This window comes from Mauremys reevesii, linkage group 4, assembly GCF_016161935.1.
Source record: "Mauremys reevesii isolate NIE-2019 linkage group 4, ASM1616193v1, whole genome shotgun sequence".
NCBI lineage: Eukaryota > Metazoa > Chordata > Testudines > Geoemydidae > Mauremys > Mauremys reevesii.
In genome coordinates, this window is record NC_052626.1 from 107,518,506 (window position 1) to 107,659,391 (window position 140,886).

At 44.7% G+C, this 140,886-nt stretch overlaps 1 protein-coding gene across 2 annotated transcripts; it reads left to right on the plus strand.

Annotated features, from left to right (window-relative positions):
• The first annotated feature begins 14,113 nt into the window (after window positions 1-14,113).
• IGF2 (insulin like growth factor 2) lies at window positions 14,114-76,375 on the plus strand. 2 transcript variants are annotated; one of them, XM_039537919.1, is made up of 6 exons: window positions 14,114-14,283; window positions 22,587-22,768; window positions 41,034-41,294; window positions 61,193-61,355; window positions 74,393-74,559; window positions 75,528-76,375. In XM_039537919.1, exons 4-6 carry the CDS (start codon window positions 61,202-61,204, stop codon window positions 75,765-75,767), a joined length of 561 nt encoding a protein of 186 aa, XP_039393853.1. In that variant the 5' UTR covers window positions 14,114-14,283; window positions 22,587-22,768; window positions 41,034-41,294; window positions 61,193-61,201; the 3' UTR covers window positions 75,768-76,375. The 2 variants fall into 2 exon arrangements, with proteins under 2 accessions (XP_039393853.1, XP_039393852.1); XM_039537918.1 differs by lacking the exons at window positions 14,114-14,283; window positions 22,587-22,768; window positions 41,034-41,294 and adding an exon at window positions 45,014-45,677.
• Window positions 76,376-140,886: the final 64,511 nt, after the last annotated feature.

The window sequence follows — 140,886 nt, forward strand, 5'->3', positions numbered from 1 at the left end:
AGCAAGATGTCTCCCCATTTATCATGGCCCACAAGCATGAAGTACAATGCAGATTCTTTTTTCTCCTTCTCAGCAAGGATCCTCCATCCCCCTAACTCCTCCTGGCCAAGAACATACACCACTTCTCTGGCCAGAGCCCACCCCACTGTGGGGCTGAAATCCTACTTCCTTACTCCTTCCTCACCCATAGCTGGCATGAGCTCAGTTCGGGATCGGTGGGAAAAGTTACTCACTGCTTCATTGGCTTTGCAAGTGAAAGCCCCATCAAAGGGCTTTGCAGGGAGCCCCTGATTTACCTACATCAGCCCAGATGCTGTGGATAAGAATGCTCAACATGGGTGCTCACTCAACAAAAGTACCTCCCCACCTTGGTCCTCTTCATAGAGCCTGACCCAAAAGATACCAGAATTCCTCCCTCCTCTTCTGCTCCTTCTCCCAGAAGAGATTCCCAACCCCTACGTTCTTGTGCTTGCACATGGGCACTAAGGAAAGGTTTTCTCACCTGCTTCCACTGCCCTCTTTCCTCCTCCCTCCCCTTTCCCTAGACAGTCTGCCTGCATATAGAGGAGGAGAGGAGATGGGAAAGGCAGGTCCTAGTCAAAATCAGCAGCTCTCAGGCACCTGGGATTACATTCCTGTGTATTTAAAGCATTCAGATACCACAGCAATGAGTGAGATATCAATGCCTGGAGAGAAGGCAGTTTTACAGTTTTTTTTACATGCTGTCAGAGATGAATAGTAACTGCCCAGAAAAAACAATCAAGGCAGCTGCACACATTTAAATCCCTGAACATTCCTGGGGAGCTATATATCTCATGCAGGCCCCCTAGACAGGCGTTAGGATCAGAGGGGAAGCTTCGTATATTGCATCATTGCCATTGTACAAGTGCTTATCAAAATTAGAAGAGAAGTGTCTTCATTATCATTAACTCTTTGTATGACAGTAGCACCTAGAAGCCCCAGCTGAGGTCAGGACCCCATTGTGCTAGGCGGTGTCCAGATACGTGTCAAGAGTGTTTCTGCCCGAAACAGTGCAATGTCTAATCAGACAGAGGTTGGGAGAGAGGAAGTTATCATCATCATCATCCTCATTTTACAGAGGGGGAAACTGAAGCACCAGCAGATTAAGTCACTAGTTCAGGGGAGCAGAGGAAGTGTAGGTCAGAGCCAGGAACTGAACACGTATTGCTCAAGCTCTGGTTCAGTACCTTAACCACAAGAACACCCTTCCTCTCTGGTGTGTCTCTTCTGCTTGGTAGCAGTGGACACTCCCCACTAGAGCAAGGGCTTAGCCTCATTCCCCCTCCCCTCAATGAACAATATCTACTGAATAGTCTCATTGGATGTAGCTACATCTGTCTGCCTCAGACTATGAAAGGCCTGGCTCTCCTGGCGAGAGGGGAAAAAATTGGTATTGTGAAGAGTCTCATGCACTGAGTAATTGTATTTTTAAGGTCACCCCGCAACTGGCAAAAATAAATCAATGCCCTTTCATTCTTCTTTGTGCTATATTAAAAAGGCTTGAAAGGTTTTTGGTATATTCTTATTTTTTCTTAATTGAGGAATTCTTGATCTCATTCATCACTGATGATAGGTACTCTGGTTTTACTGATGTAACTACATTGAGGTAAGGGCAGTTACATCCCATGTTGATTGAAGCCCATGAACGCTTGCCTTCCCCGTTTTTGCTAGAGGACTAGTGAACTCAGATTTTCTCCTGACTGTTTATTAGGAGTTTCACTTGATAAGCTCTTAGACAATTTGACTAAAAATATAACTTCCTGGCTCACTTGCTCAAGTTTCAGTCTCCTCCCTTCTGGCCGGGTTTGGAAGTTAGCTTTCAGCCCAGATCCCCCTCCCCCACACCCCTTCTGTCAATTGCTTGTGCTGTGGCTCCTCTCTTTCTCTCCCTGACTCAGCTCTCCAGTCAGGTCACTAGATCATGACCCACTTCTGAGGCAACAAAGTCCCACTGGACAAGTTGTCCATGTGCCTTCTCAGGCAGTCCTCTGTTCCAGCTCCAGGTACCACTTTACCAGGAGATGGTAGGGGAACCACTCTTCCCTGTTCCAGCCCAGGAACTCTACAACTAGTCATCTAGATTTGCTCAGCATCAGTCCTCATTGCTGTTTCCCTAGGCTCCTCCCCCAGCTCTTTGCCTTTCTGTGAGTTTGCTACCAGAGCTTTCGCCACTCCCCATGGCTATTTCACCCCTCTAGGTCTCTTGTAAAACACTCTAGTCCAGAGCAGGATCCCAATGCTCTCCCCCAGGTCTCCTTCTTATCCCTAGCCAACTCCCCTTTCTTCTGTAGAATGACTGCCAGCCTCCTGCCTGCTGCCCCTTCCTGGCTTTATACTCCTATGCCAGCTCCTCCCTCAGTTGGGTTTCATCTGCCATTAGGCCCTATCAAGCCCTGGTTCCCCTCCAGGTGCATCACAGAATGTTAATTGGCCCCTCCTGGCCCAGATGAATCCACTCACGGTTCTATGGGTTGAACACCCCATTGTACAGATCTTGTAATGTCTTAGTACCCCTGGATCTCCAGTCCTCCATGGAATTCTCCAGCACAAACAGGGCGGTTCAGACCTGATATTTCTAATGGCGGGGGGGGGGGGAAATCCCAAGTAGAAACAACATTTTCAGGCCTTCTTCAGACCTTATAAAACAGTGAAGAGGGCGACACAACTGCAATTTTTTCCCTTTGTAGGTCACTTCTATGTTGTTATGGCAAACTCCAGTCTGTCAGGAGGAGCTGAACTGAACAGCTGATCCCTAGGCTGCAAAGTGAGCAAAGATGAAGGTCTTGCTTGGCATCAGAGCTACACCCAACCTTGTTATCTTAATCTCAGGCAACTGGAGAGTTCCTGAGGCATAACAGGTGCTTCCCCTATTAGGGAGAGAGTGTTTCCCTCTCCCCCTCCATACTAACATAAACAAGAGTGTGTCAGTGGGATAAGACATGGGAGCACCATCACTGAGAAAGCTCATCCTGCTTGATTCTCAGGGAGAATTAATAACATAGCTTTGCAAACCTGCCCAGAGGCTGGGGTGGGGGTAGGGATGGAGAATGCAGAGCTAGCATTTCTGGTAACCAGAGGGATGAGAGAGCGGGCAAGGACCAAAGTCTATTCTCTCTGGTTCAGCCCATATAACATTGATAACTTTAGTCACTTCTAACAGTGTCTGAACATTGTGCAGACTGAAATCGCCTAGTGCGGCCTATTCGTTCCATTGCTTCCAGCTCTGCTGCATGGAGGGTACAGCTGGAGGATAGGGAAAAAGGGCAAGTTAACTGCCTATATTCAGGGCCAGCTCCAGGTTTTCTGCCACCCCAAGCAGCAAAAAAAAAAAAAAAAAGAAAAGAAAGCCACGGCAGCGCGATCGCACCGCTCTACTCTTCGGCGGCAATTCAGCGGTGCGTCCTTCACTCCGAGCGGGACTGAGGGACCCACTGCCAAATTGCTGAAGGTCTGGACGTGCCGCCCCTATAGCAGCTGGAGGGCCACCCCAAGCACTTTAGCTGGTGCCTGGAGCTGGCCCTGCCTATATTGCCTGACCTTTTTCTGAAACTGATGTAAGCAATTGCTCAGAAAAAGTCAAAAGTGCCCTTAGTTGTCTACAAACCACGTGACTGTTTTTTCTAGGAATGGGATCTATGAGTCACACATATTGTAACCCAGGGATCGGCAACCTTTCAGAAGTGGTGTGCCAAGTCTTCACTTATTCACTTTAACTTAAGGTTTCGCGTGCCAGTAATACATTTTAACGTTTTTTAGAAGGTCTCTCTCTATAAGTCTATATTATATAACTAAACTATTGTATGTAAACAAGGTTTTCAAAATGTTTAAGAAGCTTAATTTAAAATTAAATTAAAATGCTGATCTTACGCCGCTGGCCCACTCAGCCCACTGCCGGCCTGGGGTTCTGTTCACCTAGTTCGGCAGCGGGCTGAGCAGGGCCAGCGGCCGGGACCCCAGACCGGGGGTGCAGGTGGGAATGTGGGAGGTGGGTGCAGGAGCTCCTGTTTGGTGCTCAGTGTGAGGGTGGGGATGAGGCGGGTGCAGGAGTCAGAACGGGGGCTGGAGGTGTGTGAGGGGGTGCAGGAGTCAGGGTGTGGAATGGCTGGGTATGTGTGGGAGACGCAGAAGTCAGGGCTGGGGTTGTGGGCGGTGCAGGGGTCAGGGCAGAGGGCTGGGTGTGTGGAGGGGATGCAGGGGTCAGAGCAGAGGGCTGTGTGTGTGGGAGGGGGTTCAGGGGTCAGGGCAGAGGGCTGGAGTGCTCAGCTCATGGGGGTGCTCCCAGCCCCCTGCCATGAGCGGCTCATGGCAGGGGGCTGGAGGGGATACCACCCATTTCCCCAGGGCTCCATCCATCCCCACCTCTGCCTCCTCCCCGGAGCAGGGAGAATGCTGCGGCTCCGCTCCCCCTCCCCGTCGCAAGGGCGATCAGCTGATTGGCGCAGGGAAGGAGAGGAGGTGGCACAGGAAGGCAGCACGCTGGGGGAAGAAGTGGGTGAAGGGGGAGCTTGGCTGCCGGCAGGATCAAGCTTCTGCCTCCTGTCCCTGCAGGAGACAGTGGTGGGCGGGGGGCTGAGTGGGGCCGGGATCTCGGCAGGCGGCAGATTGCAATGTGCCATTAAAAATCAGCTCACATGCTGTCTTTGGCACGCATGCTGCAGGTTGCCGACCCCTGTTGTAACCTTTCCCAACAACTATACTTTCCTCTGCTGCTTGTGAAGAGTGAGGGTGGGAAGGTAGGGGAGGGTATATTTTACATTTGAAAAGGTATTTGTTAAAAATTCACCATTGGAATGAAGGACACCTCGTTGGGGAAGTGGGGAAGGAAAGGGAGAGGGGGACAAAGGGGAAATGAAAGAAGAAAGTAAACTACACAGGAAAACTTAAAGGCAAACCATCATTTTGAAGAACCACAGGTGTCTCATCAGACCTTGCATACAAGTCAAAACTAAACCATCAGCATAAGGAAAGACGTCACTAGGGTTAGCCATGCCATGACACTCCTGAATTTGTTAATTTCCCAGATAGACCTGAACTGAGCTTTAGTTTCACAGAAGAGTCTGAATATTTCCCTATTCTGGTCAACCAAACATGGACTCTACCTCCACCGTATTAATAAAATCAGAGCCGGGGCTCATATTTCTGAGAGCTTTTAATTACGACACCAATGCTTTGTATTAATGTAAACAACTGGCAGCTTTTTCAGTCTAGATGTCTACACAGAACTAAAACTCCTATCCCATCATGCGACGAGTCTTCTGTAAATCCGGAGATGGATTTATTGAGGGACTTGAGTTATTCCAAATCCTGCTCAGGGTTGTGAAGAGAAAATTCCTGGCACTTTACATTCATTCAGGTCTGAAATTAGTTGCTGACATGGAAATGGTAGGTAAAATCAGGGGAAGAGTAAGATTATCTCATGTCACATACCCTAGCTCATGCTAGCTTGATCTCAGAAGGAAGTAAGGGATGGGGGAAAACATGCAAAAGTAAGTTGTGTTCTTCAATATTTTATCATGTAGATAGGAGGAGAAGGACACTTGAAACAATTGTTCAAGGGGAATGATTGTTTCCCTCCTCTGATAATAAAAAATGGACTCCTTTTCTTCTCTCTCCAGAAATAGTTTTTTCTAAGGTGACAAAGAAAATACAAAATGATAAGCGTCAAACATCAATATACAAGGAACCCAAAAGAGATGCAGCTATTACTCTTGGAGCAACCAGGGAGTGATGGTGATTCTTGATTTTCAGAGTTCAGTGACTAGATATATTCAAATACATTATATGGGTTATTTTTCCTGGGAATGCTCCCAATGGTCCATCCAATATTTACTTTGCACAACTCAAGAATTAAGATTAGTAGTTGCTGACATGAAAATCTAACTGAACTAGTTAAAACTGTTACAATTTGTAATTCACCTGTAGTAACAGTTGTGGGACTCCATTTATTTTACAAGGCTTTCCAACTTCAAGACTGAATCATAGAATCATAGAATATTAGGGTCGGAAGAGACCTCAGGAGATCATCTAGTCCAACCCCCTCCTCAAAGCAGGACCAGGAATGTCACTATGGCTCAGCTAGTAGTCAACCAACAGTCCTTATTCCATTTTACCAGGGGCTAAACTGAACTGTTGTATTCAGACAGAGTGGATGGGATTTCTGTTACATCCCAGGGAAATCACCTCCATGTGCTAGAACCTATGGAGGTCTAAAAAGCCTCTGAATTGTAGAAACTCTGATTACTTCTGGATTCTACAATTCAAAACTCCACAAACTTTCAAAGCAGGGTGTGACAGAGTGCTAGGTATGAAACCCTGAGTCGGCACTCTGTTCACAGCAGCTCCCATCAGGTATAGCAGATGGGAGCTGATGAGGCAGAGTTGTGCCTAATTTGTGGGTGGGACAGGGCAGAAAGGCTAATGAAGCCATTAGCCAGAGCCCACAAATAGGCACAGGAAGGAAGTGAAAAAGGGAAAAGCAGGCAATGAGAGAAAGAGAGTGATTTATTGATTGATTACTCTCCCCTGCTTGTAAAGGTGCTAGATATGTTGTGGGACTCAATTATAAATAAACTGTGCAGGGCGTTGAACCAATACAAGGGTCTCTGTGTGGTTTGTTGACTGAGACAGAAGCAGGACGGAGGAGGCCCTGTTACACAGGGATTTGGATGATGCTTCATTTCCACTTCCTAAGTGATGTGGCAAAGTGAAGAGCAAAGTGGGACAAAGGTGGGGGTTTCTTTTTCAGTTGTTTTGATGGCTTTCTTGAAAAGGAAGCAACATACTAGAAATGAATCTTTGTAACTAACAAATTTTAATAAATGGATCTATTTTAGATGCCTGAGAATGTATTATTAAAATTATTTGTCTTACCATAGCGCCTAGTAGCCCTAATCATGGACCCCATTGTGAAGGGTGCTGTTTGCACTGAAGATAAGTGTGAGCAAAGCACCTAACACAGCTACACTGTGCTCATTAGAACTTCAGTCCCTATTTATACTCTATGCAATGTCCAAATAAAATCGCCGCTGCATCAACCTCAAAGCCCCTTTCTAAAGAGCAGAAGCTTTAGTTCTGTTCTCCTTGCTGCCTGCATTATCTGCCATAACTTGCTGTTTCAATGACAGAGCATTACCATCAAGGACAAAAACAACTGGAGAAAGGCTAAGAACTGTGAGGATGTGGGAGAAAAAGTTCCTTTTACTGAGCCAATTGTCAGATGTTGAGGAATGCAGCTTCCCTTTGGCTAGGACAAATTCCACTATGGACAGGATTAACTGGAGAGAAACTATGGTCAAATGAATCAAGCATAGAACTGGGAGCCAGGAATGCCTGAATCCTTATTCCAAGTCTGCTGTTGATTCCCCACGTGGCCTTGAGCAAATCAGTTCATTTCTATGTGCCTCTGTTTTCCCCATCTGTAATAAGGGATTAACATTCTTCCTTACCTCACAGGGGTTTTTAAGAGCCGTAATTAGCTACCATTTTTACAGTGCTATGAATGCATATCGACAAGAGAGAACTGTGTCCAGGTTCTAGACAAATGCAGTTTTAAATAGAATTATTATTATAATTAATTGGATTGTGGGAGTGCCTAGAGATCCCAGCCCCCTTGTGCTAGGTGCTACACAATTAATTTGCAGAAGTTATGTCAATGCAGTTTCATTTTCAGTGACGGTCTGGTCATGGGAAAGCAGATAAGAATTTTTTCACCATGGAGGGTCTCCTTCAGCTATGGTAATGTTGATTCCCTCCCGAATATGTTTTGGGGAATCACTTTTAGAACCAAATTTTCAAAACTTGGCACCTAAGTTGCACTTCCAAAATGTATGCTGGCACTCATGTTGTGTGTATATTCCATATTTGTCTGCTCTGACTGGCATTTCCAAGTGCAGGATGAGTAATTGCAGGTGTGTGTGTCTATTTGTGCATGCAGTTACCAGCTTTGCTGGCGTGAATGCTTGTTTGTCTACAGTTCTGTGTGAACTAGGGATTCTGTCCACATGCACATTTTTGTGGATGCTCTTTAGCTAGTGTATGTTGGGGCAGAAGCACTGAGCTCAATGTCATGCAAGTATATGCCAGCTGAAGAGATGGCTCCTAGTTTGGAATATTTCGCCCTTGATGCTTTTCAAGCCCAGCTACAGTGTAGCATGCAGGACAGCCCTAGATACACATCAGGGAGGTGGACAAGTAGCAACCTGAACTCACACATGCCTAGGACAAACAGTGCCCCAGTTTGTAGCTCAGGCAAGATTTACTTATGGAATCCCCATCAGAGTTCGGCAGGCCCACTGCACTCACATAGGAACAGAACAACTCCCCAGCTCTTATACTCCAATGAAGAGCTGTGAACACTTGTTGTGGATTCCTGAAGGGTAAGTGACTCAGGGTGACAAAATGTGATATCCCATCTACCCCATCATTGTGCTTTGCATCATGATCTTTGGGGGAGGGGAATATATCCAGAGCAATTTATTCTGACTCAGCAATCCTCTTGAAGTGATTCTGTGATGGTGGTGAGGCCTCATGACCAACTAAAATATCTTGGCTCTGCTATTTTTGCAGTAAACATACGAAGGTCTCATGCCAGCAGTGGAGGGCAATTGGAAGAGAATGCAAATAAAGACTTAAGTTCATTCAGATTGTTTGAATAAAGAACTGAAAACTGAGCTGCAGAGCGGATTGCAAAACAATTCTTTTGGGCCATGGTGTTGTTAACACTGCCTAGAAAGAGAGGGATAAAAGTTATCCTCTGTCTCTGTTTGTGAATGTTTATCAAAAAGGACTTGGTCTAGTTACCAGGAAACAGAGTTGAATCACTCTGAAATAAATGATGCACATATAATTGTGAATCAGAATTACCTCTTTGGAACCAAGGGAGGCGAACCAGCTGCTGGGTGGGTGGCTGAAGTTGTCAATGCAGACAGGGAGTGACAAATGATGTTGGCCGTGTGACCAGACACCTCAAGAATGGTATCTGGCTTTATCTGAAAAGGAAGAGAAGCTTCCCAATTTGCTGAAGCTAATCTCACTGTATTATTTCCCTTTCCTGGAAGGCACGGACAGTGGAATATTATCCACGGCCCGGAGGGCCACTGGATTCATTCTTTCATATGAAATAGCTAAACTGACCGAAGATATTTTTAAAAAGATTAGGCCAGGTTTTAGAATACAGACATGTGATGCATTTTAAATCCACCTACAGTCTTTCTTCTGAACTAGGAAGATATTTTGCTAAGGAATCCCAATCTACCATGGAAAGCCTGTCTGCTCTTTAGACTGGCCTCAAGAATGATGCACCAATTTTCAGCAAAAATCTTTGCTGGGGTGTCCAGCCCTACCTCCTCCTGCTCCACCCCCTCCTTCCAGACTGGATCCTTGCTGAAGATTGATCTGCATGAATATTCCTAAATAATTATCTCTAGGTGATTTAATTTTGTTTTAAGTCCTGAACAAAAAAGTGCAATTGCTTGGTCAAAGCTGAATGCTGTGTTCCAAAGGACATTCAGCATTCACACTTTGATTCCTGCTGGTTAACACTGGCATTCACAGGCCCAGGATGCTAAAGGGAAGTCAACTGAGTTGATAGAGCTTAAAAGGAAATGGTTCTGAGTCTTAACACTTTCTCTCCTCCTCACCCCCGGCAGTTTTCTGTGAGGATGGCAGGCTCAGAGAACTGGCAATGAGACATGGAGCATTTCACCACTAGGTCATAGGTTTGCAGTTACTGTAGACTGGTAATGACCCCAAGTTACTTGTTTGGGGGAATGCAGTAGGACCCATTGCTCCTGCAGCAGACAGCTGCCTGCAGCACCAAACTGCTAATTTAGCTGATGACACCCTTGTTGGTGGAGAAAATATCAAGTTGGTTTTTTTTAGGAAACATTGGAAGATTTTTCAGGGGTTATTTTATTTCATTGGAATTTCACATGAGAAAATCAATTTTTCAAATGAAAAACTGAAAACAAAAGCAATTGCAGTGTTTGAAACCATTTTCTCTTAAAAAACGTTAATTTTGGGGGGGGAATTCATTTTCAAAACTGAAATTTTCTATTGAAAATGTAACATTTTTAAACAAAAACTGTTGTTCCCATTTTTAGTAGAAAAAAATGGAAAATTCAGTTGAAAATATTTTTTTCTGTGAAAGTGTTTTCTTTTGACAAAAAGCCATTTTTCATCAGTTATATTTCAGTTCAGCCATTTGTACTTGCTTGCAGTCTCATTAGAAGTACCAATGATTTCATGGGTACAGAACAATCTTCTTGCCCTTAGAAGGTCCCCCTATGTCAGGTTGAGGCACATTGCTGGGATAGGATATGGGAAATGTGTACTTCCAATGTGAGTGCTGTACCTGCTTGGTAAACAGAGAACTTCAGCTTCTAGGCCTATCATTCAGGCATGTTTCATGAACACTAAAGGTGAGTGTAGCGGGGCAGTTACCTCGCTCTGGTAGAAAAAGGCTAGGCTGATTGGGGAGGCAGCCACAGGTAGGGCCATGCCCCAATCAGGCCACACCTGGCCTTGTTATAAGGGTTCAGGGAGACACTAGGCTAGTCTCTCTGTAGCTGTGGAGAGTGAAGGACCTGGTTGCTGGGGGAGGTTCAGGGGACCAGGAGTAGAGCAGTACTGGGGAAAGACAAGGGGAGCTGGGAGCTCTTGCCTGGCAAATCTCTAGGTTGCAGGCCTTGGGGTTGTAGAGGTACAGCCTGGGGTTAGGCAGGGGTAGCTGGTCTGACCCCCTTGCCAATGATGAGTGGCTTTTACAGACTGCAGTCTGCCTCAGAGAATGGGGGCTAGATGATGGCTAGCAGTAGCCCCTGAGATAAGGTGGGTTTAGATGAGATGGGGGTTCCCCTGGGAGAGGAGACCCAGAGAGTGGGGGAACTGTGGGGGCAGAACCCTGAGGTAAAGGGGCATGGAGGTCCAGGAGGGACATGGGGTGTGAGGCACCAGCCAGCAGAGGGTGCTCTGAGTGCTGAAAGAGCTAACTCCCAGGATGACCAACAGGGGGTGCTGCACTGGTGAGTGTCAACCTCGCTTCAGTGAGATTTTCATTTTTGCCCTAAACTTTGCTTCTAATTAACTCCCTTTGACTCCAAAGGAAGCAGAGTTAAGCCAAGAGTGAATGTTTTTGAAAAATCTCTCTCACATCCACTTCAAGTATTCTCTCTAAATTAGACCCCCAAATAGCTGAGCCATTGACTAACCACACCTCACACCAAAAGTTGGTTTATAGTGAGTTATTTTAAAATTTTTAAGGCTGCAATTTTTTCCCATTTCACGGCAGAGGTGCAGGAAAACCAGGATATGTCATGGAAAGGGGGAAAACATGGGGCTCAGGGGGGTGGGGTGAACAGTGAGCCCAGGCCAGTGAGGAGGGGAGGAGGTCCCAGGAGGTTGAGGTGGAAAGGGTCTGGAAACTGAGCTTATTCCGCACAAATCCTGCAGTGGCTTCTAATGTCCTACAGCCCTGCTCCAGGTCTTGTGAGCTGACCAATATGGTTTCAGTGCCACTCAGCTTAGGTGCAGCTGCCCTTCCGTATATGGAGATGAAGGGGCATTGTGACCTAGAGCAGCAGTTTTCAAACTTTTTTTTCTTTCTGGTGACCCAGTTGAAGAAAATTGTTGATGCTGGTGACCCAATGGAGCTGAGGATGAGAGGTTTGGGGTGTGGGAGGGGGTTAAGGCTCTGGGCTAGGGGTACAAGCACTGGGGTGGGGCTAGGGATGAGGGGTTTGGGGTGCAGGAAGGGGTCATGGGTTTTGGGGGTGGGGCTTAGGGCTGGGCAGGGGATTGGGGCACAGGCTTACCTGGGGTGGCTCCCGGTCAGTGGCATAGCAGGGATGCTAAGGCAGGCTTCCTGCCTGTCCTGGCACTGCAAACTGTGCTGTGCCCTGAAATCGGACAGCAGCAGATCCAGCTCCTAGGTGGAGCTGTGCAAGCAGCTCTGCAGGCACCGCCCCCTAACTCTCATTGGCCTGGGAGCCGGTCCTTGGGGTGGAGGCAGTGAAGGGAGCCCCATGTCCCCCCCCCACCTAGGAGCTGGACCTGCTGCTGGCTGCTTCCAAGATGCAGCACGGTGTTGGAACAGGTAGGAACTAGCCTGCCTTAGCCAGGCAGCACTGCAGACCAGACTTTTAATGGCCCGGTCAGTGGTGCTGACCAGAGCCGTGGTGAGTGCCTTACATTCTGTGACCCTGTACTGGGTCATGACCCACAGTTTGAAAACCACTGACCTAGAGCACAGGGTTGCAAAGCTACTCAGGTTTGGCACGTCTGCCCCTCCATCTCCATATATGGAGGGGTGGAAACACAAAACCCGAGTGGCATTGTGACCATGTGGGCCAGGTTGCAAGGTCAGGAGGGGAAAAGAGCCACCACTGTGGTGGTGATGGTAGTCATGGATGTTGTTCAAATTCTCAGTTACCATGAACACCAGGACTGGGCCAAAAGAAACCTGATGAGGTTCAACAAGGACAAGTGGAGAGTCCTGCACTTAGGACGGAAGAATCCCATGCACTGTTACAGACTAGGGACCGAATGGCTAGGAAGCCATTCTGCAGAAAAGGACCTAGGGGTTACAGTGGACAAGAAGCTGGATATGAGTCGACAGTGTGCCCTTGTTGCCAAGAAGGCTAACGGCATTTTGGGCTGTATAAGTAGAGGCATTGCCAGCAGATTGAGGGATGTGATCATTCCCCTCTATTCAACATTGGTTAGGCCTCATCTGGAGTACTGTGTCCAGTTTTGGGCCCCACACTACAAGAAGGATGTGGAAAAATTGGAAAGAGTCCAGCAGAGGGCAACAAAAATGATTAGGGGGCTGGAGCACATGATTTATTAGGAGAGGCTGAGGGAACTGGGATTGTTTAGTCTGCAGAAGAGAAGAATGAGGGGGGATTTGATAGCTGCTTATAACTTCCTGAAAGGGGGTTCCAAAGAGGATGGATCTAGACTGTTCTCAGTGGTACCAGATGACAGAACAAAGAGTAACAGTCTCAAGTTGCAGTGGGGGAGGTTTAGTTGGATATTAGGAAAAACTTTTTCACTAGGAGGGTGGTGAAGCATTGGAATGGGTTACCTAGGGAGGTGATGGAATCTCCTTCCTTGGAGGTTTTTAAGATCAGGCTTGACAAAGCCCTGGCTGGGATGATTTAGTTGAGGATTGGTCCTGCTTTGAGCAGGGGGTTGGACTAGATCAGGGGTAGGCAACCTATGGCACGGGTGCCGAAGGCGGCATGCGAGCTGATTTTCAGTGGCACTCACACTGCCTGGGTCCTGGCCACCAGTCCGGGGGGCTCTTCATTTTAATTTAATTTTAAATGAAGCTTTTTAAACATTTTAAAAGCCTTATTTACTTTACATATGACAATAGTTTAGTTATATATTATAGACTTATAGAAAGAGACCTTCTAAAAACATTAAAATGTATTACTGGCACGCGAAACCCTAAATGAGAGTGAATAAATGAAGACTCGGCACACCACTTCTGAAAGGCTGCCAACCCCTGGACTAGATGATCTCCTGAGGTCCCTTCCAACCCTGATATTCCATGGTTCTATGAACATTCAGGTTAATGTCATTCTAATTTTCCCTTTGCTGGTTACTTTCTAAATGGTTTTCCAAGGGGAGGTCCTGCCACTTGTCATGAGAGACTATCCCCATCTAATGGGTGTCTCTGTGATTTTTTTCACTGATATTCATCCTAACCTTCCCATTGCACAGGTTTATCCAATTACTCCTATTTATACTGAGTTACTAAACAGTTTCGCTTCCTCCTTTTCATTTTCACCCTTTGTCTGCTTAAAGACTATTAGCATCCTACTCTTCCCCCTCCTTTCCCCCCTCACCCCCGCCCCGCATAGTTCTCATTTAACCTGCCTGCCTCTTCAGTTCCTGGAATCTTTCCTCATAAATTAATCATTTTTGTTGTACTTAAAATAGTTGGAATCTGTAAAATGTCATTAGATTTAAAATAACCATTTAAGAACAACAAATAATCCACTGATCTGTTGCCAAAATATAGTAGAACATCCCCAGCACATAAAAGCTAACAGGTTTTTTCGCCTGCCGTCCCAGCCACAACCAGCAGATGGCGCACAGGTTAACTCAAGAAATCCGATTCCCAGAGCTACCCTGACACCATGGTCGACATAGGGAATGAAGTTTATGACAAAGTAGAACATGCCCAGGAATTCTGATCCATCACAACTGGCTCATGTGTGTGTCTACAAGTGTTTACCCAAGGGAAATAAAATCCAGGTAGGGATTTTCAAGCTTCAGAAAGCTAGGTGCTGCATTGGTTAGAGCAAGAGTCTGAAATCTGGGGTTGGGGCAAACTTCTGGTCTAATTTCTCAGGAAAGGTGATCAAGCATTTCAAGGTTGTCAGTCACATTTCCATTCTATTCTTCGACATGGGCACCAGTGAAGAAATGCAAACTGAGACCACACCCTACAGCTGAAAACCTGGCCCCATTCCAGTCAATGCACATTGTGCCTGTATGTTTTTCCCCTGAATCTACCATCTGAATTGGCCTTCATGGGTCCCAGTAAGCACTGGCAACAGTGCCAGTGTGGGGAGGGTAAGATTGATCCTGAGTCTGATGCAGGACTTTGCTATGTGCCCCATAGTACTCAAATGTTCTTAATTTAAGACAGGGAAATCATGCCAGAACATTAGGTTGCAGATGAGTCTCCAGTTCCTTTCTGCCCCCACCCTTTTAAAGGCTGTGTGTTGATCTGATGAGCATGGCAGGGAGAATGCATATAAAGAAGGGAAGAGAGCACAGCATGTTTGACAGCAGGGTGAGCTAGTGGGTAGTTCCCTAGACTGTGAAACAGGACACTTGGCTTCTATTCCCAGCTCTGCCACTGACCTGCTGGGTAATCTTGGGCAAGTCATGTCACCTCCCTGGTCCTCTGTCTTGTCTGTTTAGACTGCAAGCTGTTTGGGGTAGGGACCATCTCTCACTAGGACCCACTGTTCTGATTAGGTTTCCCATAGGCCATAATTGTCAAGGGTCCTAATATTTTTTTTGTCCATGTGCTCCCCTTGTCCTGTAGTAGGAGCTTGTCTACATGGGTGGAGAAACAGCCTTGACAAACCAAGCTCTCGGATCTCTATCATACAGACTATTTAGAGTCACTTATTAACTGTTTGTATTATAGTGGGAACTAGAGGTTAGGGCCACATTGCTGTAGTGAGAAACATGAATAACAGCACCTGCCTCGCACTGCTTTGCTCATGAACCTCAGTCCTGCCCCTGCCCACACGCCCTGTTATCTCAGACTTCGTGCTTCTCTTGAGCTGAGACCATTACATGTTCTAAAACTTTTCCTCTAATTCATAGATAGTGGAGAGCCGAGGCTGTTCTGGGTGAAATTCTATAGCCTGTGTTATGCAGGTCAGACTAGATGACACAGATGCCAACTTTCCAAAGTGCTGAGGGGCGCTTGACCCCAGGCCCTGCCCCCACTCCACCCCTTCCCCCAACGCCATACTCTGCCCCACCCCTCCCAATTCTACCCCTTCCCCTGAGTGCACTGCATCCTTGCTCCTCCCCCTCCCCCAGAGCCTCCCGCATTCCGTGAAACAGCTGTTCGTGGTGGGGGGCAGGGAGGCACTGATCCAGGGGGCCTGCCAGTGGGTGGGAGGTGCTGGGAGGTGGAAGGGAGCTCATAGAGGGACTGGGTGCTCACACCCACCATCTTTTCCCCATGGGTGCTCCAGCCCCGGAGCACCCACAGAGTGGGCGCCTATGCTAGATGATCGTGACAGTCCATTCTGGCCTTAAAATCCATAAATCTATTCTATATAAAGTTGTTGGGCATGATAGGCCAAATAAAACTCAATCAACTCTTTTGGTATTGACCAGCACAAATAGTTACGTACATCCAGCCGTCTGCTCTAACTGCTAGACCAGAAGGCCTCGCTTTTATCTATTATGAACAATAAAATAAAAATGCTATTTGTTTCCCAGAGAGAAAGTAACCTTGTTACTGTACATTGCATATAAGTACCACAAAAAAAAAGTACAGTCAAGGTGTCTGTAAACCAACAATATCTTAGCACATGACACTGGATCAAGTCCGAGCATCAAGGACAGAGAACCAATGAAAGCAGAACAGTAACTAGAAACAGCCTGAACAATGGAGGGAATGGTATGTAAATGCATGGAGTGTTTCTGATAAAGATTCCAGCAGATTTGTGGTTTTGGTAAACAGAATGAGGGACGCTGCATGGTATCAGTTTGCAGAAGCACATTCTGTGACCTCGAAGCACCAGAGATCTGGGGTTTTGAAGGCAGTATTTCTGTCAATAATAAAGATAATACTTTGCACCCAACAATCCATTCCCTGCCAGCCAGGCTTTATATTAATTTTCAGGCAGGTGTAAATTGAGGTATCAATATGTTACCGGTCTTATTTTGAGAGTTCCTGAGCACCCACAGCTCTAATTAAAGTCAGTGGGAACTACGGATGTTCGGTACCTTTGAAAGTCTGGCCTTAAACTGCTTGCCAAAAGTCACACAATAAGTCAGTGGCAGAAACACAGTGGCAGAGCCTCAGGAGATAATCACATCTCCTGATTATTGCTCAGCTTCCCCAATCACTAGACAACACTCCCACAGCAAGTCTTTGGTCTGGGTCAAGTGGGGATACAGAGAGTGTCTCTCTTCACACTCTGTATTCTTGTCATAAATAGAACTGGGCGGGAAACCATTTTCCTGGCTTGCAAAAATGTGTGATTTTTGGATATTTGCCAATTGGGCATCAGGATGAACTTGAGACCCCTTTTAAAAAAAATTGAGAGAGAGACCCCCATCCGAGCATAGCCCAGTAGTTGGGGCAGTCACATGTTTGGTTTTATATGTTGTTACCAGTTTGTAGCTGCTTTTACTAGCAATTGGGGTTCCAGTTTTCAGAACTGGGCCATAGATTTGGGGTGTCCAAAGTTGAGCCTGATTATCAAAAACTTGACTTCAGTTACAGCAGCTGGTGCTCAGCACTTCTGAAAATCAGGCTCCTTTAAGGAATCTCGTGTTGGCCACCCAAAACCAGTGGCTGTTTCTGAAAATGTTAGTCTGAATTTTCTGCAGCAGTCGCCTCTTCTTCCACCTTCTCCACCTTAAAGGGCATTTGGAATTCTGAGTTCATGACCTAAATGTAAAGTGGATTAGATATAACCCCCTTCCAAAGTAAACTGTTTGTGTGTCCAGCCACCATCTTACCTGAGATCTAAAGTTTGCTGATGACCATGTGACACTGGCTAAATCTAGCTGTGGCCACCTAGAAGAACATAAGGCTTCCAAACTGGCTTTTAAGGAACTGCTGCTACTGTAATAGTAAAGGAGCTGCCCCAGCTCCTGCCACTACGCCAGTGTGCCGTTCGTTCCCAAAGATCCTTGACCTTGGAACAAAACCACCTGCCTGCCCATGCAATAATGAGGAGCTGCCAGAGCCCCTCTCCTTGTGTAGTATATAAATGTTGACGTTCAAAACCAAACTGGGACTTATCATCATATACCCTTTATACTATGCCAATGCCCAAAGACCCCAGCCAGGATTGCAGCCCCATTGGGAAAGTGTCTGAATTCTAGTGTCCTGTTCATGGTCCTGAGTGCATGCCAGCACCTCCATTCTCTTCCAATCACTTCGGTCTGGAAGCAACACTTAACCATGTGTGCCAATTTAAGCACGTATGCAGTCTCATCATGGAAGTGGTTAAGTGGTTTGGTGGATCGGGACTTTAGAATTTCATTTGTCTTCATTGCTGCTGGCATTGCTATGTCTGTAAACTGCTTAGCACCTACACAGCCTATTCTTTCATATCAGTGCCCTTCATCTTGAAGTCCTAGGGATCAGGTGGAATTGTGCTGCTTCTGTACAAGAGAGCTAGGGAAAGTGTGGGGGGTGGGAGGCATGAGATTGAATTTTTTTTTTCAATCTCATGATTTTGAGCTAATCTCATGATTTGTGTGAGTGTCTGACCCAAGAGGTCTGAATGCTTGGGATAGGCAACACTATGGTGGCTCTCCTTTTTCTAACACAACTGTCCTTATGCTTTTTAAATGAATGGCTGGACTCTCCAGCACCACCCTGTTCAGGTCAGCTTAACAAAATGGCCTTTGATAAAAGATCTTTTTGATTTTCTCTTTGGTAAGTGTTAAGAATTGGCCTATGTGGTTGGGTGGGGGGAAAGGGGCCTGTGGAGAAGGAAGGAGTGGGGGGATGGTGTGACAGAGATTAATGAGGGCTCATTCCACATTGGAAGGGGCAATGAACTGTCTCTTGTGTGTGTGGATATCGGTGGGGGGAGTATGACCCTTGTCCTTATATTTTGCTTGTTCAGCATAAAGATTTTTCTAAATACTTTGGTTAAATGCAGCAGATTCAGGGATGAGAAAGGATTTGGTGTTTACAAACACAGGTATAAAATTTTAAATGAAAGTGAGCCTGAGTGTGTGTGTGTGTGGTTTTTTTAAGTTAACAGATCAGCTTCTCATAAGATTTGAACTCAGTACATAAGACTGATGCTGTCTGGAGAAAACTCAAGTCTATAGATAAGAGGCTGGGAATGTGTTACGTTGGTCAGCAGAGGGCGCTCACATTGTTCCATCAACAAAACAGAACATACTGGGGACTCAGGAGGAAAATGAATTAAAAAAATGATCGTAAGAATTAGAGACTTGGTATAAAGGTCTCAAGCCTGCAACGACCTCCTTGCGGATGGAGATTGCACCCACGTGGAGCTCCACTGAAATCCACGGGGGGGGGGGAGGGGGCGGGTCTGTCCATGCAGAAGTCATTGCCTGGTCAGGGCCAAAGTATATTCCTGGTTCAAACCAGGCTTGATGAGCATGGAATTCGCAATTTAAGAATTCAGATTTAAAGTACTGTTAGGCTTTGTTCGGCTAGAAAGCAAAGGCATTTTAAAAACACCATGTGGTTATACATTCCTCCTGTACATGAAGCTCCCTTTAAAACGTCCCTCCATATATGAGGTTCAAGTGAGTTAGGAGTCCAAGCCTCCTCCCAATAAAGCCAAGGCTCCTAATGATTTCAGTGGAGGAGCACTGGGCCCCTAGACAAAAGAATAAAGGTCCTAAACTTTGTATTGTGGCTGCAACCTAGCATAATTTCTTTGAAATTTGGCCTTTTTATAGGGCCTGATCGAAAGTCCATGGAAGTCAATGGAAAAACTCCCATTAATTATAACTTCAGGATTAGGTCCATATATTTGTTTTCTCAAGTGTCAATGCTGCAACTCAGCAATTTAGAGAAAATAACTCCCACATTACTGTTATTTCTATTAAAGCACTTCCTCCTAGTTATGTCCCCCATAGCACACAATGCTGCCCAGTGAAATGGCCTTTCAAGCAGCATTTTAGTTCTTTTGCTTCTACACTCAGCTGCAACCAGGAAGAACACTAAGATATTTTGAAACCTGCACCAAGTTTAGTTCCAGTTTGAATCAATTCTTGTCACTAGCCTTACATTTTCACTCGAGCTGTGTTCACGTCTAGACCAAACCGAGAAAAATGAGCAACACAAACTTCCGATCGTTTTTCTTTGCCTATTGAGGGCCCAACATCCAACATTTGTCATTTGCTCTTAACTTGATTCAGTATAAGGGGTCTCATTTATTCTCCACAAAGGCTCACTAGGGTGGGTTGGCTTCTGTTCTCAGATACAATGGTGTAAGTGTGGAGTTAATTACACACATTTGTCGAGAATCTGCATTACTTCAACTCCCCAGCTTTTTAAATGAATCCTGTTCATGAACAAATGGACAATTTTCAAATGTATTTCTATACCGATCAGAAACTGGAAAGAGATTTAGGCCATGTCTACACTTAGCACTTATATCAGCAGAACTTTTGTCGCTCAGGGGTGTGAAAAAACACACCGCTGAGCGACATAAGTTTTGCCGGCATAAGCACTCGTGTGCACAGCACTATGTCAGTGAGAGATGCTCTCCCACTGACATTGCTGCCACAGCTTGTTGAGCTGGTTTTATGATGTCGAGGGCATAATCGGCATTATGTGACTACAGGAGCATTCTTACAGTGGCACAGCTGTATTGGTACATTACAGCTGTGCTGCTGTAACCTTGTGAGTGCAATCATGGCCTAATGTAACATGGGTACATCTACCTTGCAAAAAAACCCACCCGCCGCGGCACGTTTCAGAGCAGCATGTCTCAGAGCCCGAGTGGGAACATCTGTACTGCTGTTTTCAGACCCATAGCGCAAGCCCGAGATCTGAAACTCTGTGCTGTGGGGTTTGTTTTGCAGACAAACGTATAACAAGATCCAGTGGCTGGAAACTGAAGCTAGATAACTTCAGATTAGAAATAAGGTGCAAATTTTTAACAGTGAGGGTAACTAACCCTTAGAACATTTTATTTAGGGATGGGTGGGTTGTCTATCACTTGCAGTCTTTAAATCAAGATTGGCTCTTTCTGAACATTATGCACTAGCTCAGCCAGAAATGATGGGTTTGAGTCAAGAACCACTGGGTGAAATTCTCTGGCCCCTAAGTTATGCAGAAGGGTCAGACTAGATGTTCATAATGGTCCCTTCTGGCCTTAAAATCTATTTAGGTACTGAAATAAGTGGCCAGATTTGCAGAAGGGCTTAACATGCTGGGTGCTGAGATTTCTGAAAATCTGACTCCAATTCTGGGAGCTGAGCTCTTGGGAAATCTTCTTTTTCCACCCAGTTAGTAAATGTTTAACTCCTAAGCAGTGAGCTGGTACAACTCCACACTATAACCCAGCAGTGCTACCGTCCATTCCAATTCCCATTCTCTAGGAAGAATGATCTGATTTTATATTCTCAGTTGTCAGGATGCTTTTCATTAGCTGTGAGCCTACAAAAAAGGGTCCTTTATCTCCCTCAGGGCTGGCATTTCAGAGCTAGGTTTCTGAACCATTTTGTGGCATGTTCTGTATCACCCAAGCAAGGACACGGTGTTTAGGTGTGTCCTATTGTATTGGTTGGTGCTCCCAGTACCCACTTGCTAGAGGAGAGTCTGAGGTAGCCATTACTAAAAAGAGCCTGAAAGTCCCATCCAGTGGATGTCTGGTCTGTGGAGGTGTGGGGGGTTTCTCCATTCTCACCCACACCTGGGAAGATATTCAGATTTTTTATTTTGGCTATAAAAGCCCCAAGCTGTCATTGAATCACAGATTTAGAATGTTATATGCAGCAAGCATGCTAGAGAGAAGAGCACCTTGCTAAACACACACCTGTTGGTCCACCCGCCCTTTCTTTCCCATTCCTTTTCTGCACTTTTCCTTCTGTTTCTTGATCCACCTTTTCTTCCAGGCATTTTTATTTTCTGACTAGCTTCTCCCCTCCCCTACTCCATTTCTAGCCAACCACTCACCCTGCCCAAATCCCTTACCCCTCTGGGGCACAGAGAGTACCTGTCCTCTTCATCCTCCATTATGTGGATGATGAGAGTGTTTTGGAGGAAGATGAATTAGTTTAGTGTGTCATCTTCCAACTGTGACTGAGCTGACCAGGAGGTGGGCGTCTACGGTTCACTGTTCAAGTGGAGCCACTATCCAAGTAAGCCCCTGAACACAATGTCCAGGTTGGGCCTCCTATATCACCATTATCCAGGCTCTCAGTACCCACTTCTGGATAGGGAACGCTGTGCCCAGTTTTAAGATGGATCCCTAGGATGCACTGTTCTGATTAGGCTTCCTATATCCCATAATTCTCATGGGTCTTAGTACTTTTTGTCCATGTGCTCCCCCTGCCCTGTTGTAGGAGCTTGTCTACAGGGGTGGAGAAAGGGCCTTGATAAACCAAGCTCTCAGATCTCTATCCATACAGACTCATGAATATCTATAATCACTTATTCATGCCAAATTGCATAACTGATGGTTTGGATGCTCTAGAGGAAGGCAATGTTTGAATTCTATCTAAGCTACTTTGTAGCTTCTGTACAGCAATGATTTCATAGCACAAGTACCCTTCCCATCCCCAGATTTTGTTATTCCATTCCCTGAACACAAGGGGGAACTGAAGAGGGCAAATAACTGAAGAGAGAGAGAGAAAAGAGCTTTTATTCTGAATCTCATGTTTGTTTGGTTTTCCTACAAACACTAAAGGTTTCCAGTCTAGGAAAAACCTTCTTTGATTCACTATCAAGCTTTCGAGTCATATGACCATGCGACGTGCCTTCAGCAGCTTTCAGCTTCAAAATGTCACTGATACGGCCCAAGATAATCTGTACCAACTTAAAACTCCAGGCTAACAAGAAAAACGTAGAGAAGCTTCCTAAGCAGTCATGTGCCATTTATGAGATAGACTGTCTATTCAAATCATGCAACCTGTTCTCACGCCAAAGCTGGGCTGCTGACCTTTTAAAAATAGGCAACAGTTAATTATAATAAATAGAATTAAAGCGGATGGAACAGAAAAAACAACAACAAAGAACTATAAAGTTAAAATAGGACTATGAGTCTAATTTTGGAGCTTTTGAAAGAGAGATGCAGATAGCTCTAGTTACAGGTAGCACAACTAAGCTGCCACTGTCTCCTTTTTAGGACTGGAAGGACCTCCGGGCTTCTGCACGGCTCTGTAAAATTCACTTAAGTCTTAACCTATAATCCCTAAGCTTGCTCTTCTCTTCCACAACCTCACACTACTGAATCTGAATTCTTTCTGGATGATCAGGAGTAGGAAGAGTTCCGTCTACCTGGTCACAAGATAGTCAGAGGAGGCAGAGGTAAGACTTTCATATTCCAATAGAGTTGTATGTATAACAGCATAAAAGCAAATAATTGCTGTCACCTTTACAGCACCTGCCAGCCAAATATCTCAAAGCGCTTCACATGCATGAGTGAGTTTATCCTCTATACAACTTGTGAAGTAGGTAGGATTTATTACCTCCATTGTACATATGGAGAAACCGAGGCACAACGCAATTAGGTGACTTGGCCAAGATCACAGAGGGACTATGTTGTGGCGACAGTATTAGCTAGGCTCCAGCTCTTGTGATGTAACTGTTGGACCACTTTTTCTCTCCGTATACAAGGCTAACTTGCCTGTTTTGATTTTGCTGCTCAACAAAGTTTGGCAGACTACGGGGATGGGGGCTAGCAGAGCTGAGAAGCCGTTCTTGTTAGGAGGCACTTTGTGGTGAATTGGCTCGACTTTAAGGCAAGGAGTAGCACATATTTCAAAAAGGCTTTGGATGAGAAAGCTCATTCCCCAGAGCTTCCTCTAGTAATAAACCCAGACAACAGGCAGGTTGGGAAGCTGTTACCAAACCCAGGCACTCTGGGTAAATGTGTGACTATTGCTTGCATTTCAAAGAGAAATTTTGCATTCTAAACTAGGAATCTAAAACCAGGGCCTATTGGGCTGAGACCAGATGAAACACAGAGAAATGTTTGGACCCTGTGACCCATTGTGTGATATTTGACTATGCTTATAGTAGCAATGAGAGATCTTGAAAAGTAGGGCAGTCCTGAGGGAGACATCTAACCTCTCCATGGGCCTCAGTTACCCATCTATAAAATGGGAATAATAATCCTCCTTTTCTCCCATCCTTTGTCCAGCTTGTCTATTTAACCTGTAAACTCACACACAGGCAGGGACTGTCTCTTACAATGTGTATGTACAGCACCTAATAATACAAAGGATCAGTGTAGTCCATGGTAGCAGGGACTACAAGAATAAGTGACCCAGTGCCCTAGGCTTTGTGTTTTTCACCTGTCTGTGCGAGTGAACACTACCTTCCAGGGAAGACAGTCTTCTGAAAGCACAACTTACCAGTGTGATGCCATGGCAACAAAAATGGGTGGATATCACTGAAGTTCATAACAGGTACTGTAAGAGGCATCCCTGTTTGACTGACAGGCAGAGCGGGGTGGGTGTTAATGATGACAGGAAGGATGGTCCAATAGCTAAGGTGCAAGCCTGGGTCTTGGGAGACCTGCATTCAATTCCTCACTCTGCCACAGACTTCCTGTGTGACCTGGAGCAAGTCACTTGGGGTGGGAATCACAAAGATTTTTAGGCACCTAACTCCCACTGAAGTCAGTGCACTCACCTCACCCTTAGCCTCTCTGTGTGTCAGTTCCCTGTGTGTACGAGAGGGATAATACTCCTGCCCCGCCTCTCAGACGTGTTGTGAGGATAACTACATTAAAGTTTGTGAGGTGCTCAGATGCTATAGTGCGAGTGGCCATGTAATTACCTTAGATGAACTCAGGATCATAGAATCATAGAAGATTAGGATTGGAAGAGACCTCAGGAGGTCATCTAGTCCACCCCCCTGCTCAAAGCAGGACCAACACCAACTAAATCATCCCAGACAGGTGTTATATCCTTGGGGCAGCCGGTTTAGGAAGAAATCACTTGAGGCCAGAGAGCAGACAGCTAACCAAAACCTCCATTTTATTTACAGAGACAGAGAGCTCACTCAGCCGGTTGAAACCGGCTGAGCTATCCCTTAATAGTCTAACTCAGTTGCCATAGTAACAAAACCCATGACAACCAAATACACAACATATTCCTCCCCCCTAATAAGAACATCCCCTAAATAAAACATACACTAAACTAGAGAAGGAGGGTAGACTGCCTCCATTCCCGGCTAAACCCTGGGGATTATTTTGCCCCATAACCGTGGGTTCGCCCTAACTAAAGATCCAGCCGATGAGGAGGCCTTCTGTCTCTAGGTGGATTACGGTGAACTTCTGGTGTTGTTGCACCCGAAAGTACTAGGGGCTCAGGGTCCGCAGCACGAATAGGTGAGGAGGTGGTATCAGCTCGTGCTGGGCATAGGGGTATCTCAGCTGCCGGCAGTAATGGAGGAGAACAGTCAGGAACAGGTGACTCATGATTCAGTGTCTCACCAGGAGGGGTGAAGTCAGACCCCTCAACTGCAGATGGGTCCTGTAGACTGGCATGACCTGGCAACAGCTGATCTACATGTCGCCGCCAGGTAAGATTCTCTGCAGTCCGGACTGTATAGGAAACAGGTCCTGTTTGAGTGATGACTGTGGCCGGGACCCATTTAGCTCTGGAAGTATAATTCCGAGCCAAAACTGGCTGTCCTGGGCTAAAGGTTCGGTCTTTTGCTCTGGGTGCCCGTCTGATGACTTGATATTGCTGCTGATGTTGCACAGTTTGTCTGGGTTCAGAAGGTTTCAGCAGATCAAAGCAAGTGCGCAGCTGTCGTCCCATCATTAGAAAGGCTGGGGAAGCCTGGGTCGTAGCATGAGGTGTGTTTCTATAGGAAAGTAAGAAGGTATCCAGACGCTTTTGAATGGAGTGTTGTCCCTTTGCTGATTTCAAAGCGTTGTTCATTGTCTGCACAAATCTTTCAGCTAATCCGTTGGTGGACGGATGATATGGTGCTGACGTGATGTGGTGTATCCCATTTGCCTTCATAAAATTTTGAAACTCCTGAGAGACGAACTGCGGTCCGTTGTCGCTCACAAGTTGTTCTGGCAGACCAAAACGACTAAAGAGTCCTCGTAGTTTTTGGATCGTACTCTCTGCAGTAGTGGACTGCATTATAGAGACTTCTGGCCATTTAGAATGGGCATCTACTGCCACCAAGAACATGCTTCCTTCAAGGGGGCCAGCAAAGTCAACGTGAATACGTTGCCACGGGTTTTCAGGCCAGTCCCATGGGTGTAGGGGTGCCCACTGGGGTGCATTTCTTACACCCTGACATGACATACAAGCTTTTGCCTTCTCTTCAATAGCACTGTCCAATCTAGGCCACCAAAAATAGCTTGCAATTTCCTTCATGCGCACTATTCCACAGTGCCCGGAATGTAGCTGTTCTAACATCTGTGATCTCAGGGGTGGTGGAATAATGACACGCCTCCCCCACAACAAACAACCAGATTGGACCGATAACTCCGTCCGCCTGGACATGTAGGGAACAAGGTCGGGTGAGACCGAAGAGGTTTGTCGAGATTTTCCATGCATCACCAGGTCCATAACTTGGGATAATACTGGGTCAACGCGGGTTGCCTTCTTTATCTGAGTAGCAGTGATGGGTGTATTCTCTACCTGTTCAAAGTAGAAAATTTCCTTTTGGGCACTATCTTGATGTTTGACCGGTAAAGGCAACCTTGAGAGGCCATCTGCATTGCCGTGCAGAGTGGATTTCCGATATTTGATTTCATATGTGTGTGCAGAAAGTATCAATGCCCAACGTTGCATACGACTAGCAGCTAATGGGGGAATGCCTGTGTAGGGTCCAAAAATTGATGTCAGAGGTTGATGGTCTGTAAGAAGAGTAAACTTTCGCCCAAATAGGTACTGATGAAACTTCCTAATTCCAAAAACAATTCCTAATGCCTCACGTTCGATTTGGGCGTAGTTAGTTTCTGCTTTGCTTAGAGTGCGTGAAGCAAAAGCAATAGGTCTTTCTTCTCCCGAAGGCATAATGTGTGACACGACCGCTCCCACTCCATAAGGGGAAGCATCGCAGGCCAATTGCAGGGGTAAGGACGGATCAAAGTGCGTTAGAACTTCAGAATTTAACAATGCATCCTTAGCTTTGTTAAATGCAACATCACAGGCTTCAGTCCACTTCCAGGCCTTGTTCTGTCCAAGGAGCTCATGAAGTGGTTTTAGAAGTGTGGCTAACTGTGAGATGAACTTCCCATAATAGTTCAGTAGTCCTAGAAATGAGCGCAGCTGGCTTACATTTCGAGGTGGGGGAGCCTCCACAATAGCTTTAACTTTTGCAGGGGCCTTATGAAGACCTGCAGAATCGATGATGTGTCCCAAATATTCAACAGAGGGCTTGAAGAATTCACACTTGTCTTTGCGAACTCGTAGGCCATACTCTTCCAGTCTTTGTAGGGTAGCCTCTAAATTCTTTAAGTGATCCTCTTCATTTCTTCCAGTGACCAGGATATCATCCAGATAGCACTGAACTCCTGACAAGCCACACAAGATCTGGTCCATAGCCCTCTGGAACAGGGCGGGAGCCGATGTGATTCCGAAGGGTAGGCGACAGTATCGATAAAGCCCCTTATGAGTCACAATAGTCAACAGCTCTTGGGACTTTTCATCGACGTGCATCTGTAAATATGCTTGACTCAGATCAATCTTACTGAACTTTTGTCCCCCAGCCAGGCCTGCGAAGAGGTCATCGATGCGGGGAAGCGGGTATTGCTCTGCACACAACACTGGGTTGACAGTGACTTTAAAATCACCGCAAATCCGGAGAGAGCCATCTTTCTTTACTATTGGAACGATAGGAGTGGCCCATGAGCTATGGGTAACTGGTATTAGGACTCCATTGGTGACCAGGCGCTCCAGGTCTGCTTCAACTTTTGGCCTGATGGCATATGGCACAGTTCGGGCTTTCAGATATTTTGGTGGACTGCCAGGTTTAATGTTCAATGTCACAGTGATTCCCTTCATACTTCCCAAATCATCTCCAAAAACAGCAGCATGTTTTCTTAGTATAGGGGTTAGACTGGTTTCTTCTTTAGTCATCCGGTGCACTTCTGCCCAGTTCAGCTGAATCTTCCCAAGCCAAGACCTACCCATTAAGGCTGGGTAGTCACCTCTCACCACAAACAGTGGCAATTTAGCCGCCTGTCCATTGAGCTCCACCTTAACATCAATAGTGCCCAACATGGGCACAGCTTCACCTGTATACGTCTTCAGAACAGTTTTTGTTGCCTTAAGTGGAAGATGCTGTAGCTTTTCCTTATACACAGTCTCAGGAACCAGCGAGACAGCTGCACCGGTGTCTAGTTCCATGCGTATAGGTTTGCCCTCCAATAAGGGGGTTACCCAGTATTCATGTGAGCCCGCTGCCAAAGACAAAGCATGCAGTGGCACTTCCTCTTGTGAGGAGGTGTCACCTTGATCATCCTGGGTCTGCTCTAGGGTATGCAAGGTTCCTCTTTTTGTCGGCCAGACCACAGGCCTCTTTTTCTTTTGTTTACAGGCATACTCGATGTGTCCATTTTTGCCACAGTGTCGACACACCAGGTCCTTACACCAGCATTCTGATGCCTGGTGACCCAGCTTACCACAGCGGTAACATTCTTGACTCTGCACCGTTTTGTGGGTCAGTTCTTGTGACACTTTTTGCACCCTAGGGGATGCACCGATGTATTGTGCCTCCCTTGTAGCCAGTTCCATGGAGACAGCAATATCAACAGCCTTCTGTAATGTAAGCTGAGCCTCTGTCAGTAGGCGCTTCCGTATAGCTTCATTGCAGAGGCCACACACTAACCTGTCACGCAGGGCATCATTTAACATCTCTTTAAATTCACAGTGTTCTGATAGCTTTTTTAAAATGGCTACAAATTGTACAACTGTTTCATCTTCCTTTTGGTCTCTTTTGTGGAACCTATATCTTTCAGCAATTACCAGTGGTTTTGGGGAGAAATGAGACCCCAGGATTTCCACAATGTCACTGTAAGATTTAGTCTCAGGCTTAACAGGGTGTAGTAAGCTGCAGAGAGTAGGTTTTAGCCCCTACAACAGTTAAGAATATTGGCACCTTCTTCGCTTCTGTAATGTCATTTGCAATACCAAAAAGCTCAAAACGCTCAGTATACACATGCCACTGCTCTGTATTCTCATCAAAAGGCTCCAGGGGCCTGGTCAGAGTAGCCATGATTTTTAGTTTCACTTTCACAGTCAGTGCAAACAAGAAGCTTTTTTTCTTTGTTTGGTCTTTACCTTGACTTCTACTTCCTTCTGTTACTGGAGCAGCACCAGGATCCCACCCTCGTCGCCAGTGTTGTATCCTTGGGGCAGCTGGTGTAGGAAGCAATCACTTGAGGCCAGAGAGCAGACAGCTAACCAAAACCTCCATTTTATTTACAGAGACAGAGAGCTCACTCAGCCAGTTGAAACCGGCTGAGCTATCCCTTAATAGTCTAACTCAGTTGCCATAGTAACAAAACCCATGACAACCAAATACACAACAACAGGGCTTTGTCAAGCTGGGCCTTAAAAACCTATAAGGATGGAGATTCTATCACGTCCCTAGGTAATCTATTCTAGTGCTTCACTGCCCTCCTAGTGAAATAGATTTTCCTAGTATCCATCCTAGACCCCCCGACTGCAACTTGAGACAATTGCTCCTTGTTCTGTCTTCTGCTACCACTGAGAACAGCTGAGCTCCATCCTCTTTGGAACCCCCCTTCAGGTAGTTGAAGGCTGCTGTCAAATCCCTCCTCACTCTTCTCTTCTGCAGACTAAACAAGCCCCGTTCGCTCAGCCTCTCCTCGTAAATCACCCCCTGATCATTTTTGTTGCCCTCCGCTTGACTCTCTCCAATTTGTCCACATCCTTTCTGTAGTGGGATGATACACTCTCTCCCCATGCCTACTGCATTCACTGTGGGTCACTTTCCCCTTTCTCAGTCAGATCACCATGGACTAGCTGCTGCCACTTTTATTCATACGAAATGGCACACCATACTCCAGTGGTCCCCAACCTTTTTCTTCTGGCTGGTGCCAGACAACAAGCCACGGAGGACCGTGGCGGCAGATGAGCATCCGCTGAAATGCCAGCGACAAGCAGCAACGTCAATAGGTGGCGCCGCCGAAATGCTGCCGAAATCGGTGGCATTTCGGCAGCGACACCTCTGGATGACACTGCTTGTCAGCAGCATTTCGGCAGATGCTCATCCACTGGCCAGTATGCGGGCGCACTTAGACACCCCGGCGAGTGCCATGGTGCCCGCAAGCACCGCGTTGGGGACCCCTGCCATACTCCATTCAGTGTCATGCTGTGTCTACATTGCAGGGATTAGACTGGCATAGCTACATCAATACACCTATGTCAGCATAATCCCACAGCGTAGAGGCAACCTACAGGAAAGGCGGGGGATTTCTGGTGGTGTAGTACCAACACCTATTCTTCCATTGGGGTTGGCATAGCTGTGCCACCCTGTGGTGTGAGTTTCTCGCACCCCTGAGCACCACAGCTGCGTCAGCCTTACGTTTTAAGTGTAGCTCAGGCCAAAGGCTAGCAAAACCAGGCCCAGCAATATGCATTAGACTTACCATCTTCCCAACACCCCAACCAGTTTGATTTTAAAAACCTTTGTTTAGTGAAAACATTCTTCTTATAATAATAAATTCCACCCTCTTCCCTCTGTGTCCCCCATCCCACACCCTCGAGGTCACCTTCTAAACAGACAAAATCCAGGAAACTCAGTTAACCCTGGTGTTCCTCCCCGTCCTGTTGCTGTGAACAGAATAGTGTCTTGGAAGTGCTGCAGTGTCAGCCTTTACCCTGCATTCCCTGACTGGGCTATTACAGCTTCACTGCGAGTCCCCATGCTACCAGAAGGGTGGAGGCAGGTGAGGAAAGCAGGCTGTAAAACATGTATCATTCACCGAAGGGACTGTGGGCCTCCTGATTATGTTTCTGTTCACAAGGGAAACCTTCCTGGCAAGCCCCTAGTGAGTAATACCCTGATCCTGCAAATTGCTTCAAGGTCAGTGGGGCCCCATTTGGGGTCTACCAACTTGCTGAAATGGAGCCTCAGTAGGAATTTAGGGTCCAATGAAAGAAAGTTGGTTGGGGACTTTTAATGAACTGAAGTGATTTAGGAGCATATTCAATGGGATTTGTCCTCCTATATCACTTAGGCCAAAATCCTCAAAGGATCTGGGCCTTCGTGCACCGGTGCATAGAGCACTGGACAGGGGTTCAGGAGACCTGGATTGTATTCCCAGCTCTGCCACTGTCCTGCTGAGTGACCGTGAGCAAGTCATTTCCTTTGCCTGTCCCTCAGTTTCCCCATCTGTAAAATGAGAGTAATAAGGCTGATCTCCTTTGAGCTCCACAGAGGGAAAGCCTTTGAAAATCCCACCCTTTATGGCTAGAGTTGGTCAAAGTATGGGGGGAAGTTGTGAACATTTTTACAAAAACTCTGGCCCTGTCTTTTGCTGAGAAATGTCAGACTAACATTTTTCAACTCACTTTAATGATGTTCTTGGAGAAGTGAACACTGAGGATGCCTACCAGGCGATTTTTAAAAGTCTAGTGTCTCTGCTCATGTTTTACTATCTTTTTTTCTCTACATATAAACTAATCTAAGTCAGTGTAATTCCCCTGGTCACTTTTAAGGGTTAATTTTTTAGAAATCATACCTCTCCTTTGAGTTAGACTTGTGGGGGAAAAATCTGAAGTGGTTTGTTTTCAGTTTATTGCACTTGTATTGTTTTGAAAGGGTCAAACCAGTAGGAATATATTTTATTTTATTTTAATTTTTTTAATCAAATCAAAACCAACCCAAATGATTTACTCTCAGGCTAAGATCTTGTGAACCAAAGTTTCACCTGGTGGATTTTTATGGCTGAGTAATAAACCAATTTTGGGGGAAAAAAGGAGGGGGGGCAGATTTGACAGACTGATACAATTTCCATTGCTATAATTACATGCCTGTTAATCATTAATCACATTCATGTATTTGCATAGCTACAGAGGCTCAGTGTGTTAACCTTTCATAGCTGGAACTGTTCTACCCTGAAGACTTCACTGAGGGTCTCATTCGGGGTCTACAGAAGTCAAGAGGATTCTTGTTGTTGACTTCAATGGGCCTTGGATCAGGCCCTTAATGGGGAGGAAAATAGGGCAATTGACTTCATCGTAGATCCATGCAGCTTTGCAAAGCTTACAGGAGAATTTACCAGTCTAAGCACAAAAATTTGCCCTCCCTATGATGATTGATAAATAAATAATGATGTTTTATACTCCAAAAAGAAAAGAAAAGAAAATTCCCATCCAAGAGGGCAAGCAGACATTCTCAAGGTGGGTTAAATTTCCAGCTGAGCGAATAATTTTCAGTGAATACTTTAGCAGGTGAACTTAGCGTCTGTTTGAGGAATGTCTGGGAGCCGATTTCAGATTCCCTCTCTCAATCACAGGTGTAGGTTGTTGTGGTTTCAGAGCGATGTAGGGTTTACATAGGCTGGGCTTCTCTGCTGCCCCTTCTAAACAGTCTAAGGCTGGGAGATGGGTAGTGCAAAGACCTCAGTAAATCACTGTTACATGCTCAAGATTCTGGGCTACTCTTGGGGTCTGCCTATGGGCTGCTCTATAATTGGAAACAGCTCAGGATCCCTTCAGTATTTTGCATTATGGCCCTGCACACTCCTGCCAGTGGCTCCACCCCAGCGCTGCAAACCACATAGGCGTGACTATGACAGCCCAGGTCCTGCCTGCAGGCTGTTTACAACCCCTACATACCAAAGTGGGGAGCACAATCCCTCCCCTTGAGTGTTTGATATTCAAATTTCAATCGGCATTGGTTAGTGTGATTGGTCACTTAAGCCACAAGGTACTGTTTCTTTTCCCTGATTGGATGAGTGTGGCTCTTGTAACAGAAGCAGGGCATGGCAAAGACAGGGGCTTTGATTCTGTAAGGGAGTGAATGCTGATAAGGGTATGTCTACATTGCAATTAGATACCTGGGCCGGTCTGTGCCAGCTGACTCAGGCTCAGGCTGTTGAGCTGTTTAATTGCGATGTAGACATTCCGGCTTGGGCTGAAGCCCGAGTTCTGGGACCCTCCTACCTCACAGAGTCCTAGATTCCAGGCTCCATCCCAAGCCCGAATGTCTACACTGCAACTAAACAGCTGCTTAGCTCGTGTCCGAGTCAGCTGGCATGGGCCAGCTGCGGGTTTTTAATTGCAGTGTGGACATACCCTCAGTGAGGTTAGGGAATTAAAATCAATCAATCAAATCTTTTCCTATGTGGGCCAGGCAGGCCTCACCTAAGGCATCATTCCTAGAAAAAAAAATAGGCTTCTGTCAGATTTATGGTTTCAGAGCACAGTCCAAGTTATGAAGGGTGTAGTCAGAGCCTTGCCTGGCTCATGAAATTGCCTTTACACCGGGATTCTGGCAAACCTCGTCCCCTTATTGTGTCTTGCAGCATCTCATCCCTGACTTGCAGCATGCCAGTTTGGTTCACCGGGTTTTCATTTCCAGCACATACCCTCTGACCACGTCTTGGCCTTGCACTAAGATTTTGCTTCTGCATAAATTACATTTTAGAAGTAAATCAGTTCTTCTGATGGGATTGTATTAATTTACACGGGTAAACTAACAAATTTACTACTACTACTAAATATATTCTTACATCAAGTTCATAGGACAACTCAGACCATATTCTTATGAGAGGAAGAATGATCCAATGGTTAGCATGCATAACGCTCGAGAGACCTCAGTTCAAATCACTGTTTTGGCACAGGCTTCCTAGGTGAACCTGGACAAGTCAGTTAGTTTCCTTGTCTCAGATCCCCATCTGTAAAATGGGGATAGCACTTCCTTACATCACTGGGGTAAAGATTGTGAGATGTTCACATTCTAGGTCAGTAGTTCTCAAACTTTTGTACTGGTGACCCCTTTCACATAGCAAGCCTCTCAGTGCGACCCCCCCCAAAATAAATTAAAAACACTTTTTTATGTATTTAACACCATTATAAATGTGGGAGGCAAAGTGGGGTTTGGGGTGGAGGCTAACAGCTTGCGACCCCCCCCCCCATGTAATAACCTTGTGACCCCCCTGAGGGGTCCCATCCCCCAATTTCAGAATCCCTGTACTAGGTCAATGGGTACCACAGATAGATTCCAAATCTAGAGGAAACTCACTTTCTGATGATATGTGGCATGACCGTCAACTCTTAATTGGCTAGGTTGGAGGCGTTAGACTGTGCATGTCTTTCAATTGCCTGAATTGTAATACTCCATCCATGATTAGCAATGGCCCAACTCATTCAACCAAGGATGGTTACTTCGGTTATTATTTTCCTGCATAGAGCACAACAATGCTGTCCAAACTGTTCCCCAAAGTAGCACCCTCTTGCAATACACTATATCTCCACCAGAGGTGGCATGTTAAACGGAGGACATAGTATCTTGGGAAATGTTCATTAGATGAGAGTGTGAGGTCAGCTTCAGAGCAATGTCTGAGAAGTACATTACGGTTATGCAGAGGGGATGGCTTAATTACCTAAGCCTAAGGTACAAAATACTCAGACACTCTGGAGCCAGTTCCAGAGTCAACTCATTTCTTCATCCTTCTCAGTTAGATAAATTGAGTTCCTTGCACTTTACTGTGTGTATTTTTCTGACGAGACAATAAAACCTAGGTCCTGGCTTCTCTACATGGACAGCTAAGATTCCATGGAACATTTTTTTTTCAAAGAGTAGGGCAAGGGGCACTGGACCAGTTTCCTTGGCCAAACTTTCCCTTCATCCACATGTGTGCTTGGGGGTTGCTGCTCTCCACTTCAGAGGTGACTGCATTTCAGTTGTGTACATGATCCGTTCAGCTCTTTGGGATCCTTCTGGTTGGAAGGCACTGTCATCATTACAGCAACTGAAATGATATTTTGAGGATGCCTGGTAGCACCCACCTTAATATCCAAAGCATCCTCATCTTGCGTGTTGGATATCTGAATTGCATTTGTTTCTTTTATAACAGTGGTTTTCAACCTATGGTCCACGGCCCCTGAGGGTCTACAGACTATGTCTAAGGGGTCCACGAAAGGTTGTCATTACCACAGAGCAGTGGTTTTCAACCTGTGGCTCGCGGATCCCTGGGAGTCTGCAGATGATGTCTAAGATTTCCAAAGAAGTTGGCACCTCCATTTGAAATGTTTTTGGGGTCCGCAAATGAAAAGAGGTTGAAAACCACTGGTTTAAAAAGCCCTCTTTCACAACACCAGCCGCTCAGTGCAGTGGCTGCCTGTTTTCTTCCATTGTTATTCTTGTAGGGCTCTCAAACACTGTTGAGAGGCTACACACTTGAATGGCTAGCCTAGTAATTGCAACACCTTGCACACCTTTTCCATGAACTCCTCAAGCCATCTGGAAATCTTTCATAGGCTGGAGTGTGTGCATGGGGGAGTGACTCTTCTGTTAACTGGATTAATGCCCCTGCCCCAAGAAGATTACAATAAGTTGTTGTTTTTAGCTCTTTTCCATTGTTCCTTCTTTTGTTTTGATTTAACGTTATGGCTAAACGTTAGTCTTGAGATTCTTGCAGTTCATTTTCTGGAACCCCATTTCCCTCTCCATGATGCATTGAGGCTGTGTCAAATGGAACTCCCCGTTCTCTCATGACTCTTAGCATTCTCCAGTATCACAACGACGCAATTTTTGTTTGCTTGTACCACGCTGTTACTGCTGGGAGTGTAGTGGATCGCTTCCTAGGACGTGGTTTAAACTCCGTTGGAGTCCACATGCCCAGTGATTGATTGTTCACATCAACAACCACCACTTCCCCTCTGCATGAAACACTACACGGGGCATGTTTGCAGCCTCACTGTAGAAACTAAGGACTGAGTGTCCAACCCAGACCCACAGAGGCAGCTGGTCCATATCAGGGTTGAGGCATAGGGAGGGTAGAGCTGATCAAGGAAAGTAACGAGATGTTGTAAAACATTTCCACCCACTGAAGTGGTTTCCATTTCACGGGTTTCTAAACACTTTCCAGGGTTCTTTTTAAAAATAATTTCCCCCACATAATGTTTTTATCAAAAACATTATTGAAATCTTTTGTTTGCCAAAACCTAGGTTTGTTCTAAACACTTTTTGATATCTATTGTGACATTGATAGAAAATGTTGTGGAAAATCAAACATTTCTTTAAGAGTTGACAGCTGTTACCAATATTTGTTTTTTTTTAAAAAAGGCAATTTTTCAACCCAAAACAACTTTTCATGAAAAAAAAATAGTAACTGGATCTTTGACGGTGCAACGTGGAAAGGTGAAGCAGCTGCTACCTGTGCTGTACCTGTCCTGTGGCTAGTGAGGACTCCCAATTCCTCACAGGTGTAGATGCAGCTAATTTTACCAACAGAAAATACACTAAAAATTAGAAAATGAGCATTGTGGGAGGTAGATCATAGTGCATGCAGGTTATATAGGGAAAGGTTTGTGTGGTTTTTTAATTCGGTCTTCTTTGTACTTTGATTTAGTGGTATCTTTTATATTACATTTCACTTTTATTTAAACTGTTGGTATATTCAATTAGGTGAGGAATTCCACAATTCTTAGCTTTTCAAATAACATGTCTATGATATTACGTCGTCAGACCCACCACTGCCCCACCTGCCTTGGGAATCCATTTAACTCTTCTACTCTCAATGCAACCAATCACAGAACTTGGAGAGAACTTTATAAAAGCACACATAGGCATCACCTGGAATGTTTTAGCCACATATGTGCTTTGTTTGCCATGGCACTTAAAAATGTCTCACCAGTGGCATGTAGGATGGAAGCAACACTTTAAATCCAGGCACAGAAATCTTCCTGTCACTAACATTTAGAGTCGGTGCCTATAAATCAAGGGGCAGGAACTGGGTCTGGGGAAACGGGCCATCTGTTTGTAATCCTGGGTCAATGCAGTTATGTTATACAGGATAAAAACATATCAGGGATAGAAATTCTCAGGCTCTGGGGCATAAGCTTTTCACTAACTGCTGATTTAGGAAGGAACTTCTATGGACAGATCATTCCATAACAAAATTTTGCTGATGATGTAGGAGCATGTGATGGGCATTTGGCCAGACCTCTGTGTTGCTTGGAAATAGTGCATTCTCCAGGAGCTTTATGGGATACATTGCCAGGGAACCAGGAGATTTTCCCAAGGAGTTATGGGTGCTTGATCCCGCCTCTCAAAATTCCTCTGGGAACACACAAAATATTCCACAAAGCCTTGCAGTATCTCCCGGAATACACAGCTGCTTGGAGCTGATGGGAACTCTGGGATATTTGCCCAGAAGGCACTGCAGCTGAACTGAGTGGAGCCCTAGTGTGGAGGGTGGGCAGAACTTCAAGTGGATTAAGCACCATTAGTCACGTCTGGAATGTTCACACTGATCCATTTGTGCAATAAACAGGGCAAAAGGATGTATAGAATTACAAGGAAGGTGGCACTCTAGTCTAGGCCAGGCCTTTAGGGTGAGCTGGTATGACACAGCATGACAATTCCTAAATGCAAAGGGTCAGGTCTTCACCTGATGTATAACAATGACCTTAATGAAGCCACAATGATATACATGAGTGCATTCTAATCTGTTAAACTGCTGGGGCAGAAATTAATGAAAAGAAAGTCAAGGCAGTGGAGATATGTGGGGTGGGGAGGGGACAGAAGAGAAGAGATGGGAGGTTGAGCTGCTAAATGAAATTGAGGGATTAACCACATTAGCAGCCTCTTAAATAAAGGGTGGGCCCCAGTCCTCCCTGCTCCTGGTCACCATTGGGCAGGGAGCTGGTCCTCTAACAGGCTTGTTAATGATATCGCTGTACATTTTCAAAAGGCTGTTAAGTTATGTCATTAAAGAGTGATTCCTCCCTCCACAGCTCTCTGGTGTTTTCCTCTGACTGGTAATTGGAGGGTGGGTGGGGGAAGCTATTCATCATAAGTCTATCGGTGGGATGTTTTAGGGCCACCCAGAGAATTCAGGGGGCCTGGGGTCTTCGGCAGCGGGTCCCGGGGCAGAAGGACCCCCCACCGCGGGTCTTCGGGGCACTTCGGCGGCGGGTCCCGGGGCAGAAGGACCCTCCACCACTGAATTGCCACCGAAGACCCAGAGCTGAAGAAGCTCCGGGAGCCTGGGCCCCGTGAGAGTTTTCCAGGGCCCCTGGAGAGAGTGAAGGACCCCACTCCAGGGGCCCTGAAAAACTCTCGTGGGGGGTCCCTGCGGGGCCCGGGGCCACTAAAATATAGGTAACAGCTTTCTTCACAAATCTTTCAATCAAGTCACATCAGTTCCACACACCCATCCAACAGTCATTGACCAGTCCTAGCATGACCTGACATTGGTTATTTTTTGACGATGCTCCTTAGGGTTAAAGTGTAAGTGAAAACATTATCTAAGTTGTATCTGTTCTGTAGTTCCCAGATTTGGCAGATTCTGCCCTTGCTGGCAGGGGAAAGGACTAGATGACATAACCTGTCTCCTGTTTGTAGCATGGGGATTGATCATCTGCCATATCCCAAGCAGCTTGATAGCATTAGTACTTACCACCTCTATATTACCTTTCCTCCTCGGATCACCAGTACATTAGCATTAGAACATATAACCACCACCCAATGTAGGTTTGACTGATGTGGAAACTGAGGAGGCAGAGACATTACTTGAGTGGCCTGAAGTTTCATAGCTAATCGATGGAAGAATCAGACTTAGCATCCAGATCACCTGTGCCCTTGCTCTAACTAAACAATGCAGGGCTGCCCGGGGTGGGTGTGGGGGGGCAAGTGGGGCAATTTGGCCCAGGCCCCAGGCCCCACAGGGGCCCCGCGAGCCCTGGCCTGGTGGCAGTCCGGGTCTTCGGCGGCATTTCGGCGGCAGGAGGCCCTTCAGTGCTGCCGAAGACGCTGAGCGACTGAAGGGCCCCCCACCGCCGAAATGTGCCATGAGCCCTGGCCCAGTGGCAGTCCGGGTCTTCGGCGGCATTTCGGCAGTGGGGGGCTCTTCAGTCGCTCCGGATCTTCGGTGGCATTTTGGCGGCGGGGGGCCCTTCAGTGCTGCCGAAGACGCGGAGTGACTGAAGGGCCCCCGCTACCGAAATGCCGCAGAAGACGCGGACCGCCGCTGGGTGAATACAAGCGCCGCAGCTCCCCCGCTTTGCCCCAGGACCCCTGAATCCTCTGGGTGGCCCTGAAACAATGCTCACCCCCAGTCAGGCACAAAAACACATGCTCGTGTGACAATATTCTGAACATGCACTCATGGTTTTAAAGGGCTACTTGCATTTTTTGAGGATCCAGAAAAGTGAATTGGGTTTGTTTTCCAGTATGTTAGCAGTTCAGAGGGTCCCAGCCCCTTCTGGCATCTCTGCCAGGTGGCCTTCAATTGCAGAGATGCCATTGCCTCAGCATCCCCGTTTCATTCCTCAGTGTAGGGGCAGTACAAGGACCTTAAAACAAAAGTTGTCAGTATCACAATTAAAGAAACCTGATTGTTTGCATTATGAGAGTGCCAGGGGCTGAACATACTCCTAGTAAAAGACAGTCACTGCCCTTAAGAGTATGCAGACAAGATAGACAAAGGGAGTCTTATTACTTCCACTGTACAGATGGGAAACTGAGGCCAAGGTCACACAGAGCTACTAAAGGCCACACTTTCAGGTGTGCACAGTCCCCAGTACCTCCCCATGAAAGCTGCTAGATAGTGGTTCTCAAACTTTTTGTATTGGCAACCCCTTTCATGCAGCAAGCCTCTGAGTGTAACCCCCACCCCGAGGTAGTTGGGGCTGGGGCTGTCAGCCATACATGGGTTTGACAGCCCCAGGCCTGCTGCCCGGGGGCTGACAGCTTGAGACCCCCACATAACCACCTTGCAACCCTCCGAGGGGTTGTGACCCCCAGTTTGAGAATCCCTGTGCTAGATGCTAAGCTCTTTTGGAAATCTGGCCAAGGTCACACAGGAAGTCTGTGGCAGAGCTGGGAACTGAGCCCAGATCTCCTGAATCCCAGCCTAGTGCATTAAGCCCACAGTCGTATTTCCTCTTTCTTATGTACACTGCAGTCCTGCAAGTAATAACCCCGGGTGGTGGTGTGCTGTCAGGGGCTCCCCTTGGTAGAGTTGTATCACACCCAAAAGAGGCATAGTCACCCCCCTCCTCCTTGATGCTGCCAAACCATCCCTGCTGCTTCTGCCTCACATAAATGCCTCTGGAGAGCTCATCTGGGGCCTTGAGCAGGGGCGGCTCCAGGCCCCAGCACGCCAAGCGCGTACTTGGGGCGGCAAGCCACGGGGGGCACTCTGCCGGTGCCGCGAGGGCGGCAGGCAGGCAGGCTGCCTTCGGCGGCTTGCCTGCGGAGGGTCCGCTAGTCCCGCAGCTTCGGAGGACCTCCCGCGGGGCCAGCGGACCCTCCTCAGGCAAGCCGCCGAAGGCAGCCTGCCTGCCGTGCTTGGGGTGGCAAAATGCCTAGAGCCGCCCCTGGCCTTGAGAATGTACCAGGGTGCAGCAAGTGGCAGGTATTTTAGAAATCGTGCTCCTGTGGGGGAGGAGAATGTCCTCAGGGCCCTCTGCAAGGTCCTCACCTCACCCTGTTACAAATTACACAAGCGGAGCACCATGCTGTCCTGTCAATGTGCTCAGCGTATTTCTCAGCAGCAGAGTATAAACATTTCCAGCGAAGTGCACTTAGTGTACGTTCATTTGCCAAGTGCTGTTGCCTCCCTTCCTTGGTTATGCTTATGAGAACGTGTTTTGTTTAAATGATAAAACAAATCATTCAGCTCTCCCACTCTCTCCCTCTCCACGCTGAGCGCACACATCCCTGGTACAGCGGGCCTATCCCAGGCAGAAGGTTTTTGTAAGGACCTCCTCATTTAAAACATTGGCAATTCACCACCAGTTTCATAGCTGGACTTCCTGATCAAACCCGTCACAGTGTGCATCAGGAATAGGAATGAAAGCAGAGTATAAGCAATTTCACTGACTCCAAGAGCAACATCATTGTTGATAGTACAGTAGCATCTAGAGCCCTCAATGCAGCTAGGTGCTGTACATACGTACCACAAGGGGCAGTCTTTGACCTGAAGATCCTACTATTTAAATGGACAAGATGGAGAGAGAGAAGGTAGGAGAGGTAATATCTTTTATTGGTGGAAGATACAAGCTTTCCACAAATAGTAGTTGGTCCAGTAGAAGGTATTACTTCAACTACTTTGTCTCTCTCCTATCCTGGGACCAGCCTCACTACAATAATACTGCAACCAAAGATGGAGAAAGGAAGCATTATCACCTCCATTTTACAGATAGGGTACTGAGGCACCAAGAGAATAGATAACTTGACCCAGGTTGCACAGGAAGACTGTAGCAGAGCCAGAAGCTGACCCCAGCTCTTTTGAGTTCTAGCCCAGTACCTTCACCCAGGACCATTGTCTTTCTCTGAAAAGAGCCTGACCAAAGAACTACTCTGTTGTGGAAAGCCTAGCAGTCCAAAAAGTGAGTCAGAAGAGGAGGTAGAAACAGACAATAAAATGATCTGTTTTGTCTCTCCTCAGGTTTTTTGCTGCGCTGACTCTTCAAAATTCAGATCAGAATTCCCAACACCGTTTGTTGGATCTAAAGAGTCAGCAGGTGAGGGTCTCTGATAAGGTGGGAAGTGGCTTCTGGAGAACACTTAAGAATCACATCCAATGATCATCCTGAAGACAATGAGGACTAGACACAAGGACCCACTGACTGAAGCGCAGCAGCAAGGAAAAAACCAGTCAAAGACATGCCTGAAAGATACATAGCTGGGATTCCAGAATTCCTCAGAGGTATTTTTTGTCTTAGCCAACATACTGTGCTGTTTTAAAGCAATTAATTACTCAACAGACTTATCTCCACCATTCCACCCTGCTTAGGATCTCTATGGCAAATCAAGATCTAGTATATAGTTCATAAATTGTATTATGTGTACATTAATTGTAACAAGATGTATCAGACACATTTAAAATATTACCCAATTTGTGATATTCCCTGCCTAAGGCAAGACCAGGTATATGTGAAGTTCTTCTGGATTTTCTATGAAGAGAGAGACCCACAGATAGAAGTAGAGTCAGCCTGAAGACAGCTGTAGAATACATCAGGAGCAGAGGGGATCTTGGACTATGTCTACATACATAAGTTGCACCAATTTAACCAACATTTATTTGAACCCCTATATGGACCCACTTAAACATCTTTAAAACTGAATATATTGGTTTAGCATGTGCCTGTAAATGTATTGCAGCAAACAAAACCAATATAAGCCAGATTAAAACTGATTTCAGCGTGTTCACACAGGGGTTTGCATCAGCTTATCTACAACGGTTTAAAACCATACCTTTAGTCAAGCTGTGCAATGTTGTGTTTCAGCCCGGCTTTAGATTGTAGGGATTTGCTACTGACAGAAGGCAGGTGTTGTAGCATGAAAAATTGCCTTTGTGTTGCTGCTGTTCCACAAAGCCATCCAGTGGGTGACAGAAGAATATTGCTATTTGTTACTGCGTAAAACCTACGGGCCCCAGACAAGATCAAAGCCCTATCCTGTTAGGTGCTACACAGATGCATAGTGAGACACAGTCCCTGCCCCAACAGGATTCCAATCTATAAAGTTTCTCATCTGCCCTCCTGCACCATATTTCCCAGGTGTCATTGGCAAGCTCTGTTAATGTAAAGATTATTCCATAGCCATACACAGAAAGTCATAATTCTATATATTTGTACAATGCTATAAAGGCCAACTTTGTCCCTTGTTATTTGGAAGGGCTGATTGTGCCTGTCAGAGTTTCACATTTGTGCTTAAAGGAGTTTGGACTTTCCTCCCCATGACATTCCAGTGAGTATTTCCATGGAAATGCTAGAAAGAAAGAAAGAAAGAAAGAAAGAAAGAAGTGATATGGTTAGCTGTCAGTACAGCTTCAGAGCTATTTTTCTTCCCTCTGCTGCTACATCATACCTTCTTTGGATCAATTCACCTCTCAGGGAATAAACTCAAACGAGGTTAATTCTGGGTTTTGCCCTCTCCCCCATTTCTTCCTCCTGATGTAAGGATGATATTTGCCTGAGGCTTAATGTGTTTTTCTTTATTTTGCTTTGATTTCCAATCTCCCCCCACCCCCCACCCCCATCCCTCAAATACAGACACACTCACTCCTTTAAAGATGGGAAAATAACCTGCTTTTTTTCTCGTTCAGTCAACAGCTCTTTCTTTTGTGTCTTTCTTTCTTTCTTATCCTCCCCTCTCTCTCTCTTTCTTGACACAATGCACTATTTATTTGCACTGAAGGATAACTAAGAAGCAATTAAAAGATCAAAGGCACAAACACAAGTGGATCCAATGGCAACTTGTGGGGTTTATTTTGTTGTCCGTGGTGATGTTGTTGATGATGAAGGCTCACCCAAAATGCTGGCTGTTTTCACTGAGCTGGTGAGACACCTCACATGATGGGGTCATCTCTTCCTTACAATATAGTTTTTGATTATCATTATTGTTCACCCTCTTTGTTTGCTGTTGCAGTTGTTTACTGGAAAATCACTTGTTTTTCTCAGAGAGATTAGCCCTCTCTAGGTTTCTTTTGTCTACTCAAAGGAGGTGCTGGTGGCAAGTTGGGGGAAGGGAAGTCAGTTCTTCTCTCTGGGCTGCTAACAGCCCCATTTGACCACCATGGATATGGATTTGTTTTTAAACAAATGGGGAAGGATCGTTGTGAAAATGAATACAACTTTCTTTCCCATCTATTGAATGAGATGTAAAGGTATATGGACAAGATTTCCAAACTTGACTGTCTAAAGTTAGCCTCATAAATCCCTATTTAGGCACCTAAAGAAGTGGCCAGGTTTTCAAAAGTGCTGAGCACTTAGCAGCTAATTTCCACTGAGGTGTGGATTTAGGTGCCTAACCTTAGGGTGAAAATCTTTCCTTTATGTATGTTTTATCAGCACCATGCCCTCCTCCCTGTTCTGATGACATCTTTAGTTTAAGGACATTGCACTGACATTGGATTGTTTGGTGGGTCTGAAATGCAATGACACAATCCAGACATGGAAAGAAAATTAGGGTCGAATGATGTGATCAAAAGAACAACCTGATTCTTGAGAGGGTGACATATGTCCTTTGGGAGGTCAAAAGCCTATAGAGAACGTACCAGCCCTTGTCTTTGGAGGGTTTGGGAGAAATCTTCTAAATTCCACTTGTTTGGAGAAATCCTTCAGTTGGTTCCCAACCTCAGAGAGAAAAAAACCAACAATTATAAAAATAAAGCATTATTTTCTGTTGTGTAAGTGTGCATTGGCACATTGTAACCATGCCTTGTACATCCTAGCTACTGAATTTCATTAACTATTTGGGCACTGACTGGGACCTGGGAGGTCAGGAGACCTGGGTTCTATTCCCATCTCTGACACTGACCTGCTGCATGACCTTGGACAAGTCAGTTCACCTCTCTTTCCCCTCCTACGCTTTGTCTTGTCCATATAGATTGTAAGCTCTTCAGGGCAGGGCACTGTTATCTTACTTATATGTATCTGCAGCACTTAGCGGAGTGGGGCCCCTATCTCAGTGGGTGTCTCTGGGCACTACAGTAATCAATAGCAATAATACATTTAGACTCCAACCCTGCACAATTTTACACGCACAATTAACTATAAATATGGGAGCCGTCCCATTATCTTAAATGGGATTATTCATATGCATAAATCTTTGCAGAATGGGGCCTTCATTAGGTTGGTTGACAACTAAAAGTGAGCATGAGAGCCAGCATACAGCACTGGGTGCAGAACATACTGTATCTGTCTGCCCTAGATAGGCAAAGCCTCCATATTTACTTTAGGATAGCAAGGATGTTAATGAAGTTATAAATGATTAACAGCTTACCAGTCACAGTGAACAACCCCCTCCCATGACTACCCCTTTGCTTCTGAAACCCTGCATGTGTCGAGTCACTTCAGTCGGTAGGTGACTGTAAATCCTGCCTCCCATACCAACTTCTTCACTGACTGAAAATCACCTTCACTAATCACTGAAACATGTCTTTACCCGAGGAGGTAACCCGCAGGACCAATGGTGAAAATGCAGCCATTGAAAATAAAGATCAAATATTAGAGTAGCCATCTAGATTTTATTTCTTGGCAAGCGAGGAATTTTGACCAAATTAAGGAGCTCAGAGGAAGTTGTGTAAAAGGAGGAAAGATCAGATTCAAGATGAAACAAGCACCTTTAAAGAAAAGTACTCTCTAACTTGGATGAAGAGATTTCAGTGTGGAAAATGGGTAGTTTGCCCCATGGAAAGAACAATGTGGACTCACTACTTGGTACCCATTGGCTAATGAAGCACAACACAGCTGACATTGGGTTTCTTTCCTCATAGGAATACTGGTGAAATTAAACGAAACACTGATGAGCTCAAAGGAAACCATTCCTAAGGATTTGGTAGCGTTAGTCTGGAATTTGGTAGCCGTAGTAGGGCATTTGACAGCCCAGGAATGATCTGCTCTTTTCTGAAAAATAAAAAATGCATTAATCTGTCTGCATTCTTATTGCTCCTTTTACCTGCATCTGAAAAGCAGCATGCGATGAAAGCAGACACCCTCCTTCTGCCCTCACCCAAAGGACAGATATTTTTTTCTGTATGGAGCAGTAGCTGCATTCAGCCCCCTGAGAGGAACATTCTATGAAACCATGTTATTGAAACTTTTTCCTAGTGTGAGACTCCGAGGGTTACACGAGAGAGACAGAGGGAGGGGGAAAGAGGGTTAGATAACTTCTGCAAGGTTATTGGCTGAGTTGCCTTGATCGTTGTTACAGTAGAAGTTGGAGCATGCCCATTGGATGGTGTATAAAAGAAGGGGCAGTGAGTGCTCTCAGCCTGTCTCCTCAGTTGTGGAGCAGCTAATTGAGAATATAGCTGCAGCTGGGAGAACCAAGCCCCACCAGCTCAGACTCTTGGAAAAGCAAGAACAAGCCAAGAGACAGCAAAGAAAAAACAACATCATCCTCGTAAAACAAGGACTTGACACACCAAAAACCTCCCCCCAAATTACACTAAACAGCAAACAAACAAACCAAGCAGGACAGAAGCATGTCAGGAGCAGAGAGATACATGGATGAATGCTACAGTCACCCAGCCTTACTCCAGGGCTGCACACAAGAAGTTGAAAGTAGCAGTGGAAGTTTAAAGGTAAGGACAACATTAAACAACCCATGTTGGGCTTGTCTCTAGTACCATAGCAGGCAGGGCCAGGGCAGAGGGGGCAGCCAGGGGGCTCGCTGAGCTAAGATCAGTAGCATCAGACTTTCTGATGGTCAGCCCAGCAGATCCAGAGCCTCCACTCTGCCTCTTCCTTTTGCTTAGCGCGCGCGTGTCCCCAGTTCACAGAAGGACGCGGGTTGGAAATGAGCTAAAAAAGCTGCCCAGCTCACTGCGAGAGATCTCTCTCCTGCAGGAGCGGGAGGGGGGGGGCGGGCTTGGCTTTTTCTTTTTTAAGCAAGGCAGGAGGGTTTTGGTTGTGTAGCTTAGCCTTTGGAGTCATGCAAACAACGTGATTACAACCAGGAGCAGCGTTTGGGTGAAATGTTTGTATTTCTTGTTGCTGCATCCCGGCATCTTTTGTGTGAGTGATGGTGAAGTCCTTGCAAGAGGGTGCAATGGGATATTTGCAAAAGTGACCGGTGTAAGAGAACGAGAGTATTTATGAGCTGCTCCTCTTCCCCCTTCTTCCTTGATTGCGTGTGGAGCTTGGGTTTTGGAAACAGAAAAGCAAAAGTTCCCCCCTGATTGCAGTTCCCCTTTCGGGTCGCTAGAGGGACCTCAAATGACGGCCCAGACTGAGTCGCCTCACTTTAAACTAGAGGGCTGGACTTCTCCCAGTGGGAGCCTAAGAGGTTAAAAAAGGGAACGGTGACACAAATTGTTGGCTAGGCTGTAACAGCATTGCACGGTAGGGACTGGCTGTATATGCACAGCTATAGAGGACTGAGATGGGAGCTGTGCTCTGCAAGGGGGTGGCTCACCCTTAGAAAACTGGTGTATGTCTGCGCACTGTACCTGGTGGGGCATTGCTCTTCACTAAGGGGAGGGGAGTTGAGACCTGTCATTGAGGGAACGCAGGAAATTCATATGCTAGCTCTGGACTCCTGAGTCCTCGTATGAATGGAGATACTGGCATCGTGCCGGGATTCCCAGAGTGGAGTTGGAGTGTAGCACACTTTTTTTTTTTAAATGGATTTTCTGCTGCTTGTGCGTGTGTGCATATGTTCATTTAAAGCTTAAAAGTAAATGAGAAGCATTGCCCTTGTATACCAACACCACACCCAGTGTCAAAACTGAATAACAGGTGATCATGGGAGGCTGTGCATGGAGAATGATATATGGGACTAACTAGGAATGTTTATTTCATAGACAAATACTAAGATCACCTTAAGTGTGTGTGTGTTTATATTAGAGGGTTCAAGGCACAACAGTCTGATCTGCACTCAAATTAGGGGTGTTTAGATCTCATTTCTATTATATGAGGTCATGCAAGGTCACCTATGGGCTATTGGACAGAACTTTAAATAGACCCCTTCTAACGAAGTCTTGCATGCTTTTCTTAAGTTGTTTGGCGGGGGAAGAGGGGAATATTAAGATTGTGCATTGTGTGGAAGGGACAGACAGTTCTTTAGCTTCAGAGCCTAAAGAGATTATTAAACACTATTCTGAAAAACACTGCAGCATGTTCGGTCTCAGAGGAATGAAAATTCAGAGAGGAAAAACAAGAAAACGAAGCCAAAATGGAGTGAGAGTTAATGGTTGGCATGTAGCCTTCTACTTTGTGTGGAGTCTTTTTTTTTTTTTCTTCCTTCCTTCCCAATTGCTTTTCCCTACGGTAATTGTTTTAAGAGAGCAACTTGGAAAGGTTTTAGCACTCTGTTCAGCGGTAGGGAATTGGGGCACACGAGGAAACTTAGATTTAACATAACTGTACCAGCAGATGTGGCTGCCTTGCTTTTCAACCAGTGGTACGTTAACAGGGTTTCTGATACACTAGGTCTTGCTCAGGCAACATCGAGCAACCAAGTGTAAAAATAAGACTTGTGTGGGTGGTTTTAAATAGACACTTTGGGAGAGCCTCTGTTTTAAACCCTTAGGTTGGAACTTCCCTATACAAAGTATATAGTTTTCTTCCTAACACCAGGACAGGCTGTGGAGCCCAAGGTTTGCAGAAAGAGGTTTTGTTTTTTTGACATAACAGGTTGTTGGGATTTTATTTTCCCCCTGAGTTTGTTTGGATCAATGTAGGAGAGTTCAGGAGTCTGGGTCCAAGGTTTTGTGAGGGTGACTCCGGTTGCATATTAAGGAAACAATGAAACACCATAATCTGGGGCTGTAAAACCAGATGACATTTCTGGTTTGGGCTTCTCTGGATCAAAACTGACAAGTTTGGTGGTGGGGAGAATGGGTCACAGTTGTAAAACCAGCTCCGATTTGTTGACAGGCACATGTTCACTTAACCTTTCAAAGGGGCTTTCTGTGAAAATTCATAGAGGGATAAACAAATTCACTTTTCCTACAAAAAAAAAATTGTTGGAGTTTTTCCCCTTCCCAGCAAAATCTCAAAGCCAAAATGTGTGTGTGTCTGTGTGCTTTCTACTGATGATCCTTTACTATAACCTGTGTGGGAGGATCACTGGCTGGACCAAACTACTACACAGAGTTTTCATCCAAAGCCCAGTGAAGTCATTGCGAGTCTTTCCATTGATGACAGTGGGTTTTGGATCAGGCCCCAGCTGCATAACAGAGCATTATAAGAAGGAATTGCTCTAGTTTTTAAAATAAAGAAAACATAGGTCTTATTTTTAGAGAGACAGAGAATCTGATGCTTTTCCAGGATCACGTAGGAGCACTGCGGGTGGCCCACCTTCTCCTGTCCACTACCAGTGCATATCCTGGGATTGAGCTCTCAAATCCTACTTTGGTTTGTCTTTGCTTTAAAAGCTTCTATATCTAGAGAATGGCTGGGGTGATGTGTGTGTGGTTTACTGGCTTCAGTGAGAGAGGGATAAAATACACACACTGATCACTTGTATGAAATGGAACTGAAAGGGTTAACCATGCTCTGCGGAGACCTAAAGCCAGTTCAATGTGTTGTGGGAATATCACTGGCCAGAAAACTCCAATCACCACAATTTCTGATTAAATGGCTTAACTCTTCTCTCTTTATCGTTCCCCTTGCTTTGCTGTATTTGCTTCCAAAACCTGGAGTAAATCAGAAAAAGTTAAATGAGGCAAATAAGGCTGACTTTGAAATCCCTTCTCCAGATTCTGCCAGCTGTCTTTAGAGGAGTTAAGCAAGATTTCATTTCCCTTTTTAATGCAATAAATCAAATATTTCTGGGCTGCATACCAAAGTTTGTGCAATACACTCCCGAGTAAATAATACTGAGTACCCCTTTCACCTTTTTCTAGTTTGATTTTTTCCCCCATAGCTACAATAGTCTTTGCTGGGGAAACTAACACCTACTGTACAGAGAGAGACCCCTTCATCCCCCAGTGTGGGACAGAGGGAGCTGTGGGGTATGAAGGGAACCCTCTTCCCAGAGTGGGGCAGGGAGGGAGCACATTTCCCATTTAAGACACAAGAAAGTAAGAGCTAACATAGTGTTGCCAGCCTCCGGCATATAACAATCATGAGTCAGGTGCCAAAAAATCATGAGATTGGCTTAAATCATGTGATTTTTAAAACTAGCACACTTGGGGTTCATGTTATCTGCCTTCTGGTGTTTGAGAGCTGTCCTTTCATCTCAACCATGAGGGCTAGAAACTTCTTTTTTTTTTCTTTTTTTTTAATGAAAGCTGAGTGTTTCATACAATCACATGATTCCAGGACCTAGAGCTTTAAGGAAACACCAAATATCATGAGAACTGGTAGCACTGGGGCTCACTAAGCATGTTCCCAGGAGCCACACTGGCACGTTGTACAAAGATTAGTCCTCAGAAAACTACTGATGTTACCCTGAAGCCACTCCCTAGCAACTCACTTCCAGACTAATGCATAGCATAGGCTTCCTTCATAATACCACTGTGCCATCTGACGTGGCACTTGGCTCTGAGTTCCTCCCCCTTCCTATACGGGGAAGGCTTCTCTCTTCTGACTGTTAGAATGACAAAGCAGTCACAGTAACATGGGATGCAGGTATTTCACAGCAGACCCACACTTGTGACATTCTAAGTATTAAGATGAAACACCTTCCCCTGCCCCCTTATAACTTCCAGACACTCCCAGGTCTCTGGAGCGGTAACATCACCTCTGTCCTGGGTGTGCGTTAAGTCAAGGCCTGACTTTCAGAGATGCTGAGCATCTGCATTCTCCCATTGACGTCAGCTGGAGTTCTGGACACTCAGCACTTCTGAAAATCAGAGTCCGGATTCTTGTTTATACTGCCAGAGTGGTGACAAGGGGCCTTTAGAGAGGAAGCATTTCCCAATGGTTTGGGCATCAACCTGGAATTTGGGAGCCTGGCTTCGCAACAGACTTCCTGTGTGACTTTGGGCAGGTCACTCAATCTCGCTGCGCTTCGGTTCCCCATGTGTCACTGCCCTGTCTCTGAGGGGTGCGTTGAGGATAAAGTCATTAAAGATTGTGAGGCACCCCAACAGTATGGTGATAGGGGAGGCACATAAGCACCTGAGATGGTGTAATTGAGAATCAGGCAGTCCCTGTGTAACTGTCATGCAATCTCCTGCCTCATATGGTTGAATACATGAGCTTAAGTCACTCATTAAGTCTATTAACCTAGGCTTAATTCTCCCTTGCCCTGTTACACGCGTAATTACTTACACCAGGGCACAGTGAGTGTGAAATGCTATCACATGGGAATTGCAGCTTTACAAACCCACTCTGTAATATAAGCTTTTGTGGGCTACAGCCCACTTCATGGGGTGCGTAGAATGGAACATATATTTCCCAAGGGGAAGAATTGGACCCACTGTCTCTGACTCAGATCTTGCAGATTGGGCCATCTCTTTAATTTGATCCTTCTGGTAGAATTAAATTCTAAAGTGGGCCAGACCAAAGAAGGAAAGTTTGGTATCTTGCCTGACTGGGAGCTCACACAGGAGAGAGACATCACAGGGGTCTAGTAGTGTAAGCACAGACCTGCACACAAGGAACTTCTGCATTCTCAGCTCAGCTCTGGTCCAGTACCTTCGGTTGGCCACAACTCGTTGGCCTCTTCTTCTCCAGCACTTGAATGGAGCTAACATACCCAGTTGACTGTGCTGTATGTCGTTAAAAAAAAAAAAATCTGTAACAGCAATAAGGGAGGCTGTGCCACAAGCTTCAACTCACGACACAGCAGAGTGCAGGTATCCTGCATAATCTCACATGGCCACTCACGTGTTGCTGGCATACCACTGCATGGGTGAGACTGCTATTGCAGCATCTTTGAGTACCACTCAGGGCTCGTCTAATTATTATTAGGGCTGTCAAATGATTAAAGCAATTAATAGCGATTAATCACAGTTTTAATCGTGCTGTTAAATAATAACAGAATACCATTTATTTAAATATTTTGGATGTTTGCTATATTTTCAAATATATTGATTTCAATTACTACACAACACAAAGGACACAGTGCTTACTTTGTTATAATTTCTGATTACAGATATTTGCACTCTAAAAAGGATAAACCAAAGAAATAGTATTTTTCAATTCATCTTAGGCAAGTACTGTAGTGCGATCTCTTTATCATGAAAGTGCATTACAAGGGGGGGAATTATAGGTAGGACCTTGTAGATATAAACAAACTTGTCTTAGCGATTGACTAAACAACAAGTAGGACTGAGTGGACTTGTAGGCTCTAAAGTTTTACCTTGTTTTATTTTTGAGTGCAGTTATCTAACAAAAACAAATCTACATTTGTAAGTTGCACTGTCACGATAAGGAGATTGCACTACAGTACTTGTAGGAGGTGAATTGAAAAATACTGTTTCTTTTGTTTATCTTTGTTACAGTGCAAATATTTGTAATAAAAAATAAAATAAGCCCCGCACTTCACATTGTGTAGTAATTGAAATCAATATATTTAAAAAGTAGAAAAACATTCAAAAATATTTATAATAAATTTAAATTGGAATTGTTTAACAGCGCAATTAAAACTGCAATTAATCACAATTTTTTTAATCAAGTTAATTTGTTTTGAGTTAATCACTTGAGTTAACTACGATTAATTGACAGCCCTAATTATTATCATTTTTTTTTATACTGGTATAGCCATACCAATGTAGCTATAATAGAGAAGAAAATCCTGTATGGATGAGCTTCACTGGGACAACTTTAGTGGCCCATGGAGGCTCCAAATCAGGGATCAGGGCCCCACTGTGCAAACCATTGTGCAAACAGCCTCCTTCTCTGAAGAGATTACTATATAAACTTGCCCCAGTTTCAGCCCCACTTTTCCCCAGTGCAAATGCATCTGCGCTGGGGCTTTACATGAGTGTAGCTTATATCAGTGCAAAAATCCCTGAAACAGACAAGCCTTTTTAGCTAGTCTCTGGGAAATGGGGTGGAGAGTAAATAGACACACCTGACTCAGTGCGGGGCCAATGGCTTGCTGCAGGTGAATAAGATTCATGCTCTTGTCTTGTTTGAGCTCCTTGCTTGTTGAACAGTGCTGTGGAAGCAGATGGTAGAAGTCTGTTATCATCTAAGGGAATCCTAAGTTTGATTTACTTGACCAGTGAGGTACCAATCAGCCTGGGTAACTGAGAGGAAGAATTTGCATCCTCCTATCTTATGTTGCAGTGGGCCTGGAAGAGGCAACTTTTGTGTGGGTTCAGTACAGGGGCTTCTCCTCACACTGCTTCTCCGTTAGACCCCGACCTAGAGGGATGACTTTCTCTGGAGGGGAGAGGGATATTCAGTCTCCCCCTCTCTCCCCAAACCGGCAATTTCATCTGGGGCCCTGTACACTGATGCACACAAGTAGAGGAACAGCTCCTCTGCTGAACAATGTGGAAACATTGTGTGGGAGCAGGTGTCGCTGAACGAGCAGAGAAATTACAATGAACTGAGGAGAGAGCGAGGAGCCAAAGACAAATGTTACAGTAAAACTAGCCACTCAAGGGACACAATGTTACAAAAAATAACCATGTTTAAACTCGTATAAAACATGCTTGTGGCCCAACAAGTTTTCTAAACCTGGTGGGTTTTTACTTTTCTGTGGGTAGAGAAAATCATATTAATAATGACATTATAGGATAATTGTTTAACCCTGGTAAGGACTCTTTGACTTCGTGTCCATGCAGGCAAGAAGAAATAGCATTATACACACAGCGGAGCCAACCTGATTTCAGAAGAGTACAACGAGTTGATTTTTTTTTTCTTAGTGAAGACCCACCCCCCCAACATGGTGCTGTGCATCTTACATCTTAGCCAGAAAACCTTCCTGAGTAGGTTGAATATTGCCAGCCATTTTCAGCCCTAATTTATTTGTATTCTGCTAGTGCCTAAGACCTCATTGTGCTAAATCCTATACACACAGTAAGAGACTGGCCCAGCCCTGAAAAGCGTACAGTCAAAATAGATAAGACAGACAAAGGGTGGAAGAAAGGGAGTATCATCCCTATTTTACCAGTGGGGAACTAAGGCAAGGGCAGATTAAGAGACTTGCCCCAGGTCACACAGCAAGGTTGTGGCAGAGCTAGGAACTGAACCTAGATCTCTCTGACAATGGGCAGTGTATCCCGACTGGAATTTAGGAGGCTTCCTCCTGCAAAGTGATTTTGTAACCAGAAAAAGAAAGGCTTTGTACATTTGCGGAAGTGACCCCTGAAACGCCTCTCCCCTTCTAGATTGGGGTGGGATGTAACTGGAGAGGAAAGAGAGCAGATCGAATGACCTCCAGGCACTCTCTGCAAGTGACAATGTCACAGAGGTCAGAAGGCCCCTACAGAACTTGTCATGTAGTCAAGCCTGCTGGGTATTCCAGAGAATAAACATGGCAAATGGATAAATAAAGGGCTGTGGGACTGTGTAGTGTTGCAGCTGCTTTAACCAAGGAGAAAGTGCAGCACTAGGTAGTAAATACGCTTTTTGCTTGCTTGCTTGCCTGTCTGGTTTCTCATTACATTGATCTGTGGAAGGGAGGGGAAAAAATACACGCAAGGTGAAAATCACCCTGAGATCTGTCTGGAGAGAGCCAGCATTCAGAGTGAGAGGAGGGGTTACAGACTAGGCAGTTCATTGGATCACACATGGCCATATCGGTACTGGGTTAGATTACAGCATCAGTACCATCTCTGTCCTCACAACCTTTAATACAGGACATTAAAAAGGGGCTCGGTGCCTGAGTCACTGGGTCATTTTTAGGGTGGAGAGTAAACTGATGGCACGAGTTTACTCTGATTGTCTCCTCGCCGGTATGGGGAGAAGGGGTGGGGCGCCAGCTTAGCACTAAATAACAAAACAGGGGTAATTTAAGTCTGGAGGTGCCGGCATTTTCCAAAAGAACTAAAGTTTTTTCCCCACAGAACTGGAGTGTATCAGGTCGCACTGCTGACAAAAACTCTCCCTCCTGGTATGTTTTTATTCTCTCATGGTACATGGTAAGGATGGGGACACTAAGGGAAAAACCAGTTGTGGGCAACTCTGCTGGGGCCTAGGCCACAGCTGCTTCTTTGGTTAAGGTGAAGGCTCTGGCAGGGAGGGGAAGAGCTGAATACTCCATGGAGTAACTCCATGGAGGCATTTGGCCTAAGGTGTTTAGTCCACGGGGCTCTATGGCTACTTGCTGCTCTGTTTTCTCTGCTAGTGCACACAGGTGGGTAGGAAAGGAGCTCTCTCCCCTGTTCTCTGTCTGGGGTGGAGGGTGTCACTTCCAGGGCAGAGGACTTGTAATGAGTTTAGACTAGAGGTACCAGAGAGGAACCGATAGGTCTAGCACTAACTCACTTCAGAATATCCCATTGGTTCACTTATGCGGTTAGGATGGGGATGGAAGTAGGTAGCTGGATACTGGCTTGCTTGGTGAGGGGTGGATCAGAGGACGTGACCTTTGTTTCAGAGCAGCTATCCCGTGAGTTTTGGACAAGACTTCTCTCTGGGTTGTGAAACAGTGAGGCTCTCTGTGCATGGCATCTTTCAGAGCAGTCCCACAGTGCTGACTGGCAGCAAGGGGCGGGGGGGGGGGGGGTCACTTGCTTGCCTGACAGATATTCTTAAAGTGTGACCCTAGCTACTATTGCAGATAAAAGTATACAGGCTTGTGGTTTGGGAGAGGATTTTATCAGGGTTCTTCCAAGCTTCGGAGACAGACAAAGCCCAATATCTTTGTCCTGCTGCGGAGGGTTGTTTTTTTGCCCAGATTTGTCAAACACAAAATTAAGCAATCCCCTTCTGAGGAACTGACTGTGGTGGGGTAGGGGGTAGGAGGAACTGATGACAAGTTTCTTGGTTAACCATGGTGCTCATGTGAGCGAGAGGTTAATTGGAAGTGGGGAATGATTTGGTTGTCTTTAAGCCCCATATCAGCTGCTTGTGCATTGACACTGCCTATACACCACCTGCTGCCCTAGTGATGAGCTGCAAGCTTAGCTTAAGCCCATGGGACGTTAAGCAATCAGAAGCCTCATAAAAATGGGATAATTGTGCTAATTAGAGATCACAACCGTGATGTTGCTACATCTGGGATATGACTGAAGTGCACAGGAAGTACTGAGGTAATGCCAGGGAGCATTGGTCACGACTCCCAGCCCAGGCCATTAAATCAGGTGAAAGCCTTTTCATAGGAAACACTCTAGCTTGGAAGAGTGTATGAAAATGAAATCATGGCTCAGTGATATTCCTGGTGCTTCTCAGTGGAGGTGTTGTGCAGGCCAAAACCTCAGTAAGTGATTAAGAGCTTGATCCCCCATGAAGTCCCCACTGACCTCAGTAGTGCAGGATCATCAGAACGGCCATACTAGGTCAGACCAATGGTCCATCTAGCCCAGTATCCTGTCTCTGACAATGACCAGTCTCAGATGCTTCAGAGGAAATGAACAGAACAGGACAATTATTGAGTGATCCATGTCGTCCAATCCCAGCTTCTGACAGTCAGAGGTTTAGGGACACCTAGAGCAGAGGGTTGCATCCCTGACCCTCACTATTAGCCACTGATGGACCTATCCTCCATGAACTTATTTAATTCTTTATTGAACCCAGTCATACTTTTGGCCTTCACAGACACGCCCGCCCCCGCCCCCCCGCCCGGCAATGAGTTCCACAGGTTGACGTGCATTGTATGAAGAAGGAATTTCTCATGTTTGTTTTAAACCTGCTGCCTATTAATTACATTGGGTGGCCCCTGGTACTTGTGTTATGTGAAGGAGTAAATAACACTTCCTTATTTACTTGCCCTACACCATTCATGATTTTATAGACTTCTATCATATCCCTCTTTAGTTTTCTCTTTTCTAAAATGAACAGTCCCAGTGTTTTTAATCTCTCCTCATATGGAAGCTATTTCAGACCCCTAATCATTTTTGTTGCCATTCTCTATTCTTTTTCCTATTCTAATATATCTTTTTTGAGATGAGGCGACCAGAACTGCATGCAGTATTCAAAGTATGGGTGTACTGTGGATTTATATAGTGGAATTATATTTTCTGTCGTATTATCTATCCCTTTCTTAATGGTTCCTAACATTGCTAGTTTTTTCACTCACCAGAGCAGTGCCTCCTGCTGGCCATCTCAGAGATTAGCTCTCTCAGCCAATGCACCCTCTCCTGGTGGTGCCTCCCCCACTGCCTTCTCCTTAGTCCAGGAGTCACAGCGTCCTCTTCATGACTCAGCCCTCCAGCTATGTCACCATCCGTGTTGTCTCCCCTCCAAGGGGAAGTATCTCAAAGTTCTACAGTCCAGCCACTTCCCCATTGGTGAGTGGGGGGGGGGGACCCAGACCTACCCACTATTCCAGGTCCCAGCGCAGGGACCCTGTAGATAGCAGCATCCAGATAGCCCTCCTTAACTTCTCCACCAGTGCTGCTTAAGTCACCTGAGCCACTTCCTCGTGGCTCCAGCCCCTTCTTCGCCTTCTTCTCAGGGCCTCCAGCCTTCAAGTCCCAGCAGCAAGCCAGGAGCTCCCTTGGTCCCTGCCAGCAATTGTTCTGTCCAAGGTGCTACCTTCCTACAGGCTGCTAGGAACCCTCCTTGGGCTCCCTGCAGCAACTGACTTATACTGGCCCTGCAACTCATTTTATGTGAGACCACTGGGATTTGCTGTTCTGTACAGTCTCCCTCCAATTGACTGCTTCCTGTACAGCCTCCCCCATCACAGTCTACCACTGCACGTTGAGAAGGTATTTCCAGAGAACTATCCACAATGACTCCAAGATCTCTTTGTTGAGTGGTAACAGCTAATTTAGACCCCTTCATTTTGTATGTATAGCAGGGATTATGTTTTCCAGTATGCATGACTTTGCATTTATCAATACTGAATTTCATCTGCAATTTTGTTGCCCAGTCACCCAGTTTTATGAGATCGCTTTGTAACTATTTGCAATCAGCTTTGGACTTAACTATCTTGAGTAATTTTATATCATCTGCAAACTTTGCCATCTCACTCTTTCCCCTTTTTTCCAGATCATTTATGAATATGTTGAACAGCACTGGTCCCAGTACAGATCCTTGGGGGACCCTTCTATTTACCTCTCTCCACTGTGAAAAATGACCATTTATTCCTACCCTTTGTTTCCTATTTTTTAAACCAGTTACTGATCCATGGAGGAGCTTTCCTCTTATCCTATGTCAGCTTACTTTGCTTAAGAACCTTTGGCGATGGACCTTGTCAAAGGCTTTCTGGAAGTCCAACTACACTATATCCACTGGATCATCCTTTTCCATGTGCTTGCTGACACCCTCAGAGAATTCTAATAGATTGATGAACCATGGATTTCCCTTTACAAAAGCCATGTTAACTCTTCCTCAACATACCATGTTCATCCATGTGTCCGATAATTCTATTCATTACTATAGTTTCAACCAATTTGCCTGGTACTTAAATTAGGCTTACAGGCCTGTAATTGCCAGGATTGCCTCTGAAGCCCTTTTTAAAAATTGGCGTTACATTACGCATCTGCAGGTCATTTGGTACAGAGGCTGATTTAACCTATAGGTTACATACCACAGTTAGTAGTTTGGCAATTTAATATATGAGTTTCTCTAGAACTCTCGGGTGAATACCATCTGGTCCTGGTGACTTATTGTTTAATTTATCAGTATGGTCCAAAACCTCTTCTACTGACACCTCAGTCTGAGAAACTTCCTCAGATTTCAGAGGGGTAGCCGTGTTAGTCTGGATCTGTAAAAAGTGACAGAGTCCTGTGGCACCTTAGAGACTAACAGAAGTATTGGAGCATAAGCTTTGACGAAGCGAGTATTCACCCATGAAAGCTCATGCTCCAATACTTCTGTTAGTCTATAAGGTGCCACAGGATTCTTTGTTGCTTTTCTCAGATTTGTCACCTAAAAAGAATGGCTCAGGTGTGGGAATCTCCTTTACTTTGTCAGCAGTAAAGGCACCGGTACAAAGAATTCCCCGAGTGCTACTTGATCATCCTGTGGCCCCACTGATTGTTTGACAGGCTTCCGGCTTCTGATGTACTTAAAAAAATTGTTTTTAGTTTTTATGTCTTTTGCTAGTTGCTCTTCAGATTTTTTTTTTGGCCTGCCTAATTTTACTTGAATTGCTAGAGCTTATGCACTTTTCTGTTTTTCTCAATAAGATTTGACTTCTAATTTTTAAAAGAGGTCTCTAACTGCCTCTTTTACTCGGTTTAGCCATGGTGGAAATTTTTTGGTCCTCTTACTTATTTTAATACATTTGTGACATACATATAATTTGAGCCTCTATTATGGGGTGTGTGTGTGTGCAGCTTGCAACTATTTCATTTTTGTGATTGTTCCTTTTAATTTCCGTTTAACTGGCCTTCTCATTTCTGTGTAGTTCCCCTATTTTGAAGTTAAATGCTACTGTGGCGGGTTTCTTTGGTATTTTCCCCTTTACAAGGATATGAACTTTAATTACATTATGGCTGCTATTACCAAGCGAATCAACTGTATTCACCTCTTAGACCAGATCCTATGTGCTATTTAGGATTAAACCAAGAATTGCCTTGCCTTGTGGGTTCCAGGACTAGTTGCTCCAAGAAGCAGTCATTAATGGTGTCTAGAAATTTTATCTCTGGATCCCACCCTGAAGTGACACATTCCCAGTCAATATGGGGATAGTTGAAATCCCCCATTATTATTGAATTTTCTGTTTTGTAGCCTCTCTAATCTCCCTGAGCATTTCACAATTACAGTCACCATTGTGCTGAGGTGGTCGGTAGTATATTCCTACTGCTATACTCTTATTACTCAAGCATGGAATTTCTATCCATAGAGATTCTATGGTACGATTTGATTCATTTAAGATTTTTACTATATTCAGCTCTATGCTTTCTTTCACATATAATGCCATTCTCCCACCAGTGTGATGTACTGTGTCATTCCTATATATTTTGTACCCTGGCATACTCTGTCGGATTGATTATCATTGTTCCACCAAGTTTCTGTGATGCCTATTATCAATATCCTCATTTAATACCAGGCACACAAGCTCACCTATCTTAGTATTTAGACTTCTAGCATTTGTATACAAGCACTTAGAAAATTTGTCAATATTTAGTTGTCTGCCTTCCTATGATGTAACTGAATAGAACTCTTTTGTTTGACTGTTTCTCTTCAGTTCAGGAAGACTAACAAGACTAACAAGTACCCTCTGTACTGGCTTGTGGGAGCACAAGCCAGAACTACAAGGGACAGTGGCAGATCGTATCAGTTTATAGCTCCTGTTTGGACCAGCAAATGAGGATATGATGGGCATCTTTCTGTTTGCAGCTTCTTCAGAACATGTCTTCATACAAGCTAGCAAAATCATGTGCTGGTCATGGAAACGAGGCCTGAATCACAGAACTAGGTTAGGGATGTTCTGAGCTGGGGCTCTGGTTCAGGTCCATCTCGAATAAGAAATCAAACATTAAAATTGTAACAGGAAAAAGAAGACACTCACTGGAGGAGTCCTCAGCTCCCCTTCATATTTCCCCGCCATGCTTGGCGCACGTGGTAAATGGCCTTTTATTTTTTCATAATCTAAAAGGGACTAGTAACCATTTTAAGGTCAGATTATTTCTATCACTGGTGGGTTGAGCGATACTCTACTATGAAAGTTGGTAGGAAGGACGGCTTTGTGGATAGGGTATTGGGTTGGTACTCAGGAGACTTGAATTCAATTCTAGGCTTAGTCACAGACTTCCTGTGTGACCCTGGGCAAGTCTCCTTAAACTACCCTAGGCCTCTCTTCCCCATCTGTAAAACAGGAATAAAACCATGCTGCTTCACCAGAGTGAGCTGGATAAAAATCCATTAATAATTAAGAGTTGTTCAGATGCTCTGGTGATGAGAGCCTAATAAGTACATAGCTAATACAGCATTTTTTTCTCACTAATTTTGGACCTCAAAATTGCCTTATTCCAGTTGCCATCTTGCCATTCTTTCCCCCTGCAGTTCTGATTGGATTTCAGCAGCCACATTCACCATGCTGCTTTATATCAGGGTTTTCTCTGGAGGTGCTCATCACTGAGGTATCCTGGTCTCCAGTCATGCATGGGTTTAGCCTCTTCACCCCTGAGAGGTGGTATCACCCCCATTTTAAAGAGGCTGAAAGTGGGACACTGAGGTAAAGGGGCTTGCCTAAGGCCACCCAAGGGTATGTGGTAGCACTTAATGGAGTTACATGCACACCCATGTGGAATCAAAATCAGGCCCTAACATGCTAGGGAGGGGAACCTGAGGTACAGACTTTGTGATGGAGGGCATTAGGCGTTGGCCTTTAAACCTTCTGGAGATCTGGGTTCAAATCTTGATTTAGGCCACAAATAAAATAAGATTAGTTGGTTGTGTAACCCTAGAGACTATTGGCCTGCATGACCACCACCACAATCAACTTTCCCCTTGCCCCCCACACATTTGGCGGTCACTGCTCAGAGGCCTGGGACTGGAATAGAGGGGGATGCAGCACGTCAGTACTGAGGTTCATGGCTGGAGTTGAACAGAGAAATGGTAGCACATAACAGTCCCACAGAATCACAGTTTAAATTATTGCTGTGGAAAATGTAGCCCTACCTACGATGCCTTAGCCCTAACTTTTGGTGTCTGAAAGACTAATGTGGTGTTTCCATAAGGAAGAGAATGGCAGTTCTAAGGGATCTCTTTGTAACCCCACCTTTAGTCTCCCAAAGATTGTATTAGAAGCTCAGCCCTTGAGATTGGCTGAGCAAAAAGGAGAAGAAACATCTGATGGCAGCAAGTAAGGCCACCTGTCCTTGGCCATGACAAAAATGGGAACTTCCCTCAGGGGCAGAATCTTCTCTGGGAGACTGAGAGGTAGTGTTACTTTGTGGAATCCAGCTGTATGCAAGTGGCAAGATGAATGTTGTCTGGCAATTGCTTGTTTTTATCCACTGTCAGAAGTGTCTGAATGCTTCGCAAATAAGCAAAAGAGCATGTGGTTCTCCTTACACAAACAGTCACAAGCTCTCCTGTGCATGCACACATGCATGTTGTGCTTGGTGCCTTGAGAACACTTGAGTGGGGTTCTGCACCATAGTTAACATTTTGAATTTGTGTCTTTCAGGTGCAGAGGATGTGCGCCTCTAGGCGGATACTGCTGCTCGCACTCACCTTCCTGGCATACACAGTGGACTCCACGTCGGCATATGGCACTGCTGAAACGCTCTGTGGTGGGGAACTAGTAGACACATTGCAGTTTGTCTGTGGGGACAGGGGCTTCTACTTCAGTAAGTAGCTCTGGCATTTTTTTGTGTTGCATTGACTGGCTACTTGTGCATCAGGGAAGCCGGAGGAGCATGCAGCAGGAAACATTCTCCTCCAAAGATACATTAGTGCAGACACAATCACACATGCTTCATCCCTGTGGATGAACAGGCGACTTCTAAGAGCACTGGTCCTATGTCCCTGGTGGGCAGCTCACACTACTAGGATTCAGCTCATTTCCAGGGAGACAGCTCATTCTAAAGATCTCTCTGACTGGAGGTGCCATATTGCGTGCTCTGGTATCAACACTCCCATGTGCTGACCGAGCATTAGATCTAACATAACTTACCCTGACTCAATGCACCACCCAAAAAGTGAAGGCTATGGGAAATACACTAGCAGTTGTGATAAGACACGAGGGCATAGATTCTCTACTCTCTTGCACTTTTGTGTCATCACTTACACGAGTATAAAGTGGAAGGTGTCAAATGCTACACAAATCAAAATTGTAGCATCTTACACCTATTTTGTGCAGGTATAAGCGACTACCCAAGGAGCAAGACTGGAGAATCAGGCCCCAAGTGTGATGAAGACTCTACCATACTGGAGGAAGCCCTTGTTTTTCATGCATGTGGCTGTGCCAGAAGTGTCAAAAGGAAGCTGCCTGTTAAGCTAGGAGTATTCGCTGGGCAGAAAACTCCCATATCCGAGGTGGAGCAGGGAGATTGCTGGGAAGTTGATCACAGTGGTGCAAGAATGCAATTGCCATAATGATTTTCCCAAGTCATTTTCTTATTACTGCATGCTCAATCTGTGCCCTGCATGTGTGAAAGCTTGTACATACACCCAGACACACACATCCAATCAGGCATTCCGCATACAGTTTTACCTGAAGTTTATGGACAAAAGCTGCCAATAACAATATAAATTGATGTAAGAGGAAATACTCATTTTTCCTTTTATCTGTGCAGCTCTGGTTGTCTGTATTTGTCTGTTTCAGGCCACTCCCAGTGAATTTCAAAGTCCCCAAGCATGGATAATGACCCACTGCTGACAATAGTGGTTAACAGTCCTTTCTCAGCCTGTTGCTCTACAACTGGTGTCAAAAAAAAATTGTTTAGCTGCTGGCATGCAGGGCAAAAATGTCTTCGGCGGCATTACTGGAAGTATGATAGAGACCCAATCACATCACACTTTCCTTAACAATATCATATCATTTTGTCCCATTTATACTAGCAGCTAAAGGATTCAACAACTGTGAGGTATAGGAGGGAAAGGAGAGGAAGGATGAACATACTGCGGTTAGCACCAGGCCGTTTTCCTCATGTAGACAGGGTCACTCTACATCCCTTCAGCCTTAAATTGGGCAAATTCATTTCTGCAGTGAGGATGCAGCTCCACTGGTTTCAGTAGAGCTGCACCCTGAATTTGTCTCAAGAGTCTTGTTTAGGTGTTTCAATCAAAGGATGCTATTTCTCCCCTCCCCCAATTAAAGAATACTTACATCTTGCTATTCGCTTGCTGACTGAACTGCTTTAATCTAATTATAGGAGTAACACTGAAAGACAAGTATAATTGGTAGGAAGATGGCCAGGAGAGGTAAAGGTAGATGAACTAATGAATTCGATGCAGACAGCAAATGCACTCCCTGTTATAAATTCTCCCCTCCCTTACCTCCAATCTCACTTTGAGAATTGCTACTAATTAGCTTATCTAAATTGGTAACCAACTGTACAGGATTTATTTTGAGATACAGGGGAAATTTGCTTTCTGAAATATTGATATCTCAATCTCAGTTTTCAGGGGGAAGGGGAATTGATACATTTAGAAAAGAACCCAAATCTCAGCTTTGAATCTCCACCCCCAAAGTGTTTTGATTTGAACTTTGAGGTTTGGTTCAGCTCAATTGATGTCGCATCAGCTCTATTGTTTTGCCTCATCTCACAGGAGCAGAAGGAGGTTCCAAAACTTTCATAGTGCAAGCCACATTGAGATTGTCTCCTAGACCCCTCACCTACAATTCGTGGTGGTATAGAATCATAGCATCATTGAACTGGAAGGGACCTCGAGAGGTCATCTACTCCAGTCCCCTGCACTCAAGGCAGGGCTAAGTGTTATCTAGCCCATCCCAGAAAGGTGTTTGTCTAACCTGCTCTTAAAAATCTCCAGTGATGGAGATTCCACAACCTCCCTAGGCAATTTATTCCAGTGCTTAACCATCCTGACAGATAGTTTTTCCTAATGTCCAACCTAAACCTCCCTTGTTGCAATTTAAGCCCATTGCTTCTTGTCCTATCCTCAAAACGTTAAGAGGAACCATTCTTCTCCCTCCTCCTTGTAACAATCTTTTATGTACTTGAAAATTATCATGTCCCCTCTCAATCTTTTCTTTTCCAGACTAAACAAACCACATTTTTTCAATCTTCCCTCATAGGTCATGTTTTCTAGACCTTTAATCATTTTTGTTGCTGTTCTCTGGACTTTCTCCAATTTGTCCACATCTTTCCTGAAACGTGGTGCCCAGAACTGTACACAATATCCAGAACTGGACACAATATGGTGCACTGTCCCTCGACTGGCTGTCCCAGTGGCACAGCAGTGTAATATTAAGAATGTACTTTTAGCTGCACTGGTGTGATTGAGCAGCTGATTATAAACTGTCACCATGTCACCAGCTACTTCTCTGCTGACCACTAGCAAGTGCTCCAGGGGCTGCAGTTCTGGAAGGCAGTTTGGAGCACTTCCTTTCTGTTGGTTAGCTTAGCTGAAAGAGTTTGCAGTTCTAGTTACTCTTTCTGTTCTCCTCTTCTGCCTTCCACTTTTCCTTCGGTCAGCAGACTACATGCCAAAGTTCTGCTGAGACTATAGGACCAGAGACTTGCTTTACTAGCCAATTGTGAAGAGGATAACTCTTTCTGGGTCTAACACCTCTTCCTCTCTGTCTATATATAGTTGAGTGTCTGTCTCTCTCCTTTTGTGTATTTTTATCCCCTCCCCCTCTCTGGGGAGGAAGGGGAATGGGGCTTTTGTTTTGCTGACATAGGGACTTCCTTTCACCTCAAGTAACCCTTTCTTCCAGTCCAAAATAAAAACACTTTTAAAGGCAAATAAGCAGCTTCATGCCAAGTGGCAAATACTCTTTTCTCTCAATTTTTCTGAAGAGTCCCTGTGCCCAGGGAGAGGAAATAAAACCAGCACAAGCCCATGTTAATCCTTTACCACCTAACAAGGGGTGCTTCATAGGACCCACAATGTAAATCAAATTACACCTGGCAAGTTATGGGAACATGTCACTATACTGAGACACTGGGCACAGAGGAGCATAGCATAGAAACATGCTTATTAGCTCTGAAAAAGCCCTCAGTGGCATCCGAGTTAGAATGCACCCTAATGGTCGAAGGAACTTTCTCTTTAGTTTATCTCCTGCTCGTTGTGCTAAACTGAGTATTCGGAAAATTCTGGCTTTACTTTTCAAAACTGGGGCCAGATTTTTCATAACTGCTTAGCACCGAGCAGCTCTCATTGAGAACACTGGCTGTTCAGCATGCTGGTTAAACAGTGCTTAATTTGTAATGAAAGAGGTGCTTGGGCTCAAGCAATTAGGTGCCAGGGCTCAAGCAATTTTTTTTTTTACTTTCATAACTGATGCAGCAGGCCCAGAAGTGCTGGGGCTACGAACTGCCAAGCCTAGAGGTGCTGGGACTGAGCTCTGGCAAGCCCTGGCACAAATGAAGCACAGCATTTGCATGCATAGATGGGAGGTGAACCTGTTGGATAATCTGCCCTCCCCCCCCACACACACACACTGATGAGCTCCACCTGCAGCTATCAGAGAAAGGTCTAAACATTAAAATGTGTTGACTTATTTCATGCATTGCTTGTCTTCCAGCACTGGGATTTTCATAGGAACCCCCTGCTATACATCAGTATGAAAGGAAATAATTTTTAAAAGTCAATTAAAACTAAAGCACTAGGCAGGCATCGCTGAGAGGCACAGCACTGTTGCATTTATGTGCCTCCATTAGCCCTGGTTGCTGTAATGTCTGAGCACCTCTCAAACATCCCGGGCCTGATTCTCCATTGCCCTGCACTGTGTTATTGCCATTTGCACCAGTGCATGGTAGATGCAAGATCCCATCAGATCAGAATGGCAACATTTTACACCCACGTTAAACAGGTGTCATTGCCAATACAAGGTGCAAAGCAATGGAGAGCTGGGTCAGTGGATTATCAGTGTTGAAACTAACTTAAATGGTGGGGCCTAGTTAGTTACCAGAGGAACATTTCTGCTGGGTTGTTAGTACAGAAGGATGACACACTGAGTCAGTCCTGGTGCTGGTGTTGCTTGACTGAGGGGATGGGATAGCTGAGAGAAATCATCTCTTTTTATATAAACCATAAAAAAAGTTTTGCACTTTTAAAAATACCTTTTGCTTTGTCTACTATGGTTTCTCTTGTCTACTTAGACAGTAAGCTCTGTGGGACAGGGTTTGGCATTGTCTGTATAGCATGCAATACTATGGGGTCCGGATGCTACTGTCGCCCAACAGCGATAAACGGAAATGGAGAGGATGTACTTGCTGCTCCTCAGGGTCCCAGTCCTGTAGCCCTTACTCCTGAAGAAAACTCTGTGAGAAAGCCCACTGATGTTTAAATGGAATTCACACATGAATGAGATCTGCAGGAATAGTCCAAAGGCAACAATTCTTCTGGGTGTACGCCTAACTCCAGACATTAAACTCCCACACCCTTTAGATATTTTTTGGTTTAAGCCAGTGGTTTTCAACCTGTGGTCTGTGGACTCCTGGGGATCCGCAGACTATGTCTAAGATTTCCAAGGGGCCTGCACCTCCATTTGAAATTTTTTAGGGGTCTGCAAATGAAAACAGGGTTGAAAACCACTGGTTTAAGGTGATGGGGGGTGGGGGAGGGAGTGGAGATGTTGTTTCTCTCTGTTCTGCATGGAAATGAGCTAAAACCTTAATATTTAAATCTAGATCTTGTGCACCCCCAGGGGAGCAGGGTTGGGAGAATATTTTGATCTGGGATTCTGCTTCAGCTCCTCTCCATTTCTGTATTTAGCGAGAGAGGATGCAAAGGTGTTTTGCGGTGCGCAGAAAAAACAGTTCTGAGACATGCAAAAAAATGTACATCCTCCTTCAGCTGGTACCATATATGTGCTTTTTCCCTCCATCAAATAATTTCAGGAGGAAATTTGGGGAGAGACACTCTGAAAACATTTTGCAATGAAAACTCCTATGACCCCTTCACAATGTAGTATAAACCTCTCCCCTTTGTAGTCAGGTCCTCTGCTGGTGTAGATCAGTGGAGCTTTTGCCAATTTATACCAGCTGAGGATCTGGTCCTAGCGGTTAAGTGATCTTGCAGGACTTTTGGACTGCTCTTGTATTTGAGCAAGACACTTGTGAAGATTTTCCTCTGAGGCTGATGAGAGGAGAGAGTGGCAGAAAACCAGCTCTCTAAAACAAGCTGGATGTCAAAACACCAAACCCTGTGTGAATGTTTTTGAGAGAGTTTCCAACTTGCTGCTACCCTGACCCTCCTTCAGTCCAACACAGGGATGCAAAGGCAGCATTGAAGGCTGTCCTTCTGACCAGGAAGCTTTTTGCACCAGTAAGAGTGACTGCACTATGAGCAGGAGGATGGTGATTTAGGCACAGAGGCATTAGAATGAGGGGTGCAGGCCAAGAGTCTGACACCAGGATTAGGGCCTCAGCAGGAGCAAGGGACTCCTGCTATTAGCAAAAAACAGAACCAGAAGAGGGATGGGTAGAAAGGAAGACCTGGATCTGGAGTTGTTGGAATAGGGGCCAGTGGAGAACGGGGGTATAGGGAGGGGGGGTCTGACTTCTCTGTAAACAACAGCTCCTGTTTCCTCCTTTCCAACAGCTGATAAGAATTTAGCTCTTTCCAACAGCCACTTATGCTGACAGGGCACATTCTTTCTCTCTGCCATTCCTCACAATAACACTAGGAAAAGGGGGAGCTGCTGCTGGGTGGGGAGGGCACGCAGGCGGGGACTGAGACAATGGCTGTGGCTGCCCAGCCATCTGACAAAGGCTCTCTTGTTGGTCTCTACATTCCTCTGATGGGAGAGGGGATTGTTTACACCCAAAGTCTCATTCCATTTGGCTTGGTGCTTGACTGATTGGAGCCTGAGAATCCTAAAATTTCTCCTGTGTGTGGCACACAAACACCCAGCATGTACACACTGTTCCTTCCCCACACAGCCATGAACAAGTACATGCATTTCCCCCACTCCATGCAAAGATGTGCATGTGTGCATTTTTCCCCCACGTACATACAGCTATGCACATAGAGTCACAGGACTGGAAGGGACCTCGTGAGGTCATCTAGTCCAGTCCCCTGCACTCATGGCAGGACTAAGTATTATCTAGACCATGCCTGACAGGTGTCTATCTAACACGCAGTCTCCCTTATGCATGCATACATTTGAGTGCATGTATGGGTAAGTGCTAGCAGCAATTTTGATTGAGAAGCTGATAGAGGGGTGGGGGAGCCAGAGAAATTCAGGGATGACCAGTCTAAGCAAACCTGTCCCCACTTTGTGGCTGGTGTCCTGTGGCTGTTTGAATTAAAGGAACAAGTCAGCCAGCACCTCTCCTCCTCCCCCTCAGCTCTAAAAACAAGCTCTGAACATTAGGTGCTACTCTGGTCAGTCCGCTTTCTCCAGATACCAGCTCTCCAGCAATGGGCTCCCAGACCTGCAGCATGACCCAGTGACACTTGTTGCTATGTCACACTCCTATGAAAAGCAGAAAGGTGGTCACCTGACATCTGTCCAGCCACGCCTGCCACACTCACTTTGAAATGTACATTTGATTTGGCAGATCTGAATGTAGGTGACATGAGCAGGACTGGATCTTCTTCCTCCAGCTCCTTACTATGTTACCTAGGATATGCATGTGCATACACCCATGTGCCTCCTGAAGTAGCACTTGTTTCACATCATACTAAGGGAGAGGAAAGAAGTGCTATCAAAAATCCTGTTTGCTACTTACATGCATGACAAAGCTGAGGCCTGCAGTTACTCTGCAGATATTTGCTCTGCGGTGTAAGTATTAGTGATAGTAGATTCTACATGACTATAATAATATTACCTAGCTCTCTTTTCATCAGCAGATCTCAAAGTGCTTTACAAAGGAGGGCAATATTAGCTGCATTTTACAGGTGGGGAATCTGAGGCACAGCAAGGTGAAGTGATTTGCCTGGAGTCACCCAGAAGCCCAGTAGCTAGGTGACTGAGCACAATCACTTTTTCTTGCTGCAAATCAAAGCAAAAATCTGTGCAGAAAATTAGGCACCTAAGTAGCACTGGCCTGATTTTCCCACAGATGCTCCATAGCTCACACTGAAGTCACAGGGAGATGCAGGTGCCCATCACCTCTGAAAACATTGACCAGAGACGATGCATAATACTTTGCTATGACATGCACTGCTCCAGCAGTGTTCATGTGAGCTAATATTACTGCTAACTCTGCTCATTCTATAACATACGTCAAACCTTCCCAGGGGGGCTTCCCAACTCGGGTGTGAAGTGATCGAGGAGAGGTCCTGTTTTTAAATAATAAAAGTGCTAGGGATTCTGGGTAACCTGGTACATGTCAGCAGTACTGGGGGTCGATTTCAGAGGAGCATGCCCAGTAAGCATAGGGCTTTAATGGAATGATTGATTTATGGAGCAGGAAAGGAAGCAGGTCTCCTTGTGAAAATACAATCATTAGTTAAATAGAGAGCACAAGGGGAAAGGCAAACATTTCACTCTTGCACTAATGTGGGAGTGAATGGCTGCTGATCCCTCCTCCTTCACCTCTGCCAAGGAATAGATTCCCTACAGTAGTGCATTTCAGTGTGGTAATACAGCAACCCAACCTCCTCACGTGTTTCAGTGACATTAAGGCAAGAGGCCACAGATGGGCCAAAAGCCAAAAAATTCATCCTTCAGTCCATGAATAAATCACATTAGGGAACTAACACTCACCCCAACCTAGTCCAGCAGTGTTATCACCCTTAACTAGACATTTCCTGGCTTCTGTTGCCTTTGGGTCATTATCTAGCAGTAGTTTCTGGTACTGAATATCCTTGTTTGTTGTTTTTAAAAGCACTAAATCTTTCATGAAAGGTTGTAGTGGCTTCTGGTGAGATTCAAATCCCCGGCCATCATACAATTATGTAATTGGAAATGTGTCCTATCATAGGAAAATAGTTGGCAGCAAAGTGAGCAAGGAAAACAGCAGGCAGTTACACAGCAGATAACTCTGCAGATTCTCAGGGTTTTCAAGTGTTTTTGTTTGTTTTCTTTTTGATGGGAAAGGAATGTTGAGGTTGGGAAAAAGGATTGAAGAATGGAAGGTGGAAAGAGCAGAAGCAAAAACACAAGGCCATATTGGACTACTCACCTGCCAAACTAAGGGTGGGAATTTCAAGAGTGTTTGGTGCTGCATTGACTTCAATGGGAGCAGAGTTAGGCCAATGATGTATATTTCTGAGAATCCCACACATAACTGTGTGAAGTAGATATTGCTTAATATTTTCCAAAATGCCTAAGTCCCATTTTCAAAAGTGACTTAGGCTGAAATTTGCGAAGAGATTTAGGTACCAAGTTCTCACTGAAATAAGTAGGAGTTAGGTGCCCAAGTACCTTTTTTAATCCCACCCTTAGGCTTCTAAGTATCAGTAAAAGTTAATGGCATTTAGGCTCCTAAGTCACTTAGGTGCTTTGGAAAATGTACACAACTAAATAGCTAACTTCTCTCTTTGAAAGAAATATTAAGTCTTTAATACATAATCCCTTCCCCCAAACGTATGCACTTCAGCACCTTAGATCACAAATGCTGACACAGCCTTCCACTAGTGTGAATGTGAATGGAGTACTATCCAAAAGGATCACTTTGCTTTTTCTTGATTTTCACTTTACACTCCCTCTCCCCTTCCTGGAATCATAAATATGCTAAATATTCGAGCTGTTCCCTAGCTTTTCAGACAGCAGGGACAGTGCAATACTTAGATTCTCCTAGATTTCAGTTGCTTATAGGAACTAGTCCAGTGTCTGTAATAGAAAAGGGGACATTTGTCATGTTAGCTCTCGAGCAGCTGAGTATGATCGATTATCCAGGTAAATGCTTGGCCAGCTGTGGATCCCTTCTTAGTATGAACTCAGGTAGGGAGTGAGTATTCCCTCCCTCTCTGCATAGGCCTGCATTTACCATAGACCAGGGGTGGCCAAACTTACTGATCCTCTGAGCCATGTACGATAATCGAGGGCCGGGCGTGCTTGCTGGGACTCGGGGCTTCAGCCCTGAGGTGGGGTGGTGGGGCTAGGGTCTTCTGCCCTGTGGGGAAGGGGGTCTCGGGGCTTCAGTCCCACAGGAAGCACCTGTCGGGGCTTGGGGCTCTAGCTCCACTCCTGCTGAAGCCCCCAGCCCCAGCCCCAGCCAGTATGCCCTGTGGTGCTGAAGCCCTGCCTGAGAGACCCCCTCACCCCCTAGCCCCACCACAGAGCAGAAGCCCTGAGCTTCTCCCCGGCCCCTGACAAATCTGGTAGGCGGAGAATGGGGGGTGGGGAGGATGAGGGCCTCCACGAGTCTCATTTTAACTGTAAAAGAGCCATGGTTTGCCTACCCCTGCCATACACCTTGATGGGAGTTAAACACACACAGAGAAGAGTACATCCACTGCATCTGTAAGTGAGGCATCTGCCTCTCTCCCTTCCAGCTGCCTTTACTGTTTACCTGCTGATTAGTGGGTATTACACACTGGAATACATGCACAGCCTCACCAATGGGACAGGTAGCTCATAAGGACACACCCATAGCTGTCATGGGGCTTTCCCTAGAGATAGCAAGGCACTAAAATGCACCCTTGTATGTCCAGCGACTGGCAGCCAGTCACAGGGAACTGGCCGCTACTTCTGACTTCTGATGCCAGGGGACTGGCTCAACCAATCAAGGTAGGGCAGGGGTTGGATATTAGAATTAAATGGGGGAGCCACAGTCCTAAGCATGGGGCTGGGGGAAAGGGCTCTGCCTTGAAATACCGGGTACAACAATCCAAATGCAGGAGGTTCACATGCCACCAACATTTTAATGAGAGAAATAAACTCCCAACAATGCTTGTCTTGTTCCCTTCACTGAACTTTTCTAGGGAGACAACCATCCTTCTAACCTTCACAGCTCACTGATTAAAGGTTGAGCCTGAAATGTTTTCTGAAAAGAAAAAAAAATAGTTCTTTTTAAATGATTCCAGAAGCTGGGCTAGATGTTATGAGTCAGCAAAGTCCCCTATAGCAGCTCAGATTCACTCTGGTGCCTTACTTGTTCTAGTGACCTTAAAAATGTGGCTGTGCGGCGAAGGCGGAAAATGGGGATGTCAGATGAAATAGGACAGAGGTTGTGTTTTTTGTTTTTGTTTTAAAAGCAATTAAACTAGTGGTATGTCTCCAGGGGCTTCCTTTCGTACTACATATTTACTGTACATCATCAACATGAGAGTGTGTGTGTCTAGGCAGAGTTGGTAGGTTATTCTTTAATGGGTCTGAAGAATGCTCGATGTAACTAAGACCCCAGTCTGGCAAAGCCCTTAACTTTAAGGTCATGAAGAGTCCCACTGAAATCCTGCACGTGCTTAAGTGCTTTGCTGAACTTGGATCTTTCTGCCCACTTCTCTGTGCCCATGAAAATGAGAAGTGCAAGTAGCCTGCAGTGTTTATGTTCTGACTGGGGAAGTGGAGTGGAATGGGAATACTGTTTCTAGATCACCGGCTCTTAACATCTCTTATACCAGGATGTTGTCCTCTTTCCCACTGTGGTGGGGCGAAGACTCACCGGCCTGGCGCCTCCTGCTGGTAGTCCTGGGAATTAAATCTTCCAGTCCGGAGTGCCCTCTCACCTGCCGCTGGCCCCTGTGTCCCTCCTGGACCCCGGTGTCCTTTACATCAGGGTTCTGGCCCCTAGCAGCAACCCACAATCTGGGTCTCCCCACCCAGAGGATCTCCCAACCCCCTATCCCCACCTTGCCTCAGCGGCTACTGCCAGTTATCAGCTAGCCCCCGCTCCCTGGGGTAGACTGCAGTCTGTAAACCACTCATCATCAGCAAGGAGGGTTGGACCAGCTCCCTCTGCCTATCTCTGGGCTGCCCCTCTACAGCCGCAGTACCCTTTGTGGGCCCTTAACTAAGCCTGTAGCCTGGGGTCTTGCTAGGCTGGAGCGCCCCATCTCCCTCTACCTTTCCCCAGTACTGCTTCACCTCAGGTACCCTGTTCAGCTCCCAGGCAGCCAGGTCCTTCTCCCTCAAGAAACTAGAGAGAGTGTCTCTTTTTCCTTCAGGCCCACTGCCCTCTTATAAGGGCCAGCTGGGCCCTGATTGCACTGGCTACAGCTGTGGCTGCTTTCCCAATCAGCCCAGCTTTTCCCCTGCCACAGCCCTTTCCCAGGGCTGTTTTAAGCCCTTCAGGGCAGGAGCGGGGTAACCACCCCGCTACATCCACCATTTAGCTAGAACACTCTCCCACCATTCGCGTGTGCATGCCCACACACTTAGCAATATGGGAAGGGCAAAGTGATACGACCCACTCCCCACCCCCAAGGACCGCAATCCCCAGGTTGAGAACCCCTGGTCTAGTTTCAGAAGCTCAGAAAGAGACCCCTCCAGCTAACTCCACAACAGCTGAGTGCAAAAAAAACCCCCTACAAACGCTTGGGGGGATGGGGGAAATGTGCAAAACAAAAGTGACAATTTGGTTCCAGGACATTTTGTGGTTGAGAAGTTTGATATTTCCCAAGCTGACCCATTTCACACTGAAGTGTGGGCAAATTTGAATGTCTGTTTTTTTGTTTGTTTAAGATATCAAGCTATCTAGGCCTTTGCTCCAGTGTTTTTGGTTTTAATTACACAGTGAAATGAAACCCCCTTGTCGCAGAGCATTTGAAAACATAACTGCTGGCTACAGCATCCTTTTGCAGAGAAATACGGAAGAAGAAACCTGTATTAAAAGACTCAGTTAAGAAATTAAATAACTATTCTTAGATGGCTGCAACTGGTCTATCCCTCCATTGGTCCCCTTCACCGCTGGAATGTCAGCATTCCAATGGAAGTCTGGCACCTCATAAGGAGGGGTCTACTTAAATCACAGAGAAATCACACATTTTTCATGGTTTGGTACAGCATAAATAGCTAATTCTGGGGATGTGTCACACAGTTACGAAATTTGCTATTTATGATGTGGACCAACCAGCAAAAAATGTTTGATTTCTCCGCAGCATTTCTCAAACTGGGGGCCTCAACCCAAAAGTGGGTCATAAGCCTATGAGGGGGTTGTGGTATTGCCACCCTTACTTCTCTGCTGCTGCTGGCAGTGGCGCTACCTAAAGCTGGTTGGCAGGAGAGTGGCGGCTGCTGCCTGGTGATGCTACTGCTGGCCATGGCACAGCTTTCAGAGCTAGGTACCCAGTCAGCAGCTGCTGCTCTCCATTCTGCCTTCAGAGCTGGGCAGCCAGAGACCAGATTTCATGGGGGAGATCAGATTTCATGGTCCATGACGCGATTTTCACAGCCGCAAATTTGGTAGAACCCCTACACATAAGGCTACTACCTCTTTCTACTAGTGTACAATTGCCAGGACCAACACCAGAGGCTTTAATACTCATCTGTGTATTATTTAGGCCTTGTCTGCACTAAAAAATTGCACCACTTTAACTATACCGCACAGATGCAGTTATATGGGTCTAAAGAGGCTTTATCCCTATATTGCTGTTCCAATATGGGAAAGGGAACAAAATCTACCACTATAAGGCACTTTCATACCAGTATAATGGTGTCCAGACTAAAAGCTGTACGTATAACTACATCAGTAAAAAATGACACCCCTAACTGAAATATTTACACTGGTACAAAAACTGTGTGTTGTTTATATTGCAGTAGTACGTAAAATGTGCTAGGTTCTGTGTGCAGACATAGGAAGAAGAGAGGACAATCTAATTCAAAACCATTGATAGCTAACTGCTAGGTCTGCCATTTCAGGTAGACCCGTGGGACGAAATAACAGAAGATTCAACCGTGGCATAGTGGAGGAGTGCTGTTTTCGGAGCTGCGACCTTGCTCTTTTGGAAACATACTGCGCAAAGTCTGTTAAGTCTGAGCGGGACCTCTCGTCCTCTTCTCTTGTGTTCCTACCAGCACTAAGCAAGGTAAGTGAAGATTATATCTAGAAATCAGCTGCTCTTTAAAAAAACAAATCCCACGGGAGAGGAAAGTTCTTATCTCTAAGATCTGCTGCTTCTGCAGTAACAACAGTACCTAGAGACCTTCATGGAACACAGAGCGAATATCTTGAACGGGGAAATAATGTAAAATAACCTGTACAAAACAAACATATAATAAAGTGAGAGATCAGATGACTAGGTGAAGTAAATAAAGAGAGTAGGGTAAATAAAGATTAAAACGGAAAGGCAAGAGAGGAATCAAATGAGTTTAATAAGAACACAAAGGAACACCAGATCATCTAGAACAGTGTTTCTCAAAAAGGGGTCGCCGCTTCTGTAGGGAAAGCCCCTGGCGGGCCGGGCCAGTGTGTTTACCTGCCCCGTCCACAGGTCGGCTGATCGCGGCTCCCACTGGCCGCGGATCGCTTCTCCGGGCCAATGGGAGCTGCTGGAAGCAGTGGCCAGTAAGTCCCTTGACCCGTGCCACTTCCAGCAGCTCCCATTGGCCCAGAGCAGCGATCCGCGGCCAGTGGGATCCGTGATCGGCTGGACCTGCGGACGGGGCAGGTAAACACACGAGCCCGGCCTGCCAGGAGCTTTCCATACACAATCGGCAACCCCTGTTTGAGAAACCCTGATCTAGAAAATGTGTGCTGGCCACTACAAAGTGAAAGTAGCTCAGTCACAAAAAGCGGTAATGGCTACTAGAGCAATAGGAAAGCATTGTAATCTAGTGGCGAAAGAGGGAGACTGGTCATATGACTCCAGAGTTCTGTTGCTGGCTCCCGTGACCTCTTTTGCTTTCAGAACCTCAGTTTGGGCAGGTCTGCCTAGCTGGGTTTCACTGTGGCAACAACAGCCCACAGTGTCAGGGGTTTTCAGCCAATGGTCTATTCAGAGTGAACCTCATTTTCTTTTTCCTTTACCACCCCACCCCCTTTCTCCTCTTTCAGGATAGCTTTCAAAAACCTTCACATGTCAAGTACTCCAAATATGATGTGTGGCAGAAAAAGAGCTCACAGCGCCTACAACGGGGAGTTCCCAGCATCCTCCGCGCTCGCAGGTACCGGTGGCAAGCCGAAGGGCTGCAAGCATCTGATGAAACCAAGGTGCATCGTCCCCTCATCTCCCTGCCCAGCCAGAAGCCCCTGGTAGTGCAAATTTCCTCAGAAACATCAGGCAATCGGAAGTGAACTGTGAAATGGATTCTATTTTTTTTTTTAAATCTCCTGGGGGGGACTTTTGAGGCCTAACTTCCCTAGCCCTTAGCCCTCTTGGCTGTGAAGCAAGAGGGATTTTGCCTTTCCACCCAGAAGCAATAAAAAGGGGGCACTGTAACGCCAATTTAAAGAGAACCAAACAACTGACGTAGTGAGAAGGGGATTACAGCATTGTCAGCAACAACATAATTTCTGTGGCATTGTCCTTTAAGCATTAAAGTGTTTTTTTTTAAACTTCTGTTTTGTTTTGTTCCCCCACTAGCCAGTATTTTCAAGCCCATACTTAAAAGGGACCGTTTGGCACTTGAACTATTTTAATATTGGGCAGGGCATGACATCCCACGTGCCAGCAGCAGAAGGCAAAATAAAGAGCAAGAGCAAGAAAAAAAAGAATATGAAATTGAAAACCAGAAGAGTCCATTCCATGTCTTTCTTGACAATAAAGTGAAAAAAATGGGGCAAAATTTATTTGGAGGGGTTAAATTTTTTCTCATTCCCACCCCACTTTTTTGTTTGGTATTTTTTCTTATTTTTGTAAAGCGCAATTTTTTTTTGCACCTTTACTTAAAAAAAAAAAAAAAGTAACTGAGAAGAAATTCCAAGAAGACCCATCTGAATTTATTTGTGTGTATGTGCTTAATTACAAGATTCCAAATCGACTTGCACCTTTTTAAAATCACGGATGAAGTGTGAGAAAGAGGTAAAGGAAAGGGGGAAAAATAAAAAAGAGGAAGTGAACTGATGTTCACTTTAAATAGAGGAGGCGTCTGCATTGCACATTTGCCACGGATTTAGTTGATTTATATATATAATATATATAACTTTTTTTGGCAAAAAGCACTATTTTTATGGGACAATTTTTGTGTAGTATCTGAAGAGGGATTGTAATGTTTAAAATGTGTTATGGTGCTAAAGTAAGTTGGAAGGGGGGAAAAACCCAGAAATAGCAGGGGATAGGGTGGGGAGGGAAGGACAAGATATTCAATACTGAACTTGAAATTGTAGCTTTTCGTTTTAGGAAAAGTGTGATAAATGTGTTTCTTTTCTCTTCTGAAATATAGCTTGGTCATGACCATATGAGCTAGTTGGTTGTCACTCACATACACAGATGCACGCACATGCAGAAATACGTCTATACGCATTTGTTTAGATCAAAAGGGAATTTTTTGAAAAAAGATAAACTATTCTGATGTTAAGGTATCCGAGTTACACTTCTAGGCCCCTATTCTGCAAGAACTTAGGCCTGTGCTTAACTTCTCACCCTGAGTGTTGTTCCATCAACTTCAACCAGACTACTAATAGAGTGGAAAGTTAGGCATAAGCTTTTGCAGGATTACGGCCCTAGCATTCACATCAAGCTTTGTGTGTCATTCATGGAGTCCTTTTTGGTCTCCCTCTACCACCTTCTCTCTGACCTCAAGGCTCATTGAGGCCCCAGAGGCGTCCAATGGGATTATTCCCATGTTTGAAGTTGGGCACAGTATCTTGCTGAATCAAAGCCTGCATGAGTTTCCTCAGAAGCAATAGCTCCATGACTAATCATCTCCTTATCCTGTTCCTTCCCTTGCCTCCTCCCTTTTCAAAGGGGTAGGCGCAAACTCTACTCCACTCTGATCCCCTTACACTATTCCAGGACAGGTGGGCAGAATGGTCCCTCAGGGAATATCCCCAGCCTAAGGGGTAGAGCTGGCAAAATGATTCTCTACCATCCTTCCTAACAAGCCTGGTATAGGGAGGATGGCATAGAGAGGCTGCAGTCAGAGCTCGCTGCACTCTGCTTATTTTCACTTTAGGGGACCATGGAAAGTCTGAGTGTAACTTAGAGCACTAGGCTGCTCTGATTAACACGGGCAATGGGGCAAGCCCCTGAGACAGCCACATAATTCCAGAGGTGCAAAGGTGGCTTTTTTGCACCTAGTGCAGAATCAAAGCTGATGCCTATGTGGGAGAGAAAAGCCAATTAGCTTGCTGAGGCTCAACACTGGGCAAGCAAACAAGTGTGTGAGGTGGGTAGAGGGCTGTAAAATAGGTTGGTTTAATATATATATAAAATCTGTCTAGGAACCATAAAAAAAGGGGAAATCAACTACATTTCCCTCAGATATACTCTCACTTGCTAATAAGATGGAGACACTCTGTTAACCAGTCCTGTACTTGCTTTGCCTTATATAGCCAGACATTTAAAAAAAATTTTTTTTTTTAAAGAGACTACTTGAATTGTATTCTATTTTGTGGTTTGAGGAGCGAGTGGGAGGGGCTGAGAAGGGGGAGGATATTAATGTATAATCCTTTTGTTTATTAATATTACCTTGCAACGTTGAGCCATAAAGCCTTTGTTTTAAAAAAAAATGGCACTGCAATATACAACAAAAAGTAAATCCTTTATTTATTTTATTATTAAATATATATGAAAGAAAACTAAAATTGGTCCAGATTTAAAAAGTGGCCTGGGAGTGGGTGGGGAAGGCACAAAGCAACTGCAAAGAACCGATTTTTCTTTTTGTGTCTCTTTAAAAACATAGTTTTTATTTTTAAAGAGAGGGGGAAATGAAAAAAAAAAAAAGCTTTCCTGGATGCGTAGTACCAAAAATAAATATTTTTTTTAAAGTGGAAAATACCTATTAAACAAATAAATATCCATCTGGAATATGAAGCATGACTTTTTTCTTTTTACTTTTATTTATTTTTGTTATTGGGGAAGGGGTGGGGAGAAAGTTGTGCCAAGGGACAATATTCATAAAGGCACAGAGGAGAATTCTTTAAATATCCTCTCTTTTGGCTCAATCCTGCAAGATACTACATATACTCTGGCCCTGATGTAGCAAAGCACTCAAGTGTGCACCTAACTTTAAGCATATGAGGAATTCAACTGAAGTCAGTTGAACTCATGCCTATTGTTAAACATTTGCTTATGTGATTTTTCTAGATCCCTCTGATGGGTTTTTCTAGGATTCTGCGCTTCACAACTGTTGGCCCTTTCTAAGGACCCAGTAATAGCTGGAGTTCTGGCTCACAAGAAAAGATAGGCCTAAGGCACAAAAGTTCAGACTAAGATTTGAACTTCCATGCGGTTTGGGGTCTTGAATATTATGGGCCTCTCTGCAGTTTTGTCGGTCGAGGTCACAGTTGCTGCTTTGCACCTCGTGTAGTCATTTGCACCAGTGCCAAGTGGAAGTAAAATGCTACCACTCTCATGTGGTTGCAGTTTCCACCCATGCATAAAGTGTATGCAGATGACGCTAAGAGCCAATGGTGCATCAGGTCCTTCGTCCCAGTTTGTCAAGATACTCACACACATGCCTAAGTGAGCGTGTGCACAGTCCCTTTGACTTCAGTGGCACTACTGTACTTGCATGCTTAACACTAAGCCACTTGCTTAGGAGCCTTGGTGAATCCAGCCCTCAGTCTCCGAGTGGAAAGGCTCATGAACTTCAAAACTGGAGCAGCAGTTGAAACACTAGAAAAAGCTTTTATTTGATTTTTTTTTTTTAATATGCCATAAGAGTGGATTTTCTGAGAGGTATTATTCCTCTTGACCTTTATGAATATTCAACCGGGTTTTCATTAACATTCACCCAAGAGTAAGGGAAAGTGGGTATTTTTCAGACATTTGGTTTAACTGTACCAAAAGATATTTCTAAAGGCTACAGCGACTCCTTTCTTGGTTGCTGTTCCTTTGGTGAGCTGCCACAGGCTCCGTCCCTTCACATTAGAGGAACTTTTTTAATGCTTTAGTGCTGAAACTCAGCAGCACTATAGAATTGGCTCAGCGCACAGACCTCCTCTCCTGCACTGGGTGGGCTTTTCACTCCGTGGTAGCTCTAGGGAATAAGGGAAAGTTTTAACGCTTTCCTTGCTTCAGAAAGAGGGCTAAGGCATCTAGAGATGCTACAGAAAGAACCTAAAACTTCAGCCAAACCTTCTCCTATCTGCGGTACCTGGTTCCCACTGGGAGCATGAACAGAAGTGCTGGAAATACCAAAAAAACCCCAGCCTCTCGTGATGTTTCCAGCTCTGTAGTGAAGATGCGAGAGGTTTGGTTCAGGTTTTCAGTAAACAGTCAAACTCAACCTTTGAAGTCTGGCCCATCGCTAACTGCATGTAGCAGGTGGATCTGTGATGTACCTAAAAGGGGGTCCCGCAGCCCTAATTTGATCAAAATCTTAGCGTTAAACAAAGTATCGGTAGGTGTTTCTCCTTTTGGCTGGTTCACTTCACTTGGCCAGAAAGACTGAATGGGTTAAGCTCCATATGGAACTGGGCAATGCCTGGTATCTTTAAGGAGTGAATGACTTACCCTTTTCTGACACCTTATGTTGCCGAGGGCTTCTGTTTAGGGCATTGGACCAATTGGGCTAAGCTGCAGAAATATTTTCTCATCAGTAGTGTGGATGGGGTTGGAGTAAAGATCCTGCAAGTGAGAATGAGAGAGATTTTAAATCCTATTTAGTATCTTAGCAGGTAGAAGTTCTCTTGTTAGTCCCACTATCTGATTCACCTTATTCCTATACCTTGCAGAGCACTGATGTCTGCTCCAGGTTAAATTGATGTAAACAAAGTCAATGGATTTATACCAGTAGATCCGATCAGAATTTGTCCTTGTGCTTGTCTGTTAACTAACTACAACAGCTATAGATCTGGTAGGGGGCCACATTTGCTTGTATGGAAAGACCCAACCTAGTTAGATGACTAAGAGACTTGAACAACCAAGTCCCATTAATCGTTTGAAAACCTCTGACTAGAAGCTTAACCCAATTGGTCCAGGTCTGTCCCACTGATGACGTGTCTCACACAGACTTTCCATGTAGAACTGTGCTAGTTCAGACAGTGCTTCAGAGAGCAGAGGGCAAAGGACAATTTCACAGCTTTTTGCTTCAGCAGAGCATCTGAAACTGCCAGCACAATATGGGTTTAGTGGAATTCCTCTGGTGCCATAGAAGTAACCACGAAAATCATTTCTTTCCTCCCATCCCATTGCCATTCTGGATGATGATTTTAGGTATTGCTTCTCTGTAGGTTTGCAAGGGGAAGCAGGGCCAGCTGTTTTCACATTAAACACCTTTGTTGGGGTTCATTTTCAGCATGATACACTGGGATTTTGGGGGTGCAACTCATTTATGGAAGTGGCACAACTAATTCTTTGGCTGCAGTGTTTAAAGCGTATAAGTTAGTGTCTCTGCATTTGGGGAAAATCACTTTTTCTTTGTATACATTATTTTATGGCTTGTTTGCTGGAAAACACCAGAGCTGTTCTTCCAACCTTCTGTGCATAGCAATAGCACTTTAGGGATGGAGCAGGGCCCCCAACTGGTTCCATTGTCTTAGTATCGCACAATAGCTTCATCCACTTCATCCTGCCTGATCTCAAAGGCTCAGTCTTTTGGTGATGGACCTAGCTGCCTCTGCACTAAATGAAGGGAAGAATTGTATTTGTTGTTTAAAAAACTGGTTTTGTCATTGTATGTATTACTGTCCGCTCATGTTTTATATGGTGGGGGGGTGGGGGGGCCGGGAAGGGTATTAATGTATCTTGAATCATTTCACTTGTGTGCACTCAGCCTAATATGCAAGACTCAAACTGCCCGGATTCTGCACCTATTGTACTTTTCATTTGTATCAATAAAGCAATCAGTTATAAAGTCCCTATGGCCTCTGGTGTCGGTTTCATTTTTAATGAAGAGGTATAAAATGTCACTCCCAATTCTGCAATGACATTGGTGCAGAGAGACCTCTGCACTAGTATAGAGACCCCTGTGACTTCAGGAGTGCTCAGTGCAGGCACAGGGGTCAGCCCGCAGTGGCATCAGCATGATACAGCCTGCCATTGGGTACGATACAACCGGCCAACACTTATTATGCTTACATAAAAGATGGTAGTGCATCAACTTAGTTCCAGGAGCACTCTATATAATGACTTCCTCACTTTACCCTGGTCCCCAGTGAAGAAAGGGTTAAACCTGGCTCAGTTTCTCTGCCTTTTGCAGAGGATGATCAGGAAAAGGGTTGTAAGAGTGGCTTCTGATGGTAGCAGACGGCAGGTAATGCCTTTGGGCGGCAAGGCTCTTCCCCCAGGTCTGGGTTGAACCTCCAAGCTGGGGCACCCCCTCTCCCAACTTCACATTCTGCTGGTTCACTTATTTTTCTTTGTTTAAAGCAGCTCTCAAAACAAGACCTTGTGGATCCCAGGTGTAATTTTCTGCTGAGTCCATTCCACTAGCTTACAAACCCCTGCTGCCCCCCTGCTTGTGTGTGTGTGTCTGATTCCCAGCCCATGAGAGTCCTCTCAGCTACCAGATTCATAGCTTTGGCTCTTTAGCTTAAGCGTTTACCTCTGGAGGCCCCTGTTTCATTCTCTGGTGTGTTGGCCAAGATGGTGGCTGTCACTGAAGTCGGAGATCCTTCAGAGAAGGAGGAAAAATGGGAGCCCTCAGAGCCAGTGGAAGTGTTGAAGAAACCTGCTGAAGTGCAGTGATTATTATATGATAGATGTGCAGTAGTGCCAGCTCGGGAGACCCCTGGGACAGGGCACATTCCTGGTAGGGTTGGTGGTGAAGAGGAGGCTGGCTAAAGGGAGGGCGGGAGAAGATTGGGAATGGGAGGACTATTCAGGATGGATCTGTGTCCTGGCAGTTCTGTGCCCTTGTCATGGCCCATAGGAAGTAAGGGCTACTCTAGCCTGAACAGAGGAGGTATGACCTACCTCCGCTCTGTCCCCACACCAGCAACAGGAATGCATCCGGCCCTCTCTGCCTGCATTTTTTTTCTGCTGTGAAATCAGGATCGTTAGAATAATTTCCACTTTACAGGAATTTAATGTGGAGATGCTTGTGAAAAGTCTTCTGATGGAACGCATTAGAGAATTGCCAATATTAGTGATGCAGGAAATACAGCAGCACCTCAGAGTTACGAACACCTTGGGAACGGAGGTTGTCCATAACTCTAAAATGTTCTGGAACTCTGAAGAAGAGGTTACGGACATCAGCCACATGGGTGATTGGGTCTGCAGCAGCAGGGAAGGGGTCAAGGCTCCGGGTGTGGAGGAGAGTTGGAGCTTCTGACTCTTGGGGCACCAGGGCTCCAGGCGGGGGAATTAGGGCTTCTGCAGGAGCACTGGGGCTCAGCACTTTAGACCTGAGAGGAGCACTGGGGCTCAGGGCTTCAGTCCTGCAGCTCCATTCCTGGCTTCAGCCCCGCAGGGAGTGCTGGGGTTCGGGGCTCCCCCCGGCTCCTGTCCCAGCTTCAGCGGGGGAGGAGGCACTCTAGGGCTAGGGGCTTTAGCTACAGCGGGAGCACTGGGGCTGAAATCAGCTAAAGCCCTGAGCCCCAGCACCCCATGTGGCGTTGAAGCCCTGAGCCCCAGTGCTCCTGAGGATCAGAAACCCCGAGTTCCCCCTCCCCTACCTCCCGCCCAGAGCCCTGGCGCACACCCACCCACAGCTACATCCCCAGCCTCCCATGGCTAAAGCCCCGAGACAGTATTTGTTTGTTGGGGGGTTTTTTGGTCTGCGCTGTTGCCTGATTGAGGCCTTCCAGTTCCACAGGGGGTCTGGTTGCGCGGTAAGTCTGTAACTCTGGTGTTCATATCGTTGGGGTTCTGCTGGATACACCACTATTCACACGTGCTCCACAATTTAACAGAGGAGACTCCACACGTATTTATTGCATGTGCAATTCAAAAAACGACTCCCAAGTAGTTCCAAGAGAGAAACAACAGGATCCTGTATCCTAGAATAAAGGCTTCCTTGGTGTTTTGAAGATTCAGGCTGGCGGCAGCTCTTTTTCCTCTGCCAAGGATTCTCTGGCTCTGGGTGTCAGTGGGGCGTACTCTGTAGCAGACATGACTTCAACCTGCCGGAAACTCATTGGCCATTTAGGAATCTTGGCCTGGTTCTCTGTTGTGCTACCCGCTGTGCATATACTTAGAAATGTACTTGCTCATTAAATTCATGTCAGCGTTTTCAGGGAGCCCCCTCCCCTCCTCCAAGAGCTTCCTCTGCCCCACTGCCCCTCCCCTTCAGTTTCTTCTTGTTTTGGCCAACAGCGAATGGCAAACTGAAATGTCCAACTTGCTATGCTCTTTCTCATCCACACAACGTAGGCTTGATTCAGGAATTCAGGAGGTCAGACCAGATTACCATAATGGTCCCCTTCTAGCCTTAAAATCTATGAAGCGTCCCCAGCTGCAGCTCTCACTGCATCTTTCCAGAGCATATATCCCACAGTTTAGTGCTCTAGGATGAATGGAATGATATAAGAGATACGGGTCAGATGTGTATAATGAAGAATGTTGCGTGGCAGGAGGAGCTGGTGGAAAAATGTTGAATGTATCTCAATGTTGACAAAGTCCAGGAGGAAAGAATCATGAAAAATGCCCTGGGTTTTGGCCAGCTGTAATGGCAGGGTAATCAACATGTACCAGGAGAGAGATCGAGTTGCATCCATCCTGCTAATAACAGAGTACCAGCACCTGACTGGGGTTTTAAAATGATAATAAATAGATGTGGTCAACATTAACAAAGTGTCAGTGACAATTTCATGCAAATTTTTTAACATGTTTCAACACATGTTAATAAAATGTCTAGTCATTTAAGGGCAATGACACAAAATTGTACATAAGAATTCCGGGCATGCAACACATAGCCACTTTCCCCAGGCAGAAGTAAGGGACTGGTACCTCTCCTCAGTACCTCCCTAGCATCATGTCCTTGCCCAGCATCATTTTCTTCATATAGTCCATGACATCCTTGCCCTGCAGTTCTTCACTTCTTACACAGCCTCCTTCAGTTTTCTCATGGGTCATAGATATTCCTAGGAGCAGAGGTCTCACATGTCAACACACCAGACCTTCTGAGATGGGACAAGGAATTTTCCACCTGTTGTGGATCAATCTCTTGCACAAGCAAGAGTTCTTGCAGGCCATTTGCTGATGTATGGATGAAAAAAGAGTCTTGTGTTAAAGAAGTCCTGACTTGGCAATGATTGTCTCAGACAAGAGGTCCTGATATGATCATTCTTTTGGGGAAGAGATTTCATGCTGATGCAATAAATCCCCTCCATAGTCAACCAGCAGGAATATGGTGACCAAGTCCTTTGTATTATGTTGTTTAACCCTTTCCGCCCAATAGAGTAAGGTTGGAATTTTATAAACAGACTAAGGGAGCTGTCTGGGCATTTGCCTTCCTTAAAATCATTTGAGACTCCCAGCCCAAACGCTGTAAGACCACTCTCCATAAAGAGCTCCATATTGGGAATTGACATTATTGTTAATAGTCTCTCCCTAATATAGTTGTCTTGCAAATGGAAAGGTGGCTTCTCCAAGATGAAAATGCCCTCCAAAACTATGAGCAACATTTCACAAAGCACCTGTGAAATGTGGCTAAAGCAGAATTGGTCAAAATTTGTCAAACGAAAATTGTTAATCAAAAATAGCCTTTTATAAAAAGGAAATTCATGAAAAAATTAGGAGGGTTCTTTTTAAAGTTTCACTGAAAAAAAAAACCCTAGGAAACTAGAAAGTGAAACATTTGCAGTTTTTTCCTTCCTCCTCCTTTTACAGGGGCCAAAAAAGAAAAAGTGGGTCAAAAACAAACAAAAAATATTTCCCCCCCACACAATTTTTTAATAAACCAAAATTCATTCCTGATAGAATCCCGTTAAACAACAAATGCTTTAAAATTTTCCACACAAAATATCTGCCGTTTTTGGACCAGCTCCAGGATAACAATACTCTCTCACCTTTTTGAAAGACTTGATATGTATTAAGAGCACTAGGTAGGGGTCAGTTTTTATAACTGTGACTTTACTAATTGCTGCAAGTAGATAGCATAAGGCAGCATGTACCTGTGACACTCCCCAGGGGTACCCCAGGTTGTGAGGCACTTCACCATCACCTGCCTGTAGCACAAGGCAATATTGTCTGTGCCTGCTGTGGATTAGTCCCCTGAAACCACCAGCCCCTCGCACCACAAGCACTGCCTTCCAGGCCTCTGCATGCCTCGCTCTCTCTCTGCAAGTTAGCAATAGACACACACCTGTCCCTGAGTCTTTGGAGCATTCTGTGACGGGTCCAGCCCCTTGCCCACTGAGCACTCACGTAATTACCAGGCTGAGGAACAGCACACACCAGCTTGTAAGGTTCCACGCAGGATCACCACTTTGCTTAAAACCACAGCAGTTAGACATATTTCTAGTGAGAGTGGGAATAAGTTTATTACCAAAGAACAAAGATTTAAGTGATAGTGAGTAAGAATATTGGAAACATATGGTTACATACAAAAAATCATAACATGCTTTCTGGAAACTAAATTTTACTAACAAGTTACCTTCCTGTCTACAGAAGTTTATCTCACCCGAAGTTCTCTCCTGCATTTTCAACCAGGCCTGAGACCCCATTTTCATGCAGCAAACTCATTGTCTGTCTACTTCCTCGGTGAAGGATGCCAGGGTGTCTTCTTTGTCCCTCCAGATATACTCAAGCAAAGTTGTGCACCTCAAGACAGGGTTCACCCCCCTCACCCCCTACTGATTGTTTTTTCCTGTTCCTTTTCTCTTCTCTCTTTAAAGTTTTCACAATCTTTCATTAGCAGTAAGTTCAGACTGGTGAGAGGAGACCCATTGTGAACCATACAATACATAACTGACATGTGAACAGCCAGATAGATAACAGTTCTTGTCTGGCAGAAAACCCTTTTTTCACCTTTGCTGGTGACCAGTCCCTAAACACAGACTGTAAGAACATAATTTTCAGTGTATATACATAACTCCTTACATAACATGCATAATGTTTCATGACAATATTAGTGACTAGTGAGACACCGGCTTTTATTTGAGACCTTGCATGACACTCTTTGGTGAACTAGAATGTACTTGCCATACACAGGAGATCCCTATGGCCCCTCTGTGCCCCCCTTGCCAGTAAGCATTAAAAGCTTCTTGGGTCAGAGTGTCCAACCTCCCTTGTGCTTGTCGGCCTTTACATAAAAATTCATTGTGAGCAATGTATATGGCACAGCAAATAACAGCAGCTAGATTAAAAGTTCAGGGTTATATAGACATTCTCCAAAATTACACCTGTTTCTGTCCATGGATGAAGTAGTGTACCATGGGATATAAACATAAGAGACCTTGTTAATGGCAAAGGAGTCACTCACTGGAACTGGGAGATCCCAATCTCCATAAACAGAGCTGTCCAAATCCCTGTCATCACCTGGCAAGGAATGAGAAAAGCTGCCATTTTCCCCAGTAGGGGAGAAGGTCCATTACAGAATGTATTCAATCCAGGGTTGAATGAGAGATGGGGAATTACTAACACAAGAACAAAGTAACTCCAGTTCCAGGTAAAGTGTACATTGTTAAAACAGGCTAGAACATGTCAAGATAGAACTTAACCAAACACCATTGTTCACATGGTCCCTCCAAGTTAGAATTGGGTTGCACTAGAAACAAACCCATAAAAGAGTGTAGATGGATTGAGGCAAATTTGGGTACGAAGCTAGGGCAAACTGGTTCACAGAGCCTGGAAAACTGAAAGCGCCCCAATCTGTGACACACAATATTTTGCTAAGGAACAACAACAACAAAACACAGGTGGAGAAATGAGTGTGGGGGAAATCAGAACTGGGGAGAAGGTATGGGCAGAATGGTCTGTGTTTGATTCATCATATGACCCAGCCAATCAGCCTCTGGTAATGACTGAGGGGAGCAGGCTTCATAATGAAGGACAGTTAGAAGCAGGGGCATTGGAACAATTTTTATAGCAGGGGTGCTGAGAGCTATTGAAACAAACTGTAACCCTGTATGTGATGGAAACCACTTCAAGCCAGGGGGTGCAGCAGCACCCCCAGCATCCCTAGTTCCAGCATCAATGGTTACAAGCATGACCTTATTTTTCAAATGGACATGAACACATGACCCCGAAGTGCTCTTTAGGTTACCAATCAGTAATTGGAAATCAATTAGATTTACTATCAATGATTCTGCACAACTTCCATGTTAAAGTGTGTGTGTGTGTGTGCGTGCACATATGCACACAGAGTCCTAGGAGTAGCAAGGGATAGAAGTATGCATTGCTAGGGCAGAGTTCCTCCCCACATCTCCCTCAGTCAGTAACAAATGTGACCATGAGCAGGAATTTTAGATACTTGATTAGCCAAATCCAAAGGGATACACTGCCAAAGGTAATCTTTGTTTTCTTCACAGCTGGTGCATAGCTGCTAAGGGAGTGAGGTGATTAATACAGTAATATACTAATACTTCATCTTCCAAGATGCTGTTGCTTCTTTTCTGCCTCCCTTTCCCCTATGCTATCTGTGCTTAGCGAAGAGGCAGGGATGTAATTTCTCAAGGCCTACAGTGACGTCAATATGCAGGATATTTATGTATGAAATTGAATCTAACAGTGCGGAAGGTTAGGCTGTAGGAAGAGGGATACACAGAACTAGCCACTGCCAAGTTATAATACTACAGTAGCCTCCCAACATTTTTCTACTCTATTTCTATGATTGGAATGCAGTGCCCTGAGCTTTTTGGGTGCAATGAGATAGAGAAGGGATGCTTGTCATTGGTAGACTGCAGTTAGACACACCAGAGAAAAAGTGCAATAAGATTACTTTGTAGCTGAAGACCTAAACTGGTAAGCAATAAACCTCTGTTGCTGGCTCTGGGAAAGTCAGCTTCATTGCTACCTTCCTAAGGGCCTGATCCAAAGCCCACCAAAGTCAATGGTCATTGATTCAAGAGGCTTTGGAACAGACTTTAAGAGTGCTTTTATCTTAGTCAATTCAGTCTTCACCCAGAAGAAAAACAGGTAGTAAGAAATTCTACCTTAAATCACTATTTTTTCCTTCTGACGTCCCTTATTCTTCATCTGGTTTTAGGGTTCAGGGGGAGCAGTACAAGAAGTCCAGAAATTAGTTAACGTGGAGACTGACTTCTCCCTTCATCTCAGTGGAGAGATTCCTCCAGGCTAGAGATTTGGACCATCGATGTCACATTGTGTGGAGGCTCAAAAGGTTAAAACCAACACAGAGACTAATTTCCTCTCTTATCTGTGGGAGACATGTCCTCCCTGGGTTAGAATACCCACTAATGCTTGAACATGGGGAAGCCTTGTGTTAAATTAAGACCGGATAGTCATTTCAGCTCCTTCCACAAGACTGAATATGGACATAAGTTTCTTCTTCTTGGCACTCCTCTTGCTCAGGTGAGCTATTGGATGAGAGTCCCAATTTTCATTACCATTGTCCCTATGTGAAACAAAAGGCCTGTCTTCCAGAACTTATTTTTGAAGGGTCAGATTGAATGAATATGAAGATTAAAATCTTCTCACCCAGAAACAGGCAGTCCCTTTAGATCCTGGAGTAGTGCTGGGAATCCCAGGAATAAATAAAAATAAAGGCCAATTGCTGTTGTTTTTTGCCCCCAAAGAGGCTGATTACTTCAGGTTAGTGTTGACATCTAACACTTGAGCAGTGGGATGTGGGGGAGGGAGGAGGAAAGCAGACTGGTATGAACATGGTAGCCAAATTCCTCCTCTCACTGCAGCACTCTAGGCCTTTCCAGTCAAGGTAGAACTCTATTGTTAGAAAAGTGTAGAGGGTGATTCACTGCTCAATGATCAGAGAAACTGAGTTCCTCTGCCATCCCAGAGGAAAGCCTTCTAATTATGTCTGAGGCATAACTAAGGAATCCAGCACTGCATACCTTAAAGTTATTTATAAGAACACATTTCCAGGAATTCCAGTCCTGATTTCTGCCTTTCTATCACAAAGAAAAGGTGATGCCATAAATTATCATTTGTTGCCAAGACTTTGTTTGCACCCCTGAATGTGTGTCTTGCTCTTATAAACAGCATCAAGGTGACGGCCAGACCCAACTTGCTGTTTACCCAAAATAAGGGAAGACAGACACGTTCCAGAGATCTGTTTACGAGTCAGGCCATCTATAGTTATGTAATTATACAAGCCTCCCTGCCAACAAATTGTTGTTCGGTGGAAGACAATTAGCAGGGCTGCAAAGTTGCACAATACAGGCTTTGTGCCACTGTGCCACTGTGCCATAATCCTGGAATGTGGCATTCATGGCATGTGCGAGTGAGCCTATTTTATCAACCACCTTGGGAGGAAGAGGCAGCAGCAGTGGAAAATGAAGGCACAATAGCAGAATGCCAGGTCCTCATACTTGGGGTTGAGTATTAGTTAGACCAAAGATAGCCAGCCCATAAACGCACATACTAATCATGGAATTACCATTAAAGGATACGGAGTGGTTTTGGTTCTGGATCTTGTATTGGAACGTTTCCTGTGCTAGAAGCAAAAGAATGATGGTAAATTGGTGCTCATGCCCCAGGGCAAGGACAGTTCTGACCCCTCCATGAAAATATGATGGGAAGTTTAGATGTTTCACTTCCTGCATTTCCTGGCATGCTGACAGATTTAGGATTTGCTGGAACTTCTTGGGGAAAAAATATCCAAAGTCTGGAAATATCACGCCACCTTGGAAATGCATTCATTTGGAGGGGAAAGGTGATTTCCTGAAAACAAATTAAGGAGCTGGATGAAAATTAAAGATAGAAGCAGATTCTTGAAAATGAGGACTACACCCTGTTTCTGAATGTCATATCTCATGCCTGGAATGAACTTTAGCACTGTTCATTTCACAAATGTACCTTGGCCACTATATAACATATTACCTTTGGTGGTCTGCTACCTAAACCAGTAGAATTTCATGCTAACACAAAGGGGAACAACCATCAACCTTAGGATTTTTCTCCTTCACTAAACTGGTGCAAGCTGGGGTGTGCAGGGAGGATGGAGCTATACCTGAAAAACGTTCTATGGGAGGCAGGGCTACATGAAGCAGAACTGGGTCCCTGGTTTCAAATGAAAATGAAGCACAGAAAGTAAAGGTAATAATAAACAAAGTACCTGATGTCCTCAGTTGAGACAGATTAACTCAGTGGTGAGGAAACTGCTCACTGCCACAAGATATTAGTGAAGCAAGGAAATCCAGAAAAGGATTGGACATGTATATGATTGCAATGGGGTTCCCAGGGTGCAACATGGACTGTGTGACCACTGAGCCTTCTGTCTCACCAATGTGGGCTCCCTCTCACATTGTGATGCTGTTGGCAAGCTACATACCTCTGGCAGGTACTGCACTTACACAGACATCTACAGGCAGGGACACACCCAACTGAGTTACATGAATGCTTCTCACAGCCACTCATGAACCAACAATAGAGAGGTTCCAGACAATTCCCCCCAGCTTCTAGTCTTGCACTCCAGAACTGTATCATCTTGCCCTAGTCAGAAGCCTGACCAGTGTAAATTCATCATCCAGCCCGCCCCGCCCTTGATGTGGAGAGGCCATGCTAGCCTTTGTAAATGGAGCTGAGATTTCCCAAGCAATTCAACCAAAACACAGTTTTAGGTAAAATATAAAACAGATTTGTAAAATACAGAATGATAGATTTTAAATGATTATAAGTAGTAAGTGTAGAGATCAAAGTTTATTACCTAATTAATAAAAGTAAATTCACAATCTGAGTTCTATAAACTAAACAGGATTTGAATCAAGCAGTATCTCACCCTGATAGATGGTACACAGGTCACAGATCTTCAATGCACAGGCTGGAACTCTCCTCCAGCCCGGGATTATCCTCTCCAGTTCAAAGTCTTTCTCCTCCTGATGTGTTCTCAGGTGTTGAGTTGTAGGGGAAGTAAGGCCAAATCATGATGTCACTTCCCCTCTTTTATAGTTTCTTCCAGCTTGCTGGAAAGATCTATGGCAATGATGTGGGGGTCTTCTCCCATTGGTCAAGCATTCTCCATGGTCTATGTGCTCTCTCTCTGAGATGGTCACTGGGAGACTGGATTCCATCCAATAGATCATCAGCACATCTGGCTACTCCATTGTTGTATCCGAAAGGCTGGTTGTGGGAGTTCCCAACATATCTCAGTAACACACACATAGCAAAACTTCATAACTCCACATACAATGCTAACACATACAATCCAACAGGACATTAAAGTTCAACATATCCAGACTTTCAAAATAATACTTCACAAGGCATACTTTGTTCAAAAGATATCATAATGATGTGTCAGTGGGAGATTCCAGGGTGCTGCTTTGAGATACAGAGTGCAATAATGATTAACAAGAATATCCATCATTACATTATATAGGAGAAACACGTATAAAGGATGGAAACCTTCATGCTTCAGGAGCAAAGCCAATCACTAACTGCCTACTCTCCAGAAGAAACTTCCTCCATAGACATGTTAGTGCATAGTTGCCCACCTGGGGGATTTTACACCCTCCTTTGAAGCATCAGGTATTGGTCTCTGTTGGCAACGCAATATTTGACTAAATAAACCATTGATCTGAACTAGTATGGCAATTCTTATACTTTTTTTTGTTTGGACAAAATTCTGACATAGTGACTTTTTTCTGTTAATAGGAAGACAGGTGTCTCTAGTACTATAATAACAGTTTGATACAGTTCCAAATGAGAAATTATTAGCTAAATTGGAGAAGGTGGGGATTAATATGAAAATTGAAAGGTGGATAAGGCACTGGTTAAAGGGAATACTACTACCGGTCACATTGAAAGGTAAACTATCAGGCTGGAAGGAGGTTACTAGTGGAGTTCCTCAGGGACTGGGTCTTAGGGCCAATCTTATTTAACATTTTTAGTACTGACCTTGGCACAAAAAGTAGGGGTGTGTTAATAAAAAGTGTAGGTGACACAAAGTTGGGAGGTACTGCCAATCCAAAGGAGGACCGGAATATCATACAAGAAAATCTGGATGACCTTGAAAACTGGAGTAATAGAAATGGGATGAAATTTAATAGTGCAAAGTGAAAGGTCATACACTTCTGGACTAATAACGAGAATTTTTCCTATAAGCTGTGGACATATCAGTTAGAAGTGACAGAGAAGGAGAAAGACCTGGGTGTATTGGTTGATCACAGGCTAACTATGAGCTGCCAATGTGATGCGTTCATGAAAAAGGCTAATCCAGTCCTAGGATGCGTCAGGCAAGATATTTCCAGTAGAGACAGGAAAGTGTTAGTGCTGTTATACAAGGCACTGCTCAGACTCATCTGGAATACTGCGTGTAGTTCTGGTCTCTCAAGTTTAAGAAAGATGAATTCAAACTGGAACAGGTGCAGAGAAGAGCTATTAGGATGATCATTTAGAGGAATGAAAAACTTACCTTATAAGAGGAGACTAAGAGTTTGGCTTGGTTAGCCTAACCAAAAGAAGGTTGAGGGGATATATGATTGCTCTCTCTAAATAAATCAGAGGGATAAATACCAGGGAGAGAGAGGAGTTATTTAAGTTAAGCACCAATGTGGACACTAGAACAAATGGATATAAACTGGCCATCAACAAGTTTAGGCTTCAAATTAGAAGGTTTTTAACCATCAGAGGAGTGAAGTTCTGGAACAGCTTTCCACAGGGAGTTGTGGGGGCAAAAAATCTAACTGGCTTCAAGACTGAACTTGATAAGTTTAAGGAGGGGAAGTTATGATGCGACTGCTAATAGCAATTATCTTCAATGGCTGGTGATGGGACACTAGATGGGGAGGGCTCTGAGTTACTATAGACAATTCTTTCCCAGGTGTCTGGCTGGTGGGTCTTGCCCATATGTTCAGGGACCAACTGGTCGCCATATTTGGGATCAGGAAGGAATTTTCCCTCAGGTCAGATTGGCAGAGACACTGGAGGTTTTTCGCCTTCCTCTGCAGCATGGGGCACAGGTCAAATGCAGGTTTAAACTAGTAGAAATGGCAGATTCTCTGTAACTTGAAGTCTTAAAATCATGATTTGAGGACTTTAATAATTCAGCCAGAGGTTATGGGTCTATTAAGGAGTGGATGGATGAGGTTCTGTGGCCTGCAGTGTGCAGGAGGTCAGACTAGATGATCATGATGGTTCCTTCTGACCTTGGAGTCTATGAGACTAATCATGAAGCTTATTGGAACTCATAAAAGAGGACAGCCGCAGTGCAGATTAATTCCTTCACAAAAACACTACATTCAGGTTGACCAATGGAACCAGGGATGGGATAGCTGTACCCCATTCTTCTGATTACATATACGTTTTCCCTCTCAAAACATCCCAACCATGCCTCCAGTTAGTGTGATCAGTGCATCTCAGGCAATAATTCATTCAAAAAATTAAGGCCTCTTTTTCTGATTGAAATTGTCTGAGCAGTTTAAGGTTTTGAATATAGTATACAATATTTGCCATATAATTTATATAAACAATTCCTGGCCTATACACTATTCCCAAGTAGTTCATTGCAAGTATTTGCTAGTTCACAGTTGGAACAGGTCACATGATGTTTTGCTCCAATTGAATGAGTTTTAACTCAGAATTATATTTACAATGCTATGAAGAGCAGTGAAGTAGTTAATAATGATACATTTAAAGTATCACCTTTAGCATCTAAATTAGCTCCCACTGAAACTAATGGAGCAGTTCACACCTTGGATGTACTGTTTCAGATTCTTTGCAAACTCAAGCAGACATTACTTCATCATTTATACTTGGGACATGTTTGGAAGGTTTTCTTTGCAGCCATAAGAGCTGAGACTTACTTTTCAGAAAAATGAATGCTAAGACTCTGAAGAACAATTGAGAGGTCTGTCAGTGCTCCATTCACACGCCCTTCCTAGGAGTTCTACCAGCCTCCCCCCCTTGGGGGCTCATACCCCACACTTAGGGAAACATTGCATTGAGTAATGCAGAAGAGTAGGGATATCTGAAGAGTACGTAGACAAAACTGAGATGAAAACTGTACATATGGAGTTAAGTTACACTGTTTCCAGTTCACAACAGGGTAGAGGGCATCCATGAAGATAACTATTTCCAATCAGTTCTGAATTTCAAGCAGCTCCCTATATATTTCTGGGAGCTATGTACAAACTACTCGGTGTTGAAACAAGCCCAATCAATTGGCATGGATTCAAATGCTCTGTTTTCAGTTATGCATTATTATTAGAAGGTTCACGGCAACACAGAATTTGCTGGATCAGAACTGACCATCTTACTTTGCTATTCCGTTTCTCACACTGATCATGGATTCTTCAGAAGGTGGTTAAAAAAGAAGATCCATGCTGCACCCAGAAAGTTTTGGAAATGTATTGCTGGGGCGATGGGTGGAGTTGGATTCTTGCCGTATGTGACAATCAGCTTGTTGACAGTCTTTGTCATTTTTGTTACTGTTAGTGTAACAGCAGATGCTATTCTTAGCAATAAGGAGTCTAATCTTTGGGGGGGAAAATCTTACTGAGCTATTACTACAACAATAACTTGTAGCAGGGAGGAAAAAGTGCAGGCCAAAAACATGCAATCCTGTTAGCCAAATAAGGACCCTTCCAAAAGCAGCTCTAAATGTTGGAGGGCTTAGGAAGTGTTTGGGGGTGGAAGGGTGAATCAACACTCACATGTCACACCCACATGAATAATACCCTCTCACTTTCCTTCAATTGTACATTGTGATAAAGACTATGCTGCCCTTTTTGGTATTTCAGTGCCTGCCCAAGAAAAATCAGAGACATGAAGTTGTATTTCCTGAACCTTCAAACATTAATTTAATTCAAACTAAACATGAGAATGTCGATTGGCAGGAGTCAAGAGGTTTGCTTTGAGGGGTTTAGTTTTTTACTTTGTTTGTTCAAATACTCAGAATACAGACTAATTTTGTTTGCTCTATATTTATTATTGTTTCCTCTACCTCTGAGTGCTTTGATAAATAGATCGAGGAATTGTCTAGTATTACTACATCTCCTGGAAGCAATGTTGGCTAAAGAATTAAGTCCCTGATCCAGCAAAATCTTAAAACATGCTTCAGCTCCACTACCATGAGCTATTCCATTGATTTCACACTTGGAGTAGAGTTAAGTATAGGTCCATAAGTGTATGCAAAACCAGGGACTAAATTTGTAACTTGTGGGTCTCAAATTGTGCTCTTCAGGGTGGTCCAGAAAAGTGTTTCTGTAACACTGCATAAGCATCTGCTCATATTTATGCAGTGACACCTCATAGTTGTATCTTGTCCAGAATTCGAAAGATTTTTGGAGACCTTTTTGACTTTATGAATTATAATCACCCAGCTTCAGGCGCTACTTGGCACAGCTGGCTCACAGCAAGACAGACGCAAACTGAATAAGTGACAAATGGATATTGGAGCAGTGGGGACTATTGGCAATAAGAGAAGATTAGATACCAAGAGAGAGAGAAAATTATATACCAAGTAGAGGAAATAGATGGATCACCAAAATGAGGAGATGTAACCAAGCAGCAAACACTCATCATAGGAAAGTAAATTTATTTTTCATCTGAGACGCTTAATAGTTTTTTGACTCCATATAAGCCAAGCATCATAGCTACCTAAACTGTGTGGTATCAGGTTTGAACATCTGCAAAAGGAGACCATCAGTATATTAAGGAATGACCCACCAAGTATGAATGTTTGAAGACCTACTGAAGGCTGCTAAGTATCCTTGACACTCATGATTGAATTTTCTCACACTTAGCTGAGTCCGATGCTGATAGTTTAGATAACCTAAAACTAGAACAACCTGGAACACTAGCATTAACCTCAGGTCATGGGAATGATGGAACATTGGTGTCATTCACATTTTGCCCATATTTTTCCTTTTTGACATTAGATTAGGATTGCACTATGAATGTTACTGATATAGGCTTCAGTTCAGGAAGGTAAGGTGCTTTGCTTAAGTGCTTTCCTGAATGGGGATGAGAATAAGTAAGACATTGCTGTTTTCTAAAGATTCATCTGCATCAAGGAAATTGTTCTAAGGCATTTTACTTGAGGTTTAGAAACTTATTTAGCTAAATGGGTTCCTTGGTTTGAACACTCTTTATTTCAGTTTATGTATCAGAGGGGTAGCCGTGTTAGTCTGGATCTGTAAAAGCAGCAAAGAGTCCTGTGGCACCTTATAGACTAACAGACGTATTGGAGCATTAGCATGGGTCATGCTCCAATACGTCTGTTTGTCTATAAGGTGCCACAGGACTTTTTGCTTATTTCAGTTTATGAGTGCCTTTTGTAGGCATGTCCACACAAAGCGAATTGTACTGGATTACTTAAATCCATTTCTAAACCCATTTAGTTGAATCAGTAGCTTTTTCTCAAGTAGACAAGGCAAAATCCAGCCATAGATTATCTGGAGGGAGTTTCACACATACCTTGTTTCTGTTGTTGCAGTCTGCTTGGTTGCAGCTCATTAGGAGCGTGTGAAAAAAACTTTAATTAGCAAAGTTTGGACTAGTGTCAGGCAGGGGAGGACTCCCTTGGTTTTTATGTTCATTGGAAAGCAGAGGGAGAAAGGCCACTATTAGATTTTGTTTCGTCTTCCTTGGAGGGACTCTTGGAGAGACACAGACCACTGAGCTGCTGTTAACACAATAGTTCTGTCTTTTTAAAATTCTAATGTATGAATTAGTTTCAGAGCCCATGAAAGTGAAGAAGCGATGCGCCAGTTACCAGAAGTAATGGACCTGAACCACAGGAGGTATATGTACCCAGTTAAAATTAAATACATTCAGGAGTCAATTCACAAAGAGGATACTAACCTGCATATCTATGCCCAGTTAGAATGGACTGTAGGAACATTCTGGGGACAGAGAAGAGAAACACGTCACCAGGCCCATTCTGATTAGATGTCACATTGTCGTTCTATTTTAAAATAGCCAGTTCTACAATTTTTTTTAAACACAAAACTGGTACCTAGATTTGGTTTACAGACTCAAGAGTGGTTCACTGTCACACTTCGGAGGTCCTGGTATGTGATGAGAGTCCTTCAAATCCCAGATGGAGTCTTAAGGGTCACCACCAATATTCCTCTTTTCCCCTTTATTATTCTCCAAACCCTGAATCTCTTGATTGCCAGAACAATGAGATCTGAGCAAAGATTTCTTCATATTTAAATGATATATTTGAAGAAGGGGTACATTAAAAACCTTGTTTGATCTCTGAATTAAAATTCAAAACCTTTAAATTTCTCCCAACATACATCCTCCATTTCATTTTGATCTTGTGCCACTTAGCTAATCAAGAGGCCAAAGGGCTTAAATTTTTCAACGCTGGGTTGTCAGCCAGTTTAAGGTCTCCAAGTGGCAACTCAGGAGCCAATATCACCACAAAAGGAGACCCTGAGGGTAGGTCTACACTGAACCTGGGAGTGAGGCTCTGAGCCCAGGTAGACAGACTTATGCTACCAGACTCGAACTAGCCCACTAAGAATAGCATATTTACCTATGGCAGTGGGGAGTTCAAGGTATGTCTACACTGCAGTGGGGAGAACGCTTCCCAGCCTAAGTAGGCAGACTTGCACTAGTAAGACTTGAGTTAGCCTGTTGAAAAGTAGTAGTGTTGATGTTGCAGCTTGGGCTGCCGCTCAGGCTCTCAAGCCTAGGAAGTCAGGTGGGCTGCCTACCTAGGCTGAGAAGCTCTCTCCTAGCTGCCATGTAGACATACCTTGAATTCCCACTGCCATAGGTAAATATTGTTTAAGTATTGACATGGGCCCTGCATGCAGCAACAAGGCAGGACATCCACTAAAGATGCATCTGATGACATATGTCAACTCAGCTGTGATAGAAATAGATGTCATCTGTCTACCCTCGAGAGAGCAAACTCAAAAGCCCTGAAAAGTTTACTTCCTCATCAAATTAGGATGTCACCACTTCTGCTAATGAAACTGAACATTTTTTGCTTTATCTCACCTGATTATAACTAACGATAAAACTCTGAGATCATTTAGTGACTGCTGTTTATCATGTTTATCTCATTGTTTTCTTATTCTTCCCCATCTGTGCCAATATCCATCTGTTCTCTCACCTTACAATTAGATCATCAGCTCTTTGAGGCAGGAAACAATCTTTTTGTTCTGTGTGTGTGTACAGTGCCTAGCACAATGGGGCCCTGATCAATGACTGAGGCCCCAGCGTACCTCAGTAATATGGGCTATTCATAATCCACAAGTGATGCTCCTCAAATAATTGGAAGAAGATGGTGTGGTTCATACACCTCTTAGCCCCCTCCCATTCTCAGCACTTTGTTCTTCTCAAGATCCTATGTTAAAAATCTCAGTTATAGAGAAAGAGAAATAATTATAAAACAATCAGGACTGCTGCTGGAATTTTACACTGGTGATGTCAAATGAAAGGAGCTGAAGAACAAGACCAGCTACTGATGATTTCCTCAGAAGTCCTGAAATTAGAGTTCCATGGGACAGTGGTTGGTGCTTCTTTCCGCGTGAATGATACCAAAGATGAAGAGTCACCTCTCTCTGCTCATCAACTCCCATCACACATCAATATGAATGTGAAACATTTCTTTTACAAATAATTCTTCCTAGCTCCAATGCTCAAGTGTAACCATTCTGAGCACGCTCTGTAAAGACTAATCAAAGTGCTATTGACCGGTTTCCAGGTCTTTTCCCTCTGCTCACATCAAGGGGACCCCACTTTAATCATTATTTAGGGAACGACAGCTGCTTCCTGTTTGTATCATTAATTTATTCTGTTTCCTGAAGGGAAGCTTGGGTGAAAAGAAGCCATAGATAGCTGGAATGCCGCTGACTGCACAGTCCAAGGTTAAATACAATAGCTACGTTTATTTTTAAAATTATTATTATTACTGCTAAGCTCATGCAAAAGGTACAAAGTAAGCCTCCTCTAGTACAATGTAACTAAGATTTTACAGTAAAACTACTCTTCATCACAACTTTGTCCTTACCTCCCCATGAAGGGATGAAGTATTAACTAAAGATGCCTAAAACTAAAACCTCAACTATTTCAGTCCATTTTGCATAAAAACCAGGAGATGTGTGAGGAAAAATGAGTTTCTGCTTCTAGCACTTCTAACACACATTTTGGTGACCCTAATGCTAACACCAAAACAAAACCAAAAACAACCTCATGAGCTCCGGGAATGATTGGGAACCTGGAGCCCAGCCTTCTAACATGACAATGTTATTGAACTTGTGAAGCAATAAGCGTCAAACTCCACCTCAGAAGCATTAAGACTTGGTGGTTTGGGACATTCAAAAGGAAACAGTGTAGGCAAGTTTCATATCGCCATTTCAAAGGTTTCTTCAAGTTATGTTATTTAAGCATTCTGGCCCTTTCCCTCAATGGTGTCCCTTTTCTGTGATTTCTGCACCAATGCTTGAGTTAAGAGGGATTAAAATAAGGCCTATTGTGTTTGATTGCTGATCATGAAACTATCAGCTTGTATATCTTCTTATCCACTAGCAATGTGGAGGAGAGATAGCTCAGTGATTTGAGCATTGGCCTACTAAACCCAGGGTGTGAGTTCAATCCTTGAGGGGGGAACTGGGGTAAAAATCTGTCTGGGGATTGGTCCTGCTTTGAGCAGGGGGTTGGACTAGATGACCTGCTGATATTCTATGATTCTAGCAATGTACTACCACTAAGTTAGGGTGATGGCCAATGATTAGAGGTTTGCCCAAGATTACAACACATGTGATGAATTTCTACCACATCTCAAGAAAGGGCTCTTTTGTGGGGAAATGATATCACGTTACAATATGCATTGATTAGCGTGGTCTAACTCAGAATAGACAAGGACCATCACATTTAAAATTGTGTCATCTGGTTGTGATTAAGTTTAAGGTTCTCCCTAAGGCTAACCATGACCCGGTGACAATTTTAAACATGATGGTTCTTGTTTACACTGGGTACCCAGTATTGTGTCAGTCAACACATGCTATGACACAATGGCATTTCCCAGTGTAGACAAGCCCCAGGTTTGCACTCCACTGCTACAGCAGTAAGAGGTGAAACCCTGGAATTCCAAGAGGTACATTCAGGGACAAACTCCCTTCTCATACCAGGAGGAGGTTGGGGGCCTTTTAATGGTACCATTTCCTGTTAAAAGGATAGGACTGTAAAAGATAAAGTAAACTCCCCACTCCTTCAAGGAGGGAACAGTCTTGGCACTGAGTGCTGTTCTGGGAAGCTAGGAGTGTTCCCAAGTCTGTGTAAAGCAAGGTCGGCAGCAGTCTCCAAGATATTAATCTTTCACCTTTCATTCTGTGCCATGGATAATTAATCATTTGATTGTGTAACTTCTTGTAAGACAGGAAAAATAGGACTGCCACTGCCAGCATTTTGAACAAAGTTATTATTTCATATACATTTGAACTTTCTTCCAGTTCTTTGTAGGGTTTGATTGCATTGAATGAATCTCATCCAAACCCTTCTCCTCCCAGGAAGAATCAAGATGATATGGAAGTGTTTGTAGCTCCAGCATGATATTAGCTTGGGTGTCCGTGATGGGGTAGCCACCATGGTTACAAACTCCAGAAGAGCTATGCAGCCTCTGAGCGGGAAGAGGAATTTGCACGAGGAAGCAGAGCAGTTCGTTCTAGGGGGAAAAGCTGAATGTGGCCCACACTTCAGAGGTGTTACTCTGCATGGACAACTGTCTATAACTGAAAGTAGAATCTGGCCAATGTACTGTTAACTCCAGAGAGCTGGAACTCATGCTGGAGAAGGAAATGCTAGAGTTAAGTCCTAGAAAGGGAACATTTGTTATACAAGAATCTCCTGGGAAATACTCCTGCAATGCACCCAGCTGTATTAGACCTTTAAGAGATGAAATTCATATAAACCTTTAAGGGCTGTCAAGCCAAATGGATTCCTGGAACGTCTGACTATAAACTAACCTCACCTCTAATACTTCATGCTGTGGGACTTACTTAGACTTCTAGGAATACATTAAGTGGGAAAAAATGATTTAAAATAAAATTAAACTTCTGTCATATGAGGTAATGAAAAATGAAATAAGGTGTCCAGAGGCTCCCTTGAGTAGTCTGTGGTGTCTCAGTTTATCCAGCTTAGTCCCACTGCATTTCCCTTCATAGTTCTGTAAGTCCAGGCTACCTGGAGGAAAGGCTATGTAATACTAATAAAGGTACCTTCTAGGCAACGTGTACATTCATACTGGAGTATACTTGGGAATTCCAGAGCTTCTAGGTTGGCTGCCTTGGATTTGTGTTCTTTATCTCCAGTCTCTTGGGTGATTTTCAAGGTGAGTAGAGGGCTAATCTTTTATAATGCTGCAAACACTAGCTCTTAGGGCACTGCAGGAGACCAAGGAGACAATGCAACGTAACAGCTGATAATTCAATACAGGCTCACTTTCTCCCTCAAACACTTCTGAGAATATTCTCCTAAAGCCAATTCTTAGAAAAAGTCATAAGAAGTTGATGACAATTTAAAGACTATATAGAGAGGTTGTGTGAGTTAAGTCAATTCCATATTTGGTCACCTGTATGGAGCAAGGGTGGCCTGGAGGGAAGTGGGAAGGAAAATGTTTTAGCTACAAGAACTGAAATTTGAACCAGTTTATGGATATAGCCAGACTTGTCTAGCAGTTATAGCAGAAGACCTGGTTCTGCCAATAACTCACCATGTGACCTCAGGCAAGCCATTTAGCCTCTCTCTGCCCTTTTGTTTCTCCTTTGGTAAAAATGGGGAATTAATGTTTACTCATCTTTAAGTGCTTTGAGACCCTCAAGTAAAAAGTATGAGAGACACATTATTTAGCCATCCTAATTCCAAAGTTTTAAAGGCAGTGCCATGTGTGACATTTGGAAAATTGGCACAATGAAATAAAGTTTTCAGAAGCTACATTTATTGATGGAGACATTGTTTTTTGGGGTGCAGAAAAAGGGACATCCTGTCAGCATTCAATATCCTGCGCACAGGCTGGCACTGCTTGTGTGCTGTGGTCTTAGTTAAGTTTCTGCTGTTTAGAAGATTTGTGGTTTCAGTAGTTCTCTTGTAAGTAATTGGGAATCTCATGTATAGTAAGATCTTTCAAAAATAGAAGGGCAACTAGTGTTCAGTGGGATTATAATGTCAATACTGAATGAGATGGAAGAGGCAACTTTTTAATTCAGTTGGTCAGGATATTTGTTTTTGTTTTTTAACATTCTCCACCTCGCCCTTAGATCTTCAAAAGGATGAAGGCTTTGAAATTTGAACTCTGTCCCCTAGAAAGGGCATTGACAACCAATGTTAGCAGATGGAGGCTCACCACCTAGGGAGAGGAGGGGAAAGCCAGATAGTTCTACACTGTAGGGCCAAAAACTGCCGGCGGGAGGGGCAAAGCAGTGGGGTCATTAACAGTGGATTGCAAAATCCTTCATTATGAAGTCATAGTCAAGAATACATGAAGATAATGTATCAGTGACACCCCTCACACTAGCGGTAGCCAAGCTGACAATGCTGAGGATTGGGGGTTTTGTGAGAAGTTGCTTGTCTCTTTTTCTTGACCAAAGCTCCCATCGCCTCACCATCAGCTACCTTCAGTGTAGTTTAGGAACAAGAGTGGTGTGTTTTGCATAGCTATCCCAGCAAGCAGGTCAGTGGTCTAAAGTTTATTTTAAATAGGATGTCACCGATGATAACTTTTACCTTATTTTCCCTTCGCCTGCCCCGGCAAAGGCTGGATCTTGAAGACTAGTGGCCAGGATGTGAATGAATTAGCGGGCCAGGGCAAAGCACTATTTAAAATTTTTCTTTGTATAGTTTCTTGCATATCAAACATTTCATTTTGATAGAGTAAAGGTTAAACTGCTCTGGATCATGTGTGCACATTTGTAAGAGTATGTGTATGTGTGAGGGAAGGCAGGACAGCATAATTAGGAAAACTATGTCTGGAGTCTGCACGTTAATATGGTACTGCTGCATGCCTCATGGTACTGCTCATGCCTCATGCATTACAAATATCTTGAGCAACTCTGTAAAGCATCAGTGTGGGGGGGGGGCGTGGGGAGGACACACGATTTCACTTCTGTTATTTATAGCTTTGTTTCTACTCTGGTCACCAATGGGGCAATCTGCAGAATTGGTAAGTAGCCCACAGAGTCCACAAACCATACTCATAGTCCAGAAGCAAGAGTATTCCTGAAGTCCCTTTTGGGGCTAGGGAGACAGGGAAGGTAGCTGTAACTGCACCATCAGGTTTGTTTCTAGCTGTTCCATGAATTATTAGATGCCCAGAGAGAGAGTGTCCATCTCCTGTGTGGTGTAATCCTAGCACAGATTTTATTGTTATTTATTTTTCACCTAGGACAGTTGCAAGGAAATCGCAGATGACTAAATTCCATATCTGGTCAATCCTGTTGCTATCTGGTTACGGAGGAGTGGAAAGCAATCTAATACCTGAAGGCTATTCACTGCTCTGGCAACTGCAGGTCAGATCTACCCAATAGAGGGCAAGGTCAGTGTCTTAGCTAGGTCCACAAATTGTTTCCCTCTCCCAAACTCCATGATTTCTGTCTCCCCTGGTTTGAGCCTCAGAGAGATATTTTTCATGCTCTTGTCGGTATTGTGCCATCTGTGTGGTGGTCTTGGTTGCATCAGCTAGGAAGGAGGAGGAGTGTCATCAGCAAGCTAGGGACACAGCGGCCTGTGGCATTGTTACTCGGTCTCCCAAGGGGGCTTGAACACATACAGAAAAGTAAAAGACACAAGATAAGGCCTGGAGGGAATCCACATAGGAAAGCTGTTGAGAAAGATGGTATGTCCTCCAAACTAAGATGTGAATGATATCAATACAGGACAACTGCCTCCGTAGAGCAAGAACTTCACAATGAGATGTTACAATAACAGCCACTGGGTGATGTGGTGACAAATGCTGCTGGTGGTACCACATCCCAAGGCAAAAACCTACATCTAGCAACTTTATTTAACAAGGTAGCCTGGGATTTCCATGAGTCTTTGTATGTCTTTCCAGAGGCAACTCTGGGTAATTTGGTTCTTTTCCCTCTAAATCCAAGGCCAGAGTGTTCATAGATCCCAAGGCCAGAAGGGACCATTGTGGCCATTTCGTCTGACCTCCATCATAACACAGAACATAGAACTTCCCCAAAATAATTCCTGTGAACTAGAGCTTATCTTTTAGAAAAACTTCCCATCTTGATTAAACAGTTGCCCATGATGGCGAACCCATCACAACCCTTGGCAAGTTATTCCAATTGTTAATTACCCTCACTATTAAAAATTGACATCTTATTTCCAGCATGAATTTGTCTTGCCTCAATTTCCAACCATTGGATCTTATAATACCTTTGTCAGCTAGATTGAAGAGCTGATTATTAAATATTTGTTCCCCATGTAGGCACTTACAGACTGCGATCATGTCACACCTCAACCTTTTTATTAAGCTAGACCTTTAAAAAAAAAAGAGTGAATTCGATGCATACTAGGAATTTGTAAGAACTCGAGGAACTTTATTCAAAAGGAACATGTCACCACGAAGATATCAGTGCACTGGGCTGGGTGGGTGAGCTGAAGATTTGGCTGTCAATGCTCAGTAACCAAGAAGAATCAATATTTTGGTTAGGTAACTTTCAGGTTGCCTGCTTAAAAACACTAAACTTCCAGTATTTTGACTAGGTGTCATTGACCCTCTCACCTGCCTCACCCCAGCGCACACTCATTGGAACTGGAGACCCAGTCTGAGCTGACGATGGAGCATAGCTGTGGAATCTAAGCTGATCTGCAGTGGTGGTGTTCCCCCCCCCCCCCCCCAGCTCTGCAGTAGAGCTCCCTGCTAGTGGAATTTCTCCGATACTTCTAACTGGCCAGTGCCCCTGGAACTATTCTGTTGACTCAGGGGCATGGTGTTTACATAATGTAATGTATTCTGCCGACCAATCTGACCTTTACAGAACAGCCACTTCCTGTCTGCAGTGCTGGCAGCTCATTCACGAGCTGGGAGAGACAAGCCTTAGAAAAAATAGTTTGTCTTTTGGACCAGAGCTTTGGGTAGTTACTTTGCAAGTCATAGAACTGTGACTCCAATCCAGGGGAGACTAGAATCTGACCTTAACCAGGCTTCTGAGGTCATATCCCGCCAGCACTACAGGGTGTGGTGCCTTTTGTTCCATTTCTTCAGATGCCAGGAAAAATGGAGGCAAGAAAAAAAAATAGACATTAAAATGGGATTTTGCTGCCATTGCACCTTGCCTCTGAGCTGCTGTGGGATGGAGTGGGGAGAACGAGATGTGATGGCGTCTTTCTCGGATCAATATATAGCAGCACATTTTAAAGAGCGAGTTTTCTTTTCACCAAAGAGAAGTATCTGTGTGTGGGTATATAAACACTGCACCAACATGGAAGGGGTTCAGGAGCTGCTTTGGGCTGGAGTAGCCCTACCCTGCCACACCTGCAAGTCATGCCAGGAATGGAGGAGGCGTTCGAAAGGAGAAAGTGCCACTTGGCCATGGGCAGCCCTGGGATGGGAGTGGGTAGTTGAGCTTCCCAGTCCCAAGGAAGAGGCCTTGTGGCTAGCAGAGTCTTTGCCCTCACAGAAAGGGGACACAGGTCCCCTGTACTACATAGGGGAAAACAGACTAAATCCTATAACTGGCAGCCCGACAAATTTGGATCAGGCTGTGGCCCATCCAGGGCACCTCTGAAGACAGAGAGGCTAATATGCTGGCTAGGACTGCCTACAGGTTTCTTTTTTCCCTTTGCCCTTTTGTTTCATCTCTTTTGCTGGCCTTGGCTTGTTGGTTTTACTTGGAACTCTGAAAAGGGGAGAAAGAATCAGATGGCCTCAGAGGGAAAGCTGAGAGCCTGTCATTTCTAGATTGACACCAAATGCTTCTGTTGGAAGGACTGGACTTCTGTGAGTGCACTTTCCATGCAACACCCAAAGGTAATGTGCTAATGGTGACAGATCCCAGACAGTGAACCTTTACAAGCCCTTCTGTTTACCCTGGGTGCTAACACTCACATACTGTGCAGTTCGTAGTGCAAGGCACATTACATGGTAAGCATCTTAGGGCAAGGACTGTGCCTTCCTTTCTGTCTTGTATTTGTCTTTAAAAACACACTGCTGGTGTTTCATTATGATCTACATGCTAACAATCCACCTTATGGATTAATGATCATTAAGTTGTTATTTTCAATCAAAAAACCTTTCCCCCAGCTATAGAAACACAATCAGGGCATCTGCTGCCACAAAGCTTTTATATTTTTTCGATTTCAGAAAAAGGCTGAAAAGTGACATGTCAAAAGAAAAATCAATTTGATTTTTTTTTTCAAACAATGGTGTTAAAAATGCTTTTATGCCCAAGGAGACTTCAGATGAAGAGATTTGGCACAGAGGGAAATGTTAAAGGCAAGATACAACTTCCTAAAACAAGAATATAACCTAACCTTTTATTGTCCTTCCCTCTCCACCCCCAAATGGTGCAAAGCCACCCCACTCATATGCATTTGCCATCTGATTCTTGTCTGACTTCTAAAGAAAGGCTTTCCACCAGAAGGGCACATCTCAGTCATAAGCCAGGACCCCATTATCGGTGCTGTATATTTTATGAAATTTGAAATGATAAACTTGCTTCCCAGCTCTTTGGGCCATCACAGATTTTAATCAGTCTGATTTTATAAAATTTATCTTTTGGGGGGAGTGGGAGGGATTTTGACAAATGAGGAAATAGTCATTTGGTAACTGCACCGTGACCACATCCAAAATTCAGATGTTCTACATCTTTAGTATCCAGCTGAGGTTGTGCTAGAAGGTGCTTTGAGAGAAGTCTGTTGGGAAAGAGCATCTGAAAAGAAAACTAATGCTATTGCTTGTCTGTCACTTTTAAGTTTTATTGGTGCCATCCCATCTCGTTTGGAATGAATGCCATTATTAACAAAGCACTCTACTTCTTTGTGCATCTCAATGCTATCATACACATCTCTCTGTGACCCTTGTAATGCCCACCACACAATGTGTGGTGTATAGACTGATGTCCACATAGCCAGGCTGTATTATGATCTTCGCTTATAGGCCAGTGGTAATCAATATGCAGCCTTTATATTTTAGTATAGAAATGTAGCCTCTACAAGATGCCACTGCCTATATGCCAGGTCATTTGGATTAAGATGAAGCATACTTTGCCTCATTTGGAGACCTTTGGTTGAGACCTTCTTCTCCACTTCATACAAAGCAAACTTGGCCTTTGGCTGATGTCCACTTCCTACTGCAGTGCCGCCCACTAGCACCACCATAGACCAAAATGTGTGTGCTGATATAAGGTCAGAAGGAGGTTAGAAACCTAGGCACACAGAATTGAAGAAATAACCATCGCCGTGGAAACAACGGGCTCTGTTGTAATAGGCTCAATGGTAGCAACAGGCTTCTGGAATTGTCACATCCATTGTTGTTACGACTCTCCCACAAAGATGGAGGGAGTCCAAATGTATCACAGTGAGGGTGGTTAGGGTGTCACTCCATGCAGGAGAAGTCACTCTGTGCAGGAGAAGCATCAGTGTGGAATATGACAGGAGCTGCTGGCTATAGAATTTGGCCCTGTCGTGCCAGGCATTGCACAAGCACATTGTACTGCCCCTATCTCCAAAAAGCTTAATCTAAATAGAGAAGACAGAAAAGAAGTATTATTTCCCCCCATTTTGCAGAGGAGGCGCTGAGGCACAAACACACCAAGGTACTTGCCCAAGGTCTCCCAGGATGTTTGTGACAGAGCAAGGAAAAGAACACGGCTCTCCTGTCTCCAACTTGGTGCCTTGACCACCAGAGCATACCCTTTGCAAGGGATGCAGCAGGTTAGAACTGAGCTGTGCCAGAAAGGCATGTCCAGTGCTTGCCTATGCATTGATGTGCCATTGGTGCCATGAAGCAGTAAAACACAGCAACATTTTGACAGAAAGTCTGAAAGCAGTGTGTGTGTGTGTGTGTGTGTGTGTGTGTGTGTGTGTGAGTGTAAGAGAGAGAGAGAGAGAAGGTGGGTGAGGTAATATCTTTTATTGGAACTACTTCTATTGAAAAAACATTGGGTGGTGGAGCTGGGATTGGCTTTACTTAGCTGGGGAAATCTTGTTTTCTGAATACGCTCGAAGTTAGGACCCTGACTTGTTTATCACTTAACTTTTAGTGGTGCTACCCCATCTAGTTTAGCATGAGTCACCCATCCCACCCCCAGTCAATGTTCTGTTGTTCTAACCAAACATTCTGTTCTTCCAGCTAAAGTTGCGGAACCTCTTTCCCATTAGAGAATAAAGTAAAATAACCTTTACAGAGTCTTGAGCAGCTTTAAACCATCCTTCTGGAACTGATGATTTCCCCTCTCCTAGAGAAACAGACAGAAGAGCAGCCAACAAATAGAATGAGGGCAGAGTAGGAAACATGGGGCGGGGTGGGAGGGGAGCCCTCAAGGAGCTGAAGTCAGTTCCTTCTTTCCAAAACAATAGAAATCACAAGCACGTTCCACAATTATTCTCCCACTGCATCAAATGAGGGTGCTTGGTGGAACATCAGATCGTGTGCCAGGATAAACTGGTCTTGGAGGGCTCAAGGATGTGACAGGAAACGTTGAAGGTTTCACCGAGGGCAGTAGAGCGCCAGTCGTGTTAAAAATACAGAGAAACTCTCTCTCTCAACCTAAACATCCCCTGTGGGGAGTGAGAGGAGGGATGTCATAGACAGACAGTAGAGGCCACAGCTGCACCTGGAACTTCCTTTCTGCCTCTTAAGTGTTTCCCTTCTATTTTCTCATTCGCTGAAAACAATTAATTTTGTTCCACTTTTTTCTGTCACACAGCAACGATGACTTCACCTCGCTCTGACTCCCTCCTTCTTTAGAGCTGGTAGAATTTCACTGGCTAACATCAAGGAGAAAAATTCTGCCAACAGTGTTTGTCCAGTTAGTTCTCGATTCTGACGAAAGTGGGGTAGAGAAGTAGGAGCGAGAAGAGGACCTGATGCTAGCTGAGTCAACAGCATGGCAATGATGCTTGACCCCAACTTTCCATTTTTTAGATCTAATTTGATACTGCATGACTCAGGGGTGGATGTGGTTGCCCAATGGCCTGTGTCTGGACATGAGATACCACCAGGCCCCACCACTTGGGAAAGAGTTACTCCCATCTTTAAGGTATAGATTACAAGGATCCTAAAGCACTGTACGAGGTGTGGAGCAAATTCTCCCCTCAGACTCTGACAGAGTTGCACCAGGTGTAACTGAGAGTAGAATTTGGCAGGAGGCTACAGATATGAAGGAGAAAGAGTCCCTTCAGCTGCTACCAAAAACATTTTTTCCCCAGTGCTTGCAAATTGCCTTGACTCTCCGAGTGGAAGAGGAATGTTTGCTGTCTTTAGAGAATGGAATTCCCTCCCCAAAATTTTGAGCAAATCACAGGGCATAACCAAATCTGCCATGATGAACTGTACCCACCACACTGGCTTTATTGATATCAGCAACAAACATTGTGGGGGAGGGGGGCAGGGGAGAAGAGGTTCAGCTCAAACTGCCCATCTATCATCTCCTTCTGCTTCTGCATCCGGTGTGATGTTTGGAAACTGCACGTGCCCTGGACGACATCCTACTGGATGCTGCTATCATGCTGGCGGCCTCCACCTTTTCCTTGCCTGTGCTTCCATACCCAGAGCTGACCTGTGCCTGGTTAGGACCCGTGTTTTTCTCTGTCACCTCAGTGCAACTCCAGTGGAAGAGCAGCATGCTGGCCCGATGTGTCAGTGGCCTAATAATTGGCCCACATGTCTGCTGTGATTGTGAGGTGAAATGTCTTTTTCCCACATCCCTTCAGAGGAGTGCCAGTAACTTGAATGCCAGCCCATTGTATTGGCTTGGCATTAAACAAGAAGGTCATGGAATTTAGGCCAGGATCGGCAGTCAGGAGCAGCAGCATCACCTGGCTACAAATGCTACCAGCAGCAGGATCAAAGAAGCAGGCAGCATTTAGACGAAGAAGTATAAGCAGAATTGCACAAAGAGAACAGCTGATGCAGATACACCAACAGGAGAATTAGACCCTGCCGTCTACTGCCCAAATAGCATCCTCCAGGGCCTGCATTGTTGGTGTTATGGAGTCCGAACAGTGCACTTGCAATCAGTTAGCTAGCTACCGGGATGTCTGTGCAGCTTCAGCCCTTTTGCAGCCTGCTATGAGCAGGTATGGCAGCGTCAGTGGTGAGAGGAAGCAATAGCATTTGCAATAGTGGCCTCAGCAGTTGAAGTGTGATAGGGCTGCTCCATCACCTGGGCCACAGAGCTGCTCCCCGACTGAGGTGGGTTCACTTTCACTCTCATCCTCTTGCTGGTGGGTCACTACTCCTTTCTATGTCCTCTTGCTGCTGCCCCCCATCACTGTTATTCATGGACTCTGGGGCAGGTTAATTAACAACTCATCAGAATTCTTCTCTCCAAATTCAGCCTCAGAATCTGGGAAGCAGCCTCAGCCTCGATCTACAAGTGACTGCTTGATTTATCCCCTTCCTTTGTCCTCTGAGGTCTGTGGCCAGCATCATGGGAGGCTATTCTATATCTTCTGGGTCTCATTCTTCATGTGCTGCTTGAGCTTTCCTGTGGAGAAATGCCTATTCATCTAGAACCACTGTGGCTCCTGACCACCTTGATTTTTCAGATGAGTACCCTGCTGCCACAGGAGACACCATAATGAAGAGGAAAAGGATCCTTTACGAAGGAATGTGGAAATGATGGATAAACTTCCAAAAGGCAACCATCCTCCAACCCTTGCTGAAGCAGCTGTGGGAAGCAGAAGTTATACAACCACATCAGAGGTTGAAAGTCAGTCATGGTCCTGCCTCCAGGTGCCATCATTTTGGGCCCAAAATGTTGCTGCTGGGGTTTGGGGACCCATGCTGAGATATTTGCTGATGAGTCTCCTTCGTGTGAACTGACTCCCAAGAACTTTGCTTAATGGCTAAGCAAGTTCATTGCTATAAATAGAGCAGGACAGCTTTGCTGTTCTTATTAGAATGTCCTAATAAAACCTGGGAATCTTGGCAACAGAGAAACTTGCATTTTACATTAATGACATGCACCAGAATTTCTTTACCACCCATTTTATATATATATTAGCCTGTTGGAGATCAGTAACCTTAATATTGCCCAACCTTAATCCATGCAATCCTTTAAGTATGAGAAGAATCCCTATTACATGACACTGAGAACTATGAATACATTGGATAGGTCTATAGCATAAGTAGATAACAATAAGTCTAATGCAATTAAATACTATGGTACTGGACACTATAGAGAAAATGAAGATCATGGCCTCCAAAACCAGTCCCCAGCCATCACTTGCGACCGTTGCAAGGTATTGAAGTAGAAAATGAGCTATTGAGCTGCCTGCAATTTCCACTTCAGTATTTTATTAGCTTTAATTGTGCTGTTTTTGGGTTTATAAATATGCTTACAAGACAATAGACAATGGGAGAAGTAGCTTAGGGCTCCCAGTGGACTTATGTTGACAATGAATGCCATTGAGGGAAACACAACCTACATTCCCAGAATAGCAGAGGAGAGCTCATCAGCTGAACAACGAAATGCTGGAAACAAACAGCTATAGTAGAGTTGTCTCAAGGACTCAGACAATGTCAGCTTGGCCCAAGAAGACTAATTTTCCAGAAATCTGATCACTTTATGTATGCTAGGATATGACATGTTTCTTCCACTGGTAATGCTAATGTCTATGTGAAGGTCTTTGTAGACATAAATGTAAAGTCATTTAAAAGTATTTGAAGTTTAAAGAGGCAAAACCACCTCTGAATTTCATGCTGTTGACCAGATTCCTAGGTGCTACTGCAATACAAAATAATAAATAAAAGACTCCTTTAGAAATGCATGGCTTAACATCTATATCCAAAGACTGAGATGAGTCCATTTACTTAACGTGCTCAAATGCTGATGAATCTTGGTCTGGAAATTGTATACTGAATAGGTACCAAATGGGAACTCTTCTTCCTGCTTTCTCTATCCTTGTGATGAAAAAGCTTTGGGGTCTAGAGATGACCAGTTGCTTTGTTTCCTCCACCATCACACTCTTTTCTTTTTACTGTTTCCTTTCTTAGATTTGTCTATTGCTTGCTCCAGCTTGATGCTTCATATACAATTTTTTTTAAAGAGAGATATTCATTTATATAAAGAAACAGGTTTACTTGTCACCAGTTAGTAGCTCTCCTTCCCCACTCAGTAGAGGGCCTGTGCTTTCCTTCATCTTTCTCTTGCTCCTAATGTATTTAAAGAACCCCTTTTTATTGCCTTTTATGTTCCTTTCTAGGTGTAACACATTTTGTGCCGTAGTCTCTCTTTGTTCCAACATGCTAGCGCTATACTTTTGTAATCCTTCTTAGCAACTATCCATGTTCCCACTTTTTTTAGGATTCTTTTTGGATTGTCAAGTCACTAAAGAGCTCCTGGTAGGAAAAATAGTAAGATGCCAATATGACTCTATCTTTCCTTTGCATCGGGATTGTTTGCTGTTGTGCTTTTAATATTATTGTTTCCGTGAGAAACTGCCAGCTCCCCTGAACTCCATTTTTCCCCCTCAGATTTTCTTCCCATGGGAGTTTACCTATCAGTTCTCTGAGTTTGTTAAAATTGTCTTTTTGAAGTCTATTGTCCTTATTCTGATGCTTATTATCTGCAGCTTATTAGTGCTTTTTACATAAAAAGATACAAACCTAACAAAAGAACCCACGCTAAACATGCAGCATATCAGCCCCACCCATCCAGCCACGCTTCAAATGAATGGCCAGCCCCATTCTGCCATTGCCGCCCTCAAACCAGCCCATGTCCTTCTGGGGAATAAGCTCGGGTCTGTAGTTTGTTTACTAGCAGTTACTGTTCCCTTCTGAAAAGTGACATTTAAGGGCACCGTCTAGGTACCTCTATAGACCCTATCAACATGGTATCCAAGTCCCTCACAACACTCCTAGGAGGCAGGGAAGTATGATCTCAAATGGGCAAATGGGAAACTGAGGCACAGAGAAAAAAAATGGTAAAACAGGAAGTCTGGGCAAAATGGGTAATTTAAACTCTTGTCGTCTGAATCCCAACCCAATGCCTTAACCAAAAGACTGATGATCAATTGAAATTCAAGCTAAGAGACTCGTTCTCTAAGTCACAGGGCATATTTCTGCTGCAAGGATGGATTAATGTGACCCTGAATCAACCCAAAAGCTGGTACAATGCAGATTTGACATTTGCTTTATGAACATTCTTCAGCGTTGTTTTTTTTAGAGTTTGCCGTTTCCATAATATCTTTTTGTGAATTTTCCTGCAAACAGCTGAAAGGTGGGATGAGTAGTTTTCAAAATTCCAAGTGATTAGTTACAGAAGATTGTTTTAAGTATTTGCATGGGTCAGATGACAAGCCTGTTTGCTAAACAATGTTGCTTGAATTTGTCTCGTCCTTGTTTAAGTTTGAAGGAAGGCCATGCTGCTCAATAGAATCTTTTATTTAAATGAAATAATGTTCAAAAATAATGGCCTTCAGAATGATGAAGAGAAAGAGCAGCAGCTGAAAAGCAGTTACTGTCAGGCCTCCTACTTTTCCTTACTCTAGGGAACTGTTTTTTGCAAGATTTTAATAGCCTGCTGGCTGTTTAATAAGTGAACATACTTTGTGAATGTGAGAATGAGTTGGTCATGTTTCCTGTCTGCTGCAGAGAATGCTTTGTATTCCAGGCTTTGGGAAGTCCTTTCCTTTGTAGACTGTATGACATAATAGTCCATTTGATAAGGAGCCTAATTCTGCACCTGCCCCAGTATAATTCTTTTTGCAGTCTATGCCTGATCTTTCACTTTGGGATGTCTCCAGGAACACAACTGTGTCCTATCTAATCAGGAAAGGCTTTTCTTTGGGTGTGTGTGTTTTCAGTTCACTGGGTCTCAAGCCAGCCACAATAAAGGGAGATGTGGTGCAAACCTCCCCCTCCCCCAGCTTTGCCTGTGCACCTCAGTTCAAATCTGCTGCTCCCCTTGCTTTTCTATCACTAAGCTCCTCTACAGCTCTCCAAATTCTGCCCTAATCATTCTGTAGAAAACAGGCACTATCCTTCCCCTCCAGCTGAAAGTGCAACACTCCAGAGAGTCTGTAGTCTACTTATTTTAACTATGTCATGTCAACAAAACAAAAATAAGGATAGAGAGATTAACCCAAGATCTTAAGCTAAAATAAAAAAACTAACCTAAACGATGTTCAAAAAAATACAGGTAGCCACTATTAAGCATAGCCTGGAATGAACTAATTGAGACTCTTCAGGAGAGATTTCTACAGGTCTGTCCTCTCTCAACATCTCAGTCTAAATAAAAGCAAGGGGCCTATTAGAAGGCTTTTATAGCTGGGTATTTGCCAACATTCACCTTTTTAAAGGAACTATACCCTTTATTTCTATACATTTAAAAAAAAATGGAAAGACCTCTGGCATTGTAAGGCTCAAGACTCTGTGTCAGCTGTAATAAAATTCAACCCAGTAGGGTCTGGCTTATGGCCTCCACAGATCCTGAGCTGCGGCAAATCCACTTGTATTCACCACAGTCTCAGCCTCTTGCTAAATACAGGTAAGTGTCAGGATTCCATGGGCCTATTACCTAAAAGCAAGTGTTCTAGCCTCCAGCAGCTGCAGCAGCCTAGAAACTTGCCACACACCCTAGGTTTCTTTCTCTGCGAGGGTCTGACCGTGGCTTAGACACTCTCACATTTTCATATGGGAGATAATGAAAGAAAAATTGGTAAGTGCATTGATCAAAGCATTTAGCTAGAAATATAAATGGGGGCAGGAGGAGAAGGGGGAAAGAATGAAAGAAAGCTGGGAACAGAGCATCCCCTGACACCAGCATCCCTCTCAACTGGAAAGAACTACCCCTACGGCCCTGGTATATTGAACCCTAGCTAGGGAAAATGAGGGCTAGCAGCTTCCGTCTTTGTTAAAAACCCTCAGGATACCCTGGAGGGAAGAAAAAAACCCACCCTTTATTAATTGAACGGGTTGAAAAAATTCTGACAAAAGAATTTTTTGTCAGAATTTACTGATTTGCTGAACAATGTTCCTCAGGAAACCAGGCAGGATTCAAAAGGATTTTGAGAGAAACGTGATTGCTTTCCTCCCAGCTCACCCTCACAGCTCCTTAGCAGCCCTGGGTCACGGGTGGAGCCCCCCTGGCTGCAACCTTTCTGCTTGAGGCCCCCCACCCCCATGCAGCAGGAAGACCCCTGGCCAGCAGGAAGACCCCCCAGCTTCACAGTGCCTCCCCTCCTGAGACTCCAATCCGCCCCACCAGAAAAATCTCATGTCTCTCCCAAAGAACCTGAGCTGATGAACCCAGGAAGCTGAGTAGCACATACCGCTTCCTCAGCTGCCCTTACCTGCATGGCACATGATCATAAGCAAAAATTTCCCCTTGCAAACCTCACAGCTGGTGGACTGTGGCCACAGCTGTGCCGGGGAGGCTTAGCCTGCCCTGCCTATTACACCCACTGCCTATGTCAGCAGCCCATCTGGTGACCTGCTGGGTCCCTGGGGCTTCCAGGGTCCACATGGACTGCCCCGGGGCCAGGGAACCAGGACTTCCAGGATCCATCGCTTTGAAACAGCCAGGCCAGGGACCCCAGGGTTTCCAGTGTCTGAGGCTTTGGGACTGCCCATCTGGTGGATTGTCCTGGGGTCAAGGCTCCTTCCCTTTTCACAGAGAACTTTGAAATGTTTGTTTTCATTCCAAATCAGAACAAAACCAAAGTTTTAAATAGCTAAATCCTCCATGAAACAGAATTACCTTTCTCCAGCCACTGCTACTTATTCTTTAGTTTATTTGCAGTCCCTACAGGCCTCATTGTGCTAGGCTCTGTATGCATACATAGTAAGAGAAAGTCTCTACCCTGAAGCACAAACAATCTACATAGAAAAATGAGGCAGAGCGTGGAAGGCACAAAGAGCAGAGATGACTTGGCCAGAGTCAGTGGCAGAGCCAAGAGAAGAACCTAAGTTTTCTGAATCCCAGGGTGTGGCCATACCCACTGAGCTATGTTGTCTCTCACTGCACTGGGGCAAGCTGGTGATCCTCAATGCCCACACACCGGATCCTCCATTTGGACACTCAAGGCTTATGACTTCCACTCTCTCCAGTTTATATAATGATACCATGGAAAGAGTATGATAGATCCCAAGACAGGGGAATCAGACAATCTGTTACACCACCGTCCTAGTCCTAGTCCTGGGCCTGGAGAGTACCAGTCACGTGTTGTATGATGTTTTGGGGAGGTAAAAAAAAACAATCTAGGCAGTAGACTGAGACCACAAAACTCACATGTGATCTAAATTAGATTTAAATGCAGATCTTCCCAGTAGGGAAAAATGCAGGCCCTGATGCACCAGTTGGAGCCTCCATGAACAGGCATTTCACATGGCTGGCTGAAAAAATCCACAAGAAGAACAGGAAATCCAGCAGTTAATTTCCCACTTGGTTTTCTGGAGGGGTCAATGTGCATGTGTCCCATAACATTCAGAGTCCTCAAAGGCACCTTTAGCATCAGTGGTTCAGGGGAAAAGAGACAAGGTGGGTGAGGTAATATCTTTTATTGGATCAACTTCTGTTGGTGAGTGAGACAAGATCTCTCACCAACAGAAGTTGGTCCAATAAAAGATATTACCTCACCCACCTTGTCTCTCTAATAGCCTGAAACCAACACAGCTACAACTACATTGCATAAGACAAGGGAAAGAGAGAATTTTGTGTTTTCAGGTCAAGAAAATAGTGCTCATGCTTGTTTGCAGCAGGGAAACTAAGCAAGGACATTTTTCATTGTGAATGTGAACCATGGGGATGTGCTTCTGTATCTTCCTGCATCAGAATTACAGAACCAGGAAGGGTAGGTCTGCATTCCCCTTCCTACCACAGAGGGGGATGGGCAGGGGACCATACTCTCAAGAGCACTTCTCTTAGCTTGCAGAGTGATTTTTATGCTTCTTTCTCTCTGTAACAAGGCAAGTTGCAGCCACATATGATCATTTATTCATTCCATGACCTTGAAATCCCTTTCCCTTACAAGAAAAACAACAGCTCCCCTTCAGAACAGTAGGCTTCATAGGAAATCACACAAATCTCCTTGCTGCTTGTACTGTGTCAAATGGGAGAACTTATCTAGTTAGTGACTTTTATAAGGTTTTCTTTTTCAAGGCCCAGTAGAGTAGTTAAGATTGGTAATAAGCAAGGAGTCTGGTACCCAGCCAGCCGTCTTTCGACAATGATAGAAAGGAAAGAGCCAAGCGATATATTTGAATGTTGTCAGCGCCTTGTTATTTTATTTATTTATTTATTTGTCATGCATTTTTAAATCAACCGAGGGGTGTAAACACCAAGGAGGGGAAGGAAATTGTTCCAGGGTGGCCCAAGGGGAGGATAACAATGAATAATAGAATGAAATGTTCAATCAGGGGAAAAGTTAGGCGAAATGTCGGAAGAGATTTCCAAAAATTGAGCCCTGCTACTTACTGCTAGTGGAATAGGCTTTCCAAAGGGGCCATCAAAGCCCCATCATTTCAGTCTAGCTCAGACACAGCCTTGGAGAACAGACTGTGAAGAAGTAGCCTTGGAAAGACAATGGGGGATTCACTCTCTGATTGCAACAGATGAGAGAGAATTGGGCTGCCAAATGCCCCCTTCGCCCCCCGGATTTCTAGGGTGCTGGGCTGATGTCAAAGTACAAGCACTTCTGAAGTGAATGGTTTAGCATATGTAGAATGCCTGGCTGCTGTCAAAGTGCAAGTGTGTATGCGGTTATTGGCTTGACACCTCTAGCTTAATTGTGTGATGTCCAGGAACAGGTTATTGTGATGTCGCTAGCTCTGCAACTTCAGCTTTTTGGTCTTGTGTCAAGTATCAAGCCTCTGTCACACCAGTAGTTTAGCATTCCTAGTTTGGCAGGATTATATCAAGATACAGGCCTCTGATGTTACTGGCTCAATCTCTCTCCTGCCAATGTTTGATGTCATGTCTCTGTGACATAACTGGGTCAGAGCCTCTATCTTGCAGGGCTTGTGTGAAGGCCCAGGCAGGGCCTTATGAGGCATCTGCCTCAGCACATCTTGCTTGCTGGCATGATGTCAAGACAAAGGCCTTTGTGACATACCTGGATCAACAGCCTAACTTATTGGTCTGATATGAAAGGGCAGGTCCCTGTGAGTGTATTTGCTCATGTGGGAGGATATGCAGTTGCTAGGTAGAGCTGGTTGGGAATTTTCCATTGGAATGATTTTCTTTTCCCCAAATCAACATTTTCTACAGGAAAATGTGAGTTTTGCCCCAAAATCTAAACTTTTCATTGGGAAAATCAAACCAATGGCATCCTGGCTGGCCCTTTTCAACTCAAAGTTCTCCCTGCAGGGAGATTCTCCCAATATGTGATTTTTTTTTAAATTTCTGTCTGGTGAAACATTTCTAGGTTTTTACTTTTCATCCAAATCAGGACAATTTCTGCCCCCTCCAGAAACCCTTGGAATTTCCATGGGATGGAGATTCCGTTTTCTGGCTAGTGCTATTGTTAGGGTGCAGTGTCAAAACTGACAAGGGAAATGCCAAATACAGTCAGAAACCATCCTACAATCCATAGCAATGATCCCAGCTTATCACCTGGTGTTGAGGGTATGATGCCTGTCAACAAGGATTGAACCCAGGACCTTTGGAGCTAAGAGCACAGCTGCTGTAGCAGATACATAGCCTCTGTGAATCCAGCAGAGAGGGAGACATTTAATATACACTAAACAGTGGTTACAAACATGTTTTTCCCCAGAATAAATACAGTGCACATATCCAATAAAATAAAACAGATGCTGTATTAGAGATTGCACAGAGGGGGACTTTGCTGCTTCTTAGGCATGACAGCCATGCTAACAGATTTCCAACCACTTCCAGAGTCATAGTGCAAGAGGCTTGCATGGAACTTTCATAATATTCACAGCTAACTGTTTGAAGGGCCTTCACAGACTATCATTTGAGCCAATTGTCTAGTGAAGGACCAAAAATCTTAAATGCAGTCTGATTGCTCAGTAGCAAACTTTTACTATATGTACAGGGTACCTTGTCTGTTCCTGACAGGGAGAAGAGTAACAAAATACAGTTAAATAATTCCGAGAGAAAAAAAATCCTGTTGAGCTTTGCCCTCTGTCAACTGAAAAATATGATTGTTTTGCTCCACGGGAGAAACATGGGAATCAGGAACTGATAACAGACTTGGCCAGAGGCCTTTTGGCTTCAGTGTCCTTTCAATAGCTATCTTCCTGCCAGTAATGAGTGCAAAGGACATCTTTGCACACCTGATGATATGCTGAATAATTCCTTGGCCTGGAGATATCTGGTCCATGCAGAAGGAAAGTGGGAGTACTTCCATTTGTCTAAAGTATTCTTCTGAACAGTAATGGCTTCCACACCACTATAGTTATGCCAGAGCAGATGCTTTATCGTGTGTGAAGGAATAGAACTCTCTGTGGCCTCAAAGATGTGTAGGACTTCACAGAGATCAACAGGTGGTTGACGTCAGAGACAGCCTTGAACTCAGAGACTCAGTCTTATCATGACATTTCAGGGCAGAAACTCACAAATCACCAGTATAAACCAGATTCAAGACACAAATAAAACAATACGGAGAAGGAGGGGTATCTTTTAAAATATAAAACAAACTGAGGGGTGTCTTAAGAAAAACAGGAATAGAAGGTTAGAGAAAGTAATAAATGAGATGGTTCATGACAAAAACCATGTATGAAAAAAAATGGTTCTAATGTGCTTCTTAAAAATGGAGAGAGACAACCTCCTCATCAAAACAGAGGCTACAGATAAGGCTTTCAAAAGCCCATAAGTGACTTAGGAGCCTAAATTCCATTTTCAAAAGTGACATAAGTAGATCTGTGTGAATAACTGATTTGTTCCCTGCTGTTAGCCACATGGTGGGCGGAGGGGTGAAGCGTGAGTGATCTCTCACACCAAACCGGCAGGCCCTCAATACAAGAAGCAAAATGTGACCTTGTAATGAAAGCACATGTGCTGTGTAATGTGAACAGCAAGGTTTAACGTGCAAGAGTGTACCCATTTTTCTCTAAAATGTGTCTTTTTAACCACTCTCCCTTTTCCTCCACCAGCTACAAATGTTTCTCCTTCGCAGAGGCTAGTGAAGATTAGAAGGTGAAAAAAACCGCACTCGAGATGAAATGTTCTCTGAGCTCCTGCTGTCCTTCCACACTGACAGAGCCCAGCACAATGCGTGGAGGCAGACAATGTCAGAGTGCAGGAAAGCACAATATGAACACAAGGAGAGGTGACGGGCTGAAGAGAGTAAGTGGCAGGCTGAAGATGATAGGTGGCGTCAGCTTGCTGACAGAAGGCAAGAGTAGATGCTCAGGCTGCTGGAAGATCAAACTCATGTGCTCCAGCATATGGTTGAGCTGCAGGAAAGGCAGCAGGAGCACAGACCGCCGCTACAGCCCCTGTGTAACCAACCGCCCTCCTCCCTAAGTTCCACTGCCTCCTCACCCAGATGCCCAAGAACACGGTGGGGGGGCCTCCGGCCACCCAGCCACTCCACCCCAGAGGATTAGCCAAGCAACAGAAGGCTGGCCTTCAATAAGCTTTAAAGTTTTTAAGTTTTAAAGTTTTAAAGTGCAGTGTGTCCTTGTCCTTCCCTCCTCCCCTCATCCTCCACCCCACTCCACCCGGTGCTTCCCTCCTCCCCCACCCCTCCTGGGCTACCTTAGCAGTTTTCCCCCTATTTACGTGATGAATTAATAAAGAATGCATGAATATGAAGCAACAATGACTTTATTGCCTCTGCAAGCGGTGATCGAAGGGGGGAGGGGAGGGTGGCTAGCTTACAGGGAAGTAGAGTGAAGCGGGCGGGGGGGTCATCAAGGAGAAACAAACAGAACTTTCACACCGTAGCCTGGCCAGTCATGAAACTGGTTTTCAAAGCTTCTCTGATGCACACCATGCCCTCCTGTACTCTTCTAACCACCCTGGTGTCTGGCTTCACGTAATCAGCGGCCAGGCAATTTGCCTCAACTTCCCACTCCACCATAAATGTCTCCCCGTAACTCTCACAGAGATTGTGGAGCACACAGCAAGCAGTAATAACAATGGGAATATTGGTTTAGCTGAGGTCTATCCGAGTCAGTAAACTGTGCCAGCGTGCTTTTAAATGTCCAAATGCACATTCTACCACCATTCTGCACTTGCTCAGCCTATAGCTGAACAGCTCCTGACTACTGTCCAGGCTGCCTGAGTATGGCTTCATGAGCCATGGCATTAAGGGTAGGCTGGGTCCCCAAGGATAACTATAAGCATTTCAACATCCCCAACTGTTATTTTCTGGTCTGGAAAGAAAGTTCCTTCCTGCAGCTTTCGAAACAGACCAGAGTTCCTGAAGACGTGAGCATCATGTACCTTTCCCAGCCATCCCACGTTGATGTTGGTGAAACGTCCATTGTGATCCACCAGTGCGTGCAGCAGCATTGAAAAGTACTCATTTCAGTTTATGTACTCGCTGGCTTGGTGCTCCGGTGCCAAGATAGGGATATGGGTTCCATCTATTGCCCCACCACAGTTAGGGAATTCCATTGCAGCAAAGCCATCCACTATGACCTGCACATTTCCCAGAGTCACTTCCCTTGATATCAGCAGCTCTTTGATTGCCTTGGCTACTTGGATCACAGCAGCCCCCACAGTAGATTTGCCCACTCCAAATTGATGCCCGACTGAGCAGTAGCTGTCTGGCGTTGCAAGCTTCCACAGGGCTATCGCCACTCGCTTTTCAACTCTGAGGGCTGCTCTTGTCTTAGTATTCTGGCACTTCAGGGAAGGGGAAAGCAAGTCATAAAGTTCCATGGAAGTGCCCTTATGCATGCAAAAGTTTCGCAGCCAGTGGGAATTGTCCCAGACCTGCAATGCTATGCGGTCCCACCAGTCTGTGCTTGTTTCCTGGGCCCAGAAGCGGCATTCCACAGCATGAACCTGCCCCATTAACACCATGATGTGCACATTGCCGGGGTCCGTACTTTGCGAGAAGTCTATGTCTATGTCCTCATCACTCTCGTCACCGCGCTGCCGTCACCTCCTCGCCTGGTTTTGCTTTGGCAGGTTCTGGTTCTGCATATACTGCAGGATAATGCGCGTGGTGTTTACAGTGCTCATAATTGCCACAGTGATCTGAGCAGGCTCCATGAGCCCAGTGCTATGGCGTCTGGGCTGAAAAAAGGTGTGAAATGATTGTCTGCTCTGATGGAGGGAGGGGCGACTGATGACATGGCTTACAGGGAATTACAGTCCACAAAGAGGGTGGCTTTGCATCAAGGAGAAACACAAACCACTGTCACACAGAATGGCCCCATCAAGGATCGAACTCAAAACCCTGGGTTTAGCAGGCCGTTGATTTCAGGGAGGGAGGGGGGAGCAAATGAATACAAAACAAATCGGGTCTATTTCTTGTTTTGATCCACTCCATCTATCTTTTACATCTTTAGGGTGGCAGTAGATGGTGCAGTTTGACTGGTAGCCATCATCAGCTCCTGGGTGCTCAGCAGAAGATGCTGCATTACAACTGCTAGCCATCATCATCTCCTGGGTGCTCAGCAGAAGATGGGAATGTCCTGGCTGAGTCACTCCCATGTCTGCCCAGGTGCCCCTGACTGACCTCACCGAGGTCGGTTAAAAGAGCACCCAAGAATATGACAATGACGGCTACCAGTCGTAACGCACCGTCTGCTGCCAAAAGGCAATGAGCTGCTGCTGTGTAGCAATGAAGTCCCACGTCTGCCAGGCGCCCCTCACTGAGGTCGGTTAAAAGAGCACCCAGGAATACGACGACGATGACGGCTATCAGTCGTAACGCACCATCTGCTGCTAAAAGGTAATGAGCTGCTGCTGTGTAGCAATGCAGTCCCACGTCTACCTGCACCCAGGAGACTTACGGTGACAGTCAGCTGTGCGGGCTCCATGCTTGCCATGGTATGGTATCTGCACAGGTAACCCAGGAAAAAAGGCTCGAAACGATTGTCTGCCGTTGCTTTCACCGAGGGGGCGGGGGGCTGACAACATGTACCCAGAATCACCTGCGACACTGTTTTTGCCCCATCAGGCATTGGTATCTCAACCCAGAATTCCAATGGGTGGCGGAGACTGTGGGAACTGTGGGATAGCTACCCACAGTGCAACGCTCTGGAAGTCAATGCTAGCCTCGGTACTGTGGACGCAGTCCGCTGACTTAATGCACTTAGAGCATTTTTTGTGGGGACACACACAATCGACTGTATAAAAACGATTTCTGAAAAAAAGACTTCTATACATTTGACCTAATTTCGTAGTGTAGACATACCCTCAGATGCTTAAGTGCCTGTCCCTTTGAAAAATAAGACTTAGGCTCCTAAGTAACTAAGGGTACAGCTACACAGAAAACAAACAAACAAACAAAAACCTTGCAGCAATGAATTTCAGAGCCTGGGTCAACTGATTCATGCTCATGCTGCAGGGCTAAAAATAGCAGTGTAGACCTTTGGGCTTGGACTGGAGACCAGGCTCTGAAATTCAGTGAGAAGAGAAGGGTCTTGGAGCCCAGGCTCCATCCTGAGTCTGAGTACCTGCATTGCTGTCTTTAGCTCCATAGCACCAGCCATGCAAGCACAAGTCAGTTGACCCAGCCTCTGCAACTTGCTGCTGTGGGGTTTTTTTATTGCTGTGTAGATGAACCTTAAGGGACTTCTGAAAATTCTCCACGTAGCTTTCAACAGAGCCAACCATAGGATGCTACCGACCTGTTCACGGGACAGAGCTGGGGTAGACAGCACAGCACTCCATCTGCACCAGTCATTCCTCTCCAGAAGGCCCCAAAGAATGCTCCTTCTCCACAAAGGCCCTCACAGGTAGAGTCCCACGGAGATCTAACCTCTGTCCCCTCCTCTTCAATAGCTACATGAGACCCCTTGGAAAGGTGGTGAGACAACGCAGGCCCTAGTGTCAGCAATACCCCAATGACCCTCTCCATAGTACATTGAATTTTTCACTGATGCAGCCAGTGCTGTTAGCAGCATGTTACAATCCTTCCAGGAGACTGACGAGTAACTAAGCATAAAGCAGAAATCGAGGGAACAGCTTCTCTAGGCTTCTGTGTTGGCACTTTGTTTTTGACTGCCAGGACTAGATTACAATCTCCGCTAGGTACTTGTGATTGTTCCAGTGGTCTCAGGTGCCTGACAGAGATTCTCATCTTTTCTAGGATCAGTTCACAGAGCTTGAAAAGGCTAAGGGAGTCAAACATTATTCACTTTCTGGATTTCTCAACCCAATATGCTCAAACACACTTCAGATACTAGTACTCATAATGGAATATGTGCAGACCACATCTGAGCATGTACAAACCAGCCTTGTTTGTGTTATAAGTGGGCAAAGACTTGGCCAAAACGGTGATTGCTTTAAATTCCAGGCTTCAGACATGGCATCAGATTTCATTTAGACTTCCCAAAGGAATTCTTCTCTGTCCTGAGAACAAACCTAAGAAAGGTCAAAGAAATATAGGAATTGCCAGTGGTCCTCTTAGTCCAGTATTTTCTCTTTGACAGCGATCAGCACCAGATACTTCTGAAGCAGGTGCAATAAACCCTGAAGCAGATAGTGATGAGCTAACCTACCCACGCAGAAAATTTTCTCCCAGCCCCTCATAGTCAGAATTAATGTCCTGAAGCAGGAAGATTTACATCTCTTCCATAACTCACATTTTTGTTTATAAACCTTACTATCGCAACTCTGGACATTCTTGTTATCCATATGAATGTCCAAACCTTTATTGAACCCTGCTAAGCTCTTGGTCTCCGTGATATCTTGTGGCAATGAGTTCCACATACTAAAATTATTGTACTTACAAAGGGGCCCAAAATATGGCTTGCTGTATTAACTACCTTTCACTTTTAACTATCTAATTACAACTATGAGTCTGTAATAGCCTCTATATAGACATAAAGGAAAAGTTTTCAGGGGGGCTCACATTGGCCTCTAGTTCTTGTGAGCAGTTTCACACCCTTACGCACCTGTGACCATATTTTTTGCACCTGAAATTAATTGTGAATATAAATATTAATAGTTTCAGTCAGCATCTTACTGTTTGTATAGTAGATAACAATTCGAGTGTACAGATGGCTCATAGTTATTGTAAATGATCATTCCTCGGCCAAAAAGCTTACACTCTCAAGACAAGACATAATAGGTAGAAGAAACAAACAAGTGAATGGGCGAAAGGGAAGAATAACAAAAATAACAAGATGTTTTAGCACCAAATAACGGTGTGAACAATTTGTAGCCAGTAATTAGCTGTAATCAGAGTACTCAACAGCCTACCTGTTATTGGAGGGCAGTTTTCTGTATGCATTATGGCAGAAGTGAGTTTTAAGGAGGGACTTGGAGAAAATGGTGGGGGGGAGGCCGGACTGTATGGATATTAACTGGGAGTTTTCTCCCAGGCAGAAGGGAAGGCTTGGGAGTAAGAATGAAGGGACTTGTGGGAGAAGGGGATAATGTGTAGATGAGCTGAAGTTGATGGGCTGAAGGTCATATCAGGCTCGTAATTAGATGAATGAAATCAAATGGTGTTAGGCACCACAATGCTTTTAAAAATCTCGGTAGGTGCCTGTCTGCATTTTTTAGGCACCTAAATACCTTTAGAAATCTGACTATATGTGCCTAAGTCACCTATGAAAATGGGACTGAGTCTCTGAATCACTTAGGTCCTCTTGAAAATGTTCATCTTACTCTCTCTTCAGTTCCCTAAGTGGGGATCATAGCATTTCCCTACCTCACAGACATGAGAATCAATATGTTAAAGGTTGCGAGATGCTCAGGTACTACAGTAATGGGAGTCATACAAGAACCTTAGACAGATAAAATCCCAATCTGAATGAGAGAGAAGCTTGCATGTCATCATCTGGATATCACCTGGGCCCATGGCTCTTGCTTCAGCTAACATTTGCAAAATCTGGTGCTAGCAAGAAGCTAATTCTTCATGGTGCAATGACTTGTTAGGTCACTAACTCTGGCCTAAATTCTGATGTTTGCTTCAGCGTTGCAATTTATTATTATTATTATTTATTGTGCACAGAGGCCAACCAGTTGATGCCTCATTGTGCTAGGTGCTGTACAAACATGTTGAAAAATGACCCTCCCAGACCCTCCCATAATTTAAAAGACAAGATACAACAGGGGAATGAAACAAACAAGTAGGCTGGGATGGGAGGGTGGAGTGACCAGGTAACAGAAATAATAGGATGTGTGCAAACTTTAGCTGCAATCACAACTCACCACCTAGCTGGTACCAGTTTACCAAACCCAGATGAGCAGATATTTATGTTAATTTGGATTTGATTATATCTATCTATCTCCCAGGTGCATAGCAGGTTAAGATAATCACAGAGAAATGGATAATTAATTAGTACCTGTTGCAACCATTGTGGGAGACCAATTTTACTTCCCCTGGCGAGCTGTAGGCTTCTGTAGGCCCCTCCGTGGATCAAGGACTTAAAGTGAGTGCAGTTTTCATAATCTTATGCAGAGCATGAGGAGCCCTGTGTCAATGTTGGGGCCTAGTATAACTGCAAGCCAGCAGTGTTACTACCTGCCCAGCTGCTTTTTCGTGGAGGTAGATCTGCTGCGATTGCCAGAACTATTTATGGCCCTTTCCTCTTTCATTGTTCTAGTCACATCTGCCATAGCTTCATAAACAGCAGGGAGATAGCAGGGGGGAAAGAATGTTTCCTTTCAAGAATTTTCATATTATAAGCCTCTGAGAAGTTCGGATCAAGCAGTTCCATCCAAATGTGTAGGGACTGTTTGTTCCTTGTTTTGGCAGCATTGTGAGTGATGCATGAGCAGTGGTATCCCTTCATTAGACTAATATGCTGTACCAGTTAGGAATGGCAGGAAGCATTGTCTCTCTCTCTGTGTGCGTGTGTTATTTTTCTTTAAAGGATGAAGGAATGAACAGAAAACACTGAAGTTTTGTTTAGGTTGGTTGGGGAGCTGACAAGCTATGTTCTGATTGGCTGGTGAGTGACTCACTAGAGAGCTGTGGTGGAATCCACACTAGGCAATGTAGTAGCCAATGCAGATGTCTGTTTGGCAGCCATCCTGAGCAAAAACCTCCTTAATTATACAGCAGACTGTTTTTGCTGCCTGGATCTTGGTGTAATAATAAGAAAACACATTTGTTTCCTTTGTAGTTATTGGCCTGTGAGAGTGTGTGTATATATGCTTGTATATATATTGTGATAGACCCAGGCCAGTTAGGAACAGCAGAGTAGCAGAAGGCAGATATACTGGCCACTGGATTAACAGTTTTCTGTTCCCTGACTGACCAGAGCAGGGGCTGCTCCAGGCTAATGAGAACAGCTGACTCCAATTAACCTGCAAAGAGTCAGGTGAGGCCATTAAGCTAATATGACCACCTGATTCTAATTAAGGCCCCTCTGATACTATAAAAGGGCTCACTCCAGTCAGGCAGAGAAGAGCTAGGGAGTCAGAGGAGAAGTGCAGCTGAAGGGCTGGTTAATGAAGACACCCTCAAACCATTGGTAAGGGAGCCCGAAGGTAAGGGTGAAGAAGGGAGAAGCAGGAGAGCTGTGGGGAAGGGGCCCAGGGATATGTAGCAACTCTGGCAGTGAAAGGTTGGCTGCCAATAGCTGCTACCATTAGAGTCCCTGGGCCAGAACCCAGAGTAGAGGGCGGGCCTGGGCAGGGGCGGCTTTAGGTATTTTGCCGCCCCAAGCACGGCAGGCAGGCAGGCTGCCTTCGGCAGCTTGCCTGCGGGAGGTCCCCGGTCCCGCAGATTCGGTGGCATGCCTGCGGGAGGTTTGCCGAAGCCGCGGGACCAGTGGACCCTCCGCAGGCATGCCGCCGAAGGCAACCTGCCTGCCGCCCTCGCGGTGACCGGCAGAGCGCCCCCCATGGCTTGCCGCCCCAGGCATGTGCTTGCCTGGAGCCGCCCCTGGGCCCGGGTTCCCCCCAACCCATCACTACAGAAACACTGCCTAGAAGGGGAAGTCAGGCCCCTGTCAGGACAGGAGGCTAAACTGTTCTGAAACAAGCCCCTAGGGACAACAGAGACACTGGGAGTTCTCTCACCAACCTCCTTGCTGGCTTATGATGAAAAGGGCTCAGTAGACTGTAACCCTGGCCCTAGAGAGAGAAGGGCTACGTGGAGGGTCGCAGTGAGCCTCTGAGGCTAGCGTAACCACCTAGAAGCGTGGGACCCATGGGGACAAGGTTGGAGCTCTGCCACAGTATGCACAAGCACACACACACACAGAGCCCTATCATTATAGTAGTGCTTCACATTGACTAGAAGACTTGATTCTTTAGTGGCCCTCTAGTCTGCACAATAAAACCACTTCTGTGAGAGGCAGAAGCTATGTCGGTGGGAGAAGCTCTCCCGAAGGCATAGCACTATCCACACCGGCGCTTATGTCTGTGTAACTTACATAGCTCGAGAGGGTGATATATTCACACCTCCGAGCAACATAAGTTATGCCAACATAAGCTGTAGTGTAGACGTGTGAGGCTCTGTTTACAGGTAAAACACTACACCAGTGGTTCCCAAACTTGTTCTGCTGCTTGCACAGGGAAAGCCCCTGGTGGGCCAGGCCAGTTTGTTTACCTGCCGCATCCGCAGGTTTGGCCGATCGCGGCTCCCAGTGGCCGCGGTTTGCTGCTCCAGGCCAATGGGAGCTGCTGGAAGTGGAGGCCAGTACATCCCTTGACCTGTGCCACTTCCAGCAGCTCCCATTGGCCTGGAGCAGCAAACCGCTGCCATTGGGAGCCATGATCGGCCGAACTTGCGGACGCGGCAGGTAAACATACTAGCCCGGCCTGCCAGGGCTTTTCCTGCGCAAGTGACAGAGCAAGTTTAGGAACCACTGCACTACAGTGAGGGGCAGGGTTCTCTCATCACTGTAGTTAGTTCACCTCCCCAAGAGACGGTAGTTAAATTGACAAAATAATTCTTCCATTGACCTAGCGCGGTCTACACCAGGAGGTAGGTCAGTTTATCCACAGCACTTAACTACTGTATTTTTCACATCCCTGAGCAATGTAGCTGGGTTGACCTAACTTTTCAGTGAAGACCAGCCCTAAGTGAGACTTGCTTTACAGTATATATTTATCTTTCCACATCTTTCTCTCTCTCTCTCTCTCCCTCATTTGCTTTGGTCCCGATTTACCACTAGGTTAGTCTGGCTTTATGCTGAACCTGGGGTAATGCAGCAGTGAACCAGGCCCTTCCTCTTCTTTATTTATCTACCTAATGCATACATCCTTCCTTCCTTCTACCTCTCATCTACCTGCCCGATGCTGCATTTATAATGTGCCCATCAGACCCAGGCCATCAAGAACTACATTAAGAATGTCATTATTTTGACCTCAAAGGAAATTTACTCTCCGTCAGTCCTGGTTCCAGTAGCTGTTACTTATGGGAAGGTTTTATTGTGGTTTATCCATGAGCAATGTTCCCGAGCCATTCCTCCGCCCCTGTCACCGAGGGAAGACTTGTGCAAAAGGATGGGTCTTGTGGCCTGACGTCAGTCAGCCATAGGCCTGGTCTACGCTAGGAATTTACATCTGTATTGCCACTTCGCTCATGGGTGTGAAAAAGCCACACCTCTGAGTGATGTAGCTACACTGACTTGAACCCTAATGTAGACAGTGCTAAGTCAATGGACAAATTCTTCGGTCCACCTAGCTACCATCTCTTGGGGAGGTGGATTACCTAAAGCGACAGGAGAATCCCTCCTGTCGGTGTAGATCAGGGATTGGCAACCTTTGGCATGTGGCCCACCGGGGTAAGCCCTCTGGTGGGCCAGGCCAGTTTGTTTACCTGCTGTGTTCACAGATTCGGCTGATCGCAGCTCCCACTGGCCGCGGTTTGCTGCTCCAGGCCACTGGGGGCTGCGGGAAGCAGTGGCCAGCATATCCCTGGGCCCACACTGCTTCCAGCAGCCCCCATTGGCCTGTGTAGGTAGTGTCTACAACGATGTGCTGTAGCATCACTGCTATAGCATACTAAGGGTAGCCATTCCCTTAGGCTCTTCCGGGGCTCTTGGGATGAAGGGTTCCATCACCAAAGAGTTGTATTTAGCCTCTCTTTCTCTGTACAAGCATTTATTGCTCTTACTCTCTCTGTCGGTACATGTCTGCCTCCATCTATTTCTTTCTCTTCCTTCAGCTGATCTATTTATTTGTCTGTCTCTCACCATCACGACACACACCGTCTTTCTCTGCATGCATATGTTTCATACTTTTCATTCTGTCTTTTTCCACCTAAAGGGAAAATCCCAGGCCAATGAGAGTTTTGCCATTAACTTCAAAGGGGCAAGGATTCAGCCCTATTTCTCTGTCATCTGACTCACTAGTTTCCCCACATCAGGATATTTTGACCTTTCTTTCCTTTTGTCTCTATTTCTTGAGGGCCTGATGCAAAGCCCATGGAAAGACTCCCATCAACTTCAGTTGGCCCAGGGTCAGGTTTCCATTGAATAGTCACACCATCCTTGCTTATTTCTTCACCGTCCCATTGCACAATAAGAGATGACCTCCCCTTCAGAACAGGGCATGGCTATTGTAACACGGATCATAACCAAAGAGGTGCAAGGGAGGGCAGAATCGTTCCATCTATGGAGTGAAACGCTCCGGATCAGAGTGACACCAGGATATCAGGATAGTGTGGAAAGAGAAAGCTTTCTCCCACTGGGTAACCCGGCAGCAACTGCTTTTTCAGTAAACATATCATTTTGTGCTCAATAAACACACATTCCAGAGCAATGCTCTCATTGTTTTTTTTTCTTCCTCTGTAATACATTAATGAAGAAATAAAATTTAGATTGTGTAATGGTGACAGCTTGAAATGATTTTGCCTAGTGATATTTCTCAGTGAAGTTTTGGAACGGGAGGAAGGAGAAAGACGACTGAATTTTATTCAGCCTTACCACCATGAAGAACCCCCACCCCTCAAACACAATTAACTTTCCCCTCCCTAACCCAATAAAACTACCTCTCTCTCTCTCTGAGCTTTGTCACGTATGGGGCTGTTTGTGGAGGAAACACTACTAAGTGCGTTTATATGAGGCTCCTGTTTTAATTTTTGTTTTATATCCACTGGAACCCTCGAGTAGTGAATTCATTTCCTGCTATAGTAAACATTTCTGATGGCCAGGATTCTTTTCCTTTTCCCAAATGAACACAAACCCCTGGTCTAACTCACCAGAAGCACAGTCTACACAAACAGACGTATCGGCTATATTTTCAAAGAATGCATCTTAAGCAGGCAGGAATAAAAATAAACAAACAGGAAAGTTTCATGAGATCATTTCAAGAGCCTGGTGCAAATAGGAAGCAAGCAGGTTTTTGTGTTTGCAATTGCCTGCCTCGCTGAGCCTTCAGTTGCACGTGGAGGGGGGAGGGAATCAGATTTTCACCATATTCCAGGAAACAATTTTGTTCTCCTAGTTACATACTCACCATTGCCCCATTAATTGCTAAATAACATACACATTCCCTTATTTGTGACCGCATTTGCACTATGCAAATGTCTTCTAACAGCTCTCTTTTCCTGTCATTAAAACAAGCATCGGCCCCTGTAACCGAAAAAAGCAATCAGTAACAAGCAAAAGCTGATTTTTTTTTTCTGGTGCTGGGACCAAAATGCTGCTAATTACCTTGAAATAGTCACACATTTTTCCTAGCCTCTGTTTGCCAGGAGCTGGGAATGAGCGACAGGGGATGGATCACTTGATGATTACCTGTTCTGTTCATTCCCTCTGGGGCACTTGTCATTAACCACTGTTGGAAGACCAGATACTGGGCTAGATGGACCCTTGGTCTGACCCAGAAGGGCCATTCTTATGTTCTGTCCAAAGCCCTTCTTACTCGGCACAATGGTGATGCCCATGTGTCTAAAATAGTTATTCTTCTGAAAGAATTAAAAGAAGAAAGGACACTGCTTGGCAAGATAAGAACTCCTCCTGTCTTTGCTTTCATACATCTGACATGACAGAGTTATATAGGCAGCTTTTTAAATATTTACCTGAACTTGAGGGGCAATTTGAATATCCCTCTAAGAAGAGGGAAACGTTAATAGATAACTAAGACCATGTCTATATTAACACTTATGTTGGCAAAACTTTTGTTGCTCAGGGGTGTGAAAAAACACACTCTTGAGCGACATAAGGTTTGCTGGCATAAGTGCTTGTGTCCAAAGCAGTATGTCGGTGGGAGATGCTCTCCGCTGCCATGGCTACCCCCGCTGCTTGAGCTGGCTTGTTTTATGTAGACGGGAGCTCCATCGGCATAACACGGCAGCACAAGAGCTCTGATAGCAGCACAGCTGTATCAATACAGCTGTGCTGCTGAAAGCTTGTAAGTGTAGACATGGCCTAAATCGTCAGCCCAATCCTGGGAGGTACACTGCTGGGAAAACTCACCTCCCATTAAAGACATGAATGCCTATAAATGAAAAGTCTGGAAGAGGTGGTCCCAGGAATGGTGAGGATGCAGATAAATTCCAGTTCAGTCTCCCAAAGGGAGTCCTTTTGGGGGTAGATTGAAGATTATTTTGCTAGGGCTTGTGGGATTCCATTTCCAAGAAGCAGCACAGACTGCAGAGTGAGATATGGGCACAGCACAGAATCAAGCTGTTCAACACTGTTTATCCTAAACACGGTCTTTGCCACTTTGGGTTGAATGCTCAAAAGAAGTGGGGCTCCTAGCTTCCATTTAGGATCCTCACTTATATTGAAATCAGCTTCTTTGGGGCCTTCAGTGCTTTGTCCCTTCATGCTAAAGGCAGCTCCTCCCATGCACAGAGACATCTATATTTTACAAGTGATTTCAGCATCTTACAATAGTGAGATTTGATTTTATAGTAAGCAGCCAGGGCAAAGGACACATTGTTCGCCCTGGTTTCTCCCACTTTCACTGAGTTCCAGAAGTGTCAGAACGAGGGAGGAATTGCTTTGAAGATTACACATAATTACAGTGGTGAGGGAGAAGGAAAGGCTGTGTTCTCTTTACAAACAAATACACAGCAGCCCTTATGAGCCATAACAAGTGGTTTCTTGGATCAGGCCGTACCCAGGTCTCTCTTAGACTGCAGTTACCCGAAGTCAGGTGTTTGTGTAGTTTTAACCTATGTTGGGGTCTTTCCTCCAGTGTAATATCAACATCCATAAAGAGGAAACATTCTGAGTATGTGGTTCCCAAAGGAAACTCCAAGGATACATTATAAACCATGTGGTTTGTAAGTATTCTTACTTTAGGGCCACATGCTGTACTTAATTATGCTGTTATAAATTCAGAGTAACTCTAATGAAGTCAATGGAATCACTCCAGATTTACTCTGAGATTAGAATCTGCCTTTGCATCTTTGCCCAGCTCTGCGATCATTTCACTCATAACTCAGATGCAGTCCTGGCCTGCGGAAAAGCTAAGTGGCTTTCTCTGATCAATAGCACAGAGTTACCTAACAGTCTGGTGCTACGAACTCTCACTCACCTGAATAGTTCTTTCTCAGCTAAAACTTCCCATTAACAGAAGAAGGCCTCCTGGTTGAAAGGTGGCTGGTATCTTTACACTCAGCATGCTAACTTTCTTCTTCCATTGGATGTGGCCTCTTGCCTTGACCCCTATTTTCTTTTTGTTCACATGTTAAAAACCCCACTCCTTATCCTACATTTACACCTCTTCTTTTTAATGCATTGGAGCTGATTGGCTTGAATGCATTTCTTACCTTAAAAACTGATTGTCCTACTGCTGTCAATGAAGATAGTGTGGGGAAAATGCATTAATATTTTCATTGTTATCACTAAGGACAACTATAAATAAACCCTCCCTTACAGTATTTATATATTATTACATCATGTTGCCATTTAAAAAGAAAAGCAATTGAAAGTGCTGAATAATGTAAGAATAATTGCCTGTACATTAGTTCCGCTGTCACTGCCATTATGTTTGGGTCTGTGACATTGCCATATTTGTCATTCCGCCCAATGTTGCGTGGCATCCATGGTGACATTATAATATCTGTGTGCTTTGTGTAATAAAATGCAGTAGCTTTCATGGTATACTGGGATTAGCTATTATATAATGAGAAGGCTTTTCTGGAGAATTTAGCCAGCATATGTTCTTTTTTCATTGGTTTCTGTTGGGCTGAATTTCTATGAATTGAAGGATACTTGTTTGGATCCAATAGCTTTTCAAAATAGCTCATGTAAACATACTTACTGAGCCAGATTCTGATACCCTTATTCACACTGAATAGTACCTTATTCCATGGTTATTATTTGTTTGTATTACAGGAATGCCTGCAGGCCCCAACCAAGATCAGAACTCCATTATGTTAGGCACAGGACAAACACAGAGTGCGAGACAGACCTTGCCCCAAAGAGTTTACAATCTAAAGAAACAGGACAGACGAAGAGAGGGAGGGGAAATAAAGAAATGGAATAGAATAATTGGAGATATACCAATCTCCTAGAACTGGAAGGGACCTCAAAAGGTTGTTGAGTCCAGCCCCCTGCCTTCACTAGCAGGACCAATTTTTGCCCCAGATCCCTAAGTGGCCCCCTCAAGGATTGAACTCACAACCCTGGGTGAACTGACTTGTCTAAGATCAGGCAGTAGGTCAGTTCAGTGCTGGGACTAGAACCCAAGTCCACTAGACCCTTACTGAAGTTGATGGGGGCCTTTGCAAAGTATTACTAACGCCAATTCTCAAGAGCAGAATCACTTCCATTGCTTTTTTTTCTTGCCTTCCTGCTTCCTTTTTTTGTTTGGGGATGTGCGTGTTTTATGTGACTCGGTTAGGCTATGGTTAAGTTGCCTTCATGCTGAGTCTACGGATTTTAATTTCCTCACTTATGACTAGCTTCCCTTTTTTGTTTTTATGTTTTATACCCCAAAACAAAAACCTTTGCTAAACTTGAATGCCACAGTGCAAGTTTTTATGGCCAGGTCGTTCAGCTTAAGTATGTTGTAGTCACTATTACCTAGTGGCTTAACTACAGTCACTTTTTGAACTAACTTCTGTGGTACTTAAGACTAAGCCAAGAGCAGCCTCTCCTCTTGTGTGTTCTGGAAATATCCATTCCAAATGTATTCATTTAAAATGCTGAGAAATCACTTCTCTGAACCTTGCCCTGACATGACATATGACCATTTTATGTGTAAATTACTGCAGTCATCTTTTATTACTGCTTAGATTTAGCTGCCTCTTTGATCTACCTTTGCAATGCACATTCAATATCTTTTCCCCAATCTGGAGGCCAGAAGTATAACACCCTATGAGTATGTTTGTATTCTTAGGGTTTAGGATTTCATAGATTCATTCATAGATTCATCGAGTTTAAGGCCAGAAGGAACCAATAGATCATCTAGTCTGACCCCCTATATATCATAATCTGAGACCATTAAATTTCACCCACTTATTGAAGACATCAAGAGGTTGATAATTCACCACTTCCTTTGGCAGTTTGTTCCCGAGGTCAATCACCCTCACTGTTATAATGTATGCCTAATTTCTAATTTGTCCATCTTCAGCTTCCAGCCACTGGTTCTTGTTATGCCTTTGTCCACTAGATTAAAGAGATCCATAGTACCCTGTATTTTCTCCTCATTAAGGTACTTTTACACTGTAATCAAGTCACAGCTCAATCTTTTTGATTTGCTCTTTGCTGGAAATCTACTTACGACTTTCACTGTAAAGCATTTTGTCCAGCTCTCAAATAATTTTTGTGGCTCTTTTCTGCACCCTCTCCAATTTTTCAACATCCTTTTTAAAATGTGGACACCAGAACTAGATGATATTCTAGTCTTTGTCTCACCAATGCCATATACAGAGAAAAAAATCACCACCCTGCTCCTATTCATTACTCCCCTTCTTATACATTAAAACATTGCATTAGCCCTTTTCACCACACCATCATACTGAGAGCTCATATTCAGTTGCTTGTTCACTATGACCCTTAAATCCTTTTCCAGAGTCATTGCATTCCAGGATGCAGTCCACCACTCTGCAGGCATGGCCTGCATTCTTTATTCCTGGAGGTATAAAACTTTCCTTTTCGCTGTATTAAAATGCATTTTATTTGAATAGGCCCAGTTTACCAAGGGACCCAGATCACTCTGTGTGACTGCCCTGTTCTTATCATTATTACCATTCTGCCAAACTTTGTGTCATCCACAAATTGCAACAGCAGTGATTTTACATTTACTTCCAGATCATTGATGAAAAGGTTGAATAGCACCCGGCTTAGTACTGATTGCTGCCGAACCCCACTAGAAACACCCCCATTAACAATTACTTTCTGAGATCCCTCAGCCAAAGTTCTTAGTCCTTTTGACATATGCTTTACTGATGTGCATAATTTGAAAATCAGAATGTTAGGTGATATTATGGCAAACGCCTTACAAAAATCTATTACATCTACACAGTTATCTTTATTAATCAACTTGTTGTTCAATATGGCTTCGACTGAGTGATCCTCTCCAGTCAGAAATTTTATCTCATTAGATTTTAAGGAATATTTTAGGTAGACTGCTTCCGTTTGAACTGCATGACCCAATCTGCCCTCCTTATATACTTTATACCCAGTTAATACAGTTTCTTGTTGATGTTGCTGATTCTTTTTATTCTACCATGTTTCAATTTTAATGATGCAAGGTCTTCTTCCACTGCCAGGCATTCTAGTTCTCTAATTTTTACTTTTAAGATGATTTTACTGGTACATGGATATTTAAGGTAGAATTAATGTTAATTAAAATTGGGCATCCAAGTCCCCTTGGCAGTTTTGAAAATCTCAGCCTTAACATTTGTATTTTTGGCCATGTGCCTTTTTTGATTGAACTCCTTTAGGAGACAAACTGTTATTTTGTTGAAATGGACTTCTGGGATCTCAGCTTGCCCTTCCTGCAGTTCAGCTATGATTACTGCCCTGTCCTGGGTACATAGTTACCTTTGTATTATTGACAACTCCAGCAGATGTCTTAGCCTGATCTAAGTGCTCCTCAGGGCCCATCAGCCTCTCCCAGTTCCTCATGTACATAATCCCCCTAAACCTTGTTGATCTTCTGCACCAGAGTCCTAGCTCCTGTTTGGTTAATATGGAGGATCTGCCTTCTCCAAAGAGAACAGAGGGTCCTGTAGGATCTGCCATCCCTCAGAAGTTACCAGTAAAGGATTTGCCTTCTCCAAAAGTTCCCCACTTTCCAATTAACTTAATTCCCTCCTCTTTACTCTATTTTCTTATCCACAGGCCTTGAAGTTCCCCTATTTAGCTATGTGCATGGAACTGAAGCAGTTCAGAAAACCTACCATAAAAAGCCTGGACTGAAGTCTTTGTCCTAGTAATCTAAATTTAGCTTCTAGGACCTCTTTCCACACTTCCCAATATCATGTATGATGAACACAGACTTCTCTACAGCACTCAGCAGAAGTTGATCTTGATATCTAGTGAGATCCTTCACCTTGGCATCCAGTCACCAAATCATATTCTTCATCACCCCATACACGGATACTGTTACTTTTACAGTCTGTCTATGAAGATGGAATCCTTTAGTGCTACAGCCTGTCTACAGCTTACTATGGTATCCCCATCTCCTGGGGGAGCCTCTTTGGTGCATGAGATCTGATCTGACTTCTCAGTGTCTATTGGAAGACTGTTCCTGTCTAAGAGAATTTCTCCCTGGATACCTCCTATTATGAGGCAGGTATTCTTACTGTAATATCTGAGTGCCTCACAATCTTAGATAGATTTATCCTCACAACACCCCCGTGAGTTAGGGAAGTGGTATTATCCCTAGATGGGGAACTGATTCACAGAAACGCTAAGTGACTTGCCAAAAGTCACATCGGAAGATTATGGTTCAACAGGGAATTGATCCTGCATCCTCTGTTAAAGCCATAACCACAGGACCATCCTTTCTCCTCAGCCTCCAGATAACCCGGGGAAGAAAAGAGAGTAGAAATGGGCCAAACACCATGAAATGTCTATGTGGCTCTGGCTCCAAACTTCTCCAACTTTTGAGGAGGCTTGGATTGGGACTTCCAGTTCAGGGCCAGCTCTAGAAGAAAGGGTTGTAAAATAGCCACAAAGAAGCCAAGACAGAAGTCTTTTTTCTCCTTCTGCCCTTCACCTGTGCCTTTGAAATCTCTGCAACATTATTTCCAGAATTCTAGGCCTGTCACCCAACTCTCTGGCATGCTTGGGACACCACCACCTCTCCTCCTCCCCCACTCCAGAAAAGTCCAGCTACAGCCTTGATCACGATGCCCAAGGGGCTTTGGAGTTTGTCGGAAACAAAAGGAAAACATTGCGAAAGGCAGTGGTGTCAAATAATCCTTCCATTTAGTAGGAATTTTTCTCCCCTTGCATTTCCAGGCACCACCTGCTGCGTGAGGCTGCTGGCCAGCTCCACTGAGCCTCTGTAGTAAAACAAACAAAAGCATCAGGAAAAAAAATTCCTCTTTATAACGCCTGTTATCCTCAGGCTACCTTCCAACACACTCCTTTTCTCCCCCATCCCAATCACTCCCTCCAGGGAAACTGTCTATTACAAAGCCAGAAAGCCTTGTACAAATGGCCAAATGACTGATGCACAGCTCTCATCTTACTGAAAACAAGACTATTTTCTTTCCCCCTCTGTCTTGTCTAAGCCGAGAGAGGTTTTTATTGATGTCCCAGCCAAACAAGAGAAATGAAATGTTATCACTTCAATAGCAACAGCAGAACAAAAATGGGCCTGAAACAGACAGAATGAAAAGGGCTGAGCAGAGAGCATAAAGGGGAGTGGGTGAAGTTGAGCCCTTGGTGATGTTTATTTCCTGATGATCCATTCTCGCATCATAAATATTTATGTGCTCCTCTCTGTGACTTTTAGCTGCAATACAATATATTAGCTAGTTAGTGATTTGGGCTGAAGATTATGTTTTGGAGCTTGGTGGAATTGGTGGGGAGTTCTTATCTATTCAGCATCCGGGCACCTGCCTGCTCATCCTTTCATGCTTCCACTCTGCTGGAAATGTTGATTAGGATCTGTGCTGTGCTAAGGAAAGAGGTGTCCCTATTCTTTCAAGCCACAGAAAGTCAAAGGGAGAATTGGTGACTGACTCTCTCTTCACAATCTTCCCATGAACTCCGCCATCTTGACTTCCCACTTCGGCCTTGGAAGAAAAAAAAAACTTGCAGCATCATGTTTTTGTACTTTCTTTAGGCACCATCTTATAATGAGCTTCTGCTAAACAAAGTAACCCTGTATGCAGCATGAACACAGAGTCATAGATTTTTAAGGGACTGCTATGCTCATCTGTTCTGAGCTCCTCAATAACACAAGTCATAGAATTACTGTTGTTGTCCGTAAAGTGGATCCAAACAGCCATGTGGAGAGAAGGTATCAGAACTGCGTGGTGATTGAAATCACCTGCAGACATTTGAGAGGGGAACGTGGAAGCACTGACTGTATTTTCCTGCTTCAATAGACTCTGAGACGATACATTTAGAGGGATATTGTTGTGCAAACAAGATCATAAACAACTGGTAGTGGGTTGTTTCTTCACTGGTCTACTTTGGCTCTTATAAAAGTTGACTCTATGTTCATCATATTCAAAGATACCAACTGAGAGCCAGATCCTACCCTTCTGTCCTTCCTTTGCTAGATATAAAGCCCTATGTAGCTAATCATTGGCACAGGAAACTGCTAGGGCAAATGGATTTGTGTGCCCTTTGGCTCACCCTCTCTTTCTCTGCCAGATCATGGTTCTAGCCTGTCTGGCTCTCTGTTAATCTTTACTCTGCTCATCTGTGCCCTCTTGATCCATCCCAAGACATTTCAATAAGGCACCAACTCAAATTTTCTGTGCACATACTCAGAACTGCACTTATAAAAATATTACCCCCCACTTTGTGGGGTCCATAAGAGGTAGCGGGCGCAGGAATGCATGCATATGTTTGGTGAATCTGAGGCTTGTGGGAGTGTAACACTGATAGCTCTGGCTAGAGCCATACATGTGCTTTTCAAGTTTCTCCCCAACCATAGCGCTCTGGCCAAAATCTATGTGAAACGCACTGGGGGAGTGTGAGTTAGAGGTCCCAATCTGTGCCCGATCCACAGAGGATGTAAATCTGCTACAGCCCCAGCTAGAGGAGCTTGGTTCTTTAGTGCATAGAGG

Coding starts and splice junctions, on each gene's coding strand:
- IGF2 (XM_039537918.1), top strand. CDS start 45,579: ATGTCAGGAGCAGAGAGATACATGGATGAATGCTACAGTCACCCAGCC. Junction 45,678..61,192: donor GTAGCAGTGGAAGTTTAAAG/GTAAGGACAACA, acceptor TGTGTCTTTCAG/GTGCAGAGGATGTGCGCCTC. Junction 74,560..75,527: donor TCCTACCAGCACTAAGCAAG/GTAAGTGAAGAT, acceptor CTCCTCTTTCAG/GATAGCTTTCAAAAACCTTC.